The 121,896-nt window shown below is 40.7% G+C and overlaps 1 protein-coding gene and 1 long non-coding RNA gene across 2 annotated transcripts; one reads left to right on the top strand and one right to left on the bottom strand.

Annotated features, from left to right (window-relative positions):
* The first annotated feature begins 1,013 nt into the window (after positions 1–1,013).
* ZCCHC24 (zinc finger CCHC-type containing 24) lies at positions 1,014–108,220 on the top strand. Its single transcript, XM_005520480.3, has 4 exons — positions 1,014–1,494; positions 17,554–17,754; positions 92,934–93,098; positions 101,754–108,220. Exons 1-4 carry the CDS (start codon positions 1,255–1,257, stop codon positions 101,865–101,867), a joined length of 720 nt encoding a protein of 239 aa, XP_005520537.1. The 5' UTR covers positions 1,014–1,254; the 3' UTR covers positions 101,868–108,220.
* A 127-nt stretch (positions 108,221–108,347) lies between these two features.
* Positions 108,348–111,269, bottom strand: LOC148183773 (uncharacterized). Its single transcript, XR_015773214.1, has 3 exons — positions 111,142–111,269; positions 110,405–110,546; positions 108,348–109,192 (listed from the first exon to the last, which is right to left on the bottom strand). It is a non-coding gene; the product is annotated as an uncharacterized LOC148183773 (long non-coding RNA).
* Between the last annotated feature and the right edge of the window lie 10,627 nt (positions 111,270–121,896).

Raw genomic sequence — 121,896 nt, forward strand, 5'->3', positions numbered from 1 at the left:
TAAGGAAGACTTTTCTTTTCCAAAACCATACTGGGAAGGCATATTAATTTTTACCCTTTTGTCACTCGGCAAAGAGCACAAGGAGCTAAGATCAAGTTTTTAAGTTACCTCTTGGGAGCTCCTTTGAAAACTCCTGGTTTGATTACTGTGGTGTTTGTACCAAAGTGAGAAATAGTTGCCCTGTTCCACTCATCGCAGCGAAGGCAGCAGGGAAGAGTTTATGAACTGTAATTACCAGCTTACCCACTCGGGCTCCTTCCTAAAACAGGAATCATTCATCATCCTCTTTTGTGCTACCGACTCCTTAAAAGGCCTACTCAGCTTTAACTCCCGGGTATCCCACCACAGCCAGGCTCCCCAAGAGCCCACGCCAGGGCTACCTAGATGGATTTCAAAGGGAGCATCGCGCCGCTTGCCTGCCTTATTTGGAAAACCTTAACTCTGCACGGCTTGGCACAACCTCAGCGGCCGCGCAGGGCTTCGTCAACCTGGAGCTCTGACAGAGATTTAACGAGAAGGAACCTCAGATTGCAAAGAACTCCCAGCACCGGCAAGAAACAGAAATGAGAGTAAAATGAGAGGGCGGGCTGACAAGAGCCGAGCGAAATTTGTCGAGTTAAAAACAAGCCCAAAAGAGCCCAGCGAGGAGCCCTCGGGAGGGCTTTGCGCGTGTTTGGCGCAAAAAATCTTCAGGAAGGAGGAAAAGGAAGGCCGGGGTGCGAGCGAGGGAGCCGGCGCGACCCAGGCGGGCGAGTGGCCAGCGGTGCGGGGCCAGCGGGGACCTCGGCCGCACTCGCTCCCCTGGCCGCGCTCAGGCGGGCCGGGCGGGGGCGGAGGGGCGCCGGGGCGCCCCTGCCCCCCCGCGGCGGCCGGGAGGCCTATGGGGGCGCGGCGCCGCCGCCGGAGCGCCGGCGGCCCCTCCCCGCCGCTGCCTGCGGGAGTGGGAATAAAGACAGATAGCGGGGCAGGCACCGGCTGGGCGGGCGGGACGGAGCGCGCACAAAGTTTCCTGCGGAGCCCGCGGGCGGCGGCAGCGATGCCCGTGCTGCGCGGAGCGCTGGGGCTGCGCGGGCGCCGCCGGCCTTAGGGGAGCGAGAGCGGCGCGGGGCGCGGCAGCGAGCCCCCGGCCCGTCCTCTCCTCCGGGCGGCCAGGAGGAAGCGCCCCGGGCACGGACGGGAGAGCGGCACTGCCGGAGCGCGGGGAGGGGGACCGGCACCGCGGGGCCAGCCGCGCCGGCAGAGCCGGGGGGAAAAATGAGCTTGTTGTCAACCATCGACACCAGCGCCGCGTCCGTGTACCAGCCCGCCCAGCTCCTCAACTGGGTCTATCTGTCGCTGCAAGACACGCACCAGGCCAGCGCCTTCGACGCCTTCCGACCCGAGCCCTCCTCGTCCCAGCACCCCGACCTCGGCTACACCAAGAGCACCCCGGAGCTGGGCTCCTCGCTCAGCTCCAGCTATCTCAACAGCTTCTTCCAGCTCCAACGGAGCGAGGTGAGTCCGCGGCGCCGCCCGGCGCGGAGCCCCCCGGCCCCCCGGGCCACGACCGCCATGATGCCTCGCTGCCTCCTGCCCCCTTCCCCGGGCCGGGACCCGGCCCGCCCGAAGCGGAGCAGCCCCGCTCCCCGCCGCGCACGCCGGGACGGCTCTGCCGCCCGCGCAGGCTCCTTGTCCTCCTGGCCGGCCGGCCCCTTCCCGCCCGGCGCTCCCTCGCTGCCCGTGCCGCTAACGGGCCGGGGCGAGGCGCCGCCGCCGCCGCGGCATTGGCGCGGCCGCCGCCTCCTCCCGCCGCCCGCCAGCGGCGCGGGCCGCCCGTGTTGACAGTCTGGTCAATGGTTACACGGATTTCCCGTGCGCGGCCGGAGGGACGGGGGGCAGGACACGCAAAAAGTGCTACATCCGTCATAACTTGCAAAAATACCGCCGCCGCTACTCCCCCCACCCCCCGCCTTTTATTTTTTTTCCCCCTATGGTTTTACTTAAAAAGCTTGATACAAGAATACATATGGCTTACGAGAGATCAAAGGTAGGCACTATCTGAAAGGAAGAGATGTAAACAGGAACGTGATAAAAACAGCGAAAAAAGTTTTGTGCACGTTTCATAACGCAAAACAAGACCAAATGCAACCAAAGGGAAGGAAGCTAAAAAGCTGGGGTATGCAAAGACAATTCGCTGTGAAGCTCCCTGTCACAGGAAGTTGTTGAGGTTTAGCACTTCTGCATTGGAGGGATTTCACATGTGTGGAGATACTGCAAGGTGGCACCTCACACACCACAGCTCCCAGTCTCTCCAGAAAAGATCCAGCTACACTTTGGCACCCTGCTGTGGGACTCTTGCCGGAGGCATTCAACAGCGGCTCTGGTTGACATGGTCAGATGGACTATACATCCCATCCTGCTCTGGTGCTTCCCACAGAATGACATTTCAAAGTCCTTCCAGCACCTTTTATTCTAAACATCAACTTAAAATGTATTCTCAGTCAAAATACACCCTCCTGTTCTGTCAGAAAAGTTACGGAGTTATTAATTAAAACCAAATCAAATTCCCCAACTGGTCTTGTAATACAACAGCTAACAGTTGAGAGCCAGAGTTATATAGACACATTTTCCTTTAATTAGAAATTCTTTCATCTTTAAGAATTTAATAAAGCACATCCTGTCTCAAAATAGGCACTATTTTTAAGAGTATGTAGTTCGAAATTCGTTCAACCTGATTAAGTCTTATTAAGCATGGCATGACATAGGCAGTTTAACAACATATAGACCTAACAAGCACATTGATTTTGCAAAAAGATTAGCAGGCAGTGCAATTTACACTATTTGCTACCTACATCTACGTGTTGATGACAAATTGTAGATTTTGCTCCTTCCTGCTTGGCTTGTTAGCTTTACAGTACCCAAGTAGCAGCAAGACTCCAGGAGTTTGGCCAGCATGGATTCCAGATTTGGGTTCCATTCAGGCCCGTGTTTGTTGAAGTTGGGACACATTCTGCTCACAGCAGGTCCTTTATTTTTTGGGAGAAAAAGGAAGAAACAAGTAAATGGAGTCTACATTCAGGAAGCTTTTGAAACAGTCTCTGAGAAAGTTTTCCCAACAGTCCCCTGAGTTCATTTTCGGCTTCTACTATACTCTGTGCAAGTAGGGGCTAATCCTTTTGTCACACTCCCTTTCCACTTGGCTCATAGTTCTTTCCATTTTTTTCCCTCTAATCTTTCTTCTGGAAAATAATTTCCCTGCTATTCCAGGCCTTCCTCAGGCCCCTGTCTCTGCCCTGGCTCCAAGCAGTCAGTCCCTGTGCAGTGTTCCCCCAGCTATGCTGCTTTCAAATCCCAGAAGTCACCTTCTGTGTGGATCCCTATCATCCACAAGCTGTAACTTTATTCTGCTCTTTTTAACCTCATTACAGTTTCCTCAGGCACATGAACAGCAGCAGAAACTGGGAATGCCAGCTCTATAGAAAGCCAAGAGCATTCACCATTCAGGAAATAAGAAGCCATCTCATTCTATACAGGCGTTTTATGATTTTTAAAAGATAAAGCATTTTAGTTTGTTGCCATTCATTTTCCAGCCTGTGACCATAGCATTGACTATGTGGCTGATGGAGGCACGTCTGTGTTTCCAGTACTGACCTGAACTATGTCTTACTACATGGTAACCTGAAAAGAGGGAAGGGAGCACAGCTATCTCCTGTGCATGAGAATGCATCTGCCCTGCTGGATATACCCTGAAGGAAGTAGGGAACCCTTTAATTTCCCAGGCTAACACTGCCTGCTTATACAGCAGCTTTCATTCAAGAGTTTAGAAGGTGCTAGAGATACTGTTGCTCAAAAGAAGTTCTGTCAATATGTTAGATGCTCTGTTCTTTCCAGAAACTGGAAACTAGACTGCTTTTTGGCAGGAGTCACCCAAGAGTTTCCGACAATGTCATGCTCTTAATTCTTGAGATTCTAACATCTGTTTATTTGCAGATGCCACTGGGTATACACTACATATTTCAACCGCGTAAAATTATTTTGGAGAGCACTAGTACTGTATGCTGTTTTTGCAGCAAGTGGGCTTATGCTATCTTTGGAACAACACATAGCTTTCCACAGTTAAACTGTTGACTGTTTTCTACACAGTGCTTGCTTTGGTTGGCATTTTTTTTCCCTCACGGTTTTGTCCTGGGTTGGCTTTGCCTGGAGCCGAGCTGTGACAATGATTGACACATAGCTGTACACAATATTTGGAAAGTGATCTAATGAGGGTCCAAAATAGCAACAGATTGAGAAATGATAGGATCATAGGGTGTAAAATAGATGTGTGTCCTGTATGTTGCCTTGCAATTGAAAATTTCTGGAGGAGAACACTTGGAATAAGAGACAGCACTTGTGAAAAGTCGCTATTATACAGGGTTTGCAAGTCTGCATGGCAGTGCCTGTGTATGTGACTTGCATACTGACCAAAGGAACAGGACAGAAAAAAAAATAAAAGTGCCAGCACCCACAGAGTAGTCTTGTACTTCAAGATTTTTGTCCTCCAGACTTTTTCCACTACAATGGATGCCTTCTAAATAAACATGATGAACACAGCTGTTTGGTGCATAAAAGCCCATTGTACCATGAAAAAAAAGCAATAATAAAGGTTTAAACAGTAAAGCAACAATGAGTGTTTTGTTCCGTATGCAAGACTCATTTTGCAAAACAGACCTGCTTTAAACCAAACTTTATGGCAGCATTTGTTGTCCTAGATATGAAATAAAAGCATGTTAGACCATTAAGATGCAATAAATTGGCCATTGAACTGAGCTCCACCCTCATTATAACTCCATCCATCAGAGCCAAGTATTTGAGGCTTTGTTGTGAGGCTGGTTATATGGAATTTAATGCCTTTGAGACACAGCCAGGTATCTGTGGCTTTGTTATTGAGGGGTATAACTGAAAAACCTAGAGTAAGGAGGCAAGAGACTCATAAGGTATTTTTCTATGCTAACAGGAGGCATCCAACCAGGTCAATGCTGTCTTTGGTCAAGAAGAGACAGCAAGCAGTAACTAGAAAGTATCATAATATAATAGTTAAACTTTTTTCTCTACTCTCTGTCTTTCAAGAGTAAAATTCCTTCTAGAAGCCTCTATGGCAGCTGCTTTCTGGATCTAAAACAGATTTTATTTAAGCACAAATAACTTCACATACTAGATGAGAAAATAATTACCATTTTCATGTTTCTGACTTGGAGACTTCCAGATCCAGTCGTTATAGGCAAGCGGGGAACTAAGCAGGAATGAGAACACACCAAAGCTAGTTCAGTTTGCTGCAGTAAAGTATGGAACACTTGCTTGGAAAGAGAAACGTATGGAGTTAAAAAAAAGTTTAGTGTGCTGCAGAAAATAACATTCAAATCCCTATGAAACAGAAGCAGGTCTAAAGCAATGGGATAGATTAGATAACTTCCCAAAGAAGACAGTAACATTCATAAGCTAACAATAAAAACTGATGAAACACTGGAAGAACAAAAATGTAGGGAAGGAAATTGGCAGAAAATATATTTTATCAGACAAACTTATCTGTCTTTCATAGAATTAGGAGGGTTCGCACTAGGCTGATACTTGATGAAGAAAGATCTCTTATTTGGCCTAGATGAAATAAAATGTAGAGGATAATTATAAGATTTAAAAAAAAAATCTCCATTCTCTTAGTATCATAAGAATACAAGGATTGCTATACCAGATTTTAGACCATTATCCCCCTAAATTAAGTGCAATATCTTTGAGAACAACCATGATTAAAAAATCTGAAAGAGAAAACGAAATGCCTTTTAAAGGGCTGCTCACAAGCAGCATGGTCTGAAGGCAAACTCAGCAGAGATGCAGGTCATCAGAAATTGCCATATGCTCCAAACCATGTCCAATTTGTTTAATTTTGTGTAACATTATTAGTTATTCTAACACAGAGCATGTTTTTGATCCACAGGGTGCTTAATGTGCTAGGCACTCAAGTGAGGACTTCATGCTTTCTCAGCTACTGAGAAAGCTGACAGACTAGCACAGACTGTCAGACTGACAGTAGCACAGTCTACAGTACCTGAAAGTGTGCTTTAATAATAACAATTATTATTTATTTCCCAATTTTAATTTTTTCTCACTATTCTTTGTGTAAGTGCCAGCATTGGAATGCTCTTAACCTTCTCCAAATTCTAGTGAAAGGGCACTAGCATAACAATTCCTGTGCTGCAGGAATTGTGCTCTCTGCCTCAGGATGACTGTACACTCATAATATCTTGTGGCTACTTAAGTGCCAGACAAGTAATGCCAGAATGGTTTTCAGGAAGTTAAATGTCAATTCTCACATCAATCCTCATAAGAGATTCCAGGGAGCTGAATCTCTTACGTTAATCAGAGGACAACACGCATTTGGAGATCTTGGCAACACCAGCCTCTGTCCTCCCAACACAGCCAGCTCCAGAGCCCTTTTGATGATACTGTCTGAGCACACAAAGGACAGCTTTCACAGCCCACTGTACACTGGTCTCAAAATCTTAGATCCTGTTACAGGTATTTGAGCTAATAGCTATTCTGTTCCTAATTCCAATTGGATATATGCTTTAAAATTCAAAAGTTCAGGGGTTTATGTCTATCAGCATTCTCTTCTGCTCCCTGTTCTTATCTTTGCAGCCATGGCCTCCTGCTTTGCTATGTCATCTTTGGAAAGCACCCATGTTTGCCAGGGAAATAAAAACCCCACGTGTGAATGTACTATAAGAAGTGGAGTCTGAAAATAAGATCTATATTGTTATCTCAAATTATTATCCAAATTGCACTCTTCCATTTGTATCACCTAGTAGGTATGGCTTTAGGCTTCTCTATTGTCCAGGATTAAGTATTTTCTTTGTGTGTGTTTTTGTAAGTGGACAGTACTACATGTAGCAGATACTCTGCTTACTCTTGACACTTAGGCTAAATTACCTAATAGCAATTTGATTGCAGGAAGAAATGCACAACAGCCAAATTTGGTTCACCAGTGTTCTAAATACAATTATGTTGCATTTACTCTGGCTTCCTTACGCAATTAAGGACAGCCGAAAGTTCCCAGAAGTAAGAAGAAAATGTCTTGAATTTACTCCCACAGCCAGAGCCTCCTGTGTTGCATCCTTACCCACAAACTGGCCCTGCCCCCAGCAAATGCTGCTGTAGCTCTGCAGTACACCCGCCCTACCTCGAGCTTTAATTCAAACATGACTTTCACCTGGGCTTTAGTTTATTTGCAGTGAAAGTATTATCCACCGTAGTCATCTGCAGGTACTTGCTTTCCCATCACAATCAGAAACATGCTTGGAAAGCTGGCAAGAACTAAAATATTAATTGCTGAAGGTAAATCAGGTCTTCAAGAAGAGGAATATGCCCTTTCTGCTTTACTACTGATTTCTTTTTGATAGCTTGAAAAGAAAAATAAGCAATAGAAGATAAACCAATTGTATTTCTTATTCCTGATTAGCTGAAGATCGTTGCCAATCCTTTTAAATTTTGGGATTTTGTATCTGTGCAAACTCCTCATTGACAGAATCACTGGCATGATTTTTCTGCCTCACAAATACATTCACATCTTGAAAAAAACCTGTCAGGCAGTATATAGAAAAGAAAAACACACCAACCTATAATGGGAGGCAAAAGGATGTAGAATTCTTGTTACAATTATATTTTATACACAGATCTTTCATTTACAGTTATTTTATGCATTTACAGTGTCTTCCATGCCAAAGCACCCAAACAAAGGGGTGATGTAACTGTGTGTTGGGTAATGATTTTTCATCCACTCCTCTTTTGCTCTGCAGACACATACTCAGTTATTCAGAGCAGAAAAGGAAGATTCTTCTCCAGTGAACTGCACAAATGATCAGGCAACTAAGTCTGACTTGAACCAATGTATTAATTTATGAAGTATATGGAATGAATTAGATAAGCAAGATGTGTACTAAATTGTTTTTATCCCAAAGCCAATCCTCCTCGTCCCCTCCACCCAGGCCTTTTTTTGGTTTTGCTGTTTTGTTTGGGGGATTTTGTGTACTTGTATAAGATAGATAACAAACAACTTATAGCAGTGGTCCTGTTGCTTTGGTAATTGACAACTAGAAGAAAATATTTCATTTTACTGATAGATGCTAGGTGAGGATTAATGCTAAGGAAAGTCTTCTAGATCACTTCTATTAAGTGCACCATAAAAGGACTTTGAAACATGATTTAAGTGAAATTTAAATCTAAGACCAGAGAATCTTTTCCATGCTGCTTTAAGAAGCATGAAAAATAATGATGCAGTGCAGTTGCCAAAAGCTGCAGGCACAGATATTACAGAGCCAAATCATACAATTTGGATAATATGTATTTGCACAGAAACAAAAGCAACTGTATCCTGTTAACCAAATTAGATGCATACATATAAATGCTACCTAAAAAGTGATACTGGGTGTCACCTTCCATTTTCTGAACAGATTAATGAAATGTCACAATTAATACCTGTACCTCTCCCCAGTTTCTTTTCCCCAGAAAAGTTGCCAACAAGCTGATGCCTATTTTGTTACCCTCTAGAATTGCTCCTCCTCTTTTAGAAAGCCGCAATGAAATTATTAAATTAAATGGAGAGAATGTATTTTCCTCATGGTTTATTTAGGTTTTGTGTGGGTTCCAGAATAATTATAATAGATCAAAGCAGCTAATTAAATTTTACAAAGCTGTTCAAATCTTACAGTAATGCTGATATAATTCAGGCAGACAGTATTTTATAAGTGTAACAACTTGGATCACCTCATTTTTCCTGCAGGTTGGTTCTTATTCTCAGAACCACAGCAAACAATTTGTAATCTACTAAAAGTAGAATCTAAAATTATAGACAGATTCACTTGAGGAAAGCAGAATAAATGCAGGGTTACAAGTCCTGGGCTTTCTCCATGTTCCTCATTGTCTAGCCAGGCCAGCACAGCTGTGGGGAGTTTTGGTGGGTTTTAACATATCACAAGGCTAGCCCCTTACTTTCTATCTTATGTTTTGGTCTAAGCAAATAGTAACAAGTCCAATACTTTGACTTAAGAGGAGTTTTAATGAGCCTCATATTGACCCTTTTTCTTAGCTCTATCAAGTGCTGCTGGTGGGAGAACTGCCGCCTGGTCTTCCTAACCTGTTTCTTAAGAAATACATTTTGTATTTTGACAAATTTAGTTTGAACATCAGCAAATGCCCTCATGATCCAGAACTTGAGCTCATATGCAAAGCAGAGATAAATTCCTGCTATATTAACTGGCCACCCACACCTACTCCCTGCATGTGGCAGGGTTTGGTGTCTCTTTTCAACGAACTCAAGTGCAATTCCTTACATAGAGAGATTGTGGGTAGCTGGAAATCTGTATTTACATCTCATCCAGCTAACTGCCAGCCAAGCAAGCACTTTAAGGGGATCAGCTTGCTCTCAGAGATTTCTCTTGCTTCTAGGAGCTCCAGGTATCTCAGTGATTTTTGAGTTGCAGCCTATATTTCTTTACACTAAGGGAGCCTGCTAGGCAACTATTTTGTAAGTAGTCATTAGGGCTGTGGATCCTTGTGATTGAAATTAAAGTGAAGGCTCTATTGTACAGTCATTGCATCCTGAAAATAGAGGACTAGCAAGAGTTTTTAAGAGGGTTTGAGTACCAGTGATCCTTGAAATACAGAGGTGTTCCTCTATAACCATCTTTCTCCAACATACATTGCAACTGAACGTAGTAGAATAAGAGATTCATTCTTCTAACAGTCACAGCATGGGAAGGAAAAAAAGCCTCAAATCCACTTTGAAACCAGATTTCTCAGTTGTTATTTTATAATTTATCTTAAGCAGATTGTGATGTTTTAGGTTTGCTTGTTACACTTCAAGCTGTGCTGTATCACAGTTGATTAAGAGGGTAGCTTTAAACATAGATAAAACTATCTAAAAAGCCAGAGTCACAAAATGAAATTCCAGCCTGTCATTTAGTACATAGAAATAATTTATTTTTCTCACTATATTCAATTTAATAAAAGTTTTTGTCTTCCCATGAGTGCAGGAACTGGGGCCCTCAGCATGCTGTGAGGGGCCCATTCTGGGCAGATGATGTATTGTTTCTACCTCTGACAGCGACCTCAGCTTTGCCTCTTTTAAACTTTGGCAGGCATCACAGAAGTTTCTGTGCCAAGAAGGCATTACTGAATGTAAATGATATAAACAAAACTGTCTCAGACTTAGAGTTCTGTTTAACCCAAAATGGACATTTCTTAGCGAAAGCTTTCATCATGCAAGAGCTGCGCAGGAGGTAAATGCTTTCCTAAGTGTGTGTTGAACAGGCACATATCTATTTCCGGGTGTTATTTTTCTTGCATTTGGAGTGTCAAAAGACCTACCAAATGAGAGGAAACTCGACTCTTGTTTTTCAGACTGCAGGTCAGATTGAGACAAGATTTCCTGCAGGAAGCAGAGATGTTAACAGAAAGTGCAGGGATCAAAACATGTCCATCCGTTTCTCCCCTCACTTCATGCTATACAGCTTTCCTAACCTCCTCCTCACCAGAGAACCCTGTCTCGACCAAAAAGACTTGTTTATGGGCACAGAGAACCTTGTCTCAACCAAAAGGACTTGTTTCTGGGCACAGAGAACCTTGTCTCAACCAAAAGGACTTGTTTCTGGGCACAGAGAACCTTGTCTTGACCAAAAGGACTTGTTTCTGGGCAGCAGTGAGAACCTTGTCTTGACCAAAAGGACTTGTATCTGGGCAGAGAGAACCCTGTCTTGACCAAAAGGACTTGTTTCTGGGCAGTAGTGGGACAGAGGGGCCTGGCAGGGGCCCTCCTCATAGGTCAGGGAGGTTGGCAGCTGTGGGACAGCCCAGGAATTCCCCAGCTCTTGGGGGGATGTGTTAAAGTAATTTGCAATGTGAATGGTCTCTGTTGTCCCTAATACAGTGTTCACGTGTTAGAGCTTCTCTTTAACATAAGTGGGCAGTTGTTGGGCATTCAGCAGATAAAAGGGAACCCTGCAGAACTAAGTGCAAGATTTAGAAAATTCCTTCAAGACTGCACGCCTCTGACCAGAGCAAATGTCTGTCCTCTCCCACATCTGCCTTTAGAGGCCTTTTGTGAGGTCCCTGTACGTAGTGTAAAATGAATGTTCTTGCTGATAGCCACAGCAAACCCTTCCCTCAGGCTGAAATAAGGGGGAATCACACCACTAGTAGAAAGCCAAAAGTAGGCACCTGAGCTCCAGTAAGCCTGGAGATCTGCCTGGAGCAGACCAATTCCTGAACTGTCAGCATAACTTTACCACTGTACAGTACATAGGGAACAGGATTTTTTTAAGGTCTGAATAACTCATCGAAAGCTTTGGATCCAAGTGTCGAAGGCCAGCCGATGTAAAGCAAGGCAGGGTGGTGGTGTGTGCTGCTCTCCAGTCTTGCTGTGATTGAAGGTACACACCAGTCATGCACAGAGGAGGGTGTTGCAGCCCCTTGCTGTTCTGCAGAGTCTCAGCAATTACAACCTGAGACGCCACAGCCAGCTGAGCTGTCAGATTTGGAATAACTAGATTAGAGAGATGTATATGCTGGATTAAAGATTCATTGCCCTTCAATAATTTGCTTCACAACCACTGGCAGGTCACTGCATTTGTAGCTGTCTCCTTAAGATATTGTTTCTGCGGAAGGTAAGGCCGAGTGCCATCTACCTGGAAATATTTAGAAGTACTTCAGTGTTAGCAGTTTAACATAGTCATGTATTTGTCTAAAACCCCCCATGTAAGAAGGATGAATTAAGGTATACTTGGCTAGTCTAACTAGCTAGGAATGCATTAAGGTTTGCTTGGCTAATCTACATTTATCTGTGGTTTTATATGAGAACTGGAGTAATTCAGATTTTACTAAAAGTTAGGCCAAAGACCAGATTTTTTTGACAGCTGACTTAAAAGTTGACTTCAGATGGAAACAGAAACCTGAGGTTTGTTTTTTTTTTTCCTTGCTCCAGGCAAACATTTTCTTCACTGAGTGATGAGCTTGGCTCTCAGTTTTCCAATGATAAAATGTTACTGAACAAACTCTTAAGCTGTTTTTTTGTAAAAGTATCCAATTTATCAGAGGAGCTAAAGCAGACACAAGCCATACAGGAGCAGTTTGAGGTTTTCCAGTTCAGCCTTGGTAATTAAACTTCTCTATTTCTTCTGGCTCAAATTAGTACAACTAAATTTATTACTGTATTTTCATTTAATCCCTCTGTTTTCAGAAGGCTTTGGAGTTGGCCATAAACATTGATGATGATCTTAAAGGTCTTTTCCAATCCAAACAATTCCATGATTCTATTCTGTGATTCTGAATTGGGTGTTTTCTTTGGGGACAAAAACAAGGAACAGTTTTAACCACTTATGAAGAGCTGCAGCACAGAGAAGTCACAGGTTTCAACTGCTCTTCTCCAAACATGGTTGTGGATAAAGCCCACATCGAAAGCAAACCTTAGGACACTGACAAATAAGACATCTATAGACCCTTGGGTTAATTCAAGTCACTGAATTACTGTTTGGGTAGCTCAGATTTCTGTCTCCTCTGACATGAAAGTAGCAATTGAGTGAGGGCAATGGCTTGTCTATCCTACTGTTTTATCCATGACACAGCACAGGGACCACTCAGTTCTTGTCTTTGTGAAAATCCAAGCTGATAACTTCAGCACCTTTTGATATTTCGGTGCAGGGCTAATGATTAGCATGGCTAGTCTGGTTACTGTCATATATTTACAATTTACTGTGTATTAAACCCTTACTTTTTCCATACTGATGACAGGGAAATCCAACTCCCTTTTCCTAAAAACTTCAAACAGCCAAGGTGTCTGTTGACATAAACATCGCTCTGTCCATTAAGACTGCTTTATTTGGTCATCAGCATACTAATGCAAAAATAAGCCATCAAAATTCTTTGCTTATCGCTTTTCAATTACAGACTATTTCATGTTGTGGAAGCATTGATAACTGGACTAGGTAGTAGGAATAGTGAAGTGCTACAGGACCTCACTTCAGTGTGTGCAATTACTTCAAATGTGAAGGGAACCAAAAGCACAAATCATACTAGCTTCTAGAGCATCAAACAGATACTCTGGCTAGATCAACCAGCACAAGTCAATTCTAGCCTTATGTAACTGGTCAATACGTTCATCTTTATCGCTGCCTTAAGGGTCCAGCAAGCACAAATGGAACTTGGGGCAGAAACTGGTTTTTCCAGGTCTGCCTCTACTTTTCAAGTCCATGCCTAATAAGAAGATATCATTCCCATATAAACAAGCTGACATTGTTTATTAATAACAGCTGGTCTCAGAAACTGAAGAGATAAAGCCAGTGTTTTGGGGTTTCTTTTTCTGCCTCTTGACACATCAGCCCCAGAAGATATTTCTGAAAGGCAGGGACCCAGCCAAGGAGTCAAGAGCATTAGCCAATCATTCATGTAACTAGGAATATCTTAGAGGTGAATTAGATACTGGAACTCTTGAGTCACTCACATATGTTACCCAACTGGAAATCAGAGTGAGGAAGCTATGGAAGACAATAGCTGCCTCTTTCACAGAGGACCACAATGCAACCTTGCAGATTACGTGCCCTTTAACTGGAAACACTGAGCAAACAAATAACAAAGGGAACTTTGCTTCCCAACACCACCAACAGATACAGTTTAAAGATCTACCCAGCAGAGAGGTTACCTTTGGAAAATACGATACAAGATTTTCAGTTTGGTTCACATTCAATTAAATCAACAAGTTTCATAGGAAGGAAAAAACAAACAAACAGACAAACTTAGATTATCAGCTCAAACCTCCCACCAAGGCAGTTTCTAAGTTTTACCACCAGGTTCCCCATCCCCCCAGTATGGCAAGATAAGGAAATCCTGAATTCATTGCAGCTGTGCTGATGAGCCTTGTAATTAGGACATGCCGTGTGGTCTTTCGGGCGCCTTGAGAGCACTAACCCTTTCACTGCCAAATCCTTTCTCTCCTGTTCAAGCTTAAAATGAGACTCTGTTTGAGAGGTACTATTGTCTACCATTTAAAGAAATAGGTTGGCTTTGCTAGGGTTGCATTGTGAACACAGAGCAGTCATTGATTTTGGTGGAATTCATGAGAGGAGCAGTCTCCCTACCACCTCCCAGATGAGTACTAATACACTTGAGACTAGAGTGAGTCAGAATGCATTTCTTTCTTCCTCTCTCTTTTCTGTCTGAGGCCATCAACACTCTCCCTGGCACTCTAATCACCCTTTCCTCCTCCCTCAGACATCCTCTTTTGGTGTGAAGCTAATTCAAACTTTTATTCAAAACCCTTCTTAAAAATCCTCTTTGCAGCAGTGCAAACACTTAGTAAGGGCTGAATTGCTGTTCTGCTCAATTGAGTGCCCCAGAAAGAAAAAAAAAAAAAAACCCAAACCAAAACTGTTTTATGTATCTCAGCAATATTCATTCATCCCTTGTCTTTCACAATGACAAAATGGAGTCAATCACCATTTCATCACATTCATTACAAGCCCTAAGTTTTCACTATTTGATTCCAGGGGCCGGGATTTCCCATTACCACCCTTATTATATAACTTGGCTTTTGGGAATGGCTTATTTCCTCATCTCTTTCTGAAGAGCTAGAGATTTCCAGAGCTAGAAACAGGATGTAGCACCATTTGTGCTGGTGCTCTTTATAGCAACTTTCAAGTGCCAGATTGATGTGTTTTTCACATTGACTTGGACTCAAACAGATTTAAGACCATTTTCCAGGTCGGATTGGCAGGAACTGCTGAACTGGTTTGCCTGACTATACCCAGAGGGATAGGCTGCACCTTGGGATTGTCTAGGCATTTTGCAAAGGAATGTGTTGTTCTTTAAAGTACCAGTGACATCAGCAATGTCCATCTTCTCCTTTACTGTCATGTTCTGGGATGTTATATTTGTTTCTTCCTTTTTTAACACTGGGCCTCAAGATGATTACAGGGAAGCGTTTCACAGTGCGGTGTGTGGACTGAATGTTTTGCTGTGTCCAGCTGTGGCATGCATTGCACAAGTGCCCTGCCAGCTGAGCCAGGTGGCCACTTTTAGAGCCATGTGCCACTCTTTGGCCACAGAACCATTGGTGTGATTATGGTATGGGTGAGGGTGTGATTTAGTATCAGTGCAGCCCATAGTCCGATGGGGTCTGAGCCTCTGGCAGCTTCTGGCTGCCACGGTTGAAACAAAAGTTTGTGAAGGTTTGCTGCCAGAGTGAGCCACCTTGTTTTTCAGTATTGACCTGAAATGTGCTAGGAAGGGTTGGAGGAGTGAGTTACATAATACCCAGCTGTGGTTCCAAATTGCTCCCTCTTAATGAGAGCAATAGCTCAGTGCAAAGGATGTGTAGGAAAGAAAACAGTCCTCACTGCATGCCATATGTCCCACTTCAAATTCAAAGCCCACTGTAGGCAGCAGATAGATATGTTTTGGTTTGTTACTGAGTTGGCCCTGGGGGTAAAAATTGCAACCTCCTGATGGGCAGGAGTTATTCTTCATCCCCAGGAGATATTCCAGATTTTGGCAATAGGTAAAAAATTTGCGACTTCACACGTTCTACATCCATACCTTCACCCTTCTATAAAATCAGATAATAAGGAATTTGCAAGGTTACTAATGGGTGTAGTGCAGGTGAAGTACTTCAAGAACTTCTTGGCAAGAAGATCTCTTAAAAAGAAATATTTTATGTTTTTCCAAGCATATATAAGAGAAAGTGGCTCCTAGGGAGACAAGAACTTCTTGAAGACCCTTAATTAATACTACTTTGGCATCCACAGCACTTCCTCTTCCTTTTCAAAATTTGATGCCAAGAATTTCTCATTCCAATAGCAGCCAATAAATCCTAGAAATAAATTCCAGTGACCATTGGAGGTATCTTGGGTTGCTTGATGGCTAAAGCAGCTATAATCTTTTTATTAATTTTTGAAATACCTTTTCCTTTTAAAATCTGTGACTTTAACCCCTGAAACAAAGTGGCTGATTCTCCTCTCAGCCACATCATCTTGTACAGCACAGAACTATGCTACACAGGATGTTGTTGTCCCAGGACATATGTGAAGTCCCATGTGAAATCCAATTCCACTCTGAGACCTGTTGAATTGATCCTGCTGCTGTGCACCAGCTTCAGCTTTGCAAGAGGGGTCACAGCGTGTTGTGTTTGACTACAGAACAAATGGGTGAAGCAGATTATTAGGCTGACCTTTTCTGTGCAGTGTACACCATCTGTGGTGGGATGGAATTCAGGGATAGTTGGGTCTCACCCAGGTGCTTGTGCCTAGAGTTTTAATAAGATTTTTTTTGGTATGGAACTGTCACCCAGAAAACACTCACTGTGCAGGCACCCTGAAAGTTTGAGATCTCTGAAATTAATTTAATTTCAATTTCAGATCTATTTCACAAACTCTTAATCAATTTCAGTGCATGCCTTCAAAATATATATAACATGTATAAACATATGAAAACACATATAAATACACCATTGAAATATTTTAATTCAGTAGAATTAAAGCAAAGAGGCACAGACTGAACCTCTTCTTACCTCATTTTCCCATAAGAGTAATTCCCAGCAGTAATTCTCTGATGCCAGGAGAATTACATGAGCATAGCATTGCAGACCTAAGGTGGAAACACCACATGCAAGGTGTCCCATCATGTGAGGATGGAAAGGACAGTCAATAATTGGTCCTATTTCTACAGTGATTCATTATGATGTTAATTTTTTAAAGAGTTTTAATTTTCTTTTTGAACTCCACTATGCAGTTTCTTTTGGACCTTAAGTGGTTACAGTGAATTAATCCATATTATCTCCACTAGGGAGAATACCTATTTAGGTGTTGATGGGTTTCCTGCTGTTCTAAAACTACTGAATAGCAAATTAGGAGCTACTGATTTTGATTTGCAAATTGAGAGAGTGAAGATCCTATTGAGGTGAAGTACAAAACCTAGGTATTTACTGTTTATCAGGAAATGTTTAAATCACAGCAGGTTCCCCTCCAGAAAATCCAAACCAGATGTAGATCTCAATGCTTCTTGTTATTATTTGAACATGGGACTCTGTTGACTGTCTGATTAACCAGATTGGAAATTGGAAGTTACTTTGCATTTTTCTTGGCGTTCTTTTCCTTTCCCTGACTTCAGTATTCTTTGCGTAAGTAGTTTTGGACACAAAAGGGTTCTGTTGTGTGAGTTGTTCTTTCAGCTTTTTGCCTGCATAATCTAACTGTACTATGAGTGCATTATGGTCAAACACAGGAAAGCAGTCATTGCTTGGTGGAAAGGTTGGACTGAGAGAACCATGTCAAGCTCATTAGTTTCCTCAACAGTGGGGTGACCATGTCCATATCACTGCCATAGTGAAACCTCTTTGTTAACAGCCTGTATATTGTTCCTCTCAAATGTGCAGTTCCTAAGAAAAAAAGAATCACTTTTATTTCCCTGATGTTTTTATCTATCTCCTATTCACATCTCCCTCAGAACAATCCCTAGTACAGTACTGTGTGCATGTGACTTATTTGTTTTCTTCTTCAGGCTCTGAGCAGCAGTCTCTACAAGAGTGCATCACCTTATGGCTCCCTTAATAACATTGTGGATGGGTTAAGCTCCCTCACCGAGCATTTCTCTGACCTATCCCTTTCTTCAGAAGCCAGAAAACCCAGCAAGAGGCCACCTCCTAACTACCTATGCCACCTCTGCTTTAACAAGGGACACTACATCAAAGACTGCCCCCAGGTAAGTAATATATAATATTCTGAAGAAATCTGCATCAGGATTTTCTTCATTCCTTGATTTAGCAACACAGAATTTGACTGAAATACTTTAGAGTGAGTAACACTGAAGAAGTATCATGACAAAGTGCCAAGCTAGCCACGTGTTTTTTTAATCTATTTATCACGATGCTGATAGACAAAGTACACTATTTCATTTGTAAGTGTTACAGAAGACATTAATCTAGGCACAAGACTAAATGGATTCTGGTAACTTTAAAAATGGCTACTCTGTAATTTTCTATCAGGCAGCACTCTGTGTAGTTAGTTTGGCAATGGCACTTTATATAACAAGTTACATATGCTAAAGGAAAAGAAATTGTTACATTTGAAGAGAACTTTGAATCAGTGTTGCAGTAACGCAGGCTCCAGGTATTTTGAGTGCAAAATCTTTTTTGTCCTACAGAAGAGGTTTGCTGTACTGAGCAAAATGTGATGATCTTTGACTCCTAGAACTTTTCTGTAGTGGCAAAGCTGGCACTATTTATTTTCTTCAAGAAGAGGTATAAACCAGTGTGCACTAAAACCACTCACTAATCTACATTTTTTTTTTCTTTTCCTGGGGCTCCCAAGCACACTGTACTTAAGTTTCTTAATTTTCTCAAGTTTCAGCTGGATGCAGTTTTGTTGCTGGCCTAAACTTCCACAATTTCAGCAACATCCTATGTAAAGTCCCAAGGAAATGAAAATGCTGCCAATATTCTAAAAACACAGATGTGGACATTACCAACATCCACTTCATTATGATTTTAACCTTCTAGCCTCTTATTGTGTGACTTTCAGCAGAATTAATATGCGTAAAATTAACTATAGTTATTTGCTATTGAGGATATCAGACATTTATAAACCAAAATACACGCAGAAAAACATCTGCCAGCAGAGCAAGGTCAGCATGAAATCGAGAGTAACATCAGATGAGCTTTGAGTGTATTCCTCTTGCTGTTATGCATAGACTAACTTTATCACTTTCATTGTATCTCCTCCATTAATTGTAATGAAAGCTCTGGAATTAAAGTATGTTTGCAGTCTTGGGTGTGGCACTTCCAAATATTTTTACTTGTTCTTATTTTGGTCTAGGTTGAGTAAGAATTTTCTTTAGGAAAAAACTATGAAATTTTCTTTGCTAGGAGATGAAAAGTATTCTGGTTTATATACTTCAATGTTTAATCTACTTAGTTTAGCATGTTACTGAAGAATGTAAAGATAGAAACATGTAACAGCAAACATTATTTAACAAGAGGATTGAAACTCCAACTAGTAAATATGTGGTGGAGTGAGAAACTGCTGGACTTGGTGGTGGATGGCTGTGCTTTGCCATGCTATGTGAGAAACCAAATGAATGCAACTAAGAAAGTCTCTTAACAATCAGTATGTTCAAGCTGCAGCTCACACAGATGGTCCCAAGTGAATGTGTCAGTATTGGAGCAGTAATGCATTGTTTATTTCATAGGTATTTTTATTTTGAGGCACTAGGGATTAAACATGTTAGTGAAAATTGAAGACACGGAGAAATCCAGGAGATATGAACAATTAAGGATTGCGTAGGAATGCTAATTCTCTTAAATTGCACATCCTGTATAATTTTTTTTTCAGATTTAATTCATAGTCTTCAATTTCTCTGTGAACCAGGAAGTGGAAAGACTTCCTACTGGCACACTCTGGCTATTCTGAGTGTTTGGGAGGAATGAGTAAAGGAGCACAGGACAGGGAAACATCTGCTCGCTCACCACATGCGGTCTATGGTTACAGGCAGCCATATCCTATAGCCCCTTCAGAAAACTGATCAGGTTTTACTTCGGAATCATTTCAGTATTTTTCCCTTGCTACTGCTGGTGTGGGAAGCTGCTCCAGAACCTCAGTCCTCCCCTAACTAGAAACTTCCAATTTCTAGGATGAGTGTAACTCATGGCCACTTTATAGTCATTTGTTCTGCTGCCAACATTGTCCTCCACTGAAATAGCTCTTATCCCTCCCTGGTGTTTATCTCAGGATGTATTAATAGACTGCAATCATATCCTCTCTCAGCATTCAATCATATCCTCTCTCAGCATTCATTCTGTAGGACTAACCGAGCCAGGTTTTCTCAGTTTCTTCACAAAAAGTATAGATACCTTCTATCCCCTGTCCTTCTCATGTTCTCTTGTGCTTTTCATCTCCTTGCACGTGCACGACTGCACGTACGTGTGGCATCCCAGAGCAGAGCAGGTCAGTGCCTTCCGCTGTGTGTGCACGTTTCTGTTCTCTTTACTTAAGGGACAGGTGATATGAAATTGACTCTGCTTAACTGGAGATTTCTTCTAACACAGGCAAGTTTTTTCTGGTTTAATCAGCAACTGCTTTCTTGAGAAAAAGCAGAGTTAAGCATTCACAGAAACACACACACTTTCCTTAAGTTATCTGAGTTTGAGGATAGTTCTAAAGGGGATGACCCTGTGTACACAAGTTATGCTCAAAACCTTGAAAACACTGTGCTCAGGAAGGGAGCACCAATGGCAGGATCAGGCTTTTGTCCTAAAGTCCCCATTTGTTACCACTGCTTTTGACAATAACTGATTTCTTAATTTGAACGTTATATGCACTGCTTAATATCTTAGTTTTGCTAGTGCTGTCAAAAATAAAAGTTGTTTAGCAGATCCTACCAAAAAAAGGGCTATAGCTGTGTGTTTTTAAAGTACTTAAACCTGGATAGAGAAAAGAGATAAACTGATCTGATCTGGACAAAATGCGTATCAGTAAATCGTACAGTATTTTTATTTTGTTTTTATGAAACTGCCTAATAAGAAACACATTTTGAAATGGGGTGTTTTATGAAGTTTTTTCTGCATAGCAAAGAAATTGTGTAACAGCTTTAGGACTTCATATCCTTCTTTAATTCTGCCTGTTACTACCAATGAAAAGATACATTCTTTTTCTTTTGTTGTAAAAGTTGATGAAAATGCATGTATCAGTTCAGATTTATATCTTAAGAGATGATCATATTCCAGGAAGCTAAATAATTATAAACAAAAATTGCCAGCTTTAGTATTTAATACTTCAGGTATCTCCAATTTGTCTAATATTGTGTTCAAATTATCTGAAAATTGAAATGATTTCTTAACAGATTAACAGATTTCTATTATTTTACCGTGTAGTTTATGTTATACATAGTGATAGAAAGTGGGTTTTTTCTGTTTAAGAAACTGCCAGAAATAAGAACAATGTTATGATTGCGATTCATCATTTCCAATTTGCCTACATTTGCAAAAAGCTGTTTGTTACAATAATTATGACCATAAAAAAACCCAGCACTTATCTTTAGTATCATCTTTATATCATACCTACATTTTTTCCAAAACTAATTTGTGAGTTTAAGTGGGTTAGACAATAACATCTTACTTACACCTCTCTGATATTCTTGCACATAGAGAATTCTCATTAACTTGGATGAATTGAAAAATATGTAGAGAATAAAGGTTAAAAGCAGTGTTCTTAATATAGCACTGCTCTTAAATTATCATTGACAGTGCCATAAAAAATAAACAAGATCTTTCTCTTTAAATAGCAAGGATGGTAAGGAATGAGAGTACTTTTCCTATCTGGTTTACTCGTGGTTGACTGCATGATATATAAATATATATATATATATATATATAGAGAGAGAGAGGAAGAGAGAGTGTGAGAGAGAGAGAGATCTGTAAAACTTTGTATACTTATTTGTGTACCCAAAGGTACTGTACTTATACCTGGTGACTATAGGGTTTTTTTCCCCTTACCATGACAAAAACAAAAGAGTTCTGGGTCAGTAATATTAAAGATATATGATTCTTTATGGTATTTTTTTTTATATAGCAGGTGTAGAAATTTTTAGGCCTTTTAAAAAAAAGTTACATTGTCTCTTTTTACCCATTATTATTATATCTTTATTTTTAAATCCTATAAAATATAATCAGTGAGTTCCTTTGTACCAGGTGTGGCCTCTACAAAATTAATCTTGCTCCTTTAAAATGTAAGAATGTTATTGACATGACTGCTCTTCCATGATGTCATCAACCTAAACTCAGACCTATCATATAAAGTTTATTATGCAAAAAGTATAGAATAATGGGGTATGGCATTAGATACAATCTATGTGGACATTTGTAAATAAAGCACCTAGTTCACATTCTGAGATGTCACTGAGTGATTGAACCTTTGCCATTTTTCAAAAAATCTGCTTAGGAAAGTAAATGCACAAATCTTGGACCTCATTTATTGCTTATGTTATTGCAGTTGTTAATTTAGTAGGCAGCAACAGAAGTCCAAGCTTGGAGCTCCAGCAAAGCATCTCTGTATTCAGAATTTTCAAACTGCTCTACCTGGTGTTTCTGCCAAGCACCAGTTCCATCTACTGGTGTCTCTGTCCTAACCATATTCAAATACTGTTCCAGTGCCAAGCTCATTGGAAAAACCTTTCTGACAATTCCTGTAAATTTCTGCACAGGCAAGGAACCCTTGCCTCATGGTAATGTGGTGGAAATAAAATGGGCAAATATCAATGTTCTGCAGTCAAATTCCCATGCACTGCCACAATTTATCCCAGTTTCAGGGAGAAATGTTGCACAGCGTGTTTCCCAATTTTACATTGTACTTACAGAGGAAAGTGCCATGTGCTTGCTCACCGAAGTACAGACACACTGATGCAGACATATATGTAATGGGAAATGATTAGTCTCTTTTTGCACTGCACATTTAAATCTGTGGCTGAAATGTGCAGTGTGGTCCATATTAATGTGGCCAACAGTGGGAGTCAGTGCCAACGGTGATCTTTGAAGCAGATCCTGTAAAACTGAAGTGCCTTGAGAACACAAATTCAAGTCAATGGGAGCAGTAGGTAATTGCTGTGGCTGGTTGAGTTTGCATAGATTTGCTTTTGTGGTTTCATGCAGGATGTGGAAGAAATCGGTGTCAAGCTGAGTTCAGTCCTTTCTTCTTAGTCCATGGCTTGGTCTGCCAGATCACGCTGCCCTGAATCTGTCCCTCCCTGTGGTCAGATATAGTGGATCTTTGGCAGTAGAGCTGCCTCAGCAGGCAGCTATTTGGCTGCAAGATTGGAGCAACTCTCATGCCTGAAACATTCATCTGATTTGTCTTGTACCTTATGGTTGTGCAAGGATCTCAAAGGTGCACAACATCTAAGGAATTCACAGCTGTCATTTCTCCAGGTACCAAAGGGTGACTAAGATGGCAATGAGGAACAAACTAGCATCTCTACAAAGTTGGAAAAAAAATTAACTTTCTGGTTTTTAGCTCAGAAATATTAATTTTTTTTTAAAAGGCAAAACAAACACAAACTTCTTGGAACTTATCTTCCTTTTAAAGTGAAGGTGATATTTCAAAGAGCTCTGGAATTACAGGAGATCACAGACCTTAGAAAATCCCAGCATTCACTCTGAAGATGTTTTTGACAGTTGCTACATTTTATATTTTATAGTAGGTTTTTGGATATTGTGTGACAGCCTCCAAATAAATGTGTCTTTTCTCTATTGAACTTTGAGAAATATCATTGTTGTTACTCAGTTACAGGATGAGAGGTTAATCTCCCCATTCTTGGAGGAATCTGACACCCTGTATGGGCTCAATTGTTCAGGTTCCACAATAGTTTTTGATCAGACTGTACTTGGTGGCATTTAATTTGGTGCTGTACAGGCCTCTCCTGTTTATGCTCCAGTTCTGTTGGCCTAGAGAGTTACTAAATAGATATAAATAATATAAATAGATATAAATAAATAGAGATAAATAATGAATTATAAAAATTTATATTTTTATAATTAGATATAAAAATCTAATTTTTATTAGAAAAAATATAAATAAATAGGTATAAATAATATAGATAGGAATAAAGCAGTATTTGAATCACCAAGATTAGTATTCTTGCGGAGGTAAAGATGAAAATATGGGATGCATAATTTAACAACAGCTAAACTTGTACCTGGTGCAGTAGCACTGGTAGCAAGATCAGTGCTGAGAGAACCTGTTAGCCTGTATTACAAGGAGGAAAAAGGTGGTAAATCTCTGCTATATGTAATTGTTTTCAAACCATGTGTGGCACTCCAGGAAAAAAGTCTGTGTATCTAGCCCCTTCATTCTCTAGCTTTGAAATACATTTAGGTACATGACTCCATTTTGTATAGTGCACATTTCTTCACCTACATATAGGTCTATAAAAAATTGTAGCTGTTAGGTGTTCATTCTGCAAATACTTATGCACATACTAAAATTCCACATTATGAGATACTGGACAAATATGAGGCTCTTCAGAGTCCTTTTTATACACAACATGCTCATTTAATTTATTCCTATTTTTCATTGAGAACCTGCATTAAACTATTGTAGATGATTTGGACTTGGCTAAGACTTTTTAATTTTTTTTTTTTTTGTCATGTGGAGCCACTTTGACAACTCTATGATATTAAATGTACTACAAAATTTATTGCAGGCTGTTGTTTTTTGTTCTCATATGCTTGAACTTAGCTCTGCCGAGTTGTCTCAGCATTTCTGAGATTAGCTGAATATATTTTTAAAGATAATTTCTACTTTTATGATGAAGACTTGCAGAAAACTTGCAACCAAAGTAAATTGGGCTATAAATTGGTCACATCCATCTAACCTCTGAAAATGTAAGCTGTTGAAGAGTCTGAAAGATCGAAAAATACCCATTGTGCACTGTTCTGCAAATTCTCAATAATCAGTGCATGTTGTGGATTCAAATAATTTATCAGAGGCAAATAACTGAGGCAGCTGTACACGAGTAGAGGGGATCCAAAGAGCCCTGTTTTGGGAGCATGTTCCCAAAGTTCTTGTTTTAAAGCTGTGTCTGTAGCAATGTGGCATTTATGTCCAGTGTTTTGACAAACTGTGTGCTTGGAAAGAAGATACCGAACCCTAACATACCAAAGTAAGAACAGTTGGATAGTGAAAAAGAAAACAGAAAATACCTAGTAAACTGTGTCTGTGCCCCTTTCCCGTCCAGCACAGTACATGACATTACATTCCCAAAAGTCTGGAAGTCCAGCCAAGCCCAAGCTCCTCCTGCAGGCCCATGACTAAGTTGTTATTACTGTGGCTCAGTCTTTATACACTGATACAAGTCCAGATGGGCTGTTTTTATCCTTGTGGGAAATGCAGCACAAACAGGTGATAAAGGCAAATGCTCTAAGGGAGCAATGCTTGCTTGGTCTTTGCAGTGGCCTTGGGGTGGAGCCCCAGGTCCTGTGTGATAATTAGCAATGGGCTGTGTGACAAGGTGTTGGATCATCCACCACAGAATGGGGTTTCATTTCATTGAGGTTTTCCAACTATTTTTTATTCACCTTGGAATCTCATTTGTATATTCACTATCTAGATAATTTCAAGCCAACTGACAACTAGCAGCAAGGTGGATATCATGAAAAGAATACTGTTTACATGCAAAACCATAAGGATACCCAGCATTTAAACTGAATAAGGTTTCAGCACTGATAAAGCCTCCTCTGACACCAGGTTGGGCACAGAAGCTCAGGGTAAACTGGAAAGGAGAAAAATCAGTTTGAGGTCTCTGAAACATGACTTGTGTTGAAAGGCTGAAGAACCAGTGTTGTTTGTTCCCACAAAAAGTCACATTAAAAATTTGCGAAAATGTAGAAAGCCTCACATGAAGGACACAGATTGTTTGCCACAGCTAATGATTTCACAGCTACTGGACTTTAGCTAGGCTGCTCCAACTGTGAGGCCTTGAAGAAGAGTGCTCTTGGTCATTGGAGGACTTTAAGAACAGTGTAGGTAAACATAAATCAAGATTTGCACTGGTGATCCTGTCCAGGGACAAGTGAGGAGAACATCCCAAAGCACCTCCCAGCCTTGTGTTTCTGCTATTGCATATCTGCATGCTAATGCTACAATTCACTGTCTTAAACATATATAATTTATATTTAAAATCTATGCACAATAAACCAGATCCAAGTCCTGTGTGAGTCACTGAGAAACTTTTATAAACTCCTTTGAAGTAGGCTGAACACAGCTATCTGTTGCACTGGTTGAAATATTTACTGTTTACTAACAAGTCAGTATTTGCTTGGTTTGCAGTAAAACTCCTGATAAACCATAATTAGGTGTCTAGCTTTGAAATTAGTACTGAGAGCATTCCTCTTGAGGGGGAAGGTAAGGTCTGGCTTCCAGCCCTCCACAAACTGATTTATAGATAAGGTAAAGAGAGAACCAGGTCAAACCACAGTAGTTTATCAATTCCTCATTCACACTGATGAGAAGTGAATAATGGAAAATTAAGTGAGTAATTTTTTCTCACTTCATAAAAGTATTTTGGTTTAATGTGAAATATAGGTTGTGGAATTTCCATTCATGCTTGGAAGTGTTCAAGATCTGCCTGGACAAAGTAAACCTGACCTGAACTCAGTGTTGGTCCTTCTCTGAGCAGGAGGTTGAACTTGGTGACTTCCCAATGCCCCCATCAAATTTAATCATAGGGTGATTTATGGAAATTAACTAAATTTTCATGCTCTGCAATAAAAGATCACTATTCTTCAAGATCTAAGCTCTACTATCTACCATCTACTATTAGATCCCAGCTCTAATGTCTACCATGATTGTTCCACACTGTGCTTTTAAATAAAATACTCTTGCAAAATCCAATACTGCTAAAGCCTAAAAGTAGAAGCAAACAGGCATTTATTACAACATCAAATACAAGAAGAAGCCCCCCCTTAAACTTACCACCTGTTCAAATGCCCATGCATAAACATTTTCTGTAAAAAGGTAGATTCATTTAATCTATATTTAAAAATTGAATCAAATAACTTTTTATTCCAAAAGAGTTTTCTCTAGGAAAATATGTTTCAACAAGTTGTTCAGCTGAAAAAGCAAAAGTTGAAGCAAACACCTGAAGTGGGAGCTTTTCACTTTGCAATGGCTTGAATTTGTTTTGCAAGAATTTGTTTGGAAATGTTTCAAAAGCTTAATTTACCCAAAATGAACATTTGTATCTTGGTGTTTCTGGTTGAAATTCCAAAAATTTTCCCATCTGCCAAATGTGTAAACATTTCAACTTCTTTTCCCAGTTTTAACAGAACCTTGTTTCCCTGTTTCTCAAAAATGAAAATGCGTTTTCTGATGAACCACCTGCCCAGTTGCAAAAGACCTTCAAGGTCTGAGCAGAGGCTGGGATGGTGTCATGGAAATGGGAAACTGGCTGTTGAGGAGAAAGTGACTGTCAGGGGTGTGAACTGCTGTGTCTCTCCCACCCTTTTCCTTTTAAGTGACTGTCTGGAGGAGGAAGCTGGCAAACAGCAAAAGCAGTGAGCAGGAGCAAATGGCTGAAGGCAGATCAGTGGTTTCTGCTGGCAGCAGCAGAGGGAATGGTGGCTCAGCCCCTCCTGCTCTCCTGGTTGTCCCAGGACAGGCAGTAGATTGTGAGGGCACGAATCCAAGCCAGGGGCCCCTCTCATTTTCCTGCTGTCAGCATGTACCAGGCAGTCCTGTCTGTCCCTCCCATTGAATCACTTCCCTCAAGAAATTAAGATACTAAATGGAAGTCAATCCCTACTCCATTTCCCTGGTATAGCACAAGTACTGGTGGTATTCTACTGTGTCTGGCTTATGTCAATAAATGTAGAAGGACCCTTATATATTTGGATACGTCTCCTTTCATAGCTATAGAGAGGCCTATTATGAGATGTGAACAGAGTTTCTCAGGTAGCTATTGTCATCTGTGCTTGGTGGGATTGTAGCGATCCTTCAGACTGCCTGGGAGAGAGAGGTAGAAGCAGGAGAGAAGAATCCACTGCATGGATCAGGAGCACAAGACTGTGCTGTGCTGATTCAGGGAATGTCAGCTTCACAGACATGAGGGTAAACTTTGTATAAACTTCATTCCTTAACATTTTATATTTTATACTATAATTTATCATTTGTGTTACTGATAGGACATTGTTATTTTAATAAGTGTTTCACTTATTAATCTTTTTTTGTAGAAGATTTGTAGAAGCTTTTTTTTTTAAGCAAAAAAAATTGAGAAAAAAGGTTTTAAGCCTTTTTTTTTTTTTTTTCCCAAATGCCCTTCATTTGGCAAGAAAGCTAAAATGTTTGTATAGTAATTAGAGAAAAAGAGAATAAGCCTTTTATTTCAGAGTCTGGTCAGTGCCAAATTATTAGCTAAAGCAATGAAGTCTGTATACAGGTACTTAAGTTGAAACATTTGGGGATTTTAGCAGCACAGCAGACATTATGGAAATTACATAATCTTGATAACTAGCTTATCCTCAGATTTCTGGCTGATTTTCCACATGAAACTTGCTACTCTTTGTTTCTAACTCGTTCCCTGACTGTGCAGAAATGTGCACAGGACTACTGCAGCACTTTCTGAGATCTTCTGTATTATTGAGCCCTGTAAATTTCTTCTCATTTTGGAAAGAAATTACACATTTCAACTAGTCTTCGACACAGTATCAAGCTATAGTCGTGGAAATGAGTTCAGAGTAACCCTGAACATTTCCCAGGCTCAAAGGTTTCACATACAAAATAGTGGTTTCGAGTCCATCTCTAATTTTAAACCACATTACAGGTGTGCAACTAAACTTAAAACTCTGCAACAGCCCAGGCAAACGAATACTTGCACCTGAGCCAGGCTGCCTACACCACCTGACAGCCAAGAACCAGCCCAGGTGCACCCTCAGCCCTCCCAAACACTGCCCTGCCAGGCTTACAATTTAAGGAAAGGAGACCCTCAGAAGGCTTCATGAGAGCAGAGACAGCTTCTGAGATGATTTTATATAGAAGTCATGTTTCTCTTATTCCCAAACTCCTGATTACACAGTTGAAAAAATTAGAAGAGCAGAAAGTGGGGAAGAGAAAGGCTTCTTTCAAAGAAATGGCAAAGGAGGCTTTCCTAGAAGATCAAAGGAGATTCATCATTTAAGTAGAAAGGTGGCTTTGGTTTAAATAGTTTAAAAAACCAAAATATAATACTAGTTATTATGCAGACCTGCATTTTGTATTTCTTCTTTTTTCTATTTCTTCTATAGCAAGTAGGAGCTCTGCTACTTAAAACAGACTTCTGTAAACTCTAGTTAAGGAGATTTAATAGATTAGGATAAAAACACAAACCTCACTGCTGTCTTCATAAGTTTTCTCAAAAGTAATGAAAAAAAATCCTCCTGTTATGCCAGCTGTCCCAAGGCCACATTCTCTGTGTCACTTTATGTGAGCACAAACCAGCACCAAAATGGTTGCAGTGGCTTTTGTGCTGCATTTGATACTGGTCAAAGTGTTTGCACAAAACATGAGAAAGAGGGAAATCAAATCAAGCCCATGAATTGTCCAGTTTCCTTGAAAATAATTACTTGTATAAATAAAGGGTCTCACCCCTATCCAGAGGTGTGTGATGGGAAATACATATTTACCATACATCACCTGCCACATGTGCCTTTCTCAGGGAAGGTGGTATCCATATCTCCTGAGGTAGTAGAGAGTGCTGTTACACATGTGAAAATAACCATACTGTGGTTTTACAGCATGCTAGACATTTTTGCATTAGTGACTCAAAATTTCTATCAATGTTTAGCTAATTTAAGTATATTACAGTTGTATCCTATGTGATGTCACGTGGTCCTCAAATGTGTAGGTGAAGCCTCAAGAAGGAATGGATATTCAATGCTGTATGAAGTTTTCTTTAAGTGACTTGCAGATGAGTGTCAAAGCCTGACTTGCATGTTTTTCTCCAGCTCTTTTTCTTTCAGCTTTTCTCCAGTATCTGTAATCACTCTCAGCTTTTTTACCATTTTGTAATTTTGCCAGATTCCTTATCCTAGACTCATCTGATCTTCTAAAACATGACCAGAATCCCTCTTTCTCTGTGTGACCCAAACACAAATGATACTTAAGAGTCTCCTCATTTTCTTAGAGCCCGTAGAAGTCAGGGCTGTCTGGCTAAATAGCGTGGCACTCGAGGTCTGGGAGCCAGATGTCCTGCTCTGGGAGGGAGAAGAGGGATAAGGGAGGTTGTAAAGGTGGATATTGTATGCCAGCAACTATCAGCCTTAGCAAATAAGAGGAGCTCTTTCAGTCACCCAGAGGTTGTTGGGATAGCACCGTGTACAGCACTGACCGAGTTACTACTTCTATTACTATTTCTGCTGTTCTGCAGTGAAAGCTGTGCTTATTAATAACAGTCTGACTTTTCAGCCACTGGTAACACTCCTGTTAAAGTGGTCTCTCTTGCTGCTGTTGTTTACAGAAATCTCCTAAGCAGCAAGTCGTACCTGTAATTTTATGGTTGGTTTGTTATAAATTATTTCCTTTCATACTCTATTGAATTGATTTAAATAGGAGGTAGGACATAGTACAAACCTACAAAGTAGTGGTATTAACATGAAGCTACTGGAAAGGCTTGGTCTTTTTACATACAGACATATATAAGTAAATAATACAATGTTCTCCTCTATAGGTGCTTGAGGTAGAATATATCCAATATTAGTGGGCACAGATAATCTACCTGTAGTGCTGAGCTCACAGAGTGACTCACATGTTGTGTTTGTTTGCAAAGTTGGAGAAGGGGGCATTTTTTTTTTTGCATTAACATAATTTTAACTCTCATCTGCTTTCTTCTGAGCTCCCATTCCTGATTCAGCACGCATGAGTCTGCTAATGAAATCCAGATGTCAGACGAAAAAACAATAAGCTCTCCCACCCTTCTGGTGGATCGGGTTTCGCAGAGAATGGAAAAAAAAAAGAATCAGGAAAGATTCCTAGAATGTCTGAAACTTTAGATTTCAGTGTGTGTTCAGAGAGCAGAGGGCAGCAGGGGCATGGTTTGAAGGTAAAATTGATAGCAAGTCAAGATTCTTGGTGCAAAAGTGAGAAGAAATTGAGTGATTATGTTATCAGTTACTCTGAGCCTTAAACAGATCTATTGTATCCCAAAGTCAGTGCTACTACTGAAGAATTGCTGGATAATTAAATAATTCTTTAATTACAAATAATTAAAATTGGTGTCTTCTGTACTTCCAATAACAGTAGGATGCGTTAGGGGTTGTTTTGATTCTGAGAGGCGTCTTTCCATGGGCACATGTGAGGCATTGCAAGCTTTCCTCATTTCAACTATATTTGACTTAAGCCAAGTCACAAAGTGCTGCTTTGCTGCTAGAAGTTTCCTTCATGACTGAAAGCAGAGTGGTCAACAGAAGTGGCCTCCTCTCAGTGGCTGCACCTCTCCCAGATCCCAGGTCTGACCATGGTGCTTGCAGACCTGGGCACGTTCTGCTGCAGGCCACTGGCCAGGCTACTTCTGATGCAGAAGTTCTATAACCCTACTTGTTGAGGTGTTATCTGTTAATTTAGGATTTTTAAATGCCACAGCTTCACATCTTTCAGTATTGCACTCTTTTCTGTGGAACACTGTGATTAGAACTGTTATGATAGAGGTGAATCTTGCAGCTGTCAAATGGCACAGTTACTCACAGATGCTGCTCAGTTGTAGTTTAGCATCTGCACAGGCTCCAGAGCTCTCTGCTGTCAGACTGAACAGAGCTATTGAAGTTTGTGCCTTTTACAAAAGGAACTGCTCTGTAACTACAGGCCCTTCAAAGTACACATTCACTACTATGCATTTGGCCCAGGTTATCAAGCTGCTCATTATTCATGAGCTGCTCTTATCTGAACTGCGGTTCACAGTGGTCATAACTTGTGATGATGGATGGTTAAGAGCTGGGTCCAGTGTACAGACTTTGCATTAGAGCCTGTGTTATTTTAACCAGTTCCTCTGGTAGTTGTACACAGGGATTCAGCAGGATGAAATCACAGTGGGGACCAGTGGCAGTCACTGCTCTTGAGGGGGGCAGGCTAAATGATCCTCTCACGAAGGATGCAAACCACCTCAGCGCAATCCCTTGGACCTTGCTGTTCTTTTGCATGAGGAAGAGCAGTATCTTCCGAAAGCATCACTCTTCATAAACATTTCTTACCATATCTTTTCTTTCTGCCTCATAGTCATCTCTGTTACAAGCCCCTGATACATTTGATGTCTGATAAGGGCCAAAAGCAGAAGCTTATAGAGATAAGAGCCAGGGAAGTGAGAGAAGTGAGAAGACAGCTGTTGCCTGAAGACTACCAGTTGTTGAAAAACAATCAGAGGGCACTATACAGTGTCACCTTAAGGTTACTTAAATAAAGACTTCAGCTCCAATCTCTGTGCAAAAAAACCTACTTGTTTCAGTAGGAACTGAAGACAGATAGAAACAACTTTGGATGGTCAGCCTTCAGATGTAGGCTGCTGTCTCACTGCAGCAGAGTTATTGGAGCACATACAGAGGGTCTGACCCTGCTGACCCCACATTCTGCATCATGTCATACCTTCTCTTTATCTCACCTCCATTCTTGAGATTCTTTCCCAATCAATTCCTCTCCTTATCCACTTGCTAAAGGTAAATCCCTCATTTATTTTCCAGAGTATCTAAGATCAATGTTTTGACCCATTCAGTCTCCTTTCCAAGGTGCCTTCCATTGGTGGGAGAGAATTAAGGCTGAAGAATGGATATTTAGCACACTAAAACAGATGGGGAATGGAAAGCACATCTCTCATATTCCTTGTATGCAGTTCCCAGAAACACAAGCCTTATCTAGCTTTCCAAACTCAACCTTTTTCCCATTATTTTCCCTTTTAATCTCCAGTGGCTGTCTTGTCATTCATCACTGCCATTTTATTAATCATTCTAGAAAAGATGTTATTTATCTGTTTATCACATCTTGCAAGTTAAGACACAGTGGTTTCTTCTCTGGATATTTTAACCTACCTTGGGTGGTTATGTTACAGCAAGGAACATAGCCAAAGTGCCGTGAGCATAATGAGTTAAATGTATAGATTCAGATCTGTGAAAAAGCTTGAAGTTCTTGAAAAAGCCCAGACTACATTTTAGTAGGACTCCAGGTCAGACTTAGCTAGCAGTTGAATAATCAGCAGTAAATATTCACTGCCTCCTTGTAAAGTTGATTTATTACATCCTGATTCTGAAAAAAAAATAAAAAACAAAAAATCCTGATGCCTTCTTCCTTATGGTAGAGATAAATAACTGAATTTGGACACTGTAAAAAGCACCATACTGTACATGTCCAGAAGATAGATCATCTGCCAGCTGATTTTTCTTTTAAGCCCTCTCTGACTCCTTGATTTACTATTGGAGAAAATTATGTGGATTGGTCAGATAAACATCCAGCAGAATACAGAACTGGAAGAACTGATGTTCCACCACATATAAGCTTAGCCTTTCTGCTATTGTAGTGTCACTTCATACAGGTAGAACTAAACATCTAGCCTATAGAACAAAATTTTCTATTTTCATTTCATTTATGATCAATTTATGGGAAAGGAGTCTGGTTTTGGATCTGAACAGTCTGGTACAGTTTTAACCTGCAGTTGGCTTGCCAGTATTCTGCTACTCATGTTTTTTGCATAACTATGTCTGGTTACTAAATTCCTATGATACAATAAAACAGCATTTTTAGTTTTCCAGAAGTGTGGGAAATATGTTTACTCAAATTTTTGCAAAAAGTGAAGACAACTGAAAACAATCCACTAAAGATCTGTATGTATTTAAAGAAGTTGTCATGCACTCAGTCCTCTTCAAAATCTAGTCTAATTTACTTTTGCATTCATATATAAATCAAGAAATGAAGTGCTCAACACATCCATATTAAACTTCTAAAGCTAAAAACCCCCTGGTGTATGCAAACCTCCCCACACTTTTCATACTAAATACCACTTTTATTCTCTCTGTTACTCTTCAAAACAGGTACTTTACAGGAGACCTTCCACATGAGTCCAGAATATTAAATCACAAAAACAACAAACCTGCTGGGGCTGGCAGGGATCTGGAGAGATCAGCTAATCCAACCCCCTGCCCAGTACTACTCAGGTGTTGAGTATCTCCAAGGATAAAGTCACCACAACCCCCTTGAGCATCCTGTGCCGGTGCTCAGTCACCCTCACCCTGAAACAGCTCTTCTTATATTTAATGGGAATTTCTGGTATTTCAATTTGTGCCCATTGCCTTTGGATCAGATTTCCTCTGCCACTGGATACCAGTGAAAAGTGTCTAACTCTGTCTTCTTTAATCTCTCCCATGGTACATATCAGCTGCACAAAACAAAATCTGGGGAGCCTTTTGAATTAAATATTGGTCATACTGAACAGAATTTCACTGTGAGGGAAGAGGGGGTGGCTACCTTTTTGCCATCTGAGATGCAAAGTCTAACAAGGTGGATGCCAAAATATGTGATTCATAAGATGTTTGAAGTCACTTGGACCTAAACTCTGTCTGTGCTTGAAACAGTTGCACTTTCCATGCCACAATGCACTGTCATGGAGAGAATTAGGCTTTCCTGCATTGCAGCATGCGATTTCCACTTCTGGAAGTATCTTCTTCAGGGCTACCATCCTACCAGTCCCTTAAAATACAAAGTAAGAGGTATAGTCATGACAGATAATCATGACTATGATAAACAGCTTTTTTCCCCTCAAATACACTCTGGGGAAAAAAAACCAAACAAACAGTCAAGTCAACAAATTGAGAGAATTTTGCCCATCTAAATAGTTGACATGGAAACTTCTCTTGAGACAGGCAATGCATTTCAGATGCTGAGGGCAATGAATCTCTGAATGCATTGGGTTAACACATGCAGAAGCAATGATATAGAGTACACAATTTGACTGCCTCAAGTACCATTTTCCAATGTTACAATTTAATGAGAGTGGAAAGAGAGGAACTAAAGGAGAACTCCATTTTAAGTCAGAATATCTGATCTATCTTCAGTATTTTCACCAACTTCTTGACTGAGAATATTCTTTGCACTGCAGATTTTGTGTTGCAGTGAGAGAGTTTGCTGTTAGTTCTCCAGTCTAAACATAACTACAGGACCAGGATTTTCAAGATCTTCACTCTTTCTTCTCTATCTTTGCTGGGTTTTACCTCAGCACCTCTCCTAAACTTGCAGCAGTGTTTTGTGTGTTAGGCTTTAAAGCTCAAGGCAGGCAAGCCCAACGTGGTCAGCCCTCAAAGACAAATGAGCATGATTCTGTTCAAGTCTGTTAGGATGCATCTGTTTGTAACATTGGATTATCTGGTCCACAGTATCAAACAGGAAAAGCCAGAAGATACTGTTAGCCGAGACTTTCAGTTGGCGTGGCACTCTGATTTGATATAGCTGGCATGTTCATGTAATGGAAGGAACTCAAAATCACAATGATTATGCCAATCTTGAGTTGTCAGGAGTTGTCAGGAGAGGCAAGGCAACTTCCTTGAATAATTACTGTACCTTGTACTTTTCCATGCATTTCCACATAAACCAAACATTTCTGCTTTTGTCCAGTGCCACTCCCTAGAAACCTGTCTGCTTCTTCCTGATCCAAGGCTGGTGATACAAGTTTTGAATCCCTGCATCTCAGCTGACAGCAAGACCCTTGGCTCAGATGCTGGGCAGTGCTGCAGAGCTGGCCTGTGGCAGATGCACACGCTGTTCCCAGCATTTTACTACCCACTTAGATCCTTGGAAGTAGTAAACTTTCTGCTTGTTTCTGCACAGCTGACCTAATTGCTCAGAGAACTAAATTAGAGAAGGCTTTTCTTTTTCTTTTTAATGACTAGCCTTGATGAAAAACAACCAAACAAAAAAAAACCAAAAAAAACCCAAAAAAAAAAAAACCAACAACAACAAAAAAAACAAATCAAAACCGCTGTAGTGCACAAGATCATCAGTGATGAAGAAAAAGGTTAATTTTCTTCATAGAGTCATACTGGAAACTCAAGTTTAGCTGATTCTGAATCATTCTCCCGAGAGAAACCTCTACTTAAAGTAACAAGTTGTAGCCCTTCAGTTTTTCCTTTGCCTATAGTAAACCATGGTCCTGTGCCATTATACAGTGATTGAGGTCACTGTATCAGTTAGCTGATCTCTTCATTATTTACCACATCCCAGGCACTCCACAGACTTTATTATTCTGTATTACCTATGTTCCTCTTTTTGGCTACATCTTCATGTAACAATATCAAAGTGAAACAAAAGACAGGTTTGCTTCAGCATCCACATATTAAGAATAATGAATTTTTATTTTCAGATTCAACTTACCCATAAACTGCTTTTGTACTGAAAAACACTCATCACGACCAATTCAACTCTGGGGCTGATTCAGGGAATGGTAAATTTGTGACACTGAATTACTAAGTCATCACTATGAGTAGGAGTCAATGCTGTTCTTATATTTTCCCAAAATATAGAAGCCTTCCTAATTTTGAATGTTTGGCTTTGACCCTACCTGTATAATTGTTTTGTATTGGTGTAATTATAATTCTACTTATGGTCCCGTGCTCTACAGGAATATTGTATAATTACAAGCAGGTAATATCACATCTTAAATGCTTATCTATGAAGAGGAATAGATAAAAATCCTAGAAAAACCCTGCAAAAAAGGTTTTAGAGCAACAGCACTTCAATGCTATATTTGATGAAAAACTACAAACTTTTTGTGTGCTGATGAAAATTGCAAAACATTAAAAAACCCCAGCTGAAACAGCATAACTCCTGTTTAATCAAACTGATAGAAGCTTAAAAAGAAACTCAAGTATTATTTTCTGAACTTTTTAAAAATCCATATAAGTTTGGAGAAAAGTTATTTAACTGGATTTCATAATTTCCCAAGGATGTTTGAATTTGTGATGTTGCGTTATTCTGGTGTGGAAGTTTCTCTGAAATATTTTTTCTCCCTCCACATTTGCTTATTACACTTTCAATCACTCTTTGTGGGCTTGCTCTAAGGCAAGTAACTAATTTTTAAGGCCTACAAATCAATCCTGAACACCTTCTACATGCATAAATATACATCACTCAAACCAATGGTTCCTAAATGCCAGCATAAGTTGTTGTCACTGTTCTAATTTCTGTCTCACAATTAAATCAACCCAGCACTGATTTCCCTTTCAACTTAATATTTTCAGAGCTGTGGCTTAAGCTAGTCAAGATAGGAACTAAGGACTAGAAAAGAATAAGAACTAGTTGCTCTGAATGTGCGTGCTTTTGGCTCATCATTTCGGTGAGAGAGTTGTACCATGGCGCTGATTCTTTCTGGAGCCATTTATGACAGTATTTATGTCTTTATCTTTTTCTCACCTTTAACTGACTGTTTCACTCTGGAGAAGATTACTCAAGAAAGAGAAGTTAAACATATAGCAACTAGTAATTTGTTTTAGCAGCGATTGTGTAGTTTTAGTTAATGGTGTACTTCTGTAAAGAAAACCAGCACTGCTGGCAGATAACCATGATGGGTCTATGGAAAATATTCCTCAATTTAGTAAAACTCTGCTAGTTCAGAGAATATGTGCTTTAAGCACTTGGGGATGGCTAACCAACAGAGAAGAGAAATTTTGGGAGGCAATGGTTTGTTGTTTTGCAATCAAAGTTAAATCTTAATTTGTTACTTCTTTGGAGGAAAGTTGTAATTCTCAGGCACTAGATGAAATGAGAAATGTAGTGGTACCCTGAGGAATATATTGGTCAGCTAGCAAAATCTAATCACTTTTTTTTTTTAACAAGTTGCAGCCACTGTCCTCTTTTATCTACAAGTGGAGCAATTTACAGTATGGTCACTTGTCTTGGATTCACTCTGCTAGGCATTGTTCTTCTACATAGTCACAGAGGTGCCTGGTCCCACAGGGATGGCAAAACTAGAAAGCGAGTTTTCTCAACTACTATTTAATAACTAATATTAGTAGTGGAAGAGACAACTACTTTATACAAAATAAATACAGAAAATAAAAGTTGGAAACCTCCCTAAAATATATCAGGTTTTCTATGGCAGACTCTGGCCTTTCTTATGGCATCTCACATACAAAATCCACTAGTAAAGCTTTGTCTTTGTACTATATCAGTGTGAAGCTCTGCATCATGGCATCTTTAGGCCAAATAATGGACTACTTCTAAACACTTTTGGTCCAGAAGCTGCTCTTTGATACTGCTTCATGTATTAAATCCTAGACAGTTCAATTCTGTTAAATTATAAAAACATTATAAGTCAAAATAAAATCCCATGCCCTGTTCAGTGAGGACTGAACTTTCCCATCTGCTATTGTCTTCTGCAGTACCACATACTCACTCATGGCAGAAATACAACAGAGAGACTGTGTGCAGACCTCCCCAGTTTAGCTGCAGTGTGCACTATGCTCAGGAATTTCAGTCACAAAGAAGATCCTTTTTTACAAGAAGGCGGTAATGTGCCCTTAGAATCCATTCGTATCATGTAAAACAGAACTGTGTTTGTTCTGCCTAATGGACTTTGCATGGGGCATCTTTCTAGCACAGTCAGAAATATATTCTTTGGCTGTACCAGTTTGCCCTGAGGCACTGCAGTACCCCACAGATTCTCCCCAGGGAATTCATGCTTTTCAAAATCATAGCCAGGTCCTCTTTGGTGAATGTGTGTGTCCCCAGACCTTCAGTGCAGCATGTTGCCATTGGCTACATGTCATAACTGTAAAACATAGGTTGAAAACAGCATGGGAGTTTTGTCTCATTTCGTTAATATAAAGAGAAACTGGACTGTGTGCCTGTAGTTCATTGAAATCAATCATATTGCTTATTTCATGGAGGAAGGGGATTGTTTAATGAGAAGTACATTCTTACTTCAATTACATTGTAGCAAATAAAATAGCAATCTCTAAAATGAGCAAAAGTATATGGCTTTTAGCAACTGACACTAAATTGATGGAAAAATTCCTAGAGAACTTGATTCCACAGAAGCTTGCTGAGTCAGCAAGCTCTCCCAACTTTCTTTCCTTTGGTAGTTACAGTACTCAGCTTTACAGTAATATATTATCTAAATCATGTACTTTAAAAATATATCTTTTTCTTCTGTAGGTCATCATTAGCTTTACTAGTTTCAGAATGTGGGAGTTAGATTTTTTTTTTCTTTCAGTAAGCACAGATGTTGTGCATATTGACCTTAAAATCAGTTTTGCTTACTGTCTACCACAGGCACAACAACAGAACATGCCAGCTTACATGGTCTTACATGGTTCAGTCAGGCTGACTGAACTCACTGAGGCAACAGACTGAGTCCCAGCCAGGTTCCTGCACAACATGCTTTTCAGATATTTTTGTTTGCATTTAGACTTATTGTAATGTGTAACACATTAATTTGGGAGTGAGAGAATGGTCTTGTGGTTTAAGATCTGGACTAAGATTCAAAATCCTGTAAGTTGGGTGCTGACTAGTTATACACACTTGTATTAGTGATATTAGCAATACTATATGTCCATGTTTTACGGATGAGGAGCTGTGGCAAAATCCCCTCTTGCCTACTAGAGTCAGCTCTTTTGGCCAAAGTATTTTTCTGTCATTTTGTATAGCTCCCACTGCATTCAACTCAGGATCTCTGCTTAGTAGTAAATGATAAATAATTTTTAGACAAGTTTGAAAAACACTTAATCACTGCTGGTCTGCTGGCCTGGGGATCAATGTGTCAAGTCAGCACAGCTGACATACCACAGGTTTACAGAGTACTATTTACAAAAGACATGAGAAACCAAAGAAGAATTCAAATATAGTTCAAAACCAAGGGGGACCTGGTTTAGCCTCCTGGATGTGCCAAGCAGGGCTGGAAAGCAGAACAGTGTTTCATGAGATTTTCCTACTTCTGGTCAGGCCAGAAATTTTGCAACAGCTGCTTTTCTCATGATATTTTGGCACTTTTGCTTCTGGTCTTGCCTGAAGCCTGGAGGCAGAGCCATGTGAAAATACTGATGGAAAAAGCAAATTTTCTCAGTGTGTTTGATCTTCAGCTACAGCCTGAAAGATTCATGTTCTCATATTTTATCTATGTCCAGCTGTTACTTTCAGGTTTAAATGTTTTTAAACTCATGCCTCTTACTTTTGCTGTTGCAAACTTGTAGCCTCACATACAGCTTAATCCTTCTTCATCAGAAGAAACTGAAAGCATAAAATGAAGTCTCAGTCTTAAAAGAGATGACTTTGAATTAAGGAGAAGAACGTGCTGTCCTTGAAGCCAACCTTCAAACTACCTTGTCACCACTGTCTACTTTACCCCAGAACTTACCCACTTGATGTCAGAACATTGTGGCTCACTTGAGTGGGGACTTGATGTAGCCACTGTAGGCATTGACAAGACTACAAGAGCTGATAGAATGTCCTCCACATGGCCTCAACTCAAAAGTAATCCTGTGGTGTTTTCCAGTCCTCAGTCTATGTCATCATCTAAGGGCAAACTCACTGGGGCAGAGACTGACTCTATCCATGAGTTTCTACCAGGTCTGTTGTGACAGACAACTTCCCACAAATAGCAAATGATACTATTAATACCAGCCCTTTCTTCTTTAGAGCATTTATCCTCCATATAATGTAGTGAATCATAGAACATACAGGGGTTAATAGGAAAGAATCTCTTTAGCCCTCTTACTAGGAAGCTTTGCTTCTTCTCAAATGAACAGAGGGTCTCTGCAGCCTCTCTTTGACAAAGGAGATGATCTTGACTATGGGTAGCAATCAGAAAAGAAGTTAAACTCAAACTTGTCCCTTTCCTATATTTTTCAGATGACAGTATTCCAATGAATTTAGCTAACCTGTTTCTGGCTATTTGCAGCATTACTCTAAATACAGGGTCATTTGTGCCAGCATGCCTGCCTGGTTTCTCTCTCACCCTGTTTATCTGCAAACACTTTTTCAATGCAACCACCTGCCAAAACCAAAAGCTGAAATTTGGAGGATTTGTAGTAAGACACTTTGTGTTTTTTTCTAGAGCAGGGAATAGGAGAGAATAGGAGGTGGATGAACTGAGCATTTCAGTCTTTCTTCAGTGTGGCTCAGAGCATTGCCCTCACCTAATCAATCTCCCCTCAGACGTGTATGTGTATTAGGACCTATTGCTTGTGTTCTTGAGCTGTGTTCTGGGTCAGGTGATAACCATTCTCTGGACACTGAAATTTCATGTAGGCTGCAATTTATTTCTTGATTCAACTACAGCTCTTTCTCAGATGATAAAAATAGGCTCCTGTGCTAGTGCTATCGCTGCCTATTTTGATTAAAACAAGATGTGCAACATGATCCTGCTCTGATCCATATGATCCAGAATAAGGGAAGGGTGAAACAAAGTTTTCTGTCTAGCAGTTTTGGGGAAAGGGAGAGGAAAATGAACAAGCAGAAGCCAGACAACTAATTCCATTTAGGTCTTTTCAGAGCCTTTCCTAGAGTTTGCAAATTGCACTGGGTAGAAACACATCACTGCATTTTTCATAGCACCTCAGGTTGTTGCATACATATTATTAGAAGAAAGGTACTTGCCATGATTAAACCATTACCCCAGGTGAAGTTAACAGCTGATCCTTGCTTGTTTCTGTGACAAGCACAAAATAGTTCTGCATAGTTCTTGATCTCTGTCAGCATGCCAGAGGAGGAATTAAGGGCTGGAATCAGGTCTGGGCAGCAGTTACCAGAAAAGTGATCACTGTGTTGGGTTTCAGATGGACTCACCAATGCAGTTGCTTTCACTGATGCTGTTGGTGGTGTTCTCAAAGTCTGTGCTTCTCTCAAATTACTGTACCAAGCAAGAGCAAAAGAACTTCCTCACATTCAGAGCCAGGTTCATAATGGACAGAACTGGGAAGGAATAGGATGGAGAGAAATTCCACAGTTTGGTACTGCACTGTAACAACAGTGTTAAGTCTGGACAGATGGTGATGAACCCAGTCTGAAGGGTACATAACATCATCTACCCTCAGAGCAGAGACAAATACTCTTCATTGTGCCTTCTTAGTTCAGTACTCATGAATTTTGTTTACACAAGAAGTATCTTTATAAACCTTTTTATACTGTTTTAGAAACCTTGCGTTATTGATACCTTCAAAAGAAGATGTTGAAACTAAGATTTCAGATGGCTTTTAGTTCTACGAGCAGTACTTGATCTCAAATATCTCTAGCTAGTACAGTTGTTACTCCCTTTAGAGGTCATTGGTCTTTAAATACATCCAATTCACTTTAGCAGGCCTAGAATGTTTTTAATAGGAATCCAAACCTGGGAAAGTTTGTCTGAAACTGAGAATCCTGCCATTATCAAAGAGGATTAGAAAAGAGTGTAGCCCAGATCAAAATGAAGAATATCAGGTTAACTACTAGCCTGGAATAGGCTTAACCAAAAGTTTCTTGGATCCTTACTCCAGGAAAGAAAATGGGTTGGGCTGTGTGGAAAGGAGTTATACTAAGTACCCAGAGCCCCTTGATAGGATACTACAGAAAAAAGAAAATTGGAGAAAAATTCACACAACTGACACCAACGCAGAGCGTTGCTTCTCTGTCCTACACATCTTTGTTATTGGAGATCTTTGATCACGGAGCACCTGTTGTCCTTTAGAATCAAACATGCAATATTGAAAAGAGCAGAACATTCTGTTAAATTTTTTACTTATGGTCTTTGTGAAAGCATTTCATAGTTCAGCTGCCTGGATTGTTTTCTGCCATAATCTGGCACAGCTTTATCTCACAGCAAGAGGTGCTAAATCATCAAGTGTGCTCAGGCACATCTGTGATGTCATACCATATGCAGTAACAATGTATTTATTATGTGATGTGGTGTGCATCTGTCCTAGTAGGTCATTCCTATCGTTGTCTTCGTCAGCAACACGCTTTTTTTTTTTTTCTTTATATGTGCAATGTTTTGTTTTATTTTGAGAGCACTGACAGCTTTGGCAAGGACTCAGCTTTAAAAGTTAGCTGTTGTGTGGACCTAACTGGACAAGTGAGCAGATCAAAACCAGGAGATAACAGTGTATATTTATAGGGAGATAAGTTTATGGAAACCTATGGGAAAGGCCAGCTTCCTTTTCAGAGAAGACAGAGGTTGTGCATACTCATTAAAGCTTTGGAAAATTTTTCTTTTACCATTTTTCTTTATATTCTGAATGAAAATTAATTGCAAATAAATTCTTACTACTCCTGTCAGCTCTAATGCTCTATTAATCTTCAGTTTAATACTTCATTGCTCCAAAATCTTTGGGACAAATTATCTCCTGGCTTAACTCCACTGACTGGTGAAGCTACATTAGAATGGATTTGGCCCTACAGTTTGTATTTTTCTTTTTTTTTCCCAGTGCTGCTTTTGCTTGACTCTGTACATGACCAGAATATAAAGACAGCAAGCTTACATTAGAAACAAGTCACTAGAGAAACCAAGCTTAACAAGAAACCAAGAAACATAGCTTTCTAAGCTATCAAATGTCTTTTCATGGGGTGTAAATGACTGCACAGTTCATTTCCTTCCTTTTCAATATCTTCTGGCAGGAGGACAGTGCTAACTGTCATGTAAATATCAAGTTTTACAAAAGAATTCTCAAAAGTAAGTAAAATACTGGTTTGCATTGATTAGTTCACTTTTCTTACTATTTATACACAAACCTGAAATTTTCATTACAAAATTACAAACAATTGCAACCCCCAAAAACATTCATTTCAGAGGACATAATCTGTTTGAACATACTCATGGTTCAGCTGGTGCAACAGCCTCCTGGATTTACTGCTGGTCTGCTGTCTGCAGCAGACCCCTAGAAATTCTGCCAGAGAACGCCTCAGTCATCTAGATTAGCACAGTCTTTTCCTATAGCACTGTTTTCCCACTCTTGCTGTCCCATTTTACATGACTCAGCGGTGGAGTTTCACATTGAGGACAATTCCACATTCTAATTGTTGGTTTGGTTTTTTATGGCTATTTCTTTTCAGGGTTGAAAGACAACTGCTTTTGTAGCCTTAAGGCACATGGCAGGAGGAGATGGAAACATTTCTTTCATAAAATCTTTCTGATTATAGAGCACTTTGATCCTGGAAGATTTACAGTCAACTGAAACAAAAACTGAGACAAAACAACCATTTGTAATCACTGATCACTAGTACAATTTGGAGTATCTTATCAGGCAGGCTAACAACAAACTGGCATAACCTCTCAGACACACATACAGGAATATCTGTCTGCCATATTATTTTAAAAAAACACAGTGGAGGAGAAGAAACAAAATGCTAAATCTGTTTGAAAGAGAGTGATATCCTATTAGTACAGAAGAATCTAAAGCTAATGGACATCAAAGCACCAGGAGAGCAGTGCTCTTCCTCATGTAATGCACTGTGCCAGCAAATTCTTTCCTGAAGATGACTCTGTGGTGGCTTAAACTGAGACACTTGCTAAATAGAGAGCTGTTGGAAAACTGCATAGGCACCTTAGAATCCATGAGCATACCTATCTGAAGTGCTGTAGGTAGCGTTAAAGTAATGGTCCCTTTTGCATTGCCACAGACCTAAATCACCTGCACATCTGTGCAACCATGGTTTGCTCCTCTCTGATGCTGACTTGGAAACTGAAGTACAGCTTGTCCAGCTAGGGACATGAGGAGGACTGTTGTGTCATCTTCTGCAACTCTTTGTCTATTCTGACTAGAAAATGAAGAAATCAGAAAGTAGAGACATACGGAATTGCACACTAGTTGACTGTTGTAGATTTTACACAGTTCTAGACATGGGTGAAAATCTGAGCAGAATGGAGAGGAAGGATAGTGTTGGAAGCTTGGAGGAAGCAACAATCACAGCCCAAAATGGAACAGCCTTGCCATTTCCTCAGCTTCTGCTGCTGCATTTCAGTCTGTATATTCTCAAGTGTTCTCTACAGTCTGACTTCAAATAGCCAAAAGAGTTTCATGTCTGCCATTTCCTAACCTGACAGCTATACCTTACTGTGAGGAATTTTCTTCTTAGGCATTTAAACTGAAGTCTCACATCTAATAGTAGGAAGAAAATGAGTAGCAGCACCTCGGGCCACTTAATTTATAACAGCCTGACAGTCTTCACTTAAAACTGCTCACAGTAATTCTTTACTCCCTTGGAACTTGTGTTTGATGTATCTACAGAAGTGTCATTCTGCTTCTGAAATCTATAGGACATTTGCTTACTTACTAGCAAAATATCATCTGGATTGGGATTTCACCACCAAATCTTACTGCAGTTTTATGAAGCTGAGTACTTGATATATGAAGGCTCCTTTAGAAAACTTGATACATTTGTTTTTTCCCTTGTGGATTATTTTCCTAAGTTTTATTTGTTACTTTATAAAAATAACTTTTTTGCTTGCATTTAATCTATGCTTACAGAAACATAAGTCACCTCAGCAAACTAGAATTCCCATGATTTGAAACCCTCATCTCCAACATTTTGGAAACTCAGTCAGAACTTAAAAACTGCCTCATACAGGCACTCTGCTTTGATGACTTTGGGGAGGTACTGCTTGTTTTAAATGTCAGCTACCAAATTTCCAAATCAGTCACCAATAATTTATATTTCTAGCTGCAAAAGCACCTGCTTCCCACAACACTTGATTGCCAAAGCACTTTTTAGCATTTGCTAGATTCTTAGCTCAAAAGACAAAAACAAAACTTAATTTTTACTGACACTTGTGGAGTTTTCCCACCCTGCCAGGGAAGCCTAAATAGAAGCAGACTGGAGCAGAACAGGAACAAAGAAGGCATGCTGGAGGACTTGCTCTAAAAACACAGCTGAGCATGCTGAGTTCCCGACGCACCGGTGACGCAAACAATGATGTAAAGTGAGGATGGAAGCTCTTGCTGTGAAACCTCTTGTTCTCGTGCATCTCTTAGAATATGTCCAGCCCAGAAGAATTTACATGAAGACGGGTGTGAGGCTGCCCAGCTTGGAGGTACAGCCAGCACATGCAACTCTGCATAAAGCCCTTTGTGTTTATGAGGGGCCAGTCTCTTGCTCAGGGAGCCATGTCTTTTTCTTTACCCACTGGGGTGCTGCCTGCTGCTCCTTATTAGGGCCCCTGCCTCTACAGGCATTTCTTGGTACAGTCAGTGCAAGCATTTTTTAACTATTACTTACAAAATGGCAGTGGCTTCCCCAAGGCCATATCTTTGTTTCTTTGTACAATGCTGCAATTGTGTAAATTGTCTTGCGTAAGCACATCAGCCCACTCTGGAATTCATCTTTTTCCCCCCTTATGGCCTTTCATTGTTGTTCTTTTATGGTGGGATTTGTTCTTTTGCCATCTTGTCACAAATCCATTCCTGTGGCTATGTCACTTTTAAGAAACAGTATGGCTAAGTCTGGCCTTTCAATTTGCAGAGGTCTGGGTAACAGCTACTTCTGCTGAGAGCACTGTTGTCAGCAAACTGAATGGGCTCTGTAGCACTGTCACACAAAACTGCAGGGTCCCCAAAACCGTGAAACCCAAAGAAGCCACTTGTGTTCTTATATCATAGTGCTTTCCTGCATATAGCTCAACAGACTGTCTTCTAAATCAAGTGATGTGACTTGTGACATCAAGCCTGGGAGTAAGAGAGAACTTCCTCGCTTAGGGATGAGCAGGCAAACAAATCTTTGGATCTTGAATACAGGCACTGCAAGCCTCAGCATTGTGTACAGATACTTCTTCTTTCATTTGTATAAGGAGCAAACCACAAGTGAAAACCAGCATCTGTGAGAAACTTGCAGTTTCAAGATGGCCCAGCATTTTGGAGCATGTTTGTTTCCACCCATCTCCACCTGAGCTGTAATCCTGGTTCAAGATGTGTTTTAGTAGTGTATGAGATCCTTGCCTGGGTCATAGATCTGACCACTGTTTCCTTGGCTGTAATAGTAATCTGGAAAGTTATAAAGAAGTAACAGGAAAGCACGTGTAGAGGCTTCCCCTTTTGCTACAAACAGAAGAGGTCTGGCTGACCACCAGGCTTTGCTGGCTCTGTGTGTGCAAGAGCCCATCAGGAGATGTCTATATGGGGGGACACTGCTACAGGACAGACCCTCAGGGTTTATTACAAGCCATGTCTGCAGAAACCATCCCAGCTCACCCTGACAGCATTGCACATGTTGTCAGCTATGCAGCAGCCCCATTTGGAGCTCAGGAATACAATAGTCAATTTGAATTTAGGCAGGAAAGAGTTAACTATCAGGCTTTCTTGGAAGAGAGGAAAATTGCACTTAATTAGCTTGTGCCACCTAGAAGAATTGAGACTATTTATGTTTTTAGCCAAAGGCGCACTCTAAGGGAGCACATAAATCAGGATCAGTATTGTTGATTTACCAGAAAGGATGTAATCCAAATCCCTGTTATCCGAAATGTGTTGGTTTGTCATTATAAAGCAGCACCCATGGAGTTTACTTCTTACCATGTGTACAAACATAGTCACATACTCCACTAAATGACCAGTAATGAATAAGCCCAAGTCTAACTGAGGGCAATGGAAATTCCATTGTCTTTCACCAAGCTTTGAAATGAGCCTAAGTGAGTCAGACATGCAGAATTTTTGCATGTGTCTTTGTTATAATACAGTCATACTTCAGTGAACAGTGTTGCAAGATGTAAAATATTATGTTCAAATACTCTAAGCTAAGTACATAAAATAAGTTACATCTATTCATCATGTTTACCCTTACAAATCTATTGTTTTAGCCACTTTAAAAAAACAATCAATATTCTTAAGGCTTGGATGCTATGAAGGTTCAGATCAGGTATCACAGAAAAAACACTAAAAAAAAGTGAGAAATTACCTTCCTATAAATAAAGTGTTTCATCTTCAACACAAAAATTTAGAAAGAGTTTACCTCCTAATGTTAAGTTATAGATTATTTAAAAGCTATACTGTCTGAATGATGTTAGATAAATGCAGGGTTATGCTGCTGTTGTCAAGAGAACTTAAGGACCTTGATGTGGGTTAGAAGTATTTTCTTTGTCTTTGAATGGCATGATTGTGATATCATCCCTGAGTCTATTTATTAAATAAAATCAATTAGCATAAAACAAAAATGGCTGCAGATAAAGTGGAAGCTGCCTTTGTAACAGTGATTCTCTAGGTACGCCTCACTCCCTTTTCTCCCCCTGAATGCACACTAAACTGCTTGTGCACTTCTGGTGAGCTGAAAGATCCACAGCCCACGTTTCCTGGAACCACTTACAGAAGACTGTGAGTCTCAGTGATCCAGAATGAAATACTCTTTTGGCAGCATACTGGAGAGCAACCTTATGAGCTTTCTTTCTTGACTTGTGTCAGCCTCATGGTTCATGTATAAATATAAGACCTAGATGTTTTCAATTCAGAATTGGATCTGAATGAAGAGATGTTTTATACAGGCTGAGATATTATTACTGTTATCCTGGGCTATGCTTCTGAGACTGTGTTTGGCGCGTGTCCCTGATTAAAATGCTTTGTGTTTACTGCTATCAGTATTACTCATGTTCATGCTGTTTGTGTGTCTCAGCACACCTGATCCCTGAATTTCAAAGGAAGCTGTAAGCAGAACTATGGTGTTGGTTGCCAGCCAAAGCAGATGAGCACCTGCCTTTAAACACTGCTGTTGTGCTCCTCCTGCTATTCCTGGAGCACAGGCTATTCATCATGGCTGGAATTCTCTGCTAACACTAACAAGATTTGCTTTAAAAACATTTAGGTCAATCTACCTCTGCATTTGTTTGAAGCTTGGCCTAGCAAACAAGAGCAAGATTTCTGTTGTGTTAAGGAAGGAAAATTCTGAAAAGCAATAAAAATGGGAAATAGCTAATTTCGAAATAACCTGATTGGTCCTATTGTTTATCCTATAATCTTAGGAACCTTGGAAATATTCATGCTGTTTATACTTTGGCTTCAGCTACAGCTGAAAGTATTGGTTGTGCTGTTCATCTTGGTCTAAGCAAGTAATGAGAGAACAAGTTTAATTGCAGAACTAAAATACATGAAGGCAGCAGGGGATAAGACCTGCTTTTTGTGTTTTTCTTGAAGAAAATCCTGAAATACAGAGTTAGCATGATGAGGCCTCAAGAGAAGATGTGAAGGTAATTGACTGCAGAGATCATGTATATATCAAGAGGTAGCAAAAATCACCAGAAAAGTACAAGATCATTGGCTCTGTGCAGAATATAACAAGGGGGAGAATTAAACCCTTATCAATCCTAGTTTTCAGTGTTCTAAAAAACAAGTTAAAAAACAACATATAGCTTTGTCCTCCAGCAGTAGTGTCCTCCCTGCCTGCCCAGATCAGTGCTGTGCCAAGCTGACACCAGCCAGCCACCAATGGGGCTCTGCACCATTTGATGAGCAGGGCAGACAGGGAGGCAGCAGGCTGGCCAGAAGGTCGATGGGCACTGAGGGAAAAGTAAGCATTGATCCAGGGAAAGATGCTTTTGAGATTAATCTAGCACTATTTTTATATTACTGATCAGAGGAGTTCAAATGGCTTGTGTTACATGGAAGGAGATGAGTAGTAAGGGATTTACTATAAAGGTGATGTTAGAGACTTTCGTTTTCTTCTAGGCGAAGTAGATTTGTGTATTTCTTGCCAGCAAAACTAAAATGGAATTAAGCTGTAAAGCAAGCCCTCATTTTCTAGGGTGCTCAATGAAGATACTATCTTTGAAATTCCCAAGTAGTAGCATTTTAAAATCTTCAAATGGTGTTTCTGCCAGTATATATATAGAAATGGGAATCAGACACATCATGGCAAAGGCCCAAGTATGTAAAGTCTTCAAATAATCATCACTCTTTCCTATTTTCTTTCGTCTGTTTTTGATGAGACTGTCTTTTAAAGAGAAATTTCTATCCTCTTCAAACTGGATACTAAGGACTCCAAAGTTAGCAGAAAAATATAATCACCATACAGAACAGAATAATAAAAACTGCTGTTGAGGGTCATTGAGCTAAACTAAGAAGTTTCAGCAACCAAACTTATATACTGCTGAACCTGTTTAGAAATATCATCTCAAAAGTGTTTACTTACACATGATGTAACTAAGTACTGAAAATTTAAGGTAGGTGCTTAGTTCATTGAAATAACTATTAATTGACTGTTGCTATATATTCCTTTCCCAAGATACATAACCTAAAAATTAAGGTTCAACTAGGAAATCTAGATGCATGCAAAGAACTGATTCAACCCAGTCACCTATCCCACAGAAGATGCCTGCAAATAACTTCTACTTTTTGTGGAATTGCCTGACTTTGGAAGGATGACAAAGGGAAAAAACTCATGACATGGACAGCATGCAAGCACAAACTTATGTTTCCAAAAGGTATTTCTTATTTTGGAAAACAAAGCCCACACACATCCCCTTCAGGTCTTCTTTGGCACTAGGTTCTTTGAGGTATTGTCAAGAAGAGACAGGAGTTTAGTTCTCTTGTACAAAAGAGTGCAACCTTTAGGTTGCAGTCTTGAAGATAGGTATATGCTGTGACAATAACAGGTTAGATTTTTATTCCTCAAGAGCTGACAGGATGAAAATGTGGGCTATTTGGAGGCAGGTTTTGTGTCCTCCATATCCCAGTTATTTCCCCATTTGAACAGAGAAATGTGAGCACAATTCCTGCAGACAGCTTGGGGCTGAGCACAGCACTGCAGGCTCTGCTACAAACATGTCCCTTTTGCTAGAGAGCAGCATGCCAGCAGGGAGTGATAAAACAGAATAACATGTACACATGGTTTTCAAAACAGAGTTTTCAAAACTCTGTTACAGTTCTTAAACACCAAGAGATACCAGTTACCAAGTATGCATCACCCATGAGAAAAAAGAATTCCAGTTCTTTGAAGTTGTTTAGAGTGAGAAACCAACCTGTACCTGTGCATATAGATGAGAAAAATGAACACATAAAGCTGACAGTTTTGTCTATGTCCTCAGTATGAAGTGCAGCCAAAGGAGCTATACCTCCTGTTCATGCACAGGTGAAGATTGCTCAGTGTCCCCCTCTCCTCTCACAAGGTTCATTCAGAAACTTCACACCAGCTTTCCTCCAGCATCTGCGTTAGCAAAACTAACAGGGCAGAGAGGAGCTCAGAGCTGGACTAAAGGAGACTCTAATTGTCCTGACAACTTTTCACAGACACAAATCTTGGCCTGGCAAGAGTGCAAAGAAGGCCATGGGAAAACCATATCCAAGCATGCAGGAGACCAGGAAGGCCTGATGTGCAGCAGTGCCTTACGGTCTGTCACTGCCATGACTTGGAGAGCTGCTCACTTAGAGGGGCTAATGAGATCACTTTGAAATTCTGGTCTAAAACCTTCTCCCCCCTCCCTTTCTCCTCTTCTGAGTCCAGACTTCTTTCCAATAACCTTTCATCTTCCATGAGAAACAGTCACAACCTCCATCTTTAAAGGAATATATCATCCATAAAGGTTATAACCCAGTCGGAAAATGGATAATGACATATTTCTTCTAAAGGGATGAAACTGATACCAACAATACTTTTCATAAGCCTGGAATGAGTGTGAGGGTCCCACAGCCCCAACCAAACTGAGGCCCAGGGCTTTCTACCTGTGTTGACCTTCATCACAGCCCCTGCCTGAGGTGGGCAGCACATTGTCCCTGCCCACAGACTCTTAAATAGCACATGGAGGATTAACGCATGAACTGAGAAAAGCTAGATTCGGTCCCAGGCAGCTCTTCCCAGGCCTGTCCTCAACCACACAGCTTTTGCCCCGAATGATCTCCCTGTGTACACACTTCAGTGTAAAAAAACAGCATTTGAAATTAATATCTCAGAAGTTTCTGTTCTTTGAAAATTACATCTGATGTCAGCCTACTGGCAGAACACATCAAATGCAGGCAAGGGAGAAGGGGAATACAAAGCAGAGGATGTGAACTTCTACAGAGCTCAAAAGAAAAACTGTTGTTATCGTTGGCCTGGGTATTGTGGCTTTAAATTACAAATTACTTTAAATTGTAAAAACATCCATTGCAAGCCCTGGAGCAGAATCCCCAAAATGGCAGTAAATAAAGAGCATCCTGTCCCTCTTTATGCCACGGCTAATGTGGGAGGTAGTTTAAAATCCTATCTTGGCAAGTGCTGCATGTCAGAGTTGATGAGCTGAAAGGATGTGCATGTACACAGACCCAAACAAAGAACTTCTAACACACAGAAAAATTACTGTACTTAGTGGCCTTGGATGTCAAGCAGCGCAGCAACATTTGCTCTTATACTTTGGACTAGTTGTCCTGAATTTTTACACAGGCTCCTATTACCTTGGAAGTGGCAGGTGGCTTTGCAGGGATCCTTGGGACTGGTGACACAGGGGAAAGTTAAGCTCACAAAGTACTTCCTTGTCAGATCCCTCACCACCCTAGGAAGAGGATGGATTTCTCTTTCTGTTTTGTCCCGGGTCTGGAGTCTCTGCCTGGGAGTCCCACCTGCTCCTGCAGCTCACATCCCCTGAAACCAGACTCCATCCAGCAGCTGCATAAATCATTGGGAACAGGACTGCAGCGGGGTGTCGAGCAGTTGGGAGCACATGGGGGAGCGACTCCCTCCTCCCTTGCATGCCTCCATCTTCCCCTAAAGTAAACAACAGCAGTCCCCACTGTGAACCCAGTTGCGAAACCTCGTGGCTCTGAACTTTAACTCTGTGATGAACAGCCAGCCCTTGCATGGGCTGTGCAGCTGAGAGCGCCTCTGGCCTCGGCTTTTCTGCTGCCTTCCAAGGCTGCTGCCAGCCAGGGAATTCTTTCCATAGCTTGTACAGACACCCTAGGAAAGGAAGCCTGCTTGCAAATGTGCAGCTGAATGTGGTGGTGTGGGCAGCTTAATGCCTCATTTTTCTGGGGCCGAGTCAAGACCGAAAGCGCATTTAAATAAATTGCTAATACCAATTTACATACAGTCAGCTCCATCAACTTTTATCCCATGTCAGGTAACTTTTATTTCTCCTAGAAGCCCTTAGCATAAGAAAGTAGAATAAAAAAGCAGGCCAGTCAAGTTGTAAAGTTCAGTCAGAGATCAGAGTAGTAACTGCACTCTGACTAGATAATGCAAATGATTTTGGTTCAGACATAATTATAACAACATGTTGTAGACGCTGATGTGGGTTTTTTCCAAGATGGAATTCCAAAACTAGCAAAAGCTACCACATCACAAATGAGGAAACCACTCCCTTGGTGAAGAGAAGATGGTACAACATTAAATCAGTGGAAAAGAAAACCCTCAAAAAGCCAATAGATGCATTGAAGCTATCCATATGCAGAAGTGGTGGTCCAGGGATCTGAGCAGAAATGCTCTGCAGATGCCTTGCAATCCAAGTCATGTTTAAAGGAAACCTTAAAGTCTCACCCACACAAGAGATTCTGGTTTAAAGCCAGCTTCAGGAAACGGCATTCTACAATGTTTCTTTCATATAATGAGGACTTTTCTGAGTTCTGTTTTATCATTATGATTATGGCACTCAGATAACGAATTGGAACCCCGAGCTCTGCATGTTGAGACCAGTTTTATACTTTCCACTCTAAAGATTTTTCTCCTTTTGATATTTTAGTTGGAAAAATTTATCTTTTGTACCTTTTCATGAGGAAATAAACTGTCCTGAATTTTTTTAAAACTTTCTATAAGCATGGAACCTCCACTCAAATTATTCATATGAGTTCTTACAAAATAAGAACAATAGCTCTCATTTTGATACAAATTTTCTAACTTAAGAATCTTATTATTAATGGCTAAACCACTAATTTGGTTGTAATTGAGCTTTCAACCAATATTTTGGCTTTATTATTTTTGCCTTTTCTTTCCTGTCTATCTAAAGATACAGATATGACTGTGCATTCCCCGGCATTAAGAAGTAAAACTAATCTGTGTGTATAGAGGGGCAGAATGTGACAGGAAGAAAAAGAGGGCTGTAATTGTAACTAGAACTGAAAATGTATTAAAACCTGGAGAGAAAGAAAGAGCTTCAGGAGAGCAGGTCCTTGTTCAGCACACAGGCTCTAAATCTCACTGCAGGTCACCCAGGCTCAGGTTTCAGAGCCCTGGAAGATCAGCAGGCTAAGCTTGGTGAGGTGTGCTCTACACAGCGTGTTCCTTGGGCTCCTGGGAGAGGAATCTGAGTTTAGTCCTCTTTTTGTAATAGGCTTTGAGCCTTTTCCCATCACTTTGGATGTAGAAGTATCTAAATTTATTACAAAGGTAAACTGAATTGGGCTCTCTTTTTGTGGCAGAGAGGAAAGTGGGAGACAGCAAACAACGTGCCATGGGTATAGAACACACAAAATGCCCAAGTGAAATTTGAAGTGTGTAACCCTCCTGTAACTGCACTCAAGCTTCTTGCTGCTCACTATTTGAAGTACTGTCACTGCCATCGTGCCATTATTGTTCTACCAGTGCACAGCTTTGTTCAACCTTTTTATTTCTTCTTCTGTTGTACCCAGAGGGATGAGGAGGAATCAGATGTCCCTGAACTACACTTCACCATTCTCTTCCCTAAAATCCAGGACCTTTTCAAGAACATCTGCTCCTACCTGTGTTTTCCTACTAGTTCCTGAGAGAATTGTTTCATCCCACACACATCATCCAGAGAGAGAAGGAAAAAGGAAGAGATTTCCTCCCTCTCTTCCTTTCTTTCCACAGCATGGAAAAAACTAACTGGGATGGCTAAGTTTTGAGGCCTCCCTTGTGCAAAGACGCCTAAGCCAACCATCCTTCAGGCAGCTGCACAGCCCTGACTTATGTCAGCAGTATGGCTGGCATCTTCAGCTAAAATGCATCTTCACTGGAGTATTCTTTTTTCATGCCTTCATTATTTATCTTCTTTAAGTTAGCTATACTCCAAAGGAGTGCAGATCTGTTGGATATATTCCAACAGAAGAACATTCTCCTTCTGCAATCTAGCTGAAACCCTGGTTAGCACAGGATTATGTACTTTCAATGCACACCTTTCTCTAGCTTGTAATATATCATTAAAAAAAAAATAATAATCAAGCTCACTCTGGAACCTAAGCTGGTGCCAGAGGTTATAGTAAATTCTAGCAAGCGGACAGAAATTTTCCTTCCTAATTTTGTTTTCCTCAGGGAGTTGTGGTTTCCATGTAAACATTTCTAAAACCAGGCCCTTTGAGACATGCCTGGAAGAATATATGTTCTGCCTAACACATATTCACCATATCTTAGCAGCTAAGAAAAAGAATTCTGTGGTCTCACAACACTTCACCACTATCACCTCAGTCTGGCTAAGCTAAAAATTAGAATAATGACCAAAGAAATATAAGTGTGTTGAGAGAAAGCTATGGCTCATAATGGCTGGTATGTTGTTTCTGGATTTTTTCCCATCTATTCTGCTAGGTTTCTAGCTTCAGGAAATAGTGTTTGAAACCATGAATTATGGTACATAAGGACAGAGAAAACATAACACGATAGTCATTCATTTCTCATTGCTACATGGAACAGTAAGCAGCACCAACCTGTGACATCCAGAGAACTTGCTCTAAAGGTTAGATCATCATTGCAAAACATACAAAAGACTTTTTTCTTCTCTGTTTTTGTGTAGGGTCTCATACACATTGTCTTAATATAGAAGATCCCCTTTGATGTCCATTCAATTTCATAAGCCAAGAGCAAAATAGTTAGGGCCTTGGCAGACAAGGGGAAAAAATGTAAATTTAAGTTATTCATGGACATAATTTGGATCCCAGCTCCAGACCAGAGAACCTGCCTGAGCAAGCTGTTCAGTGTCTGAGCCCAGCCTAACACTGGTTTGCAGTTTGCAGCTACGAAACAGACAGAATCCAAACCATGGACCTGGATGCTCATAAGCTCCTGAACATTCTGTATTTCTGATTTGCTTGGTTTTTGTTTTTTGGGGTTGTTTTTTTTTTTTTTTTTTTCATCCTGAACTCTCTCCTAGGTATTTATACAAGACATCTCTGAATATTTTGGTTAGTTTGGTTGAGTTTTTTCCTCACATGCCCTTATTTATAATGCAAGGATGCTATTAAATATTTGTAATTCTTACTAAGCAAAGCTCTGAGTAGTGAGCCTGGATTAGAGTTCCCAGAGATTCCCTCCAGAAATTCCAAGTGCAAGATAAAAATAAAAAAAAAAGGCAGTTCTGGGACTCATAATTAGGGAATGCTTATATTTCAAGCATGCTCCTCCAGTAAAGCAAGTTCTGAATTCATCTTGCACATAATCATTGATATTCTTCCCTCCCAGCAAAATAGCAGTTCTTTATCCCAGCAGAGCAAAGTGGGAGGCAAACAGAGCAGAAGAGTATGTGAGTGTATGTGGAAGAGCTTGGACTCTGGTCACTCGATGACTCAAGGACTGTAAAACAGAGACTGAAGCTTATTATGACAGGAACAGAAAAGTTTCATATTCAAGGAGGGAGATTCCAAGAAAGTTGTGGCAATTTTTTTTTCCCCCCTTCAAACAAAGCATTTCTTTACTTCTTGTAAAGTCCAATTCCCTCATAGGAATCCAAGCCCTAAAGTAGCTAAAATAGCCTTTTCTCTCTCTCCAGTCAGTCTCTGCCTCTTGGCTTCTTGAAAAGAAGGAATTTGGAGCAGGAAGTCATGTTGGTTGATGGCACAGGGCAGAGCTTCCAGAGGAAACTTCACCTACAGACATCTATAATGTTGATGATGATGTGTTTTGTGGCCCTTTCTTTTTCCCTAGACAAGACTGAAAAACAGATCCTGATCCAAATCCCATAGCTCTTGGTTTTTAGACACCTGAGCACTCCTTATTCCCCACAGTCTCTAAGAGATGCTAGGTCTCAGAATGAGTACATGAATGCAATAAACATTCCATTCTTCACTAAAATTCAAAGGAACCTTAGGAAATTGGATGAGTCACACTGTTTCTGACAAAGCCTGTCTTGCTTTCAGCTTGCAGTTCTTTTGGCTTACAGGCACACCACATCTGTGTCTTATTCTTTGTGTTCATCAATACTTCTGCATTTTCTAGTACTGCCCTATTCCTATTAGCAACCAAAACAGTACGTGTAGTTTTGCAGTTGCTTCTGATTTTATATCAGAACCTTGTAGTTCTAGATAGTATTGCAACAAACTGCAGAACTTTGAAGAAGTAGGGCAGAGTGGGATGTTAACACACCAACTGGCCCCTTATCAGTAATCCAGGTTTTTTCTCTAGATGCCGATCAGTAAACAGCCAGCCCAACAGCCATAAACTTCTGTTTTCAAGCAGTGATATATCCTGCTGAGTAACAACCCTTCTGATACTAAAGATATCTCCTGCCATGTATTCTCCACTGCCAAGCAATGACTGTTGACATAAGTGTCTCATTTAATAAATATTACCAGTGTGTATGAGCATGAGGGGATGATTGATTCAGCAGCATCAGGGGCCCTATGGCAGCAGTCCGAACAGGAGGACAGAAGGGATTGCTTCATAGCAAATTAATCAGGCCCCAATCCTAGGACACTTGGAGAAACATCCTTTTTCCACCAAGTTGTCATGCCTTGGGGTTGCATTAATAATGACAACATATATAAAAGCAGCAAGTTGTTTCTCATCTGTAAAGTGGGGATCATGACATTCACCTCTCTAAAGCCTGTGGGTCTCTGTATACTCACAACACTAATCAAAAAAACCTTTACCATGCACCCTCCCCTCAGACATACCTTTGTAAAGCTTTGCTTCAGAATCAAAATTATTGAAACTTGGTAACTGCTACTTACAGCTGACTTGCCTTGGCAGCCAGTTAAACACATTTTGTGACCAAAAAGTCATAGCCAATGTTGGGGAACTGACTGATCCTTTTATTTTTTTGTGTAGAAAATTTGTAACAGGCTTCCATGGTTAAATTCATAAAATCTGCTCATCTTTGAACTGCTATGCCAAAAAAATCAGCCTTTAATAGAAAGAATTCTATATGTGTAAATAGCAAGTTATACAAATAGATGTTTGCACTACTGTTCCTTCTGTAGCAAAGAATTTTAATTCATCTATTAGGCTATCATAGCCTGTTATGTAACACACAAAGTTTCTGGGAGGTATAAAAAATAAAATGGAGAGACCAGTTATCTAGATGGAGATAAATTCTGAGATATTTATTCATTCAGGAGGACCACATGCTCAAAAAATAACTGCATTTGCATCTTTGTGGTTATTAATGAATGAAAATATTCAGTGAGAAGAATAAATGTTCACAAGACTTCCCTGAAGAAATCCAAATGTTCAAAAATTTGCTTGTCAGTAACAGATTGATTTGTGGAAACCCTCTAATTCATGAAAGGCAAGTTTGCCACATAACTACTGGAAGAATTCCAGGGAACCTTAATTTGAGACCAGTTGAAGAATTAAATGGTATTTTAATTATTAAATGTCTGTGTGAATCTAGTGCAAATTATAAGTCTTGTCTGTTCCACATAATTTTTTAATAAACTTGGGTTAGGATTTCCATAATGTGTGTTGAATAAGTGTTGCACAGTAAAGTGCTGTGGGAAGTGCCCTTTCTGTTACCTGGCTCAGGCAGGACTGACCCCACTGCAGACCCCAAGTCTACGAACATTGAATCTGTCCTGTTTTGGAATAGAGCATGGGCAGACAGCAGAGCCAAGTTAGACCTGCAGTTATACTGTGTGCTCTTGCTGGATAAAAATCCCTTTTTTTACAATTGACTCTGAAATAAATATTTAGCTATATGCCTTTGAGAGTAATGGTTTGTTTGGGTTTATCTTCTACACCATCATGTCACAGGATTTGGTAATTCACATCCCTTGGGGTGGCTTCCTACTCGGAGCATTACACAAAGAGTGCATTTTCAGGCTAGATTTCCAGTAAATAACCCTGCAGTTCCAGGAGACTGACTAAAATAGCAACACGCCTGCAGCACAATGCCACTTAAGTTCAGATCTCTCCCTTATTCTGGTTCTATCCTCTTCTGTCTCTCCCCCAACACTAGCATAATTGTCAGTGTCCTCTTCCTGTGAGCATCTTGGTTTTCACCAAGCCCTTCACTAGCTCATCTTTGCCTGCTGCCATGCTCCCATGGAATCCTGCACTATTGATTCATGTTTCCAGCCTTCTCCACAGAGTCAGCATCTTCCACCATCACAGTAACAATGGCTGTGTAAGTTCTGCCAATACTGCTGAGAGTCTGAGAGTCTGCTCTGAGATACCCAGCACCTTTTCTCAGACAGAAACAGCCTCAAAGGACAGATCACTCTTGGTAAAGAGCAATGACTAAACAGATACTTCAAGAAAATTTAAAAGATCTTCAAATGCATGTAGAATCTTGAAGTGTATCTTTGTCACATTGTTTTATGAATTGCAGTTGCCACATGTCCTGCTGAATACTGTTTTTTTATTAATTGCAGATGAGTTTTTACCATGCCTAACTCATTGTTCTCACTCTTTATAAATCTTTGATTCTGGTTTTGAATGCAGTTCAGTTCCCAGTCTCAGTGAGTGCCAAAGATTGGAATGATGCATTGTATAATGCATATTTCCTTTAAATTTTATCAGTGTGTTATTTTCTAATTCAGTTTAATATTTTAATCTGTGAGAGAGCTAGGAGAACTTCCAGTTTACCCACTCTGCACTTCTACTTGTGCTCATTCATGTACTGTGTAAAAACAGGGGGATTTTGTGAAGAGAGGCTGACCAGCCTTTATTTTCACAGACCACCCTTCTGACCTCACAGCCCAAGTCAAAACCAGGTGGCAGGGTCTTTGCAGGATCTTATCTACACAAGCAGAATAATCAATGCAGATTTTAGCCCTCTCAGTTCAAATGAATTGGCCAGAAATATATTGTCAGATTAGAAGGAAATCTGTGCTGGACAACTCAGTCATACATCTGAAGGAGCATTGGTTACATTTCTTCAACTCATAAATGAGCTCTGGGAGGTGACCTTACAGTTTTGCATACAGACACCATGCTTAGTTCAGCCCTTCCTAAAATGCATTGCTCTCCTCGTTTTGTCAGCTAGCATACTGCAGGACAGGGTGCCAGCTGGCTGGCTGACATATCAGGGTGAGTTAGCAATGTGTTGTGAGAAATGTAAGAAAAAAACCTGAACGCTGACAAAACAATGTTGTCTTTTTTTCCAGTGTTTTTTGCAGTCCCTCACTTGCCATTTGATTTCCTTCTCTTTCCTCATTTTCCTTTCAGCCCTGAGCATTTATTGTCCTCTTCTCTCTTTCTCTGGCCTACCCTGGCAGGAGTTATCACTGAGCAGAAGAGAAGCCTCTCTCGCACATCTGTACAGCTTTACTACCACTCGCTTTTCCAGGCAGTACTTTCACTTAGCCCATATTTCACTCTGCAGTGACAGCTTGGCCAGAGCATAGCACATTTTCCAGTCACAGATGTTTCTATCGGATTCATGCCTGCTTCTCAGAGACATGGCAAATTAAATCTTTTTTCTTGTACTTCAACTGATACAAATGATCCCAAGCCATATACAGAAAATTTCTTTATCCTATTTTTGTCTTTCTGAACATATGTTTGCTTCAGTATTTGCATGGGGAAAGGCTGATACTTAATTTTAATTAAAAAAAAGAAAAAAGAGATATTCTATTAAGGTTAAATGACTGAATTTTTAATATGCTCATTTTCAAATAGCAAATACTCTGGTCTTAGAGTAAGTGACAAAACATACATTGTTGTGAATTTTCAGTCAGATACTTGTTTGCATAAAGATCTTCCTTAAACTTCTGACAGTTTCCAACTGTGCCACAGGTCATCCTGCATGAATCCAGTTGTAAGACTGGAACCTAAGATGATTATTTTTCCCACACAAAAACTCTAGCTGCCCGATTTTAACTTCGGTAAGAGGGTTCTGTTCCATCACAGAATCTAAAGACTCTTTAACAAAAATATGTGCAGATCTATTGCCAAGAAAAGAAAAGACCAAACTATGAAGATAAGTACAAGGTATTAATAAGGTGCTATTTAAAACAGTTTTCTCAGAACTAGTTACTGATCTGGCCCTAGTGATGGAGTGTTCTCATGTAGACACTGGAAGCAGGTCACAGCAGAGTAGCTCAGTTCACATCCACCCAGCCAGATTTGTTTGCACACCTACACTTTTAACTTTTTTTTTAATGCATGGATTTTAAATACAATAGGAAAAATTAGTTGCTTAGCCTGATCATAGCAACTTTCTTGGTCTTTTATTTTTATTCCTGTCTTTCACTTTCCTTCCTTCCTTCCACCATTGCCATACAATGAAGGAGGTGCAGGGGGAGGAAGAAGAGAAGGAAAGAGAAAGGAGGAGTGCATTTCCTTGGCTAGTCAAACAAGGTGCTTTCTAAGAGTTCTTCTGGCCAGCTGTGCATATAAGATTTTACCTCTAGTTACCTTCTAGTTACCTCAGAAAGCAACGTCCTCGTGCTCCCAGTAAAAGGGTAAATGTCACTTGGTGCAGCCTTTCTGTACTTGCTGTTATTTCTTCACAGCTGAAGAAATAAGATAAAGTAGAAAGTGAATTGGTCAGTTTTTGCACAGGCACTGTTTCCAGAGAGCAATGCTCCCAAGGAAGAGCAGTGGCTGCACTAGAGGACAGCCCACAGTTGGCATCAGGGTGCTGTGCAGGACACAAATGGGATGTCTGCCAGTTCTTAAACCGAGTGGGAGCACAGCCATAGGTATACAGTCTCTAACTTCCACAGCTGCCAGGAAAGTCTGGGTTACATCAGTAATTCCATAGGTCTCCTACAACCATTCACCCCAGTCTGTATCACAGCTCTGGTTTTAATTGCATCTGAAGTGAACTCAGCAGAAAAACATCTTTCTCCTGAGTGATAGACAACTGTTTTCTTCCAGTTTTATGTAACCTTATATCATCACCAGAAGAAAAAGACAACACCCACCCTCACCAATCAGTCTTTTCTCATAGTGTTTGTGGTGCACGTGAGCAGGCATTATAAAGCACTACAGCAAAAACTGTCACAAGTTCTTTGTTTCAATGAAGCAATCATAAAGCCCAGGAATTAGCCATTTCTGTGTTGATTTACTACATGTTTGTTTACATCTATCTGACTTTAATAGATATCTTAATGGATTTTTTCAAATATATATTTTAATATCTAAATAAAAGACAGGATTATCCATTCCTAGCATAGTTTGAACAAAAAAAAAAAAAGTCACACTCTGTGGCATCTTGTGATCCTGGCAGCTGTACAGTTGTCTTACATGGGAATATAGATGTATATTTGTCCTGAGAGCTCCCAAATCTCTGCATTCTCCATAGGAAAGAAAGGGACAGGAAATTTCTGGGTTACTGGGCTCTTTGGTGCAGATGTCCCTTTTGCTTTCACACGTATTTCCACAGCAAGAGGAGAGCCATGCTAAGCAACAGACACAGAGTCTCATTCAGCACTGGTTCTTTTTTTGTCTGCTCTAAAATAGTCCTATTTTTGAGTGTTAGGAAGAGTAACAAGTACTGAACTTTTCCCCACATACATTACTCACACAGAGGAATGAAAGTGGGTTGAGATAAGACTACTTTTTTTTCCTCTCTAAGGAAAAAATCAGGTAAAGTTCAGGTTCCTTCAAATTAGGTTTGTTATTGGAATCATAAGACCACAATCCAGCAAAATTTACCTGATTTCAGTATAATTTTCTATGTGCTTTTGAAGTTAAATATGTATTTAAGAACTTGCTTGCTTAGGTGATTAGGCTTGTGACAGAAGATATATGTAAACACCTAAATTTGGGGATTCTATGCTCTCATGCTGAGAGCTTTAGGTATTAAGTGCCAGAGACACAACTTTTACATTCTCATATATTTTACCATATTCTGCAACCCTTAAGTTCAAAGAGAGCTTTTCTTCATCAGTAATAAAACCTGATCCATTTTTCCTCTTACACTCTTTTTATTCTGTTTGACCCACATTGCTATAGTAAGAAGAGTCTAAAATTATTCACTTTGCCATGTCATGTTCCTTTTAAGGCAAGAGTATCTAGTAATCCATGGGGAAGTGTGAGGAATAAGAAGAGCAATGACATGTCCTAGGTGGCATTTGGAAGTAAACCCTCTTCCCCTTGAGGTCTTGTTCTAGATCTGGAAAATTTTTTTCCCCTTAACACAGATTTTCCTTCAGCCGTATTTTGTGCTTTATATCCAAAAACTACAGTAGGCAGATGCTTACTGTGAGAACCAGAAAATTATGCCTACTCAGCATTTTGTGTAAGTATTTTCTTACTACAAGTTTGGCTTTTGTTTTGTGATATAACCTGAGAAACAGTGGCTTCCTATTCCTATGGAATATACAAAAATTAAAGAAGCAGCCAAAGCACTCGAGATGTAAGAAGAGCATAGGCACAACTTTTCTGGAGGGTGTAAAAGGCTTGAACTCCTCTGTGGGGTTCTGCCCAAGCAACTGCAGTGCATCAGCTGTGTATTGTCCCTCCTGGCAGCAGCCAGCTTCTTCAAAATGTACAGGGACCAACATTTGCCAGTGATTATTGCGAAGTGACCTGCTGTACACAGGTTTAAGGTGGCCTGGAGAAGGGTGCTCAGTGATTTTTAAAAAATAATCAGGCTTTTTGTGGGAGTGAAAGCAGGGTACCTGGGAGGGAAGGCAGTGGCATGCAGGCTTATTCCAGTGTGCACAGGAGAATTGGGAATTCAAAGTGATATCTGTATAGTACTTCAAGGAAAGCACAATAACAACAAATGCAAAATATTACTGGTTGTCAGAAGTTCTGCATCAGTTGTGAGGCTCTCGCTAAAAGAAATTTTAAAATGCATAATCTTTTAGCACTTTATGTTCAGTGATATCAAATCAGACACCAATTGCAAGAGAAAAAAATGTTACCACTCCTCTATTTACATGAATCCCACTGGTAGCTGTGTTTTATTCCCAGCGGCTTCTTCAGCACAACTTCTGCTGCCATTGGTTATGCCAAATTTGAGACCACACGGATCTTTCAGTGCTCTGCTATCTGATTCTCCTGTGGATTATGAGCAGTAGGTTTTTCCTGTACCATAATCTGTTCACACATTCTGACAAGAAAATGCAAGCTCAAAATGCCTATTAAAGAAAGCAGTATTTTAGGCTCAAAGCTAAGAAAAAAACCTAAACCTAAACAGCAAAACCCCCAAAACACTAAACAGTTGCAGCAGAAAATACCAATACCCATATTTTGTACAGGAACAAGATAGTATCAATGTGGAATATTTTAGAGCAATATAACCAGCTTAAAACCACTCAAACTTTAATTCATAACATTTTGACCACAGCATGCAATCCCCAGATATGCAATTTACTGAGTATAAGCAAGCCAGAAGAAGAAGGGAGAAAACTCCTTGGTGCCTGCTACACGTGATACGCACAAGTGCTGCAGAAATCTGCTGATAATCCCCTTTTCAGTTTGTGTTCGCAGCTAAATCTACTTCACTTCCTCTGATACTGAACATTGTGCAGTGCTCTGAGGTCCACCACTAGCCATAAATCCCAGGCAGGAAACAGTCTTCAAGTCTAAGGAGGAAAGACAGCATTTCATTTTCTAAAGCCAGCCCAGAGTAACCAGGTCAAACAAAGTTTGGAACTGAAGCTCTTGAAACTCAGGATATAATTGTGTATGTTTTTTCTGCTTGTTTTGTTACCGGTTAACCGGATGCAACAAATAAAACCATTTTTCTTTCTTATTTTCTCTCTCTGACTGCCTCATTGGGAGCTCCTCTTTGGGAGCCAACCTCTCTGTGAGCCAGTGCTTGAGGTCATAGCTCCCTAACTGCAAGACATCTGCTAGGTCAGACATAGTTGAAGAGAATCAGCTGCTTGCAGCCAGCACACTGTTAGCACACCAAGTCCCAGACAAATGCTGAGGGTCTCTCTCTTTTTCCATCTCTCTAACAAGCAGAGTATCACATATATACACACACTGTATTTAAATTTTCTTGTCTTGATCAGAGATCTATCTCCAGTGCCAATACAGAGCAGTAAACAAAGAATTTGGGCTCTTAAATGTTTGAATAATCAGCTAGAATAATTACAAGAAAAAAATTACAAAACAAAATACTCTCTTCACTTCTGATTCTGCCAGGTATTGAGTTTGCCCTGTATGGTACTCCTAACTTTCTGAAAAATCAAAGAAGAGAAAAAAGGCCCTAATTTACTGTGTTGGATATCTGAAAAACAGATTGATTAACTGTACTTGTGAAAACAAAGTGCCTCTTGATGTCTGAAACTCAACATTCAAATCCAGAGGCTCTCTAAAGCATTAGCTCCTTTTGAAGCACTTGGTGCCCTGTCTTATATTCATTGTTTAAAACATTTCAGTTCTTTCAGTAACAGATGTAAGAAAAAGGCAAATAAATATCCAGTATTTGTGTTCATCTCTCCAGTATCAAAAATGTATATACAGGAAGAATGTAGTTAGTAAGGAATTATTTCTTTTTAAGTCAGCAAAGGCTTGTCCTAGAGCTCCTTCAAGCCACCTTTTCTGGCCTAAATGAAGTGTTATTCGGAAATAGAACAGCCAGTTTACAGTAAGGAAAAAAAAAAAATCCGCCTGGAAAAAAGATACACCAGGCTTGATTCAAAACTTGCACACTGGAGTGCCAGGTTGGCAGCAGTTGAAAGTGCAATGGAATTGAAAAGTTTCCATCTCTCTGCTAAGCTTTAACACAGCATATTAGATATTCACAGTGCTGTGGCACAGACCTGCAGCTCCAAGTGCACTAATTTCTACAAAGCTTTTGAAACTCTCAATCAGGTGCCTGGAAAAGCAGAAGGTACAAAGAAATTGATAACATACCCCTCAGGGAGTACCTAAAAGCCAGTCAAAATTGCTGGACCTGTATTTAGGGAATTGCAGTAAAAATCCTTCTGTACAGCTCATCTCTTTAACAGACTTTAGGAGGGAATTGCTAGGAGCTGGATTCACAGCCACTCTAAAGCCACCAAGCAACATTTATCCATATATTGGTATCTGTTTAGCTAAGGTTCAGTCTCTGCTCATCTCCACCAAATCTAGTGTTATGAAAATAAGTTGAAAAAATCATCATCTATTAAGGGCTCTTTTAAGCTCTGTCCACTTTACCCTCTGTCATCCGATACACTTTATTCTTTCCATCTATACTAAGAACTAATTTCAGTTTTGCACCTATTCTTTTCAAGTCTGCTAACAGAAAACACAGAGGAAGCAATGTATACTCAGAGATTGATGCAGGCTCTCTACAGGACTGTCTTTTGCAGTAAACAAAGTCTTGGAAGAAAAGTAAGAATACTGCAATGAACAAATGTAGTGCAATAGCAGTTATATTTTCCATCTCAAAGTATTTCCCCCATATTTTATTTGTTTACATCATAGTAACAAGATCAAAAATTGGATGAGGTTTAAATTTTCATAGGACAGCCCCTGGGGAAAGCTCTTCTGCTGGCCTGCAGAGACCATTCAATCCCTGCTGAGCACAGGTGCAGGGGAGCCAGTGCAAACTGTCAGCCTTGTATGCAGTCCTCTCTCTGCCCTTGTAAGATCAGCATACAGGAAGAGCGTGGGGTAATGGCTTTGGTCTGCAGGAGTTTTGTCTTTCAGGAACTAGACTGAAAAACATGTCTTGGTAAGTCCAAAACAAGCACCGGGTTTGAACCAAGACACTTCAACAAGGAAAACAGAGCCTTTTATAAAAACATTCTTGCTAATCTACTTGATACCATTTGAGCCTCCAAAAAGTGCCAGTCTGAAAGAAAACATATCTTTCATATACTGACTGTAAGTAATTTTGATTCTGTGTCTTTCAAGTTGGAAGCAAAGTGTGGGGAACATAGAGCATTTGACAGTTCCTGTAGTATTTGACAGTACCATTGTTCATCATCTCCACTCAAAATAAGAAATATGGAACATTTAGTCTCTTGTGATTTCTTCAGTGGAAGGGAATTATGATCCAACACTGCCACTTGGTTTGCACATTCATGATAGGGCTATTAACTCATTCTTTAATCAGCTGTGCTCTATCAGATACTGTATTCTCAGATTATACTTCTGGGCAGCAAGATTAGAACAGAGTTTGGGTAAAGATACCACCCCTGGCTCAGGGCATCCCTCAGCTGCAGATTGGTGGGGTCTGGAGGACTGAGTAAAACTATTTCATGCTTACCTTGGTTTTGTAGTCTCCTCTGACATCCATGGCTGGACCTACCAAGGACTGGACTAGCATTTGGTCTGGTCCAGTATAGCCATTCTGGCATGCACGTGCCTGTATGAAACAATAGTTCTCAGTGAAGGAAATAAACTCCTTTAGTTAAAATAAAAAAGGCCCAACTTCAGACACAGCAATACAGTTATCACAGCTGCTATTAGATCTTCATTTACAAAAAAATAAAGTATTAGGCATGCTATACAATAAAACCAAATTTTGACATAGAACCACCTGACTGCTGATGTCAGGCACCATTCAGGATGTGATTCGAGTAGTAGGTAGTAACAGCCTTAGAATTTTTTTTCAGTTTGTGGAGAGGGAAATAGGCTTGCAACTTGTTTATTACGTATTCTTTGGGAACAAGGAAAGAGGTGAATTAGAATATCACAGGGAGTCTTTTATTTTCAAACACAGATTAGATTTTACTGGGTTTTTTTAAGAGGTAAAAAATTAAGGTTGAGTCTGTGCTTCGTCACTTTAAGGGTGATAAAAATGTTGTATTGTTTTAGCGTTCAGCATGGTCTGATCTGGTTTTGGAGCTGGAAAGCAGCACAATTCTACATCAAAATAACACAGTTAATATTTTTAGCATGTTACCAAATAGATACGTAAATTTAAGCATCTTGTGCCTCCTTTTGTTTCTAACTGGATTTACCAGGTGTCAGCACCGTCCTTTATTTGTCCAACACACAGAATGTCTGGGCATGTACAGGTCAAACAAACACACCCTGCACTCACTTTCTGAAGGATTGGCTCATGCTGAAAGTCCTGCTTACAGCATCTGATGAGAAGTCTTTCTTAAGCTCTTTTTTAATTTCAATGCTGTCTAAATTCAGCTCTTCTGTGTTAATGTTAATATGTACAGTAAGAAAAAGATAGGAGTAATTTAGCATTAAAGATCTTTTAAATGTGCAGTGGAAACAAACCAATGCTCCTGTCTGAGTGGTGCATTTTTATCAGTCCTACACACACAGACTACTAAATCGCAAAGGGAAGAGACATGAGAGCTCTTTGAGCCTGCCCAGGAGACAGGAAGGAGAAAAAGCAAAGGCTCTTGTGCCCTTTTATTGTTCCTTAAAACATCAGGTTTCAGCATCACCGGGTTTGGTAAGAGTCTCCTTCAAAGCCAGTGAATAAGCAGAAGAAGGCCATATCAGAGGGTCTGAAATTTGGCCAACAGGTTGCCTAAGGTACCAAGTATAGATGAATTTTGAACTATGATGTGAGTAGATTTTACACTTTGTGTGAATCTAGAATCAAGCTTGTTGTTTGCTTCTTCTTGAACAGCAGATTTTGCTAAAGTTTTATTGTAGCAAATTAAACTCCACCAAGACTACTTTAGAGGAGGATTTTTGTCTGCAAGACACCCATTCACCCCTCTCAGGAGACATGAAGACTGTAGCAAAGAAATTACTACAGCAGATAGCCCTCAATAAAAGAAAAGGCAAGGCACAACCTGGTATTTCTCATGTGTGAACAGGAGAACTTTCTCATCTACCACCTTTTGATGACAACAACAGGAACTCCTTTGTAGATTTCCACAGTCTCTGCCTAACCCCAAGTACATACATACACATAGGTGCAATGTAGAAACTTGCTCTAACTCAGAGTGCTGGCAGCCAAACTCCACTAAAATATAGGCCTCCAAACACTGAAGCCCTACTTTTGGACCTCATCCCTCTGGAAAAATTAATTACTAGGAGGGGTTAGGGACTTTTTTTTCCTTATTTTACATTCCCTTGCTCTTCTCTGCTTTCTGGCTTTGCTGGTGAAAATGTGTACTGCTCTCCCATTCTTGCTCCCCTTCCCTGATTTCCATCGTTCAGATGTTTGAAAACACTTTGTAGAATTCAGCAAGCAAGCTGTGCCAAAGCAAACTTGAACTCATATCCTTCTGAGGCTTTCCCATCACTGCTGACACTCTCTTGGTGATCTGCCTGCTATGGAGTTTTTGCTGGGGTTTTCTGACCATTTTTGCACATCCACTGTGTAACAGCTAAATGAGTTATGGATACCAAGTGAAAAAAAACAACAAAATCCCTACATTGCTTTCCCTTGGTTAGTTAAAAAGCTGTTTAAATGGGGAAAGAAAAAAGAAAAAAAAAAAAAAGAAAAATCAAGTTGGGCAGAAGGGGCAGAAAAAGAGAGAAGCAGTGTGGCCATGTATATTTGAGGGAGCAAGGAACTGTAAAAGAAGGTGGTCTTTTCACTAAGTACTGTCTCTTTAAAAATAAAATTAGAAAAATACCTTCAGTGTTTTCTTTAGTCTTTTTCATTTTTTGGCAGCATCCCAAAGATTTCACTGTCCTTGTCTCCAGCATCTGGAAACCATCAGGGTAAACAATAGAGTGCTAGGAACTGGAACCCCTGCCTCAGCTCCCGTGGGACTTCACTCTGGAGAACATGAGAACACAAACCATTGGACACCATGTGGTCAATTACTTCAAACTAACAAATCTGTGTGCTTTCCTATTTTCTGTTTTCCTTGGCACCACATGACCCTTTCACAATGGAACCCAGCTGTTGAAAAAGCCAGACGTTTTCTTTTTTAACCTCTTGCTTACTTTTGTGCTTGCTTTCTGCAGCAAGCTTAGGGTTGGCACGTACTCTAGGTAGAAGTGTCCTGCTTATTAAAATCCTGGCTGGCTGTAATGTTTGCCTGTATTAGTCAGCAGAGAGGCTTGAGAGTATTAACTTAACAGGATCATACTGCAGTGAGGACTCCACAGGTGGTCCTGTGTTTTCTGGGTTTCCTGACATTGCATGCCAGCACTTAAAGCAGATACACCAGGACACTTTTATAGCCTGCCTGTTTTGTGCAATCAGTAATTGCATGTGCAGTTGTGACCTACTTTTTAAAATTTGCTCCTAATGCAGGTGCTATGTTGGCAATTGCAAAGAGCTAAAGTCATCTCAAAGCCAAAGGCTGTTGAGGGGGCCACCCCCTTCTAGTGCTGTGAAATAAACTTTGCTCTGGATTAGCCATACTTGCTCCAGCACTAAATCTGGTGGTCCCAAATCAGAGGCTGATGGGTTCTTGTTCTTCCCAGCCTTCTGTTCTGATCAAAAGATGATCTTTGAGCTGTGGGAAACAGTGCAGTCTTACTGACCACACACAAGCCAAGACTTCTATACTATATTTAGATGCATCAACTTACACATGTGGTTTATTTTCATTAACTTTCTTCAATGAATGAGGATGTTGAATGGAATTGGCTTGTGCGAGAGAGTTAGGACTTCACCTTTAAGTCATCTTGAAATTGCTGAACATCCCTAGCACACACTAAAGAAAAGCAGCTGACATTTCATGTATAAATAATCAATCATACATGCTCCTAGATTGGCAGTTTGATTTCTGGGAGAACAATAGGTACATATGCAATGCTGTGCCTAAAAGATGGGAAAAAACAAGGATGTGCCATGCAGTTGGATCCTCACAGCTGGAAGTCCACTCAGAGATGTGGCTTTACCTGTATTCTGGGACTCAGCTTCAGCACCTCTGACCTCAGGTGATTGCTTATCTGCTGTGCAAAGGCAGCTCTGTTAGTCTGTAAAGGTCAGGGAGCTGATACCAGTGGTGTCAGGAGCCTTGTGCAGGGTAACCAGATTCACAGTGGCAGCTATTTCCATCAGATCTGTATCCCAAAATGAAAGGGCAGTCACCCTGACTGGGACCAGCCTTTCTCCACAGGCTGCTTGGTGAGGCTGGCCTTGCCTCTGGATATAGGAGGGCTTTTCTAGGGCTTCACTGGTCAAGTCGTGACATCCTGGTTATACACTGAGCACTACGCACCTTACTCATTTCTAGGGTGCTCTATGGAACTCTACTGCCTAATTTTCATTAAGGTTACAGAAATTTGTAGAAACTTCAGACCCTGCTAATTTATTTCCATTTAGAGCAAGCAGTGGAGTTCCTTTATAATTTTTTTTAGCCTCTTTGGATTTATATATAAAACGTTTTCACTGTAATGGCCTCATAGTAAAACACAACCCAACTAACACAAACATAATGAAACAGAACAATAATATATATGTATCTGCTGTGAGCTGCAGACACCAACAATAATGAAAGCTGACCATATTAAACTTAAAAGGCAGACAAACTAGGTGGCAGCTTGGATAGGCTGATTAAGCAAGGAATGCTTTAAAACCTTACCTGCAAGCTTGTTAAAGATATGCTGCTGAGCCTAAAACTACTGAGATGGGTGCCTGGAATTGGTGGAATCTTGTTCCTCCCCTTTCCATAAAGTGCAATATATATTTTATGTACACTTTTAAGTTATTTTTTTTTTAAAAGACATGAAGATGAATCATTAAATGTATTTGCTGAAGGAATTTCTACTGCAGGATCTAAGAATTTAGAGACATTTTGTATCCAGTGGTATTAATATGGTTTTTCTTTTTAATCCCAGGTCCAGCCTATAGTTCAGCAGTAATACTAGGGAAGATTTTTTTCCCTTCTCTGCCAGTACTTTTTGATCCCAAATGTCTGCAGGATTGATTAACATGATACTGAGGAGGCAGAAGTGGTAGGGGGAAGGGGAAAGTTAGGACTATGCAGTAGCAATTTAAACAGCACAGTACATGCTTAATCTTCTAATATTTATGAAAGAGTTGGTTAAATGTATGGCAAAAGTTCTTATCAATTTACTACTTCCCTACGTGAGCATCTTGCACAGCTTCTTGTCTGGCTGACAGATATTCACAAAAGTATAGATACAATTCTTTAAGGAAGGTTCTGTAGCAAGAAATACATGTCATACAAGAGTTAAGGGAGCCTACCTTAACTAACTGAAGCAGTCCCAGAACAACTTGGGTGCAAGCCAGGTCCCAAATGAAACCACTATAATGGCACTGATGGATGACCTCATTCCAGTAATGAGGAAAGAACACATCTATTCTCTTCATCCTGCACCTCTTTAGCATTTGACACAACTGTCCATGAGATATAGCTGTTCCATCAGGAAGAGGTGACAGACAGCCAGAGCAATGTGTTAAGATGGTTTCAGCCTTTTTCAACAAGAACAACACTTCCAATATTTGTTCCCTTTCCCCAGCTCAGTTTTGTGACATTCCACAAGAATCAGTTGCCCTCTGTTCTCTTACAGAATTTGTGTGTTTGCATTTACTAGGTAGGAAAGCTGCATTTAAATGGCAGCAATATGTCTGTGTGACACACAGAGCAGAAGCTGGTTTTCACTGCCTGCAGCTGTACCACTCCTATGTAGTGAGCCCGTGTTCAGTTGGGCAAATTGAATTCAGGGATGAAAAACAGCTGCTTGAAGGTGAACAAGAACAAGAGGTGACACTGGCAGCCAGAGGACAGAGCTTTTGGAAATGTTTTAGGACTAGTGCAATCTGGAGATTGATTGATTTCAGTCACTCTTTTGTGGCTATTGTGGTATTACTCCCCAAATCTAACTTATCCTAATTGTCAAGGAATGTTTTTCTGTCTCTCCAAAGTGCTGCAGTTATCCACTCTTTGCTGAGGCTGCTTTAGTGCTCGAGTGCAATCCTGTGTCCCTGACTATGATGCCTACACCTCTTAGGAAGCTAAAGACAGTCAAGTACAGTGCAGTATGTATCTCTAGCAATTCAGGAGTCACCTTGTGTTCTGTAGCTTTCCACAGAAGTATAGGCTGGATCACATGCTGTGATTTGCACTGAGTTCATGGGATATTCTAAACATCTTTGATTATTTGGTCAACAAAATCCTCATCTTCGAGTTCTTTCATGAACTGGGCCATGTTATCTGAGGGTAGTCACCTAATGGTATCACCAAGAATTCCACTAGCACTTGTCACCAAGGGCAAAAGCCTTTTCGATGGAAAGTTTCCTTTATCTTCAGGAACAAGGGCAACTCAGGAACTGAGGATTCCAACAGGCCTCTCCAAGTACACGGTGTGCACATTTTAAGCTTATGTTCAAGTAAACATGTACTGAAATATATATGTTTACAATATATTTAAAAACTGGAAGTCCTGTTTAGAACAAGATTTCCACTGCACTAAAGGAGAGGGGGAGAGATGTACTACTGGAAGTGATTTGGTCTTAAAGCTGATTATACTGGAATAAAAAAACTTTCTGTGATACTTTCTTCCATCTTTCTGTGAATCTAAAGGATGCATATCTTATTGCCAGTTTTGAACCAGCACAACATGCAGAACACTTCAACTCTTGTGATCTCTTTCAAAGTATGAAGTAGCATGTTTAAAATAAGTCAGTGTTTGTCTGTGGTTGCTCCCTGCTTAAAGGAACCTCTTTTTCCACAGGTCAAGAGTATTTTTATTTCCAGTCAAGTGTGGGAAAGCAATTGCAATTCTGATGTTGTACCAGAGATAAAAAGGCAAATTTTCAAATTCCCAGAAAGTTGTTAGAATTAAAGCAAAAAACATCATCTATGTTCATTTTTGGTTTGAAGTACAGAAAAGCCCAAGCCAGTGTGCAATATTGTTCCATCTCTTGCAGTTTCTACAATCTGTTGTGATCTCCTGATCACTTTTAAATGGAACTGGTAAATCATTAATTGAAAACAGTTTACTAGTGCAATTTTGTGTTTAAAAATAATTTTCAAGTTGAATACAGTCAGATTTCTGTGACTTTTTTCATTAATTGCTACAGCTTGTGCATCTGTTTCTACAATAGATTTTAATAAATAGGTCCATAAGCCGCATTTCCTGCAACTCCTTACAGTACAATCCTACATATCACCACTTCTGACAGATCACAGACTATAAAGTTATATTTCTGCCTCATGGGGCTGAGTTATTGCTAACCACCGAGCTCCACAGAGATGAGTCTGTTTATTATAATGTGACTAAAAAGAGCGAGTAGTCAGGGTGGAGAAGAGTGCTGAGGAGGGAGAGGTGTAACTGGAAAGAAAGCTTCATTTGTAGATGACAGAGCACTGCTTTTCTACAGAGATGAATGACTTGGAGAAGATTTTGCACATCCTGTTTTTCCTCCACTGATCAAGTTTTTAAGCATAAAGAACATTGATCTAAGAGAAATAAAGAAAAAAAGAAGAAAATATTAGAGAAGAGCATGAAAGTTACAGGTGAAAAGAAAAAAACAAAAAAATCTGTTAACTACCAGTGAATTCAGACTCTGTGATGGTCATTTCACCTCATTTAGTGTCCTGTGTTCTGAAAGAGAGCTGACTTCAGGCAGCTGATCATCAAGAAGGATGTGCATGTAGGCAAGGCTGGAAGAACTGATTGTATTGCTCACACAATTTCTGCTGAGGCAAAATGGGGCACCAAAGTTATACCTGCACTAATCAGTTGGAAGCTGACTCTCATTCAGATGTAATACACAAACTTTTTTACTTCCATTTAACTGATCAAATTTCCAACCATCTACAACAAGTGTACATTTTGTGTCTATTTTGTGACATCATGTCTGCAATACAAGTTTTCAGAGTATTCCTTTCAAAATCTGATGGTGCACATTGATATTCCTATTGGGAAAGGACCAAAGGAATACATTGTATGTGATATGGGAGGAAATGGCATTTCGTTTGCTGCTTCTGTAGTTAGGTACCACAACATACTGGGATTTTGAGTCTTAGTTTAGACAGTGACACCTGGTAACTGGTTCAGCTAACACCTGGGCTTGTTTGTTTTCAAATACCTGTTTACATGACTGAGCACTTGGCTTAGGGAAAGCAAATGTTCAGACAGTACAGATGCTGCAAAGGGAAGTTCATCTTCACACGGGACAAAAAGGTTGCAGGCCCTTTCCTCCTGCTCTAAATCTTTCTATGGTAGTGCACCACTAGTCCAGGAATTTTAAGCCAGCGATAGGATGGACATCAGTATGACTCAGGTTCTTTCTTCTGCAAACTCTACCTTGTTTTCAGTCTAAGGGGCTGTTTGGCTCTCTCCATCTAAGGGAATGAAAATGTCCTTTGCTTGTGGGGCTATTAGTCTCAATATGAATGGTCTGAAGAGAATTACCATATTCAAATTAGTGCAAAACTCAGTAGTCTAAGGCTTTTATTTATTTATTGCAGCAAACAGGTTTGTGAATAGTCTCTATTTCTTGGACAAAAGAAAAGTTCTCCATTATTTATATGCCCTTTTACTGGCAAGATTCAGCTTTTTCCTTTTGTCCTTCCTATTTACTAGTGCAAATACTGAAACAACCTGCTCCCAGCTGTTGAAGCCCCACACTCTCCCCTTCCCCCTGCCAGGAGCAGACAGCTGTTACTGTGCACAACACAGGCACTGCAGGATCAAATCCAGGCAACCTTGATCACTGCTTTTCTAGGGAGAAGTTTTGAACTGTAGTTTGAAAAACTCACTGCCGAGCAGGGGCTTCATGTGCCATTCTACTTCTGTTCTTTGTTCATCCATAATGCTGGTTAACAGAAGAGGCATTACGTGTTTTCTTTTGGTTAAACACTTGTAGCATAATCTACTTTTAGCTGAATTAATTGTTTGAAAGAGGGAAATGCAAATCCTAAACTGGCCCCACACACTTCAGCAGACTATTGATTGCTAAGTTGTGGTTGAAAGCAATTGCTTCTGCAAGTTTACAAACCTGACTTTGCTGTAACAGCACTGCCTTACATTTTCAGCATAGCTCTCCATATGCAGAGTTAAATGTATGCTTGAACAGAGTCCCAAAACAGCTTCCAGTGAATACAGACAGTGAGAATGTTTCCCAAAGCAACATCCTAAGCAAAAAGCTGCAAAGTTATGATTGCGTTAGCCAGGGCAGACCACCCAGCTTTTATGAGATCGCTTGAGGACTGCCACAGCCCACAGCAGTCACCTGAGCAGACACAGATGTGTCACCAGCACTGGGCTCCTGCCTGGCTGCCTGCAGCACAACAGCACCCAGCAAACAGGGCCTCTCTCTGCTCCCCAGGGGTGATGGGGGCATATCCAGGGACATGTCAGGACCTGCAGTCCAGGCAGACAGATACCTGCAAGTTAACCCAGTGACAGATGTGCACGGACACCTAACAGCTGCATCCCAGACCTGTGTCCTCCACACTACCCTGATGCACCAAGCCAGCCCTGGTGAGTCCTTCTGCCTGCAGAGCAGTGCTGCCCACTGACAGAGATCACACTTGTAAAGTCTGAATCAATAATTTTAAATAGCTCTCCTCCTTGGTTAAAAAAGTGCTGTTAAATGCAGATCCAATCACACCCCGAGATGGCTGCAAAAAGCAGCAACTTTTCTACTAACAGGTATGAATACTGACATTGGAAGTTCTCCAGTTGTTTGCAGGCCCTGTGAAACAAAACAGTTCAGTTTAAAAGCAGAGTTCAAAGGCAGAAAAGATTTTTGCAGCTGTTGTTCTGCCATGGAATTTGTGCATATCTCCTTTTTGGGAACATTTCTTTGTTTCATGGTGCCTTCAAAAATATATTGCCATCGCAACCTTCTTCAAGTACCACTCCACTATAGATTATGTTTATTACAGATTATGTTTATAGTCTTTAAATTGTCTGTCCACACACTCTGAAGAGTTCTTTTTACCCATTCTTGATGTATTTTATAAGCAGAAATATATCTGCTGCACTGTCTTATACCCAGTAGTGAATAAAGGACAGGCAAGGTAAGGGATTTTTAAATACTCCTTTAGCTGATGTTAACTTTAGCATGACTTTAGTTCATGCTGTTTAAACCAAGTCCTGTGAGCTGATTTAAGAATAAGGCACTTATCCACAGATAATTTAGAGGAATTCCTTTTATACTGCTTATTCAGATAACAAGAAGAATAAGGAGGCCTTTCCTGTTTATATCCCAATTTCATGTGCAGAACCACATCCTTAAAAAGAAGTGGGTGGTGGGCAGTCTCTAAAATGATTTCTTGCACATATTTCCCTGATTGCATCCTGGCAGCACAGAACGTGCTGCCCACAGCCCAGTCCAACAGCTGTAGCACCTTGTACAACCTAAGCACCCCCCATAACCATCAGAATGGACTAACAGTCACTTGCTTGACATATATTTATTCCTTTTATTTTCAAGGAGGAACTGGGGTGCCTTAGAACACAGTTCCTCCTCCAAGCTGGCTTGGCTACTCCAGCATTTAGGAAGGGTCACTTGAGGCACTATCCTACTGCCCCAGTCTTTGTCAGTTTCCATTAGCTCTTGGTATTTAGTACAGAGCTTTACAGATGAGCCCTCTAACAATATTGTATCAAAGTGAACTGTAACATTCACCATTATAAGGAAAATGACCTATATTTGCTGAGTGAATTGTATGCCTCATGCTAAATACACGACACATACTCTTTTGTTTCTGTTTACCCATGGAAATTAAATGCTTAATGAATATTCACTTTCTGTATCCTTTCCTTGTTGCTGCTGTTATTACCCCACATTTAGGGTTATTATGTATTATGATTAAATTGTTTCAGTTTCTTAAAAGTGATTCATACCCCATTGTCTTTTCCAATACCTCACATATTGGAAGCTATTTGGAAGCTTCTTTTCCTGAAGACCTACTGAGTGTACCCCAGAACTTTCACACAGATGATTTATTACTGTGAAGAGTTAGCAAAATGCAAAGCACGGGCTGGTACTGGTCTCAACCCCAAAGGTGCATTTCCATACCAGCAGAAATACTGTATAATTTTAGTGCTCTGTAATGGGCGCAAGTGGGAAATAGCCCAGGGCATGTTTTTAATGGCCCACAAAATTAGTTTAACTTTTCACTAAAACACAGCAACTTCTTTAGTGAGGTATGTTTTAATAGTCTCATTAGAAGACAATTTAAAATAGAAGAATAAGATTGTGTGAAATCAAGCCCTCCAAGACCTACATTGCAGCTGTCTTCATAACACAAATACCCTAGGGTTAATCACCTCTGTACATTGCTCCAAGTATAGAGAGTTTTAAGTGAGCTCAGTGCTCATGTTCAGATAGGGTAATACAATATTTATAAAATCAGGGGATCTGTTTTCAATAAAGTGGAATATTCTTGGTTACATCATGCTATCCTGAGCCAACTACTTTAACTCAACAGCAAGGGCAAGAGGAACCAATGCTGTTTGTGAGGAGTCTGCTGTCTCATTGACCAAACTGTCTAAAGGTTTCTATCTATTCTGTTGGTTGTTGTTGATGTATTTGTCATCGATGGAAATGTCTACTGTCCCTCAGCATACTTGAGGCTTATTAGGATGTCCAAAGAAGAGCAGGCTTCCCCTCCTTCGTATTTCTGCCTCTCACTGGTACCTTTTGGAGAGCTCAAGCTGTCCCCCTAGGGCTGGCAAGAACCTTTTATTTCTAAGTGTTACACAGGAGATAAAAATATTTGATATTAGAACAGCTGCATCTATGTGTAAAGTAAGTGTGAAGATAAATCCATTTCTTGTAGGTTTATTTCTGTCCAAGAGTGAACAGAGCTGAGCAGAGTGGATTGTGCAATTGCTGAAGGTGACACTGCCCCAGAAAAAAGGCCATTTGTTGCTAGTCAGCTGTCCTAAAAACTAAACCTGAACTTGCCCCACAGCCCTAGCTGAAGTGGTCAACACAAGACAGCCCTTTCTCCACTTCTGCCAGACCTGAGGACAAACAGCAGCTCCTGTAGAGTTCAAGGTTTGACAGAAGACCATTTTCTGTCCCCTCGCAGGGCTTTTCCTGGGGCCCTGTGCCTGTCTCCTGCTCAATGAATGCCGTCTTTGTCCCCACCACGTTGACAAATGCCAGCACTGCAGAATAAGGATGACATTTCTGCTGTGGTATTAGGGCTGAGAAAGGGAATTATTCCGGGCAGTTGGGGCCAGGATGCAGCGCACAAGGGAGGATGCGCGACGCCGTTGTTTGTGCCACGACAAGGAGGCCCTTGAAGGCCGAACACAAGACCTGTGTGTGGGGAGACGTGCGCGCACAGCCGGGGCAGTGTCCCCAGCCAAGTCCCGGCCTCGTGGCACACCTGGGGCAGCTTCCTCCCGAGCCCTCCTCTTTATGCCCGGCTGCACAAAGAGCCAGCTGCGCCGGGGCCGGCAGCCCGCCGTGCTGGCCTGCCCGGGCCACCGGAAACCAGGACCAGCCACCTCTTTTGTTGCCTTTTCAAAATCAAGGGTTTGTTTTGAGCCTGAGGAGGATAATGAGCTTCTCACCAGGCACACACTGAACTGCACATCCCCCCAAAATGCAGAGCGGATAAAATAAACTGGTCCTTGGAAAGACTGAAAAAAATAAATCAAGGGGCTGGAAGACTTTTGCTGTTGTGCCAATCTCCTCACACCAGTCTGAATCCACAGCTTACCAGAACAGCACAGCCTTAAACAATTCTCCTTGATTTGGAACAATAACATTCAGAGACCTTATTATACATCAGGTGTTTCTGACTTGTTTCTGTTCATATTCTATTTTAACATTCCACATTAATTTTTTTTTTCCTTAAATAAGTAACACTGCTGAAATAATCCCATATAACAGAGAGGAGTACCTTAATATGAAAAACAAAATCAAGGACTCCTGGTAAGGTTTTCTCAATGGTTTAAAATTTTTTCCCCTCCAAGATCAAGGCAAATTCACTTGTACTACATCCCTGGAAGCAGAGCAGGCATAAATCTATCCTTAGACTAGCATATGTCAATGGAAAGAGTCTCAGGATGAAACAGGAAAGGGGAAACAATAGCAAAAGGGATAAAGAACTGCACATCTCCCTTCCTCAAATCTTTATCCAACCTCTCCAATCATCTGCAGTGAACACCATGACAAGTATTTTACACCAGATGTTTCTTGCACAATACCTTTTTAAAAATGAATAGTTTCTAGCCTTGAGCAAACAGTGAGACAGCATCTAGTAAAGATATTTTCCTGTGGGCCGTTCACTGTGTCAAGCCTTAGACTTAAGAAACACTGAAGATGGTCTTGGTCACAAATATGTTCCCATGACAAGAACTGAACACAGCACAAAGCCTTGCCATGCCTTCTGTGCCCTACAGCCCTTTGGTGGATCCTCTGCTCCCAGGAGATTTCAATTAGAACATGTATTCTTCCTTTCTATTGTTTAATAATGAGCTTTTCACTTCACTGGCCTGTGGATATTGAAACTATCTGCTACAAAAGTACAAAAGTGGGATCAGATATTTTGAACAGGGTAATGAATTTCTAAAATAGAGCTAGAACCTTAGGAAAAAAATGTTCATAGTCATGTAGAGTAGGTGAACAGCAGTTCTTCCCATGTGCTTTTTTGGTGCAGTGTGCTCTTCACTAGTAAAAGAGATACCTAACTTGGTAGGTATCACACTTGTGAGGTGTGGTTTTAGTTTGTTTTTCCTTGAAAAAAAAATTCTTCCTTTGGGTAGAAAGATTTACTCTGCAAGGTGTGTTCATATGCCAATTCATGTTGAAGAATATAGAGCTACCAGTTGGCCTCAGGCCACTGTCCTATTTTGCTTCAGCTGCTAGCAACAGGTCTGGGGTACTGCCAACATTTTATGCTGCAAGCTGTCCAGTGTGAGATGATGGTGAAATGTGTCCTATGGTGACAGCTACTGCTGTGTACACAGGCAAGAAAGTGTTGACTTTCAGGAAGTGAGACTTTAGGTATTTGTGATAAGGAAATGCTGTGGGTGAGTGTCTCTGACAATAAATTCTTAAATGTAGGAAATACCATTGGTGCCACTGGACAATCATATTGTAAGGATTGCAAATGGTTGATTCATTTTGCTTTTTAAAGAAAGACCAGGCAAAGTGATAATAAAAAAAAAAATTGGAATAGAAATGTCATCTACTTGCATGAAAGGAAATGGTGATTACAGCTCACTTGTTTAGAGAGTTCCCATTTTGTTTGAGTTTTCTGACTATATTCTGGTCAAAACATTTTCCATCCAAAATTTTTACAGCAATGACTATCTTATACAGAATGGGCCTAAAACATAGGCGTTCAAAAGACTTCCTTACAGTACAGCCAGGCAGCCTGAGTCAAATATGAGTTTCTTATTTCAACACAGAAAAGATGTTATTTCTCTCAAAAACTCAAACATCCATGGCCTGAATCAACCTATGACCTTTTTTTTTCCCAGGAAGTTTCAGATAAAAGTCCTCCTGGCTTATTTTATGACTGAATAGAACAACAAAATAATTAGTTATGAAAAGACAAAGAGTCAGTTAACTGACAGAAGGCAGAGTCTGAACAGTTGAAAAGGCTATAAATTTTATTCCTCTTTGTTGTGTGAGCGTCACCTCTGGACGCCACTTTTCTCCGTTCATTTTAGCAAGAACTCTGATGTGAGAAGTGATCTTCACCCAACACTGCCTGTGTTGTTCTCTTACCCTTCAGATACCTATGAGTATTCTCACTCTGTACTTACTGGTTGCACTCCATCCTTCCTCACCTTCAAGGCACTACATATTTCTGCATGTGATTAAGAAAGGTGTTACAGAGGGAACAGGTTTGCTTCAGCTTGTTTTCACGAGAATCTCAGTAAAATGCTCGATGTTCTTGTAACACTACAAACATGACTATGAATCTCACAGAATGGTTGATGAGGTCTGGCAGCTGCTGATGCTGTTCTTGGGGAATGACAAGTGATTCTTTAGATGATTCAAGTTAGCTTTGCACAGAGCGGAAAAAAAAACAGTCAAGGAGCCCAGTGGAAAATACAAATACAACTGCAGGAACAGGAGGCACTGAGAAGGGAAGGATGGAAGAGATTAGAGGTTCAGATTCCTACTGTATTATCACAAACTGCACAGTAAATGATGGTTGCCTTTGGGTCATCTAAAAGTATGGGTGTATATGCCTATAAGCTTTCACTGCAATCCCATGGCTATATTTAAAATACTGAGACTTTCTGATGCATTTCAATTAAGATGTTAAAAGCTTGCTCTTCCATCACTGGGAGAACAAGCCTACTGCAGAAGAAAACTATTTGGAGTTTCCTCACAGGCACCTCGACATGCAGAGATGGCCAGAGCAAGCAAGGAGTACTCAAGCAGTGTCGTGCATGTGAACCAAGTCAGGTAGCTGGGATTTGGTGGCTCTTGAGGTAGATAAACAAACATATGACTGCTCTGGGTAGAGAGGGTGGGTTTCTAAGGTTTTTTTTTCTATGCAATAGGCTCATTATTTACCAATATTTCTAAAGGAAAGAATACTGGGACAAGGAAAAAGTCCCCTTCACATTTATGCAGTTTGAGTATCAGCATCTGAAGTCATACTTCATTTTTGGGCTATGCATAGCATGTCTTTTTCCAGGCTCAAAAAGAATGCTGTAATTTGAAGCAGGCTGACTCAATTGGTGTTTTTGTATGTCATCTCATAGACAGCATGACAGGGGGGAAGGTGGAGGGAAGGAGGCTGAGGTGGAGAAAAGGAGGGCGGTTGCTCATCTGGTCTTTATTTCCTTTCCCTGTTTCTTAATAGTTCAGGCAAATGGCCCATTCCAGCCAGAAGCAATGACACTCTGGCTGTGGTATTTCATCTTGGAGGAGGACAGGCCACAGCTTGTCCTGTGTGCTGGTGTCCCAAGAGCCTGTACCAGTGTGCTGTTGTGGAGTCAGGGAGGTTACAGGGGGCACATAGTCCTTACACTGCATTTGGTACAGGGAGAAGCTTTCTAAGAGGGCCCAAGCTTCATCTTTTGCATAAAGAATTTCCTAGCTGGAAATCCTTACAACTGTGTGGGTACTTGCCATACCTTCTGTTGTTTTTTTTTTTAATGATGTATCAATGGAGATGGCACCAGCAGATAATTGGAAGTGACTGTTCTGACTGCTTTAACCATTTAGGTTGTAGAGAAAACAAACTGAACAAAAACATCCATAAACAGAGACTTTATAAAAAATGGCTCAAAGGGGTGAGGCCAAAGGGGTCACCAGAGACAGGCCTATAGCAGTCCTTGCTCAAAACTCCTGCCTGAGAATTGTATAACAAGATCCATGAATACTGCTCACTATTGTAGTAACAAACACTGATTAAATTCCCAGAATGTGAGGTACACTAGCACTGCCCATACTCCAGATGAAAACTCAAACATGGAGAGATCAAGTAACTTGTCCAACAAACCAACAGAAAGAGCCTGTAGTCAATCCAGGAATGAAACCCTGGTTTTGCAGAGGCCCAGTTGTGTGCCTTAACCACAAGATCACATTACTCTCATGATCTGGCACTCTCCTGCTGGAAGTTTCTTACTGTAGTTACACCTATTCTCATGCTGTGTGTGGGATATGCCATGAACCAGGTCTCAAATCCTTAAGGATTTAGCGGGTAGTTGAAAGAAATCCTGTCCCTTTCAGAAAAGAAGGAAGGAAGAAGGCTGAGTTCTCCTAGAAACATCCTTTCCCCTGAAACTTGCCCTTATCATCTTAACAATATTTCCTTTACTTTCCAAGAGTTGTTTTGAAGAGATAAAACCTTTCCATGAGCAAGAGCATTTCTAATTCAGGCTAAAAGAAATCCAGCTTTATAATAATTCATACACATATGAACAGAACAAAAAAAAAAAGTGGCAGTCCAGAGGGTGCAAGAAGCAACATAAAAAAATCAGAGCAAAACAAGTAATTTCCTGAGTGGTAAATTGCTGAAGTTGCATTTCCTATTGCATTGCATTAAAATATTCTCTGCTTTGCCACCTCCTAGTGCAGTGCTTTCCTCTGCACACCCTTTTCCCAGCCTGTAAAGTACAAAGCACACATCCTTTGGTCACTGTCAGAGCTGAGGACAATAACTATGCAGGAAACTGCATACCAACTGGACCTAGTTCTTAATTTTACTTTTTTTTTTTTTTATTAATTAAGGATATAAAAGTATCTGTTGTATGAGTTTAAACTTGTGGGCTACAAACTGTGAGTATGGGAAAAACAATATTTTGTGATGACACAGTTTCATTTAAAAAATAGGCAAGAAATTAATTTATTTTTAGACACACGAACATCAAAGACACTAATTGGAATAAAATTCTTATTCTCTGTAATATCCTTGTTAATGTCATCCAAGCCCTAAAACAACTATACCTCAAATGAAGAAGTATCTTAACATAAAGTAGTTGTCTCCCCTGACATCCTAGGACATCAACACACCATATTTCTAAAGAACAAGTGAAAGTAGCATATTCCCAAGTTGACATTTCTTCTTAAGATCACTGATATACTAAAGTCCTTCCCCAGGTACTTTCAGCAAGTGCAGCACAGCAGATATTTGGCTTGGAGGAAAGTCACAACAGGTCTAGATTTACAAAAGGATAAAGGCACCAAAAGCTATGCTTTGTCATACAGCAGGATTTTACAGTGCCACTCAAGCAGCAGAGAAACCTCTCTCCCCTCACCATCTACAAACCTCTTTAATACAGGTGTTTTCTCTACTCCTCTCTGTAAATTGACACCAAAATTAGATCAAGCTGCACCCGACATAAGATTAAGCTACAGTAGTTCATGAAGAGCAAGTACTAAATGTTTTGCAAATTGCCACATCTGCAATTAAATTTCCAATGTAGCTTTCAAACAGTTAAAATAGTAAGGACAACACTATTATTTTGCATATAGTTGGAAGAGAGAAAAGCCTCAGATTCTCAGCTGTAACACACCATAAAACAATACAAGTTCTATGATCACCCCATAAACTGGAAAATTCTCTGATCCAAATACTCTTGAAAATATGCTTTGATCAAATAGTGGTGTACCCAGTCTAGCCTGGACATGTCTATGTCCCTGTCTGGACCTTAGTCTTCCCATGCAGCTCCTTTACCTGGACACTGAATAAGGAAAGAAATACCATCACAGAATCAACTGGAGATCTGTAGCTTTATCTCATCATCATAATTTAATCCACATCTTTTCTTCAGGTAGAAAGTTTGCATTAATACATCTCAGAACAGCAGTGAAGCAGAAAGCAGCATCCCAGTTGTTGAATTTGGCTCCGAAAGCACCTGCTACTCACTTAGATTTGGAACAGAATTGCCTTCAGTGACATCTGTCTGCCTTCCCATCTGTTCTGAACAGTCTCATGACCTATGGGGAGGCAAGGGGTCTATCAGAACTACCCCACTGCTTTTTAAAGAACAGATCCTAATCCTTAGACCTGTCAGTTTCTCACTAGATCAGTGCCCCAGCTGTGCCACATTAGCCCTAGGAGAATTGTGAAATCCACATGAAGGCATCTGAGGTGAACCAGTTAAACAAGTCCAAAAATATGAGTCTTGCCCTCAGCTTGGAAGAGGTAATGCTTGATTATAGCAAGGGTTTGACCCTCCCTTCTCCAAAACCCTGATTCCAGCTACTAAATAAATATGAACATATTAAATATAGTGTGCCACCAGAGGGGGAGGGAGAGGAGGAGAGTATTGCCATTGTATGTTCTCAAGCAGCGGATGAAGAGGGACAAAAGAGTCCAAACATCAGGAAACTATTAAAATGAATACATTCCTAGTTTCTTCATAATTAATTCAGCATGTCCAATTTTGTATCAGAGAAGGGAAAGGAAAGATTTTGACCACTTCCTTTTATCTCAAGCTGTTTGGAAGAATACGATCTTGTAATGCTGAAAAGAAGTGCCTCACTGCATCCCAGCAGGCGAGTGTAATTTTAACTCTTCCACATGCCTAATTTGATATGCAAATCCCTATTTTCTGTTTGACATACAATTCTTAAATTACATAGCAAAGACCCAGGTTTGCTTAGGCACACTCCATCCTCACTTTCTAGCCAAATGCTTTTTTACTTTGTACTGCATTAAACAATACCTTGAAAACAGTTTTCACTATGCAATTTCCTAAGTGATTTTTTTTCAGTTTGCTTGCATTATTGCACAATTTAACATTAAGTTCAAATTTTAATGGTTACCTTCACACACATAAGGACCTGTTCTTGAAACTTTAGATTCTGGGTTAGACAGAGTTATGCAATACTTTCAAAAGAAGCTTCATTAGGCAGCTATTTATATGCTCAAGTAATTTCATTGTTTCCAAGGTCCTACAGGAACAAGCATAATAAAGCTGTGATTGGCTGCATAGATAGCCCATGTGGGAGCTCTTTCATGGTCATTCAACAAGCAAAGAGTAGCATGTACAGGTAAAATAAATCCTTGAAGTACAGTCAACCAAGATAATTATTTGCAGCTTTCCTTAACAGAAGATTTGTGTAGGGTTGGCACGGTTCTGTGGCTCTGAAAATCTACCAAAGACATTAAATGTTTGATCACTTCCTGTTACCTGGTGTATAACACATGAGGTACTAAATATATAAGCGTACCTGGAAGATTCATGTGAACATTCAGGAAATGCAGAAGTATATCTGAGATTAGTTAGAACTGTAAATGCAAGGGGAGTTTACCCTTCTATTAAGGTTCCACTACAGGGAAAACAGGATTCTGTGCAATACAGTATGCACTCAAATATTCTTCTATGAAAAGGATTAACTAAAAAAAAAAAAAAAGAGTTGTTGTTTGCTTGTTTTTTTCATAATAGCACTTATCTAAATGAGTTGAAGGTCACGGTTCCACCATGGTACACAAGCTACGTTACCATAGGTAGCCCAAAATGATTTATACAATGCCACAAGAACTGCAGAAGTAACAAGAAAGAGCTAAAGGACCTTTCCCCACTGCAAATGAGGAGCTGAGGTACAATCTGACTATTAACAGAAAGAATCTCTTAGGGCTCTATGCTCAATCCAGGTGTTGGAAGTCTAACACCAGTCTCATGTTACCATTCTACCAAATACTTTTGTCTTCTACTGCTTGCTTGCACCAGTATGTCCAAGACCTTTTTTTGTCTGGACAGAGGCCTGTGAAAGCAGCATGCTATTCATGAAGAGATTTGTTTACTCAGGCTGGATTTTACTGAGCTACATGTTTCCTATCCTATACTACCTGTGGAATGATGAGTAGGACTGGCAAAGAAAATCCATGCTATCAACTTCTCAGACCATTCAGTGTTGGGTAATTATCACATCAGATAATTGCAGAATTGCCAATTAGCAACTATTCTGCTTCAAACTAACTTAGCATAGTAGTGATACCATATCTTTGACCCAGAGGTGGTTCTAATGATCAGGTGAAATAGGCATTTTGTAGCAGAACAAAAGCCTTTGCTCCTAACAGCATGGCAAGGACTCTGAAAAATCTGAGAAACCAGATATTGATTTAACTGTTGAAATTTTTGCCAAACCAGCTTCTTGGATTTCTAGACTTTGATGGACATGTCCATGACAACTATGCCTATTGATTTAATCATCACCAGAAACCATATGCGTGTTATTAGTAACAAACCGCTAAACCTTTCTCTTGGTTTACCTCTGTGAAAACTAGATCAAAATCACAGTTAACATACACGACACAGTTGACAACGTTGGTTTTTCAAAACAGCCAAGAGGTGTATACTCCAAATGACACACATAAAATTGGGCTTCTGCCATATAAAAATGTACCTGTGAAATTTCATTGACACAGCTTAATCAATATGCTTTTAAACCTTCCCAAACATTAAGACTTGGGGAGTGAAAAAGTTTGTAACAGCACAGTTAAGGTGTTTCTTCAAGAGTAATACAAGAAACACTGCTGGTTTATACTGCATACTGCACAAACTTGCATGTTTTGTTTAACGCTCTGCTCCTGGGAAATTGAGTAAAATATACTTTACTTGACTGTAAGAGCTTCGTTATTTGGGAGCTCAGGACAAAGCCAGCATCTACCTTGATCGTGCTGTAAGAGTGAGAGTGGCACACGTGATAAAAGGTTTCAGATCAGCAACAACTGATGAGCTTTAGCTGCCAAGAAAAACGTGTCAGTTTCTATGGATGCAGAGGTGGGAAAACCACGCAGTAGGCTCCCCAGTCAGAGGCTGAAGCCATGCCACAAACTAATCTCCTAAGAAAATCCCAGTCAAATAAAACACATACTGGCCTCCTCTTTTAAGCTATACAAACAAGTTTAAGTTTTCTTTATTTTTCAGGCATGTCTTGCTCAGATCATTTTATCTATCATAAATCTTTAATCTGAAATATCCAATACAACTAGAAATTCCATAATTCCTATTGTTCAGCAAGACAAATAGAATGTTCTATTTAAATAGTAAATCCATAGTGAAGAACCTATTTTCTGACCATTATACATTTTTTCCCTTAACAGGCCTGTATCAAGACCTCTCATCATATCACTAATACACAAATTAAACTAGAGACAAAGCTGAAAAAAAACATTAGTTTGGGTTCTATCTCCCCTAGATGCTCTTTCTATATTGCACATACTAATTAAAGATGTATTGACTGCTGGTTTAAATCAATACCTCAGAAGTCTTCAGTGTCAGACATCACCAATGTCATTCCTAAACACATCACCTATCTGCCTATGTCTTCTGTTGATAATCAAGATTTATATGAGCACAAAAGTGAGAAAAAAAAAAAGTTGACCAATCCAAAGATTCCCTTTTATATTCCATTTTGGCATAAGTGCGCCTTCATTCTCTTTACAGTATGCACAGAACTGAGAAAGGAGAGCACTTCTGTGACTTTCCCAATGCTGTACAACTTGCTGCAGCGTCAGGACTAGAATGCCTCCACACCCAGTACACCCAGTCAGTCCCTATACTTTCTTTTTAATTTTCTAATTGAACCTTTTGGGGATGTGTTATCATATCTTTATTAAAACTATACACTAACAGTAGTACACAGTAAGAGTGCTAGGGCATTTTTAATGCCATCTCCCAGTTGTGCTGGTGTTGGAGAGCTCACATCTCAAAATACAGCTCTGACCCTCCCACTCCCACAAACCCCTCGGGAGATGGTCAGTGCATCAAGCTGTTTGCTGCTACCCTTTTCATTTGATCAAGCATGCTAACAAGCAGACCCTCAGGCTTCTTCTATGAAGGGGGTCCACCAACCAATGTTAGGCTGATTTCATCTTTCCCTTTGCTGTACAGAGCCCTTTCAGCTGTGTAAAACAAAGTTGGGGGACGTTGAGGAGAAGAAAAGCATTAAATTGTGTCTCTTCATTTTGCTCTGAGGAAACTCTGCCTCATGTTGTTTATAATGAATCTAGTTTTCAGCAGGGCCTGTTGGGGGAGGGGGGGCATGTTTTGTTTTTGCTGACTCTGCAAACTGATACTTTGAGGGAATTGTTTAGGGAAAGAAGCGTCCTTTATTATGTACGTCATTGCCAAGTGATTTGGCAGATCCCTCCATGAGATGCACTCTCTGATAGGTTGACAGAGAGCTGGACTGGCCAGTTACCAGCAGAAAAGCTCAACTTAAACACTTTAAAAATCTTATGATGGCCAGTTTGTGGTTTTGGCTCAAAAAAGAAAGAAGATGAAAAATAGAGACAGCTGGGTGTCAGTGAGGGATGGAATATTGAGGTAATTTTTGTTACTGTGCCACACAAAATTCACTGGCTTTGTACATTCCTTGTATCCAGCTAAGGCAAACACACACACTGACTAGGTACACCTGCAAAGGCGATGTCAGTTATGTCAGTGCTTGTCCAAAGTCAAAACATCACAATATTTCCTAATACCTAGACCTTGACACTGACATACTTCAAGTAATGGTGAGTTTCTGGTTCTTGTAGAAAAATCTGTTTGGTTTTGATTCTCCCCAAAGGCCTACCTGTCCAGGATGCAGTAAATCCTTGAAACATCTGACTGAAGACACACCAAATTTTTGCAGCCAAGGATAGAAACCAGGCCAAAGACTTACCCAGGCCTACAGGCAATGGGACAGTGTATGCTAATATGGTAACAAAATATTGTGCCATTATGAATAGGAGGACAACTTTGCCAGATTAACTCTGGACATAAATAAATCCTATCTGCAGAAAGAGTAAGAAGAGAATGTTCAGTACAGGAATTACAGGACCTCAACACCAACCAAAGCCAATTATTAACCACCATTCAAATGGAGCTGGGGTGGGGAGAGAAGAGTAGGCTAATGGTTTAAACAAGGTAAATCCCACATTCTGGAAAGTAGGGGTTTTTAGGTTAATACCAAATAATAAAATGTGTCTTCTTGCTCTCTTTTGGCATTTAGTTAAGGAAAAACCTCTGGTGAAAATAGTTCTTGCCCTCCAGCTGGATGAGCAACTGAGATACCTCAGTTGCAGTGACCGGGTGCTCGAGCACCCTGTGGGCAGGGCTGGCTGCTTCTGTGCCAAGGAGCAGGCTGTTTCTTGGAAATGTTTATGCAATTCAGCTGTGCTCCTGCTGGAGCCAGACACTTTTAAAAAAAAAACCAAAAAACAACAACAAAAAACCCAAAACCCAACAACAAAAAAACCTAACAACAAACAAATCAAAACACCCAGCCTCAGATCTCTCAGGCCATTAGTGTATCTCACTCAGGTTTCACCTTCTACCAAATGCTGTCAAATACCTGTTTTGTTTGGTTTTGCAGGGTGGAGGGAGTTGGAGGGTTGCCTTCACTGCTGTCAGTGGTTCCTAATGATGTTTCCCACTAGAGAAAATGAGCTTGCTTGTTTGTGAATCCAAATTCCCTGTGGGGCACAGTTTGGGAAACTGAAGATATGGGAAGGAAAATAATATCTGTTAGGGCAATGTATAAACATCCATAAAGCAGAATAGCAAAACACCTACAGAGAATGTTGTAACTTTGCCAGCAAACTAATTAGAGTCACTGACTGAGGAAGGAGCTGTGACAGTCAAAAAGTTAAAATAAAAATAAATCAAAAGTTTAGTCTAGCAATTATTAACAGGAAATTACCAACAGAGTCGGGGCTCCTATGTTCTTTTCCTGGTTCTGCTTCCGATTTACTGAGAAAGTTGAAGAAGCCAGATTTTAGAAGTAGCTTCTAATTTGGGAAGCCTCCATTTCTGATGCCTAGCTGTACACACAGAGGACTCCACAGACCAGTATCTTCAGTGCTCTCTGTGCATGTGTCAGGGCAGAGCATTTCAGGGCATTGGTGTCTCTGAAGTCACCCATGTGACCTGGACAAACCCACAGTCACTGGCCCGCCCAAGTGGCCGTCTCTGAAAGTTTCCCATCTGGGATTTGTGGCTGGCACAACATATTGCTGTGGGAGTCTGATGTTTCAATGCTCTTTATGGCTGACATAACATATTGCTGTGGGAGTGTTATGTTCAAGTACTCCTTGTAAACATTTACAAGACTTCCAAGACACTCTCTGTCTCCAAAGTCAGTGCTATTACTTTTGGAAATAATGAACCCTGTGACCTGCACGTTTTCTAAAAGGACCACTGCTTGGTAGGGGCACTGAGCTGCATTTTCAAGTCTGGCTTCAGGAGGAATTTAAGTAGCTGGTGACTTAATCAGAGAATCAAAAATAATTTGTCTTCCATTCAATAACACCCCCCCCCAATCAAAACTGCAATTAAAACAATCTGTGATGTCTCAAGAGGAGAGGGAAGATCTCTCAAACAGAGGAGCTCTCTGGACACAGGATTTCTATTCAATTCCATGAGAATTTCTAAATGAAGAGAGCATGTAGCTTCTTCTTACACTGAGTTGTGCTACTCAGAGGCAGAACCAAATTACGTATCCAGAATGTCTCCATAAATTGACCTTTTCCTGCACTACATTCAGTTGCAATCTCATCCTTATCAGGGACACCATGGGCTGGAGACCTACACTCTGGGTGCCTGCCAGCACTCAGTTAGTTATGGAAGTCTGAATGTTTCTCACTATACCAATGCACTTTCTTTTCTTCTGTGCTATACTACTGTAAATATGTGTGTCCTGGTCAGCTTCATCTTTGTTATCAGCCAAAATATTTACAGTGGCTTGTCAGAAGCAAATTATTATAGATGTTTGTCTGTTTGTAATGGAGGTTGCTACTGATCCGATCTTCTAAAGAATATTGCTATGCTGAGGAGCAAGCATAAAAAAAACAAAGAATGCTGTTTACTGATACTACAGAGAGAAAAGAAAGGCTGGAGTGGGTTTGGTGTCCCCTGCTCTTCCACCCACAGCATGCAGGGGAGAACGCACTCAACGTTCCTTTCCCTTCTGCTCCCACACGTGACCCAGGAGGTAGCACAGTGTCCACCATCTCCACTGGCCACTGGAGCCTGAGTCTCAGAGCTCCTGCCAAGCTCAGGTCTGCTGCCAACCACCTGCTTCTGCAACCCGTGTTTTCACATAGGAAGCAATTTGGACCTACACACTGAGAAATCGCACAAGCTCCCAAAACAAAAACAAATGCCTTCCCAGCATGATGGCTCATTTCACTTTTGTAAACTTTATCTGAAAGCCTTAAAAAAGAAAAGCTGCTTAGGCCTGACGTGTAAGTGACAAAGAACCCTTTGATAGGTGATCATAGTATCCTGCCACTATGCAGGCAAAGTATCTCCCTTTAGGCAACAACAAACTAAACACAGTGAATACATGGACAGTGTTTCAACACCTGCTAGGGACTCTGGGAAAATGGCTTCAGCTTTACAGCTCTCCTAGCACAGCTGGATGCAACACCCTCATCTTCACATACCTCACCATACTTTGTTAAGTACAGCACACAGTTTTAGTGAGTGAATGTATGTACAAATACATTACAAATAAACCTGGTATTTGTGTACAGTCAGTGTCAGCTCTACTGGCTTTCCTAGATAAAAAGGCTGTCTTTAAGGGACATTTAACATTCAGACATCGCAATACACCATTTGAGTATCCTTTCCTGTTTCCTTCAAAAGGCAGAAATAGTGAAACCATTTACCAAGAGCAAGAAGCCAGTCAAAGTTAATAAAAGTTATTATTTCCACTAGTCAGAACGTCTTTCTGTCATACTCAATCCTAGTTTGTGCACTCCCATATGATAATATATAGTCTGTGAAAAGCAGAACTATTAAAAATCTTCTCAACTACAGGCTTTTAGTGGAAAATAGACTAGATTTCTAAACTGGAATTTCTGCTTAAAAAGTCATCCTTAATTACTAATGAGCTACTCCTCCTGATGCTATATATATTGCTAGCAATATATACTCGATAGAGATTATTTTTATCATAATGAAATTAAATATTATTAAATTATTATCTTATTAAATATTATTAAATCTATTTATTCAAAAAGTGAGAAGGCATATTTCTAAGTCCTCAGTTTCACTAACAAGTATTATGTTTTCTTGAACTTTTGAATGCTCCTTACAAGAAACCACTCCCAGAACTGTTAAACTCTAGCTTCAGCATATGAACTCTTTATTAACAGGATATGTCTTTTGTGCTTGTCCCCAATATCTTCTGCCCAAAGTTTCCTAATTAAAAAAAAAATCATTGTTTTTCTTCTGTGGACACACACACACACACACACAGACACTCATTTTCAGTCATTCATTGCTACTTCCTTTGTTTTGTAGGCTCGTCCAAAAGGAGAAGGCCTGACACCGTACCAGGGCAAGAAACGCTGCTTTGGTGAATATAAGTGCCCCAAATGCAAGAGAAAATGGATGAGTGGAAACTCCTGGGCTAACATGGGACAAGAATGTATCAAGTGCCACATTAATGTTTATCCTCACAAACAGGTAGGAGAAGTGCAGACCTGATGGCAACAGGCTTGGAACTAGGAATGCTGTTGACCTTGTAAAGAGTGGGTAAGACTTGACATGGACTGACATTAAACAGAACTTGACATGGACTACAACATATGACAGAGAATGTTTCCCAGATGAGCTGTCTCAGTCCTGGAAATCTGGACAGGTGTCATCAGAATTGCAACATTTGAATGTTCTTTCTTTCAGTACAAATACCTCAAACCCCTTTGTAAAAATCTTTACCTGCCTTTCTTATAGAAAGAGACTGTGGGGCTTTTTAATCTTAGATAGAGTAAGAAAAGTTCAGCAATAGAAATTGACCTCCTACATCTTCTGATTCTCTTCATATTTACACCAATTTATTGTTTCATTTCACTGCTGTCAGCATAGTTATTTCCCGTGAGTACAGCTTTTTTCACTTGTTGGATTTGGTCATGGGGCTATCTCTGCTTACAAAGAGTAGTGATAAAGGAGAACAATACCAAGATGACTCCTGCCTACAAAATTCCTTGGTTAATGGCACCAACCTCACATAAGAATCTCAAAGCTTCCAAAGTCTCTTGTTCCTTACCTCTGTTTAGACAGCTTGTCTATAAAGTCCAAAATCCAGGCTGAGTCACTTACCACATGCATGGAAGTACAGTCTTGAGGGTGAGGGAAATTACAGGATCATTTATAGCATAAGTTTATTTACCTTCTTCAAAATTCTTTCCATCATTTATGCTGAAGTTGAAAGTGCCAGGAAATCATTCAAGGGGTGTCCCATCCACACTGTAGAGGAGTCATTATAGACTTAGATGTGTACATTTTTGTAGTAAAGTTTTGCAAGTAGTCCACTGTGCAGAGTTGCCCCTCATGGCAGGGCTGGAGGAGTCCAGTCTGCACAGCAGTGCAAAAGTCAGACACACACTATGGGAGGGCTGCAATCTACAGTGCTTCTGTAAGCTGTGCTTGCCACTGAGCCACGTACACGGCACTTTCTGGGGAATCATCACAGCATGGGCAGGGCAGCTTCCCACAGACCACCCCATCACTGCTTCCCTGCTGCTCCCTCAGGACACCAGAACTCATGGATGTGGAAGAGCACGTGTCTATCCATGTGTTCATGTCCCAGCAGAAGGTATTGCAGTTATATGAGATTTTTAAGACACATTCTTAAGCCTGCATTTCAGCTAGGCTTCCCAATATAAATAACTTGCAACCAGTCATTGTGCTCTTCCCCAAAATGTGAACTTTGAACCTCGAGCTGAAAGATTCTATATCCTGTTGTCCCTGCCTCACCTCCATCTGCTTCTATTTCAGCGTTACCATTGTCATCCTTTCTAGTCCTTTTCATTCTTCCAGAGGTGCCCTGTGCTGCCCCTGGTTAACCCTAACAGCAAGAGGCAGACAGTGGAGGGAGCAGCATCAACCCAGGCACAGAGCCAGCAGCAGCAGAGAGCTAACAGATTCTGAGCTAACAGAGGTCTGTGGTGCTTCTTGACACAGTTTCCTGTCTGCTGTCCCAAACGTGGCTTTTCTAAAAGCATCCAGTGCCACACCACTCTCTAAATATTTATCAACGTTTGTCAGTGGAGAGCTATTCTGCCCCATTTTGGAAAATATGTTATACCCAGTCACCAGTACTCTTATACTAAGAACTGTATTTTGTAAAAGCACAGTGAAAGATTTGGTTAAAAGTCCAATATTTCTAGTTTGAGAATTAAAGCACAAAAAAGTCTTGTGCACATAATATGGTTTTATTATTTTTCTTAAATAGCACTGCTATGCCACTAACATTTTCTAGATATATTTCCTATTTATTCTTTAGATTTTGATTATTTTGTTGGTACCTACCATAGCAGAAGCCTCATTCATGTTTGATTTCCTGTGCACTTCCAGAAGTTTTTAAGCCCGCACTTCCCGCTCGGTGGATGTCCTCAGTCAATTATGTGCTCCTTCTGCATTTATTATATGAGATCAGAGTATTTGCATTCTCATCTGAATCTTGCAGAGGTTTTCCAACTTAAATTATTTACCTAAGAAAATATCTTGCCTCCCCCTGCACACCATGATTCTCTTGTGTCATTTTAACTCAGTTTGAAAAAAAAGAAAGTGTTGCAGTTAAAGAAAACAGCAGACAGACACTACAAAAACAGCAGTCACTTCAATATGTGATGTGATTGATCATAGTACAAAAAAATCAATAAATGGACTTTTTTCTTCAGTTTAACAAAAACCAGATGAACTGGAGAAGTCTGACCTCTTTTCAAGATCACACAGTATTTACTTCTAGTGAAATAAATTATTTCTACTTTTAAGCAATCTTGTCAATATTTCTCTTCAACAGTGTGCAGCAATTCATCATCTCCTATTCTTACTCCTTGCTCTACCCTTTGGTAAGCATATAATTGCAACCTAACAGGAAAAGAGATATCTTGAAACATTATTTCAAAAAATAATGGTCATTTTTATCATCAGATGAAAATCACTGCTGGTCCCTCAGTATGAGGTAACCTTTTGTCAATTTACAAGAGTTCCCAAAACTGTAAAAACTGTAAACATCTCAGCCCATATCTAAAACAGTCAGGGACCACATTTCCCTGGTGAGGGCATATGATAGGAAGTTTCCATTCACCGTAGTATATTCATCAGGAAAAGTCACACCAGATCAACACCCCCATTCCACACCTGGTCCTAAGCAGTGGTGGACACTTACAGAAAGGTGTGTGTGTGTATAGACAAGGCACAACAATCACCTCTGGGGATACTTTCCCAGCCTAGTGATTATCTCAGCATTCTCCCAGTTTGTCACCAAACACATCAAACTTTGCAGAGTCTATTAAATATCTGAAATCCAACCACAAGCTTTGCTGCATCACCATCGCTGTTGGAGAGTAGGATGCTTGTGCCCAATTTAGGACAAAAATTTGAAAACCTTCTTTAAGGATTGCTTGATATTCATTGCAGTGAATTACGAGTTTCTTCTCAATTCTTCTCAAGAAAGGCATGCCCTTTTCTCCCATCCTCATCTTCATAGCTGTATTTCGTCTTCCCCAGCCACTTTCCCAAATCCATGGACTTCCCAGTACTGTAAGGTTTGTCCATATCTCACAAAGGATGGTTTGGTGCTGAAGCACTCCCATGTAACTGGCTTAGGCAAGAATATCAGAGTACTGAAGATAATAATCTCCACTCTGGATAGCTCTGGGGTAGCCATTCAAGCACATATGTTGGTTCTGTGAATGGCTTGTGTAGCTATGCTCAAATCTTGATTTCCTATGCATACTTTTCATTAGTGAGTCCCTGGAGGGGAGAGCAGCCACACTTTCCTGCCACCTGCTCATTGTTCCTGGAGGCTCATTTCACTCCAGGAAACTATTCCAGGCCGGTTCCCCACAAGGAATGTCTCAATTCAGCCCTAAGCTCTTAGTTCACATGGCCTAGCTGTGAGAATGAGCTTTTAATCTCTCTAGGGCAGGAAAAGTCTTCTCAGCGCTTTTACAGCTGTGTATATACTTCAGAGTCCTCTATAAATACAGCTCTAAATCTCTGTATTTTAAAGAGATGGTGGAGCATGTATTACAAGAAGTAACACAAGGGCCTGACAGGAGGCCTTCTGCCATTCATTCCCCAGCTCATCTGAGTAGGCACAGGCTACTCACAGGCTGTCACACCTGAGCTGAAAAACTGCTCCTCAAGCAAACTTTGCTAAATTATTCCACTGTGTTCCTCCTTCTGCGTTTTCACCACTCCCTCAAGTGACAAATGTTCCCACAGGAGTGCTTACAGGAATGCACAGAACCTGGGGCAAAAATCACAGGCCCATTGAACTCAAGCCTTACTGAAGGCTAAAGAACTACCCAGACAAATCTGCTCTATGGCAATTTCAAAAGTTGTTTCCCAGGTAGTTACTTTAGCTACTCTAAACATAAACAGGAATCTCAGACAGGAGCTGAACTTCTCTATTCTTCCAAGGAATTTGGATTTTGTGGTTGTTTATGCTTCTTTTTACCCTGCTTCAGCAACAGAGCCAGTTCTTATAGTCATTCACCAGCATTCTTGGCAGTGTAACAGCCCAGATGCCAAGCTCTGAATTCTCATTTTCTTCCCCTGCCTACTATAGCAGGAACATCTGCGCCCATGGTTACTTCCTGGCTGGCCTCTTATCAAGGCTTCTTCTCCGACTTTGTGGCTAAGGCCAGTGCTGTTTGTGATGACAGCTGTTGCACTGGTGCAGAACCAGCCATCTGGTGACTGACTTGTCCTCTTGGACACTATTTTCTTCCAGCTGTCAGGAATTTACTGTTGGACTGGAAATAATTTGGTATGTAAATACATACCTCATGATACTCAAGTTATTACTTTCATGGGCAATTCAGTGGTCTCATCATAATTCCCATATCTGAGTGCAACCACAGCCACCTCGCTTCCCTCAGTATGGGGAGGGGTGGGTATGATCACCCAAGTCCAATAAACTTTTCAACAGATTCAAGACTACAAATATGATCTTTTGACTCTTTATATTTAATAAGCCCTCCCCAGCATGCCCACACTTGTGTACTCCAGCTATGGAAATACAGTTCATCGCAGACTGCTGCTTTTCTGAGCTCTTAAATGAGATTTTCACCATTTACCTCATGCTGTTATCATTCATTCCTAGCTGGCCTGTCCCAGAGGCATGCTGCTGACAGGGGCTGTTTGCTCTCTCTATGCATCCTGCCTCTGATCTGCAGCTTTCTTATCGCTGCCTCTTGGATTCACGGCGACAGCCCAGGGCCTTGGTAATGTCCCTCTTCCCCAAGGCAGATAGAAAAGCAGAGGGTCTGCTGCTCAAGAATGTACATTGCATTTAATCTTTCCTTCCCCAGTGCCCAATTTTTTTTATTGGACTAAAAATTCACAAATTTGCAATAGTATGTGTTTCTTGAGGGAAGCATGACTCCTTAAGACTTTAACTTAACAATTATCCTACCAGCAATAGCTGCAGAATCTTTCTATTCACATTCCTAATCTGACATTTAATCATCTCATTTGCTGCATTAAGACTTGATGCAAATGAGTCCAGAAAATTATTTTTAAGTGTTTTCTCTCATTTGAATTCTCATGTGATCTTCTATCCATCAGTGGTGCAATTAAATTGTTCCATTCTACAGCAGAAAAAATGTCAGTCTTCTAAATACAAATGGAAGCAGACACATTATTCCATTCTACATCTTAGTGGAAGCTATTTCCCTTAAGATGTCCTGGTGATCCTTTCTTTAATATCTAACACTTCATCAGGGTGAATTTTTTGTTTGAGGGGTTTGGGGTTTCATCTGACTGTTGGGGAATGCAGAGGTCATGCAGTACATGTAGATTGGGACAGCAATAATTCACAATCAGAAGTTAATTTGCAGGTCAGGAATTGATATATAAATCTAAATTTATTTCAGCTTCATTCCCCTGAGGCAGTATCTTTATTCACCACCACCAAATGCTTTCCTGGTGGAGTGCACAAGATTAATTCCACCCTGCAACTACTAGGAGAAAATTAAAGAAAGATGCACAAAAATGAAGTCTGGAAGAATATAACTGTGAATGCTTGCATTTAAAGGGAAAAGAAAAAATAGAAAAATTTAACTTTTACAGTTAAACTCCCCATCTAATGAAAAAAAAAGGCTACCTTTCCCCTGAGGAACAAAACAGGATTTATTGTTGTTCTACAAGCCCCGTTTCACCACTTTCTAAGGAAAGGAGTTCACTTTTCAGCTAAATAGCCTGTCCCCTTCTCCACAGCCTGTCCAAGTGCATGGCTGAGTCCCCAGCAGCAGTGCAGAGCTCCTGCAGCCTCCTCAGTTACTGGTGTCTCCTGCAGAGTTCAGGCAGTCCCCAGAGCTGACACAGCAGTGTGCAGCAGCCAGACCCTGCTGCACCCCTCTGGTGCCACTGTCCTCACCTCCCCCTCTGCTTCCACCACACCAGAGCCGGGAGAATTGCCCAGCCCTGATGGACACTCAGCTCTTCCACTAGCATCCTACACTTCTAGCATGGTGTAAGAAGGGTTCCAAGAGTATAAGGTTATTACTTCTAGGTTCTCCTCAACTAGTAACAGACAGCAGCAGGACAACACTTGCTGCTCAGGGTGATTAAAGGGTTCTTTTTTGTCTTCGCAAGAAACCAATGAAGAGAAAATGGCAAATGGAGATAAGCTGGGATTTCATTTTATGCAAAAGTTGGGTTGAATTGGTTTTGAGACACAAACCACACAACTACACTACCAATTTCAAAGCCTCAGCCCTCCACCACCTCACCAGAAATGCAGTCTGGGCTCTGCATGGCTTCATTCCTTCCAGCTGGCCCTTGGCAACCTGCTTTCCTGCATTTGTAACCCCTCTCTCCCCAGCCTGTGTAGTAACACACTGGTAACAATAACAGTTCTGAAATCAAAATGCTCTGCAGGCCAAAAAGCTGAGCTCAATCAACACAGGGGGAAAGCAAACCACGGAGAGCTATTGTTTCTGAAAACCATCCAAAAACTCTTGGCGCTTCAAGGCATTCCCAATGTCCTTTGCACTATTTCCAGGAAAAATGATTCCCAAGGCCTTGCATATTAAAAAAAAAAAAAAATCTGGCTTATATCAATAAACATGATAACTGCTGTATTTTTCTCTTTAATCAGAGCACAGCTAGCATGTAGAAGCAATCAGAGCTGAGTCAAATAGCCTGTTTCAAGTGTAGCATTTCAAAACTCTGGTTCGCTGTTGAAGAGTGTAAATTAACCCCTGGGACTCCAGAATCTGCACTTCATCCTTGTATATTTATGTAATGCAAATTCTTGAAGAATATGTGTGTGCAGATGTTGGTGGAATAAGTGGTAGATGAGGTAGAAGGGCAGTTTTTTTGACCAAAAACACTTACTCAACTTGCCTGTCTTGTGGAAGAAGCAGTATCTGCACCAGTGCTTAGACTGCAAGTCTAGAAACAGAATTCCTGGTTCTGATCTGAGATCTCAACATAGTGACATCGAACAAGTCATTTAAAGCTCAGTAGGGTTGCAAGGCATTTGGAGATGAAGAGTCCATCTACCTTCCTCATCTGACACAGGAAATCCAATTTGCAGTTGAAATGTAAATGAAGTTAGACTCAAAGACCTGGTACAGGACATTATCACGGCTCAAAACACTGAATCAGAAACAAACCATTGACAATCGCTACTGAATTACTCCTATATCTTGTTTTGACTTGTTGTGCAACATAATAAGAGTGTTGCACTTATAATCCAGTACAATCAAGCAAGAATTTACAGACATCCCTTGTTCAAGATGGTAGAATGTGTTTTGTGTATTTTAGCTATTCAGAGAGCTGAGAAACCCTTCTACTCCCTGATTTATGAGCAGTTCTTGCAATATTACATAGCCAAAAAAAAGCTTTAAATATCTCTTTTCCTGTCCACAGATTTTCAGGTAGGTGGCTTGAAGAAGAACTTTTAAATGAAATCTTAGATGATCACATGTACTTTCAGACCTTACAGATAAAGAAAAGTCTTTAAGAAAGGCGTTAAGAGATAAATGACCAAGATAATGTAATTTATATTTACCCACCCACTGCTCCAAGAATCACATTTTGAAGATATAAGCAAGGGTCTAATAGCCCTGTAAAAACAGTGAGAAGCTTATGGCTAGTTTTCAGATTTCACACCACATGCTGTGTCTACCACAGTCCCACGGAAGAACTGCTGCCTTCATGGCACTGTGCAATGAAACAGTCTTTTGGATACATTTTCTGAAAACAGATCAATTATGAGTTAGGGAACTTGGGGGTTTTTCCAAGCAAATGGTGCACTTTTTTAAAGTTCTGCCTCGCATCTCTATCACTTCCCTACCTATTACACTTCCCAAACATTTAACTTTGTCACAATATTTGACATGAGTATTTTATTTTCAGAATGATTGTGAAGCGTTTTACATGCCATGGGAAATGAAAGCACAAATATGTACTAACAGTGAATCAGCTTTATTTCCTGCAACGCTGTGATTTCATTAATATTATTAAAAATACATAATTTATTACTCAGGTTCAGTGCAAAGGATTGTGTCACGAGGCTGGATTTTGTTTTGGTTTTCTATTAGTTTGGAATTTTTTTTAACTATTATTAATAGCTTTGCAGCTGCTCTGCTTCAAAACTTTCAGCCTTAAAAACATGGGACTAGCTATTGGGAAAACACAATTTAGCTATGTGGTATCTGTGCATAGTTAAGACAGTTTTCTTCATGTAGCAGGTAGTCCTAACATTGGTAATCCCTGCTCTGCATTGCTGGGTAATGGGATTCCCATGCTTTAGGTGTTAATGCCTTTGGGACATCTAAGTTAATGGAGCTAAGCAAATGAACTCTTTTGTTACTGCTTTTATAAATAAAGTCCTCAATTCAGTATTTTTGTAATTTGTCTACAACAACACTAACACCACCTTTATGAAGAACAACATTAAATTGCGAGGCCACTCTGAACCAATGTAGAGCTGAAGGGCTGAAAAAACCACTCCATACCTTCAGGAAAGAAACATAGTACCTTTTAAATTGCCAGCAGAAAGCTCAGTTGAGACATAAAAGTAGACTTCACATGCTTAATAAGGAGTAACAAGGACAAAGCCTTGGATCTAATCTGGTTTCCTTCCTGCCACTGCAGAGACCCCTGGAAAAGCCGGACGGCCTGGATGTTTCAGACCAGAGCAAAGAACATCCTCAGCATCTGTGTGAGAAGTGCAAAGTTTTGGGCTACTACTGCCGCCGTGTGCAATAAACCTTCCAAGTGGCCTCTTCCCATCCCCGTCATCCTTAAAGATTCTCTGGCAGCATGCGATCAACAGCAGCACAACAGACCAAGATAAAAGCTGAAATAATTGCCAATATTGCCTATCTAATAATATGCCTTACCATTAATAGAATGTAACATTTCTCCTGTGCATGTGCATGCATGCAATAGGTATTTACAGGACTATGATTTGTATACATATATATGTAAATTTATATGTGTACACACATAAAGTGTTACTGAGGTGTTCACAACAGAACTACAGTTACAGGTTCTGCTGATTGTTTACACAGACCCTATATCACAGCCAGGTGAAATGAAGTACTTTTCATAAGGCAAGGGATAATATTCACAAGGAATATTTGTTACATGTATGGCTTTTGCAGAGGTTCAGTAACTGTGGGGCCACTAATTGCAAGCACTCACCCACAACACTGTTCTTATTATATGACAAGACAAAGGAAGATGAAACAAGCCACAGCATAAAAGGAGAATTACTGCTTTCCCAGTTTTAGAAAGTCTTAAGTTTTGTGCTGCTGATTTCTTGGACTTCTATTTGTTACCATCTCTTGGACAGGGCTTAGGCAAAATAATTTTTGCAGGACATGGAAAAAAAAGTGAATAATTGTTTGAGGGTGTGGGTTGGGTAGAAAGGGAATGCCATAAGATTCCAAGAGGTTTTTGGAGGAGACAAAATTGGCTTGCTTATGCAACCAGATCCTTCTCTTGTCATATAATCCCACTGACATGGCCCCTTCTATGTGCATGTCATGTTCATTAGGCCACAAGCACACTAAATTTACTATGAATAAGGGGATAAGAATACTTAAAACTGACCCTAAAACCCTTAACTGAAAGATTAGCCAAACTTACTATTTATAGCAGTTTTAAAGCCACTTTCTGGAAATATTTTTATGTCCTGTTTTCTACTATAGAAATTTGTTATAATATGCAACTTGTTAGCCATAGGGGTGTTTTGAGGCATGGAGAACATTCTGTGTAACCCTCTTTCTTTATGTCTTCCTGAAGCACCTACATACCTGGGGAGAAATTTAGGAATTCTGTTTCATTGTCCCATTTCAGGTAGAACTTTGCACAGGGATGGCCTGCTGCAAAGAACATCTCATCAGGGATTGGCAAATATAGACTGAAAGTACCTCGAGACAGTATCCTGTTTGTTTGTTTATGTGAGAGTACATTGGCAAAAGGACACAACAAGCAATTTGTAGCATTCACTAAAAACTTAAGAGGGATAATGTTTGAGGTTGGGGGGGTTTACATCAGCAGTTTATATTTTTATGAAGTTTCCTTTAAGCAGATTGATTTCTGTGAATGATACTTAGAGAAAATACTTTAAATCCTAAACAGCTTGATGTGAACTAAATTTATTTTGAAGCTCCCTAATGCAAAGACAGCAGGGGGTTTATGCCAAGTGATAGCAGGATGTTGCCAGTATGTCAAGACAAGCTCTTACAAAGCAAGTAGAAAACTTACATGAGCATTCACCTAGGGAAGGTGATGCTCCTGACAAATTTGCTCCTGGGTGAAACTGTTGCCATTTCCCTGCTTTGCTATAAGCAGGGCAAAATTGCATCTGCTTGTTCGGTGGGAGTGGCATGTACACATCTTGCAATCTCCATTACTTTTGGGCAGCCCAGGTGACCCAGCCTGCTGGTCACAGCAGTGCATGAGCAGCCTGACTCCTGGCTTCTGACCACAGCTGTTCTGTAGCTCCCTGATTTTGGGCAAGTCACATCATCCTTCTGGACCCCAGTTTCCCCAACTGCAAAATGGGGGTAATAATACTTTTGCATACCTACCTCACAGGAGAGTTGTGAGGTTTACTTAATATCTCTTAAGTGTTTTGGCATCACTGGATGAAAAGTGCTATGTAATGCTAAAATAGAATTAACTGAATTAATCACTTGGAAACTACTTTTGCCCAGTTGGCAACTCCAACTAAAATAGCTGAAAATAATATTATTGAAAGTAACACTAATAAACAGTTCAGTTGCCTCAGTGAAGATATGCAGTTTTAGCATTTTCAAATGCAAACACATTCTTTTGCACAGATTCACAAATTAACTTAGAGACAAATTCTCTCAACAAAGATACTAATCTGTCTATACAAATAAGAAAATACACAGGCAAATCTAGGGGTGGATTTTCTAAGCTTGACCTCTAGGATTAATCTCAATAGTTTGTTTCAAGCATGAGTAATTTTGAAAGAGCAGCATTTTAAACCAGATCTAGTTTTTCCCCTTGAGCACTTAATAGTACATGAACAAAAAAACACCTCGATGGTTTACATCTAGCTAAAGAACACGTAGAGAAGCCCCCTTAGATGAAGATAAGGGAAAATGTTATTTTATTTTCTCCCTGAAACTAAGATGTTGCTATCAAACATTTTGTTCAGTATTGAAATAAGCTCCGTGTTACGATAACCACTAAATCCAGTAAAACAGCACAACTCTTGATATAGCTGTATTACTATATCACACACCACCAAGTTCTGACAAAAAGCTGACTAAAATATACCATTATAAGCATTGTTATTTTCATGACAGTGCCCTATTAAGAATTGTTTATCCAGATTCAACACTGCAAGGCAATGCCTTTAGCTTATGGATTTTTAGATTGTACTAAAAATACACATGATCTACTTTAACATAATTAATGTCTATAGGTGTAGCATAATAATTCTTAAGAGCATACTTATGAGAGTTCAGTATTTATATTATTGATGTGTTCCTAGGCAGAAGACATATAAAGTATTTAAGTAATACTTAGCATATTTGTAATGAAGAGGAGAGCAGATTTCCCCCTGCATTCACGCTGGGGAAGAGCAGATGAAGGACACAGCGTGTGGAAAAGCAAGAAGCGACACTGCCGTAGGTTGTGCTAAGCCAGAGGCCGCAGACGCGGCCGGCGCGGGATGCGGGATGCATCGTCGGCACGGGGCACCCCTTCCCTGCACAGGGCTCAACCTGCCTCCCCAAAGCTGAGGCTGGGGAAGGCAGGAGCACCAAGCTCAGCCCAAGGGAGGATTCCTCCGTCCCTCCCTGCAGGACTTTGCTCGTAGGATTGGAGCATTGGGCCCGAGGCATTCGCTCCGCACTCGAGTCCGTGCAGTTGGAGATGCTGGAAAAACACATCCGCATAAGTAATTGTGTGTAGCAGCTTATGACCATTGGCTTTTAGTTAGTGGCACAGAAGGGACATTTCTGAAATTTCATTTCAAAGGAAAGAAAGATTACAAAACATAGATTTCTTCTATTCCCTCCCTCCCCACGCAAAAGTAATTCACCTATAGATGTAACCAGCTCTTTCCAAAACAGAAAAAAAAAGGTAAATGTGCAGATTTTTTACTGGAAAAATTAAGAATTGATTTATCTTTTAAATTTTAGTGGCTGCTTTCTGATGTTCTCTAACTAGCTCTGCATTTAGAGCATCAGCTAGCAATCCTTGAAGGCATTAGTAGATAGTATAGGCAGAAGTGAAGCAAGCATCAATAAAAAGTTTTAAATCAGTACAGGCCTCCCTAAACTGAGTATTCTTTAGGGGTGTACCTGAGAGCAGTTTGGCTCTGTGCATTTATTTGGCAAACTGGATTTTCAAACTCAGATGCTCGCTGTTGACAGCCCAGTAATATCCAGAACACTCTATTTTTCTTTAATTTTCACCCTTTTGGAGATCTTTTTAAACTTTGATTTATTTATTTAAAAACAACAACAGAAAACCAACTGAACAAAAAAAAATAACCCACAATTTGTTTCATGAGTTGGTCATAACATTTCATATCAAATTTGGCATTGACACTCCTCTGGAAAAATGGTTGAGTAATTTGAAATGTGTGTTGTAGGTTTTTAGCTGCTTTAACTTAATGATGCTACAATGAAGTTACTACAAATACTTCATTTAAGGGTGATGAAGAAAAATCCTAGTAGTTTAAAGGATGGCCCCATTTTAGCCAGTTTCTACTGCTGCTACCACAGATGTAAAACGATGCCACACAAGCAAAGTTTGAGGCCTTTTTGTCTCAAAGTTGCTATTTAATTTCAGATAAATACACAAGAGTATATATTATTTCTGGAAATAGGTGTATTTTGAAGTTCCCCATTATATGGGACTTAGTTTTTAAACTAAAAATGTGAAGTTACATATGTCTGAGAGAAGCCTTATACCTAGAAGTATTATCTACATTTTACCTTTTTGTATAACACGAAATTTAGATTATGCACGGATCGTATACTTGTGACACTCTAGCATTTTTTTAAAAAAAGAAACCACCTTAAAAGATTAAAAGTTTAGAGCTTTTGGAAATGTCAGACTTCATAGATTAGTACTCTTTGTCCTGCAGTCACAGATTTTTTTTTTCCTATTCTGGATCCTAAGAGTTGTCCACTGAACAGTAAGCAATAAATCATCAACACGTGTTTTTCAAGTTAAGTAGATAGACATATATTTTCCACTTGCCTTTGCCAACATATTTTAAAACGCGATGGAACTATCCCCATAGAAAAATCATTCTCTCAGATATCGCTCCACTCCCAACTGGGCTTCACCCCATATCTCTTTCTTATCTGCAAAACCAGTGCTGTCCATTGAGTTTGCTATATCGCTCAAGTGCTCAGAGGGCTGTTTGAGATCTTAGATATAGGGATGATGGATTGTGTTTCTAGGATGAATTTCAAAGGGACAATCGTGTGCAGTTACTAGCTATAGATGATTGATATAAATGTTTACCCCTGTATGAAGTATTTTACAGTTTTACTTGCAGATGTGTATTTATCTTGAGTTATACTTGACATAGAGTTCTTTCAATTTTTTTTTTTTTAATACTATGTGTGTATTTTGGAAAACTTTTTAGATGTTAAAATTTTTGAATGGTTACAAATATTTCTTATAGTACTGAATTGTTATCTGGAAACTCTTTGCAGTAACTTTTTTGTATATATTTGAGGGCCTTTTTAAAAAAGTATTGTTTGTTTTTTGGGCAAAGTTTTTACAATTGGGAAGCTTTCAGAAGGGCCTTCCTCTCAACTAGGATACTAACAGAGGTAAGAGTTTTCTTAAGTATTTTGCAGTATTTTGCAGAACTAAGGATGTATCCTCAAGAAAATATTTATGGAAATAATTTACTTTTTTTTTTTTTACAATGCTTTTGTCTGTATAAAGTATGCAACAGAACTACATTAAGAAGGAAATATTGTCTACATAAAATATTATATGAAAGTTGGTACATAATTCTGACAAAAAACCTTGCAATTCTTTAAGCCATATTGTTTTTGTTATCCTTGGATGAAAATATCAGTATTAAGTAACCAGTGTATTATTCAAGTGCTTAGACTTATATGAAAATGCTTATACAGTTTATTTATGTGTATTTGGGGAAGGAGTGCTAGAAAAGCTATCACTAGACATGTAGCAAGTGAGGAGCAAATAACAGTATACTGTCACTTTATGGCCTTGTGAGAGACACAGAAGATGTTGAAAGCACCGTGGAGACTCAGCTTTCAGAAACTCTGAAGCACAAGTGGTGGGTTTCAAGTGGTGCCTCTTCCCTCCCCCGTAACTAGGGGGGAAGAAAGTTGGTTGGGACGCTGTTTAACTTGACTTTCACAACTCTTTGCAGACTGTGAGCTCAGCTATGCAGTATCATCTATAGCAATAATATCAATCAAAGGATGTAAGAGAAAAGGATTGAAGTAGATTATTGTAGGGGTTTACGTTTATTTTAATTAGAACTCATAGCAATATAGAATATGCATGTGCACGTATTCGAAGCATTTTACACTTTACATTTCATGTAGTTTGATTATATTATGAAGGATTGAGTTTTTAGTTTGATATTTTACCATGCTAAAATGGGAGGTCTGCCCAGGCCTGTACTGGATTCTTGTTTCCTTTAAAAGGTTATTTAGTACAGCACTCACTGCATTGTGTAATAGTGCTAAAACTAACACTATTTTATGAATTTCTTCAGCTTTAAAAAAAAATTAACCTAATGATTATTACATTTGTTTAGCTGTACCCACTGACTTTGTCAGATTCAGTTGGCAAATTGTGTAATTTCTTTTTCTGTAACTGTTAATAAACTTGTACAGCTAAAACAAACAAAACCTATGGACAAAGGCCTCAGAGGTACCAGTTCTGTTTCAGCAATCAAGATGACAGCTTGCTCATCTGGTGACTGTGTTGCTAACAAGACTGTAAAACCTCTGTTGTGGATTGTCCATAAAATGGCATTCCGACATGTGCCTTATTTGCTGGATAGTATACAGCTTTCCTCTAGTATTCTAGCATTTTAATGCTGTATTAAAGTATTGCAAAAAAACCCAGCAAGAGTGTGGCGTGGTTTCCTTGAACATTCCTTCCTTTGACAATTTACTCCCAGCTGCAGTGGGTTCCTGTTTATAGCCTGGCCAGCCTTGGTCTGGAGCCTGTGGAGCAAACCTGCCCTACCACAGCTAGACCATGGGAAGAAGACGACGACTTTCTCCTCTGCAGTGAGTCCCTGTGCTGCAAGGGTCACAGCCAGGGCCACAGCTCTTCCCTGCTAGTGGGACACCTTGGGTTCACAGTGCCAGCTCCTCGTTTTTAACTGCCTGGTGTTGTCTAACATTCCTTCTCAAGGAAAATCTATAATCAAACTTCAATTAACTTGTAGCCTTTGGTGGGACAGGAGAGCTTACGTGCCAGCAAGCTACTTTAATGAAAAATAACAATCATCATTCTTTGCACACACAAGAAGTTAGCAAGAACTAGATCTACTAAATGCTTGTTGTGTATTAGCAAGGCTCTTATCACAATCCCAGCCAAAGTTCAGTGGCAAGTATTTTTCTCCTGAGACTGAGACAATACTGTAGTGACTGGAAGTTAAAATAAGGGTGTCAAGAAATTAACTTCGGATTTTAGGTATCCGGCCTCTAACACAAGAGATCTCCTTCATTTAAAACAAGCAGAAAAATTTTATTAGACACACCAGCACACATTTTTCTATGCCTTATCATCCCTACAAGTACAGTGCATATTTGCCGCTTGGAGATCTTCACCACATTGAGACCATTTCTATCACAGAGCAAGCCTGACTTCTGGATTTGTGTCCTCATTCAGTCCACATGAGAGAGAGCAAGAACACATCCACACGTTTGTGCACTGGTATGCAATGGTGGAAGAAGAGGTTGACAAGGAATTGTACAGTTCTGAAGCCTTGAAAACAGTGACTGTCTCATCAAGTGGTGAACAACATCCCCAGCTGAGCTTCATGGAAAGGGAAAGCACATACTCAGAACTTGTCGGTAAATTTTTGTCTGAAAAATAAAGCATACTGCTCTTCACTTTAAATTTGGCTACAGCAGTTTTCCCATAGCAAATACAAGCCACAAAGCCAAGCTCAGAACTGAAATACATCTTTCTATTTAGAGAAGACCTGGGGCTTCCTGAAAAACCCACAAACACCTCAGATTTAGCACTCAACTGAGAAAACATGCTGAGCAGAACTGCGAAGTCTTAGCTCCCTATTACCACATTTTCTATGATTCCTCAAAGAAATAACTTCTTCATATTTGAAACAAAAGTAGATTAACACAAACAATATGGCATCAACAAAAACAATCAAACTACTATTCCTTCATTTTTCATTGCCAAACATTTCGCCTTCCTGCTCTATGAGTGAGGTCAAGAGACAATGCACCAACCTGCTTGTAATGGAAGGGCAAATGATTCCCACTATAGGAAAAACAATAGGGCTTTGATTAACGGGGATTTCATATAACACTGACACTTTAAAATAAAAAGCTGTTTCATTATTCTTAAATGAAAACCCATTTAAACAGCACACCAAGGCTACTACTCCTCAAATTAGTCACCAAAAGCTCCTCAGATCTCCCCACAGCATAGCAGCTGTACAGACTAGACCTGAAATCCCAGCTAGGAAGAGGAAACAGTCTTGTGTAATCTCACTCAGGGCCCACAGACACAGAATACTGACTGCAATATAACAGTCAAATGTTTAAAAGGCTGCTCCTGTCTCCATACCCCTCTACAAAAGTCTGTACACAAGAGACATTGTCAAGGAAAAAGGAACCTAAAACACCAAGGGCTGTATGCTGACAGCCAGGTCTTTCCACCAAGAACTAAAGAAACCTCTTAGCTGGAGCATAAAATTCTTCCTCTTGATAAGTATATGTAGTTTGTGATCCTGAAAAATAGAACGCAACATTCAGGTTTGTTTTTCTCCAGTGTTCACCTTCCAGAGTTAGAGAAGCAGATCATTTGTCAACTCCTGTGTGGGGACAGCCAGCACTCCTACTCATCAAACCCTTTTGTTTTACTGAAAGTAATGCAATTGCTCTTCCTTGCCATCTGTATCTCAAACACATTTCAGATAACCAAACCCAGAAAACCGGTCACGATACCAAAACTGCAAGAACTCATTCAAACAACTTAGATTAATAACTCTCACAATCCTTTTGCAAGCTTTGTAAGACATTTTGCAAATGAACATGCCGAGAAACACCTACCTCGGTCAGCCTTTATGGGGTCCTCATCCAAAGGGCCAAGGCTGAAGCAGAGGTAATTGGAGCTGTGAGGTGTTAGAGCATCACTGATGTGCAGCCCAGGGTAGCAGAGACAGCCAGCACTGCTGTGCAGGAGAGCAGAGCCCTGTGAGACAGCCCTGGGTGAATCACTGCCCAGGCACACGGCACACGGGAGCAGCAGTGACCCTGGGCATTCTTTGAAGGTTTTATTTCCATGCCATGAACTTAGCTAAATAAAAATACAGTCATCATTATTTTTTTTTTCCTTTTTTGTAGTAGGAGGGAAAAATGGACCTTGCATGCCCAGCTTACCCAACCAAGCTCCATGCCTGCAGAGAAAGCAAATCATAGCCAAATGCTTTATGTACACTTCAAGGGGAACAGGGCATAAACCAAAGATCTTTTAATCACTACTCTAGTCTCATGTTCACCAGAGAAGAGAATGCCAGAACACCATAAGAAAGCTTTCTCTTATACAATTTCTGAACACATCATAGCAGCAGGTATGGGAAATCTAACACTAGCCAGCTTTCCATTAAGTTTCCTTAAAGTTTTGCAACATAAGGTGGTACAACTCAAAGGATTTCCATAGTATGCCTCACTTGATTTCACCCAGCAAAGCTTGAGGGAATAATGCAGTGAAATACTGCAGAAGTAATAGGAAGCAAGACCTCAAAACTCCCTGCTTGCAAATAAAACAATGATAAATAGACAAATACCACTAGCACAGAGGAAACCTCTGCTGAATACCCTCAGGTCAAAATTCAGAGTTGAAACCCACAGCCCCTGGAAAGGGCCTCCTTTTTCTCTGCTTCACTTAAATTGGCTACTGGCCCTGACTGCTGAGGGCTCCATCTGTGCTGGCCAGCTGTGTGGGGGGTGGGAAAGGGATGGAGGGGAATGGGGGTGGGCACCAGCTCCGCCACAGGTGCAAGGGCTTCCTGCCTGCCTGTGCCTGCTGCAGCACAAACCCAGGAGCCCTCTCCAACAGCAAAAAAGAGCACAGACATCAGTGCCACCAACAGGAATCTTCACAGGCTGCTAGGAGGCAAAGGATAGCTCAGTTCACATCTAGGAGAGACAAATCTCATTTTAATGTTCACAGGAATTGAAAGGTCAACACAGTTAAATCTTCTGCAGCTGTAGAGATTTCACTAAGGGACATACAAAAGTGAGCTTCACTAGACAGAAGCTTGAATAGCTTGAAATCAACCAATTAAAATTGCTTTCCAACATACCCTGCTAAAGTTTCTGAATGTCTTGGACAATTTGTAAATTACACACAGCGACTAATACCTTGCCCAGCAACTAAGGAGTGGTTACTTCTTTGGATACTTGGCTACCACAAGTTTTTGCCTTTCTTTAATTAAACTGAAGTGAAAGTGACCGAGTTAAATAAAGACAACCACTCACACCAATATGTTCCAGGATTTTAAGGAATGAAACCAGGTTTATCAAGTTGGGAGGTGAAGAGTAATGCACTGATTCAGAGTAGCGAAAGCAAAATCAAGCACAAGTAGCAGCTGACAGAGTTCCTGATGCTCAGTAAAAATGAATACTCCAAATAGTACATATTGAATAACAGATTTTAAATTATCTAGTAATAGTCAGGAATAAGTGCACTGTGTTATTTTGGATTGTTCAACTCAAAACCATAGTAGTTTAAAAAAAGAGACAAACAGGATTTGTAAGCAGGAACAGGAAACTAAAGAGAAAACATCATTTTATGATCCTTATCACTTTAAAAGGACAAAACAGAAATAAAAAAAAAATAATCAGGAATTATGAAATGAAAGAAATTATTTCCCTGTGAAAGGCAGCTGTGCACTGGGCCTCCATCTTCTGGAAAAGAGTTCATTAAGGGCAGATATTTTAGTATCCCACAATATAAAAAATTACACAAATTAGGGAAGAAATATTAATTTCTTCTACAACTCTCCTAGAAGAAGGGAATTTTGGATACAAACATCTGAGGTAATATAATTAAAACAAAAATTTCACACAGCAGACTGAAATGCATAGTCATGGGATATTCTAGCTGTCAAAAGAATAAATGAGATCAAAAGCAACTACAAAACCGCATTAAAAAACCCAAAACTGCAGGGGTTATTAACCATGAAGCTGTAACCCTGCTCAGGAGGTCCCAAAGCACAGAAGCCACCAGCAGCAAGAGGTGGCACCAACAGAAGGTTGACTGCCTGTGGTTTGTATCTTTTCCCTCACCAAACTACTTTAGGAAAGAGGATACCTGAGTAGATGCTAGTGTGATTGTTGCCCTGGCCCAAGGATTATTTCTTGTGTGACATTAGGAGCTGCAATATGTGAATGTAAACATACTCCAGCCCTGTACTCAAGGGAATACACAGCACCCAACAGGCACCTGACAGCTGCTGGGGAAGACTCAGACTTGCCCAGGGAAACACCCTTCAGTTCCCCAGCTTTCATGCTCTGGAAGAAGACCTTGCAACTCACCTATGCTCACACTTGGTTGGGCTAATTGGCAGGAAACTAACTGAAACACCCCCATAATTTGTAGTCTCCAGCACAGTACTGCACTACTGTAGCAATTTTTGTTTGTTTGTGTTTAATTATTTTAAATTTCTTGCATATAGTTTTTGAGGTTTTTTTTAAAGCTGTTCCAAATTAGCTGTGTTTAAAGCTATTTTAAATGCACCTATACACTGCATTCCTGCTTGCTGGGCCACACCACCCACTCTTGCTCTCCAAGTGGCAAGGACAGGGTTTAGCCCTCGCTTAGCCTTACCATACGGTTTTCTGGGGTCACAAAAGAATTTACTGCGCCAAGGAAAATTTCTAAGAGGTGTTTAAGCACCTCTTAGCTCCAAGAGGGCCAGTAAATGGAGCTCATAACAATGAGGTTATGGGCTCTGGCTGAGCCATGCACCATGTCACGATGGGAGGCAGCCAAGCCGTGTTGGGCTCCTGCAGTGGTTCCAGCCACGCTGTGCTAAACCCTCCTGGCCAGCACTGAGCCACACCTCAGGACACCCTGAATCAACAAGGGGGTTGGTGAACCTGCACCCATGTTTCCCCATCTGCTGATTTTTAAGTCATGCCTTTTATTCCAAGGGTGCAGCTTCACACCCAGGAGCTGCGGGAAAGGGGTGAGATGAGCATGTCTGGATTGAGAAAAGCTTTATCTTTTCTGCCATAAATACCTCTGCCCATCATTCTGTGTGTGGAGGAAATGCCAGTCTGAGGCAGACAGAAATATTCTGACCAAAACAGATACATCAGGAGGCTTTTGTGAAATAAACAGAGCCAAGAGAAGAAAATTACCTTTTTCTCCCCTGATTTGCTTCCTACACTGAACCCTGTGCATCTCTTTGCAAGAATTTAGCACAACAGGAGAAGCAATAGGGTCTCAAAGAAGGCTTTACAGTCCCAGAAAAGGGGAAGTTCAGCCTGAGGTTTGTGTGATTTGCTCTCTCTAGGACTGTACGTGTGTGGTAAATCTTAGATATTTATTTTTTTAATAAGAATTTAATACACTTCATAAACATGATCTTTCCTTCAACACCTTACCAGTAAATGTGGCTGATTTCAAACAGCTTTCTAAATATGATAAGTAAGGGAAATTTGTCACCTGGGTTATTTTTGCAAAGATAGACAACAAAGCAGGTAGTGATGGGCATATAAACCTCACTTTCACCACCAGTGCATATTCTGGTTTTCTTAAGAGTTAAAAATGGTACTTTTTTTCTTAGTGCAGATACTGTCTAATCTCCAGCATGTAACCAATCTCTTTCAGGGATACCTAAGAAACAAAGAAAAAGAAATCTTCCACTAATTCACTCCAAGGCTGTGTCCTGTTACCCAGGACAAGCAAGAAAACAAACAAAACCCCCCCCCACTCATTTCCTAAAAACTCAGCTGGGTAAAGTCTGTTCAGTGACTGGAATGAGACATGAATATTTAGATTATAAAGTTGCTGAACTACATCAGAGGCTCCTTCACCTATAGATTTAGTTTGTAAGTGATTGTGCCTAAAATAACTGGAACTGTAAATCTTAAGTCCCTCTATGCCTCATAGCTCCTCACTTTCTTTTACCTCTCCCAACTCCTTCCTCACTGCCTGTATTTTACAGTTGTTGCTCATTTTAAATCTGAAGTTGTATTACATTCTTTGCACTGCCCCTGTCTTTTCAAAAATGTATTTGGGATTATGTTAACATGCTGTGCCCTCCAAACATCCTTAATTGTGTTGCCACACATCCCCACAGCCCTTGCCCCACACCACCTGCAGCACAGACAAACACCCTGGTGCTCTCCACTGCCAGTCATACCCTTAAAAAACTTTTTTGTTCTGAGAAGGACAGTGTGTAAGTGCCCACAGCCATCTCCCTGCCTGCACAGGAAGCAAATCAAGGTCTCTGTATTCCAGTCACAATCGTGATTTCTGCTCTTTCTCACACAGTCTCAGTCACTGGCTTAGCAGAGAACTGAAAAAGTCTCAGATGAGGCAGGCAGCACTGCTTTCTAAGGAGTGTGAGCTGAGTTCCTGCTTGCTCCATTAGTCCCCATGTGTGGCCAATTGCAGCTGGGTTGCAGCCAAATAGTCCTGGTCTCTTCTTCTTCCCAAAGCTCCTTCTGTCAATCCTCAGTGCAAGAGCACCAGGAGGATTTCCCATCAGGGATGAATCTGATTTTTCTGCCCCATGAATGGCCTGGTTGGAGCCTCTTTGCTTCTTTTGGTGGAGCCACTGCAGGGCTCCTCGGGGCAGGGCACACACTGCCAGGGCAGCACTTTGCTCCTCTCAGCCTTAGGGAAGACAAGCGGCACAGTGCAATGGTTTTGCAGCACAGCAACCAGAGAATGCTGGGTATGAAAATGATCTTCCTGATGCCTCCTTTCAGCACATTTTGTTGCCTAGTGAGAAGGAGGCCGAGATGGAATGAGCAGACGGGTCCGCAGGATCGGTGCTGGCAAACGTGGAAAACTTTACAGCTTCTGGCTCCAGCCCCAGCTTGTCCCCACTTTCCACGAATGCCTAATTGAGACTGTCTGGCGTTTTCTGCAGAGCTGGGAGCCAGTTTCCAGGCAGGGCATATGGGTGTATTCTGTAAGTCTTTGCTTGTAAAGTTTTAGCACCCAGAAAAGCCTCCTGTCTCCAGGATGATTCAGCTGGCTGGTGAGGGAGTGGCTGCCAGGCAGGGGTGAGGGTTGTTGCTATTGACAGGAAAAATCAGAGGGTAGAAGAGGGGAAAGAACAGCTCTCTTGTAAAGAAATGATGCCACGGCAACCACCTCATTTTGTATGGGGCATGGACCACGCTCAGGGTACTGCACACAAGTCCCTGCAAGACAGAGGACACATCTACAGCTGCAGCACAGGTGCATCGGGCTGTGTGTGAGGTGTAGCCACTGTTCATCCCTTGATGACAGCTGTGGTGCTTCTGGTGTGATCCATGAGCAGGACACTCTCTGCTGTCCCATCCTCCAGGGTAGCCTGTGCCAGAGACCACCTGCAGCAGTGCTGGGACTCACCTGGCCCTGCACCTTCACCTCAGCCCCAGGACCTCAGCAGCTCTGGCAGCCGCAGTGCTGGGCTGGGGGTTCGGAGGGGCGGCTCCCAAGAGAAGAGGCGTGTCTGGGGATCACTGGGGATGGCAGCAGTCCCCACACCAGAACGAGCCCGAGCTGCTGTTTCCACATGCAGAGCAGCAAAGAGCCAAGCACAGCCATGGCTCAGCATCCAGAGCAGGATGGGGCATCCGTGCCACGAGCTTTGCCCCTCACCTGTGTCCTGTAGGTGCCTGAGTCAATATTAACTCACCCCCAGCCTAGACAGGGAGCAATCGGATAAATCCCAGCTAGGGAGCTGTCTGGACTCCCCAGCACGCCATGTTCACACTATTCCTTTCTCAGTGGGACAGACCCTGCACCTGCCAAACATAACGTGGATAATGGAGTGGCCTGGCCTATCATGGATATTGGGGTTTATATTAATGACATGGAAATCATTTTGGACAATTAAGCATACAGATGAAAGGCCAACTGGCTGCACATGTTCTGTGGGGCATGACCTAAAAGCAGTCCCCAGTCATCAAAATGATGTAGTGTGAAAGCTGGATTAAACAGGTCAAGTAAATTTGGAGCAGCTAAGATAAACTGAACTCTCTTCCAAAACATATGTTGTGCTTGCCATATAATATTGCTGTACTGTGGTAGCATGTTCCACACATGCCAAAATTGTGATACGCTTGTTCCAGGGTCACGGTGCCAGAGGGAGAGAGCGAGGATAGTTACTTTGGAAAAAAGCCGGCCAGAAAGTACTTCTGTGAAAGTCATGAGTTCTCCTGAATGAGCTGCCTGATAAGGCTTTGCACATCCTCCTTGCAACCTACCTGCCCAAACAGCCCGAGCCCAAGGACAGGATTCAGTCTCACACTGAGCAATCAAACATGAATGAATGTTCTGGCCTTTTGGTTCTCTCTATAAACATTTTCCAGCCAGTGGTAAGCTGTTTTGAAAGCCCCCAGCAGCTTGGCTGGGAGCTGGAGACATTTTACAACATCTGTGAACGTTTCCTGAATCGCTCCCCTGCGTACACCTGTGTTGAACTCCATTTGCAGCCGGTTTGCTGAGGAAAGCCAGCCTGCAGTGCCTAGCCAGGACCAGGGCTGGGAGGGCATCACCACTGGCCAGGATGGCCAGCTCCTCCTGCAGGGACCTGCAGGGGTGGCTGACAGTGCAAACTGCTCGCTATTCCCCTGTGCTGACCTTGCTTTGAACATTCACCAGAAACACACAGAGGGTAAAACACTTTATTGGAGTGATGTGGCCACGTAGGAAAAATAAATAAAACAGTCCTCAACCACTCACGGGCAGATTTACAAAGCTGGGCATTAATCATTCTGGGAACACAGGGAACCCAAAGTGAGTTACAAAAGGGCTTGGATCAGCTGCACCCTTTTTCCATCACATGGTTCTCCACATCAACCCTTGCCCAGGTCAGTGCTACTCAGTCTTCCACACTGCTCTTATTTTACTTTCCTACCATTTAATTGCCATATGCTTTGTATTATCTTTATTTTTACTTTGTCTTGGTCATCCCGATCCTTTGCTGCACCAGACAATCAAGAGCTGACAGAAATAAGCCATTAGATAGTAAAACACAGCACTTGAAAGACGGGAAATGTCTCCTCAAATTCTTCCTTGTTTGGAACTCTGTGACATGGAAAGGTTTTTATCCATCTTGAACTCATCAGTGGAAAAGTGCTTTTAGTCTGTATGTGTGGTTTTAGTAATGTTTTTTTGAATGGCTGTGTTTTAGTTTTGTTACTAATTGCCAAAGCCCTGCCTCATTTGTGGGGCCCTGATGAAGAGTGCACGTGGTGTGAAGTTCCCAGAGCTAGAGAAGGTGGGAAGGGCGTGCTGCCCCAGAGACAGCTGGACAATACACTCCTTTTTCTTATGTTTCTCCATGAGAATTTCCAAATGTACCAAAGTTTGTGAGTTTGCAAGTAATGTGCTATAAATGAAACCTATAAATCCATGGAAAAATTTATGAAGGAAGAGAAAACTACTCAGAGAAGGTAAAAAAGCTGACTAGAAACTTGGGGATCCCCAACTAGCCACGGGTGACCTAAGCACTGGCCACACTGACTGGCTGGCTGTGTGCAAAATTCCTGGGTAGCCAAGATGCCTGCTTGGAGGCAGAGAGAAGTGAAAGGAGAAAGTCAAAAGATGAAGTTCTGAACGCCAGATGTGTATGAATGTTGCTGGAATTCAGAAATAGACCCTGAAAACAGCAGAAGAAATTGACTGCTGATATTCAAATCTTCATGTTCCGTGTTTTATTTTCTATACCTCTCTTTTTCTGTATCTATTTTCTTTCAAATCTTGGTCTGAAAGCTTAATAAATAAGCATTTGCTGTGGTTCAGTGCTAACCTGACAGAATAATACAGGGAGAAGCACAACCTGCAGGCAGCCTGGTGCCCACAGGGGCATTTGGGCAGTGCTCTTACCCTCTGCAGAATCCTAGACCAGGTTTTTTGTCAGTCTTTTGTCAGCACTTTTACAGAAGTGCTCCTTGGCTCCTTGTACACAAGCATCCCAACCATAAGAAAGGGAGACAGAAAAGCACAACAGATAAAATCCAAAGCCTTTGGGTTTGTCATACATTCATGCAGTGATTAGAAAGTAGGTGGGGAGCTGACTACAGCATAACAACCTGCTTCCCTTCTAAAATTACACATGTATTGAAATTGTTCCTTAAAACTTGATGAGATGGTCAGCTTCAATGCAGCTTCAACCTCAGCACATGGAGCTTGTTGGCTATCAATGGTGTTAGCCAGATGAAGGGCAGATACAGCCCCTATTTTTGTCCTGCAAACCACTCCTGTGCTGGGAAAGAAGTTGTACAGATTTCACTGACTTCAGGTGAGCCCAGCTGGGTGATGCTCCTTGGGGATGCTGTCATGCACCCAGGAGGAGATGGAGAGGACACAGCAAGTGTTGACAATTCTTGAGAAATTCTGCCTGCTGCCCCCAAAGCCAACCCAGGCCTTCACCTACTGGCTGAGGCAAAACTCACTGTCGTGCACCCAGCGTGATTCTCACGAGTCCCCAGGACTGTGTCAGCAGCTCGTGCTGGTGCTGGGGGCCTGCAGTGCTCCCTGGCCAGCTGCATTTCCAGCTTTTCCATCCCCCCTTGGTGTCATGGGACATCCTGCACCTCCAGCTGCAGCTGTTTCTCGCTGCTGTGCTGGCAGTGAGCCTCTCAGGGGGATCTGTGTGTTCACCGAGGCCCATTTTATACATGTCCAGAAGGATCTTTGGTCAAATCAAGCATCTGAGCTATGTCAGTGCTGCATGGTTATTTCTGAAGGCTGTCTCTGTGCTGTCTGTCATACTTCTCCAGAAGACTTTGCCAGATAGCTATACATGGCTGTGGTGTTACTGAGAGCTAAATGAAGACCTCATGCAGAAGCCCCTTTAAAAAGTTAATGTATTTAGTTTGCCAGAAAAACAATGATTTTCAAGCTGAACCAAAGTTTTAAAGATAAATCTGGACTTTTCTCAACGTATTAGATCTTAGAGTCCTTTTTTTCTGAAAAACAAACAAGGGCTGCTGGTTGAGTACTGCAACTTCACTGACAGGCTGCCTGGCTTACTCCAGGTTAATCCATCATTTTGGAATGGCTGACAGGACCCGAGGACTGACACTGCAGCCTGAGGTCCAGCCAAGGCCGAGCATGCCGGTTTCTCCATCCCATCAGCTCTCCACTGGCCAAGGAGAGCGGTCCAGTAGGGAACTCAGGGTATATTTTCAAGCTCTCCTGTGCTGTAGAAAGGAGGAGGGGGAAACCTGTGTGCTACATACTGGCAGAGCACTGGGATTTAGCTCTGATGGCTGCCTTGTCCCAGTGGTCACCTTCACGGTGAACAAGGATGGCTGGAAGCACAGCAGCCCTGGCAGCAGGGGCTCCCCAGCACCCTCACAGGACCCCAGGCAGCAGGGGCCAGGTCCCCAGGGTGGTCCCTCTTTGCTGGCACTGGGGTGACACTGGCAAGGGGGGAACTCTGCTCTGGGCACCTGGCCAAGGCAAAATCCTCTCCCATTCTGCTTTTGCTCGGCTCTTTCTTTGGCCGATGATTTCCACTCCCGATGGGCCTTATGGTATGAATAAGGAGTGCTCTGTGGTTGAGTACCTACAGCTCTGACAAAGACCAGATTGCCACCACAGTTATTTCCTCTTGCATGTAAAAAGGGAAACTGTGGAATCACACACACCTCTGGGCAGAAATAGCTGACAAATACCAACTTCTTCATGGCAAAAAATGCTGCTAATGGCGTCTGGGCACCTCTCTGACATGTTAAACTCCTAATTTCAAACACTGCCCTCTGATGTGAAACATATTTTTGGCTGGAGGAATTGGGGTGTTTCGGGAAGATTTGTCTTCATAAATAACCCCCTGGCTTAGATGTTAACTTCAGTTTTACAGCTGTCACCCAACTCCCTGAGCTCAAGGACAAGATCAAACCATGGCCCTGCTCACTGCTCGACTACTTGGGCAACACAAACATACACAAATTAACATCTCTGGACATTTCCAGGAGCAATGGAAACTAATAATTCTTCTGGACAGGATGGATTTCCTGCTGAATTTAATAACAACAGTTGGAGACAACTGTCTGGATACTTGCTGCTTTGAGATAAAGAGCCAGTTAAAAAACTGTAGTGATTTTTCCTTGCAGAAAATTGGTGTGTGACAGCCAGACATGTACTTTCTTGTTTCTAGTCATCGGTGTGTATATTTATAGAACCCCCACCAGAAAAACGCTTAAGATGAAGGAATAAAACTCAAGACAGCCCACTATCAGCGAGCTTGCTTTTACGAGTTTTTCAAAGCTATACCAAATTTCAGTGCTCTGGGTAAAGGGTTTCACAAGATCTGTGTTTGGCACCCATTTCCCTTTGAATTCAAATGAAGCTGGGAGATTAACTCCCTTCAGGACCTCTCAAACTGCCAGTTTTTGCCTGCAGTGGTATAATAAAAACACAAGTGGAGAGAGACACAGAGAGAGAGAGGGAGGGATGGAGAGACAACTCCAAGAACAGACTGAAAGCAAGAGTAGAAAGAAATGATAAGGAGTGTTGGGAAGCCAAGATTCACATCAGGAAAGGGTTGTTTAAATGGACTCAGATGCCAAAATTGAGCATTAGAGCATCTACTGTGACAGCTCATATGCTACAAGTCATTATATTTCACCCAGTGACTCTTATATAACATAACTCTTCCAGCACATCTTCAAAGAGAGGTACTTGTCCTCATTTCCTATATTAATTTGCACACCTCAGATTCCAGGTGTGTCTTTTCGTGCTTTCATACAGAAAATTAAGTCCCTGGTAATTTTTTCCCACATTCCACCTATATGATGTCACTCTCAGATATTTATTTCCCTCTCTCCCATTTTATTTTCCTTTAAACTAAAGAGTCTCTTTAAGTAATTTTTTTTTCTCCAAATATTTCTGTTGCTCTTTTCTGTCACTTGCCTGTTTTTTCAACAGCTTTTGACAGCAGTCCCTGAACCACAAAGAGCACACCTTTGTTTGACTCTCCTGTTTAAACTTCCCCTCTTTCTCCTTCCTATTCCCAGGAATTGCAGTGGCCCTTTTGCCACAGCACCATAGTGAAAGCTTCGTGCTGGGTTTTGACTCCACAGCAGCCCTTAACTCCTTCAGATGAGCAGATTTGAGGATGCTCTGCTCGCTCTGTATGTGTTCCCTCTGTGCTTGCAGTACAGCTTTGCAGCTGGCTGTATAAAAAATATTAAGTCACTCTCACAGTTGTCCCGGATTTTCCTGCCGTCATCATTACCTGTTTGTCATCATTCTGTCCATATGTTTTATCAGCAGTGATTTTATGTTGCTATTGATGAAATGAACTGACTGGGAATTGGTTAAGATGTTGTAATCCTTGTAAAATACCTCTGACTACACG

Source organism: Pseudopodoces humilis, chromosome 9 (genome assembly GCF_049639895.1).
Source record: "Pseudopodoces humilis isolate 2021_Gansu_Grassland_sample_001 chromosome 9, ASM4963989v1, whole genome shotgun sequence".
Lineage (NCBI taxonomy): Eukaryota > Metazoa > Chordata > Aves > Passeriformes > Paridae > Pseudopodoces > Pseudopodoces humilis.

Bases quoted from the DNA above. Each gene is read 5' to 3' on its own strand.
- ZCCHC24 (XM_005520480.3), top strand. From the start codon at position 1,255: ATGAGCTTGTTGTCAACCATCGACACCAGCGCCGCGTCCGTGTACCAG. The intron at 17,755-92,933 runs GTAAGTAATATA...TTTGTTTTGTAG, and splicing joins ACATCAAAGACTGCCCCCAG to GCTCGTCCAAAAGGAGAAGG. The intron at 93,099-101,753 runs GTAGGAGAAGTG...CTGCCACTGCAG, and splicing joins ATGTTTATCCTCACAAACAG to AGACCCCTGGAAAAGCCGGA.